The sequence below is a fragment of the Natator depressus genome, chromosome 1, assembly GCF_965152275.1.
Source record: "Natator depressus isolate rNatDep1 chromosome 1, rNatDep2.hap1, whole genome shotgun sequence".
NCBI lineage: Eukaryota > Metazoa > Chordata > Testudines > Cheloniidae > Natator > Natator depressus.
The window spans coordinates 27,968,807-28,112,985 of NC_134234.1; the positions used below are offsets into that span (position 1 = coordinate 27,968,807).

At 43.3% G+C, this 144,179-nt stretch overlaps 2 protein-coding genes across 3 annotated transcripts; both read left to right on the forward strand.

Annotated features, from left to right (window-relative positions):
• Window positions 1-2,044: 2,044 nt before the first annotated feature.
• HEPHL1 (hephaestin like 1) lies at window positions 2,045-66,184 on the forward strand. 2 transcript variants are annotated; one of them, XM_074956705.1, is made up of 20 exons: window positions 2,045-2,282; window positions 16,692-16,936; window positions 21,228-21,440; window positions 23,075-23,254; window positions 24,838-25,092; window positions 26,264-26,432; window positions 32,127-32,266; window positions 32,449-32,580; window positions 34,911-35,122; window positions 35,846-35,996; window positions 37,175-37,387; window positions 40,849-41,047; window positions 43,465-43,604; window positions 45,771-45,911; window positions 52,659-52,765; window positions 56,331-56,553; window positions 57,931-58,070; window positions 58,902-59,061; window positions 63,009-63,089; window positions 63,173-66,184. In XM_074956705.1, exons 1-20 carry the CDS (start codon window positions 2,113-2,115, stop codon window positions 63,373-63,375), a joined length of 3,474 nt encoding a protein of 1,157 aa, XP_074812806.1. In that variant the 5' UTR covers window positions 2,045-2,112; the 3' UTR covers window positions 63,376-66,184. The 2 variants fall into 2 exon arrangements, with proteins under 2 accessions (XP_074812806.1, XP_074812811.1); XM_074956710.1 differs by lacking the exon at window positions 63,009-63,089.
• A 3,075-nt stretch (window positions 66,185-69,259) lies between these two features.
• Window positions 69,260-115,163, forward strand: PANX1 (pannexin 1). Its single transcript, XM_074956721.1, has 5 exons — window positions 69,260-69,488; window positions 90,932-91,071; window positions 107,340-107,563; window positions 108,666-109,333; window positions 112,788-115,163. Exons 1-5 carry the CDS (start codon window positions 69,308-69,310, stop codon window positions 112,874-112,876), a joined length of 1,302 nt encoding a protein of 433 aa, XP_074812822.1. The 5' UTR covers window positions 69,260-69,307; the 3' UTR covers window positions 112,877-115,163.
• The last annotated feature ends 29,016 nt before the right edge of the window (window positions 115,164-144,179 follow it).

Sequence of the window (144,179 nt, forward strand, 5' to 3'; positions counted from 1 at the left end):
GATGCTGGGCAAAACAAACTGTTACCAGGTGGTCACTCATTGTGTGCCCCTTATTTTCTGGTTGCCCAACTTGAGACCCTGAGGACTGATTTGTAGAAGTGCTGAGTACTCATGTCTGCAATGAAAGTTGCACTTTGAACATATGAAATACTATATAATATTAACTCCTTTGAAGAATCAGGTCCTGGGAATCTCAGATGCGGCACCCAAAATCACTTTTCTGTGCCTCAGTTCCCCATCTGTAAAATGGGGATAATAAGACCACCCTCATCTCACAGGTGTGTTGTAAATATAAATTCATTAATGTTAGTAAACCACTCTGGTACCATGGTGTTGAGCACTACAGAAAAGCCCAGGAGGAAATTAATAATTCTGTTTTCAGGGCGGAGTTTGAATAGTGTGCAGTAAATAAGGCATGGGACCAAATGCTGAATAATGGGGGAAAAATGAAATATTAAACAGCTGTGCATTAAGTGAGCATCATCCATCCTGCACACAGAATGAGGCATCTATGGAAAATAGGTGATCATGTAATTAAAGATTGTATCAAAATGAATATGCAAAAGGGGCTAAATTAAAGTAGAACAACCAACCTTAATTCTGACATTTCCTAATTTGAGTGCTTGTCATTGCAATCTTAATAATGTCCTTTTAACATTGTTTGTATTTGTATTCCAAATATACTTTGCATATATAATTGTGTGTATTCTCCTTTTCTAGACAATTAGGCCTGGATGTTCAAAAGTGACTGATGATATTAGATTAGGGTTGCCAGGTGTCTGGTTTTCTATCAGAGCATCTGGTTGAAAAGGGACCCTGGCGCTTCCACTCAGCACTGCTGACTGGGCCGTTAAAAGTCCGGTTGGTGGCACTCCTGGCGCAATGGGACTGGCAGGCTCCCAGCGCGGCTCCTGGAAGCGTCCCTCCAGCTCCTAGGCAGAGGGAGGGCCACAGGGGCTCTGCGTGCTGCCCCCATCCCGAGTGCTGGCTCCATTGGCCAATGGGAGCTGTGGAGCTGGAGCTCAGGGTGGAAGCAGCGTGTGGAGTCCCTGTGACCGTCCCTCCCCCGAGGAGCTGGAGGCACCTGCCAGCTGCTTCTGGGAGCTGCCTGAGGTAAGCACCGCCCAGCGCCTGCGCTCCAACTTCCAACACCATGCCCCAGCCCGAGCCCCTTCCTGCACCCAAACTCCCTCCCAGAGCACGCACCCCCTCCTACACCCCAACTCTGTGCCCGAGTCCAGAGCCACCTCCCGCACCCTGAGCCCCTCATTTCTGGCCTCAACCCAGAGCCTGTACCCCCTCCTACACCCCAACCCCCTACCCCAGCCCGGTGAAAGTGAGCGAGGGTGGGGGAGAGTGAGTGATGGAGAGAGGGGGGATGGAGTGAGTGGGGGTGGGATCTCAGGGAAGGGGCGGGGCAGGGGAAGGGCGTTTGGTTTTCCATGATTAGAACGTTGGCAACCCTATGCCGGATGCCTCCATTTTTTAGGTGTCCAACTTGAAAGAATTTTAAGGTGCTGATTGTTCTCAACTGTGCAGTGGCTAGTAGGGTGACCAGATGTCCTGATTTTACAGGGACAGTCCTGATATTCGGGGCTTTCTTTTATATAGGCACCTATTACCCCCTCAGCCTCTGTCCTGATTTTTCACAGTTGCTACCTGGTCACCCTAGTTTCCAGTGATTTAAAGTTACTAAGCAAAGTCTAAGAGTCTAGCTTTTAAGGTATAAAGAAATGATGAAAAGCAAATATTATGTGGATGTGATGAGGACCAAAAAATCCTGGCCTAACATTACAGACCACGCTTTCTGGTAAAAGAGGAGGAAGGACTTACAAGCATCCAAACTTCCCAAAACACTGATTTGTTGTAGTCTGAAAGGCAAACAAAAATAAGCCAGTTACACATTCATTGAAGGGCTGGCAAAAGTCCAGTCACCATAGCAACCCCTCAATAGGCCTGTTTTGCTTGCACAAGCTTTCTTGCCTATCCCAGCCCCAAATTGCTGAATAGGAGGAGCTTTGCTTTGTCCATTCCTTATTTGTAACTTGTTGAGAGCTAAAGGGAGGGAGGGGTGAGCCATCTCTGCTGCATGAGTTGCAATTACACCTACAAATGCCTTCTGTGTTGTATGGTGGCTGCATTCTGGCTCTTAAATTCCTTTGGCTGTTTGTGTTAGTAGAAGGAACTACCAGAACCTATTATGTTGGGATTGTGGAGGAGAACTGGGACTATGCACCAACTGGGAAGAATCTGATTACAGGACAAAGCCTCACAGAAGATGAGTAAGTCCCTCAGGTTTCTGGTAAATCGGATCTCATGATGTCTCGAGAGAAAAATCCTTAGGTCACCCATATTGTCTTAATGTCTTAAGTTTGTGCCGTCACTGGACTTTAGTTAAAAAAACAAACAGTTTTGCTAGTATGGCTGCAATATACATTTAAGGCTGGATATGACTTCTATTCAAGTCAGTGGAGAGACTCCCACTGAATTGAATGGGAGTTGGATCAGGCCTCTGCTGTTTAAAATGGCTTCTCTTCCTTATTACTGATAAAGTTGGGGTGGGGTGCAGGGACTGGATACTTGCTGTGACGTTTATTGAAGGGTGAATTTCAGGTGTTAGTTCTCAAAAAGGATTAAAAGTTTTTGTTTTGTTTTTTTAATTGCAGCTTTGCTTTACAAGGATTCTTGTGGGAAATCAGGTATTTCTGTGAGTGCTGGCCCAAGGTGACATCACAGTTCTGTCACCACTAAGCACAGCTTTTCCACAATGAAAACTGAAGAGAATCTTTTGTAAACTGGTGAAATTTGACAAATTGGAAAAACTGGTTTGAAATCAATAAGAACAAGTGCAAAGTACTTCACTTAGGAAGGAAAAAGCAGATGCACAACCACAAAATGAGAAATAACTGGTTAGGTGGTAATACTGCTGCTGAAAAGGATCTGGGGGTTATCGTGGATCACTAACTGAATACGAGTCTAGAATGTGATGCGATTGCCCAGAAGGCTAATATTCTGGAGTGTATTAACAGGGATATGATAAGAAAGACACAGAAGGTATTTGTCTTGCTCTGCTTGGTACTGGTGAGGGCTGATCTGGAATACTGTGTCCAGTTCTGGGCGTCACACTTTAGGAAAGATGTGGACAAATTGGAGAGATTCCAAAGGAAAGGAATAAAAAGATTAGGAAACCTGACCTATGAGGAAAGGTTAACAAACTGTTACTCTGAAAACTGGGCATGTTTACTCTTGAGAAAAGAAAATTGAGGAGAGACCTGATAAGAGTGTTCAAATATTTTATGGGCTATTATAAAGGGGACTGTGATGAATTCTCCATGTCCACTGAAAGTAGGACAAGAAGTAATGGGCATAATCTGCAGCAAGGGAGATTTAGGTTAGATATTAGGAAAATCTTTCTAACTATATGGTAGATAAATTCTGGAATAGGCTTCCAAGGGAGGTTATGAAATCCCCATTATTGGAGGTTTTTAAGAAGAGACTGGACAAACACCTGTCAGGGATGGTCTAGGTTTATTTGGTGCTGGCTGAGTGCAGGAGGCTGGACTTGATGACTTCTCAAGGTCCCTTCCAAACCTACATTTTTATGATTCTATGTGGAACCACAGAAGTTAGAGATGGGAAAGACTTATTCAAGATTCAAATACACATGTACAAGTGGGATGAGAAGAAGATGGTCCATACAGACATACTGTATACTGCACATATAGGCCTCAGTTCAGGGAGCCACAGAAGTCAGTGCTTAAATTTAAGCACGTGAGTATTTCCACTGACATCCATGTACTTAAATTTAGACATGTGCCTAAGTACCTTTCTGAGCTGTGACCACAGTATTGTGATGTGTATATTCACTATGCACAGGGATGGGGGTAGGGTTTGGGAGAAAATAGGATTCTGCCCAGGTGTAGGAGTCCACACTAGCAGATCGTGATGCAAGTTCAGAACTTTGTATTGTCCTAGAAGTTAGAAATGGGAAAGACCTATATGGCTATCTAGGCAACGCCAAGCCAATGCAGGATTGTTCCATACATCCCTAGTGATATGTTCATGATAGTTTGAAAAGTCTCAAGCAATACAAGAAAAGTATTTTTTTTAAAATAACTTCAGGTGAAAGCTATACACAACTCTGCAGATAATTACCATAAAAGTACCAAAAATGCAGTATTAGCAAGTGAAATAAATGGACTTCTCACTTTTTGTTTTAGCGTGGATGTGATGGTTATGGAGAAGGAGTGAAGAAATGGCATAACATTCTATAACCACTGTTTCTGCTTTAAAAAAAAAAGGAATGACTAACAAATGGAGCTGTGCAAACTTGTGAAGAAAATGTGCAAATTCATTCACACTCCCAGAAATCTCTCCGTTTTGCAGAATTGTGTAAAACAGTAGTTTGACAGCAAAACTATAAAACTACACATTTTCAAACAGCAACTTCACTGAAAAGTGGACTCTTTTTCACTCAGAAAATTACTGACATTTTAGTGAGAAAAAATAATAATGCTAGGCTCATAGAACTGAAAATGGTCCCATGTTCCTGTGAGCATTTTGGGAAAACAGGACCAGTTTTGATTTAGCAACAAAATGTTCAGATCTTGAGTGCTTAGAACTGTACTGCAACCATTTCACCCCACTCTGCTAATGGGCATCCAAACTTAAGAAACACAAAGAGGTTGTTTTCTACTAGTTTCACAAGAACTTTGCAGGTGCAACCCACTGTTGATTGTCGGCTACAATTCCCCCTGCTGTGACTGATTCATAAATAATATGCGTTTGCTGCAGTAGTGAGGCAAGAAAGGGCTCTGTATTTTTGCTCAAGCAGGGAGGTTGTGCAATTAGTTCAGGAGGTCCCAGGTTTTATTGCCTAGAGTTATCAAGAGAGTCATTACACATACCTAGACTGCTTGGTAGTGGTTTGTTCTCAGCATGTGAATATGTTTCTGAGTTTGTTATGTGGAAAGGAGTAGGGTGGCCAAATCTTTCACTGGGAAGGCTACTACAGTTGTGTTACATATTGGAATTTCTCACTGCCCTGCTCAGGGTAGCAGAGGATTGCTTCCCTGCTCTCATTCCTAAGATGGAAAAGCTCCAGTGGAAGGAATTTAACTTCAGATGGGGTGCAGATATTTATAAATCTCACACACACCAGGAAGAGTTTGTATCTGTCCTACAGAATGTGATGGTAATGGTATTTTTCTGGGCTGCCCTTTGGACTATTTGAATACTAAGCTGAACAGTTTGCTGTTTGGACCAGGATGCCCATTCACACACAGCACTCTCTGAATTTGGTTGCATGTACTTTAAAGAACTTTTTTTAAAGAACAGAGAAATTTTTCATTAAGGATTTTAAATTAACTCTTTGCTTATTTTTATAGTCTAATTTTTACAGGACATTACTTCCTACAAGTAATTGTTAAATCTTTTAAATAAGAAATTGATTGCTAAAGGCATTAAGCCATGCAGGATAATCTAGTTCCATAAAACCTTTGGATTCATGCCATTCCAGATGACCGGGACAACAGGGCAGTACTCTTTGAAAAGGCAGCGTTCTGCAAATAATAATGCTTAGTACTTACAATACACAGTAATTTTCATTTTCAAACCATGACTGATTAATCATAGAATATCAGGGTTGGAAGGGACCTCAGGAGGTCATCTAGTCCAACCCCCTGCTCAAAGCAGGACCAATCCCCAACTAAATCATCCCAGCCAGGACTTTGTCAAGCCTGACATATCTAAGGAAGGAGATTCCACCACCTCCCTAGGTAACGCATTGCAGTGTTTCACCACCCTCCTAGTGAAAAAGTTTTTCCTAATATCCAACCTAAACCTCCCCCTCTGCAACTTGAGACCATTACTCCTTGTTCTGTCGTCAGCTACCCCTAAGAACAGTCTAGATCCATCCTCTTTGGAACCTTCAACATCCTCAGGTAGTTGAAAGCAGCTATCAAATCCCCTCTCATTCTTCTCTTCCGCAGACTAAACAATCCCAGTTCCCTCAGCCTCTCCTCATAAGTCATGTGTTCCAGTCCCCTAATCATTTTTGTTGCCCTCCGCTGGACTCTTTCCAATTTTTCCACATCCTTCTTGTAGTGTGGGGCTCAAAACTGGACACAGTACTCCAGATGAGGCCTCACCAATGTTGAATAGAGGGGAAGGATCACATCCCTCGATCTGCTGGCAGTGCCCCTACATATACATCCCAAAATGCCATTGGCCTTCTTGGCAACAAGGGCACACTGTGGCAATCCTCACAACATCCCTCTGATGTAGGTAGGTAAGTATTATTACCCCAATTTTATTGATGGGGAATCTAAGACATAGAGGAGGCAACCTAAGATGGTTCTATTTAGAGGAGCTAGTGCACACAAATTAAGGAATGTTCCTTTTGAAGCTAGCTGGTCTTCAAAGCTGGCCTGAATTCTCATCCAGCACAACTCTGAGAACATAAGAACTGCCATACTGGACCAGACCAAAGGTCAGTCTAGCCCAGTATCCTGCCGTCCGACACTGGCCAATGTCAGTTGCTTCAAAGAACAGGACAATTATCAAGTGATCCATCCCCTGTGATCCAGTCCCAGCATCTGGCAGTCAGAGGCTTAGGGCAGAGCATGGGGTTCCATCCCTGACCATCTTGGCTAATAGCCATTGATGGACCTATCCTCCATGAACTTAACTAAATATTTTTTTAACACGGTTATAGTTTTGGCTTTCGCAACACCCCTAGCAGCAAGTTCCACAGGTTGACTGTACGTTGTGTGAAGAAGTACTTCCTTTTGTTTGTTTTAAACCTGCTGCCTATTAATTTCATTGGTGACCCCTGGTTCTTATGTTATATGAAGGGGTAAATAAAACTTCCTTACTCACTTTCTCTGTGCCATTTGTGATTTTGTAGACTTCTATCCTATCCCCTCTTAGTCATCCCTTTCCCCAGTTGAACAGTCCCAGTCTTTTTAATCTCTCCTGATATGGAAGCTGTTCCATACCTTTGATAATTTTTGTTGCCCTTCTCTGTACCTTTTCCATTTCTAATGTATCTTTTTTGAGATGGGGCAATCAGAACTACATGCAGTATTAAGTGTGCTATGGATTTATATAGTTACATTATGATATTTACTGTTTTATTATCTATACCTTTCCAAATGGTTCCTAACATTTTGTCACTTTTTTGGCTGCTGCTGCACATTGAGAGGATGTTTTCAGAGAACTATCCACAATGACTCCAACATCTCCTTTGAGTGGTAGCAACTAATTTAGACCCCATCATTTTGTATGTATAATTGAGATTATATTTTGCCATGTGCATTACTTTGCATTTATCAATAGGGAATTTCATCTGCCATTTTGTTGCCCAGTCACCCAGTTTTGTGAGATCCCTTTGTAGCTCTTTGGACGTAACTATCTTGAGTAATTTTGTGTCATCTGCAAACTATGCCCTCACTGTTTACCCCTTTTTCCAGATCATTTATGAATATGCTGAACAGCAGTGGTCCCAGTACAGATCCCTTGTGGACATCATTTACCTCTTTCCATCCTAAAATTGACTGTTTACACCTACCCTTTATTTTTATCTTTTAACCAGTTACTGATCCATGAAAGGACATTTCCTCTGATCCCATGACTGCTTACTTTGCTTAAGAGCTTTTTGTGAGGGACATTGTCAAAGGCTTTCTGAAGGTTCAAGTACACTATATCTGATGGATCACCCTTGTTCACATGTTTGTTGACCCCCCTCAGAGAATTCTAAGAGATTGGTGAGGCCTTTACACAAGCCATGTGACTTTTCCCCAACAAATCGTGTTCACCTGTGTGTTTGATCATTCTGTTCTTTCCTACAGTTTCACCCTGTTTGCCTGGTACTGAAGTTAGGCTTCCTGGCCTGTAATTGTCAAGATCGCCTCCAGAGCCTTTTTTAAAAAATGGCATCATATTAGCTGTCCTCCAGCTGTTACAGGTGCTGATTTAAGGGATAGGATACATACCACAGCTAGTAGCTCTGCAGTTTCACATCTGAGTTCCTTCAGAACTCTTGGGTGAATACCAGTTAGACCTGGTGAGTTGTTGTTTTTTAATTGATCAGGTTGTCCAAAACTTCCTGTTGACACCTCAATCTGAGACAGGTCCTCAGATTTGTCACCTAAAAAGAATGGCTCAGGTGTGGGAATCTTCCTCACATTCTCTGCAGTGAAGACTGATGCAAAGAATTAATTTCACTTTTCTGCAATGGCCTAGTCTTTCTTGAGTGCTCCTTTAGTGCCTTGATTGTTCAGTGGCCCCACTGATTTTTTGGCAGGCTTCCTCTTCTGATGTACTTGAAAAAATTTTGCTGTTAATTTTTGAGACTTTTGCTAGTTGCGCTTCAATTTCTGTTTGGCGTGCCTAATTATTCTTTTACACCTGACTTGCCACAATTATGCTCCTTTCTATTTTCCTTAGTAGGATTTCACTTCCAATTTTAATGCCTTTTTGCCTCTAACTGCCTCTTTTACTCTGTTTAGCTATGGTGGCATTTGTTGGATCCGCTTACTATATATTTTTAATTTGGGGTATACATTTAATTTGAGTCTCTGTTACGATGTTTTTAAAAAGTTTCCCTGCAGCTTGCAGGCATTTTACTCTTGTGACTGTTCCATTTAACAAGCTTCCTCACTTTTGTGTAGTTCCCCTTTTTGAAGGTAAATGGTGGGCTTCTTTGGTATTCCCCCTGCCCCCAGATGTTAAATTTAATTATATTATGGTTTCTATTATCAAGTGGTTCAGCTATAGTAATCTCATGGACCAGATCCTGAGCTCCACTTAAGACTAAATTAAGACTGAGCTCTGAGGCCCCATGCGGGTAGAGGGTCCCAGAGCTTGGGCTTTAGTCTGAACTCCAACATCTACATGGCAGTTTTTAGCCCAATAGGCTCAAGCGCTGCAAGCCTGAGTCAGCTGACCTAAGCCAGCCATGGCCATGCCATGGGTCTTTTATCCCTGTGTAGACATACCCTTAGAGACCCCAATAGGGAGTGGGACATGAATGGGGCCCATCTGGCTGTGCTGGGGAGAGCTCAGGATACGCTCAATGCATTGCTCCCGTCATTGCCAAAGTAAGCATTATACTTCTGAAAGAAAAAATACCTCCAGGCATTGGTTCTTCAGTGAAACTCCTCCCCGTCCTCAGCATGCCTCAGGATAAGGCTTAGCTGATTATAAAGTGCCCTGATCCATCCAAATTAATTCTGCAGCTCATAAATCTTTTAAATCTCTGCTGTATTTAGGCATTAATTGAGGTGAATCTAGTCTCTCACACCGGAGCTGTGGGCCAAGACCTGCCCTCAGCTACATCCAGCCACACCAAGGGGCAGCATTCGTTACCAGAGAATCAAACATCATTTATGAAATGTGCCAACTGGCTGATCCTGTCCAGCTAAATGAAGACAATACATTGATCATATATGCTAAACTAATAGCTAAAGCTTTAGGTGACCAGATGACCCATCTGCATCACCAAAACGATCACTGTGGCATGGGTCAGCAACAGCTGGGTGTCAGAAGGCCAGAGGTGAAATCTGGTTCCTACTGAAGCCAGTGGGAGTTTTGTGATTTGACTTCAGTAGAGCCAGAACTTCGCCTCAGGAATGTACCCACTATAACCACATTCAACCAGCAACAAACTGGGGTTTCTCCTAAGGTTTTATGGATTCCCTGAACCCCAAATGTATCAATATGTGGAGGGAAAGTGCTAAATGTTTTTGAACCTTCTTAAAAAGACACCACCACCCCATTTGATTTGATGCTGTGTGATCTTAGGCTTTGTCTGTGTTTAAGTCCCCCCGTCCCCCCTCTCCCCCCGCACTGGTTCAGCTCTCCTAGCAGTAGCAATCGCGCAGAGGCTGTTCTGGTGGCTGCTGGCATTTTAACCACTGTATCGTAGAGAAGTGCTCCGAGCAGGGTTACACAACACACAGGTTAAACTGTCAGCGGCAGCCTGTCTACTCTGGTGCTACTTCCGTAGCTACCACCAATCATTGCAAGAGTGGGGAATTTTAAGGAAACAAAGCCTAGCAGAGACACAACTATAGAGTAAGTGAAAGTTATATGGGAGGGCAAAACCCAGAAAATGGTTTTTAAACGAAGACTAATGTTCAACCTTCATGAAGCTAGTAGTATGGTGGCCATTAAAAATCCACATTTAGCTGCAGTTAGTCTCTAGATTAAGTATAGGGGGAAACTCAACCTCCTGTCTGGTAACTGTTGGCAAATGTTGTCATGATGCCAGCAAATCTTGACAATGGTTAGGCTGTTTTTGTGCAGATTCCGCTGCCTGTCATGCTTACCAATATGGTCTCAGTGTTTACCCTTACTTCCCCATCTGTTTGTATGCATCCATTATCTCTTGTCTTGTACTTAGATTGTAAGGTCCTTGGGGCAGAGACTGTATTTTTGTTCTGTGTTTGTACATCACCTAGCACAATGGGGTCCTGGTCCATGACTGGGGCTCCTATGTGCTACAGTAATATAAATAATATATAATAATGAGAAATGTTGACATTTCAGTGGAGATCACTATAACTTCAAGTGGCAGCATAAACTCAAAGAGCCATTGGAATTGCACCAGAGAGGAATCTTGCTCCAAATCTCTAGAAGCTATTGTATCTATACTGGGCTAGTCCTGTTTTTTGTCCTGTTCAAGGTCTGTCACTCTCAGGGTTTTCTATAGCACACTTCACTGCGATAGATACAATGAACAGCATAACTGAAATCCAGATGATTTTTGCTACCATAAAAGTTGACATTTTATATAAGAAAAATGCTAACAAATTAAGGTCCTCATGCTGAGCACTTGCATACTCAAAACTCCCTCCATGTAAATGCCTGTTTAATACATATCTGTGCTGGTGCAGTTGTTTCACTGAGTTAACATATGGTTCCCATACTGTGATTGTGAAACTTGCCAATCTTAAATCAAGTATTATGACTCTTAAGATCAAAGGCAACATAAATATCATTTAAGGTGACAATCCTTGGCAAAATACTCTTTGCGACTGATGGAGGAAATAGGTGTAGAAATTACACGTAACTCATACATTTACTGTATGGCCTGATTATCAGCATGGCTAGTCTTAGTGTCCTCAGGGTGGAATATGCATTGCTGTAGCGTTTTACTCTACAATTCCTTTTGGAATTAATATATCAATTATAGCACTTATTATGGGGGAATGGGAAGCTGAAATTAAATCAGTAATAACTGTAAAGGGCTGCATTTTGTTCTTTTGATAACTCCTTGAACTTACACTCTCCTCCTCCATCCATGTGTGTAGACAGAAGTTGTCTGCTGGGGCTTAAGAACTGCTAGAAATGATAAATTGGGAAAATCAGGGATGGTCTAAGGATTTGCATGGAGCCCAAGCGGCAAGAGTCTGAACAAGGCCTTTAGGCTTATTTAGTAAGGCACATAAGCATGTGCATAACTTTAAATAAGTGAATGGCCCAATTGAAGTCAATAGGACTATTAGTGGAAGTCAGTTGCCAAGCAAACACCTGAGCAGGCAAACAGGAGAGGCTAATAGGGAAGTTCCTGAGGATGTTTTCAGGAGGGAATGTAGGATATTTTTTCTACAGGGAGTATAGGAATTTTTGTCTACAGGGACAACTCTACATTCCCAACAAGGGATTGCCAATAACGGAACGTTATCATGATCTTCAAGGGATGTGCCATGTTGTGGTCCTGCCTGAAGAAAGAGATGTCCTTTGCAAAAAGTGCAAGGTGATGGCTGTATTGGAGGAAAAGAGTCAAGATCTGGAAAGGCAGCTATTGAGCCTGTTTAGCCTTAGAGAAGCAAAACAGCTCTTGGACATCCAGACTGAGGCAGCACCACTGCAGATCTACCTGTAGAATGAATAGGTTTCAGGAAACAGAAGAGTGGAAAACAGAGGAGAATTAGCTGTTTGTAACCAAGCAAAGACAGAGAAGCAGGAGACATTTTACACAGCCAGAAGTAGAACGGCAATCTGTGATCACCAGAAGAAAGAGGAGTAGGTAAAATTCAATGCATGTAGAGGTATCTAACTTTCAGGCACTTCATGCAGTAGCCACAAATAATATATTGGAAGATTTAACTGAAGGGAATGAACAGGGATCTCCACAGGACATACCTGAGGATGGATGCTCAGCCCAGCTGTTGAAGATGTCAAGCATACCCAAATGAAGAACACAGACTTTCCAAAGAAGACATACAAACCGCACTGAGGACTTGGTATTAAGGAGAGTGGACAAAACATTCTGCAGGGGACAGAAGGACAGCAAGATGGTCTGCTGTCTTCCTACAGCAAGGACAATACACATCACTGAAAAACTGGATGGGATTCTGAAGACTGTGGGAAAGAATCCGTTGGTTATGATGATATACATTGGCATGAATGACACTGCTTCATGGAGCATCGAAAGCATCCAGGATCTTAGAAAGAAGAGGAAAGGTCTGATCATCTTCTCAGGGATCTTTCCTGTCCTGTGAATGAGAGAAGATAGACAGCAAGAAGATGCTGGACATAAACTGTTGGCTAAGTACGTGGTGTAAAATAGAGCAGTGTGGTTTTATGGAACATTGGCCCACTTATGGGGAGAGGAGGATATGTGTCTTGAGCTATCTCCATCTGAATAGAAGGGGAACCAATCTTCTGGGTAGCAGACCAACTATAGTAGGTAGAATATCAAACTAGCATCTACAGGACAGGGTACTAAGGAGGAAAACACAGTAGGTACGCTCAAGCATAAAACTAATACTCAGGGTACCATGAATGTAAAGAATCAAGGCATCAAAGGATGTAAAGAGAAGAAATTCTTCAGTTGTCTACACACCAATGTTAGCACCCTGGGTAATAAAGAGGAATTAAAAATACTAATTTATTAAAAGAAATTTGATAAGACTGGTCTTACTGAAACCTGGTGGGACTATTCATGTGACTGGTTTGTCAGAATCACTAGATACATTCTATTCAGAAAGGATAGAGTGGGTAGAAGAGAATAGGGGTGGTGGTACTTTACATTAAAGATACCATTACTGGCTTTAGAGTTACTGATAGTTCAGAAGGATGGGATCTGAAATGTTTATGCATCATGTACTAACTGATAAATCACAGGATGGGGGCACTACCAGGGGTCTGCTATAAACCTCAAATCAAATGAAGGAACAGATGAGCAGTTCTTTAAACATCTATGTATAACATGTAGAAAGAAAAATTGTTATTTTGGGAGATTTCAGTCTGTGGGACATATGCTGGAGGTCTGATGCTACCCCTAGTTTCAATGAATGGTATAGGTTCGATCTAGACAAAGATGATAAAATTATCAATCATGGTGTAAAAAAGGCAGAAGTATTCAACATATGCTTCTGTTGTATGTTTAAAAAGAAGGATGATGTATTAATATTATACAGCGATAATGAAATACTTTCTATTCCATCAGTAGCTATGAAGGATGGTAAACAGCAACTGCTAAACATGTTTAAATTTGCAGGATCAAATAACTTTCACATAAGAGTAGTAAAAGATTGGCCAAAGAGCACTTTAAAATTAATGATGATTTTTAGCAAATCATGGTACACTGGGAGAGTTCCTGAGGACTGGAAAAAGCTAATGTTGTTCCAATATTTTAAAAGGAGTAAATCAGATGGCTGGGGAAACTAATAGGCCAGTTAGCTTAGCATAGATTCTGGGCAAAATCATGGAAAGCCTTATATGGGATGCAATCAGTAAAAATTTAAAAGATGGCATAATTAATGCTAGTTAATATGGTTTTATGGAATACAGGTCTTGTTAAACAGATATCATTTTTGGCTAATAAAGGTGTTGGACACTGGGGCATCTAGGTAACTAGAAGGGATGGAAGACCATGAGTGTCGATGAAGCCCCCTCGCACTAGGCCCAAGTGTCCTTGGGGGCCCCCCCCCTCCTGCCTGGAGGCACTCGCAGCAGCTCTGCGTGCTAGGCCCAAGTGTCTTTGGCCCCCCTGCCTGGAGGCACTCACAGCAGTTATGCTGAGGATCTGCAACAATATGTTGCAGAGTCAGACTGCCTGAAACTAAACAAGGCCAAACAGGGCAGATATGGAAGAAAAATGCTGAATAAAGCAGCTTTATGTATAGTTTAACAAATGATACAAAAAACAAGGGAACTAGCTGGGAACTGGATTGGCTGGCTATATGGATACTTAGGGCAGCTTGCTATTGGATAAGTATGCTGAAGAAAGGATGTATAAAAGCCTGTGTAACTTCCTGCTCTGTGTGCAGGATTTGAGATTCTATTTTCCCTGTACCTTTTTGAAGCTTCAAATAAACTTTTCTGCTTCTCCACCCCATTGTGATTATTGGGTGAAGCACACCAGGTAGCGAACCAACCCCTGCTGTTGTTTTGCCTCTCCGCACTGGGTGCCGGCAACAAAGGTAACTGGGTTGACACAATATATTTAGATTTCTGTAACCCACTTGACTAGCATTGGTCAAAAATTGTGTTCTTTTTTCCATGCAAAATTTGGATTGTTTGACAGAAATTAGACTACTGAAAAATTTCAGCCAAAACCCAGAATATTTCAATTTGTAAATACTGCTGCAGTGCTTCATGGGAGTTGTAATTCAGGTCTCTCATCCTCCTGTTCTTATCCATAGGCTGGGCTCCCTCATCAGACTACATCTCCCATTATACACCACCTTTGGAAAGGGAAGGCAATGCATCAGGGCAGATGTAGTCTGGACATGGAGCCCAGACCGAAGAGAAGAATGTGGTCATGAGGCAACCAAACTATAAATTCCATAAGGCATCACTTCAGCATTTCCAAATTGAAATATTTTAGGGTTTGGGTATATGTTTTTTTTTTCCCCAGAAAAATCAAAATTCCGTGTGGAAAGTAGACACTTTTTACAAAAATACTTGTTTAATCGAACATCCAGTTTTCCTTAAAAACCGCTTTGACAGAATATTTTAGACCAGCCCTACATTTGACTTAGTCCTACATGACATTCTGCACTGTATACTGTTCATTACATTAGCACTAGACAAAGTCACTGCAGCCCATATTACATTAAAACCAGTCAACTGATAGATCACAAAAAATAACTGTAAATAGGGATATCATCCTATGGGGACTTTTATAGTGGGGGCCTGCTGGGATCTGTACTTGGCCCAGGGCTATTCAATATCTTTATCAATGATCTGGAAGAAAATACAATTCCTGTTAAATTTGCAGATGACACAAAAATTGTTGGAGTAATAAATAATTATGGAGACAGGTCAGTTATACAGACCAACCTAGATCACTTGGCAAGGTGAATCATTTGAACAAACTGTGTTTTAATACCAAATGCAAGGTCATACATCTAGGATAGGGTGATCAGATGTCCTGATTTATAGGGATAGTCCTGATATTTGGGGCTTTGTCTTATATAGGCACCTGTTAGCCCTTACCCCACCCCAATTTTTCACACTTGCTGTATGGTCACCCTAGTCTAGGAACAAAGAATGTAGGTTGTCCTTAAAAGATGTGTGGGGAGGGGGGACTGTATCCTGAAAAACAATGACCCTGAAAAAGATTTAGGAGTCATGGTAGATAACCAGTTGAACACAAGCTCCCAGTGCAATGTTGTAGCTAAGATGATTAATGCAGTTCTTGGATGTATAGGCAGGGAAAGATCAAGGAGTAGAAAGATGGTATTTGTATATAGCATTAATGAGACCATTACTGGAATACTGTGTCCAGTTCTGGTGTCCACACTTCATAAAGGTTATTGAAATATTGGAAGGGTTTCAAAAAAGAGCTACAAGAATCATCTGAGTTCTGGAAAACATGCCTTCTAGAGAGAGACTAAAGAAGCTCAATCTATTTAGTTTATCCAAGAGAAGGTTCAGAGCTCACTTGATCATGATCTACATAGGGAAGAGATTTCTGATTGTAGATGTCTCTTTAATATAGTTGAAAAGGGCATAATGAGATCCAGTTGTTGGAAGTTGAAGCTAGACAGATTCAGACTGGAATTAAAGCACAAAATTTTAAGGGAGGATAATTAATTATAGCAACAATTTACCTAGGGATGTGGTAGACTTTCCAGCACTTGAAGTCTTCAGGTCAAGTCTGCATATCTTTCTAAAAGATATTCTGTAGATCAAATGGAAGTTATGGGCTTGAAGGGGAAATTATTGCTGAGGTTGTTTAACTTGTGTTATGCCGGAGGTCAGACCAGATGATCATAATGGCCTCTTCGGGCCTTGAAATCTATGAAATCTATTAAACTGGTGCCTGAATTAATTCATTCTCTTTTCCCATTGCTAGAGTGGGGACTGTGCTTTGCTTGCCTTCTTTTTTGGGCCTCCTGAGCAGATGGGGATTAAGCTGTGAGCTTTCTTCCTTCTGGTCTTTTTGCCAAAGCGGGAATTGAGTGATGAGCTGCTGGCACTACACAGAAACCCCTAAGGGCTTAAGGCCAACGCTGATAGCATGACCACTACTGTTGCATAGGAGGGGACTTTCATCAGTGTAGTACAGTAATGTAGGACCTGACTCCTCAGCCTTTATTCAGATTGAGTAGCTCTGTGACTTGTCCCGTTGAGTTCAGTGGAACCACTTGCATGAGTTGGTAAGTACCAACTTTTGCGTAACTTTAAAAGAGTATTTCTGTCTTTAAACTGTTTCCCCTTCCATTCTATAGACATGCGAGTGGGTTTGTGAAGAGAGGAGCCAACAGAATAGGACGTATTTACAAGAAAGCTGTTTATAAACAGTTCACAGATGGTACCTACATGCAGGAGATCCCTAAGCCATCCTGGTTGGGTTTCCTCGGTCCAGTGATGAAGGCTCAAGAAGAGGATATCTTTGTTGTTCACTTAAAGAACTTTGCTTTCCGTCCATATTCTCTGCATCCACATGGTCTCTTTTATGACAAAGATTCTGAAGGTAAAAACCAGTTCTCAGCTTCACTCCATACCTGCCCCTTCTGACCTCTCCTCCCTTGCCCTGCTCTCCTCACTCTGCTTCCCCTCTCTTTTCTTTCTATTTAGCTAATCTCCTCCTAAAGTAACCCCCTGTCCCCACCCCACCCCAAAAAACCCTATGGCGCTAACCTGATGTTTGCCACCATCACATTATTCACTCCGTTTATGAGTTATACCCCTTCCCCCACCCAGTTATCTGCCTTGTCTATTTCAGCAATATTGTCTCATTGTTTCTTTGTATTCCCCTGTCTTTGCTTATTTCTTTGCTTATTTCTTATATTTAAATTGCAAGCTCTTTGGGGCAGGGACTATCCTTTTGTTCTGTGCACAATGGTCCATGACTGGGGCTCCTAGGTGCTTCATGCAAATAATAAATAAATAAATAATTGTTCTGTTTCATTTCTCTTTTCCTACCCCCTTCCCTTTGTGTAGTGAATATACTGGATAAGGGCCTTGTCCAAAGCTGGTTGAAGTGAATGGGGAACTTTCCATTGACCTTAATAAACTTTGTATCAGTTCCTAATAAACTGATCAGTATCGTTAACCAGTAACTTAAAAAAGGAACATTCTCATTTATTATGTTTTTAATTTTTAGGATAATTAGCTTCTTCCTGTCTTGCTTGCTTTTCTTAGTAAAAATGTGACCGTCTAAATCCTCCTCTCTAGTCCATATGAGAGATCTTGGCTGCAATGATGTGTTCTGTCTATACACAGCTCCCAGGGGCAAATGACTAGGCTTCTATAGCTCTTTGTGGGGCTACAACATGTGATGTCATTTGCACAAGGAGGGATATTGATTTGAATGCAAAATTACATGTTGTGTGCATTTTCTCTTCACCTGTGTCATCAACACTTTCAACAATTTTAAGGCCAGCAGGGATAATTACCATCACCTAGTCTGACCTCTTGCATAACACACACCATAGAAGATCACCCAGTAATTTCTGCACCAAGCTCAATAATTTGTGGCTGAACTACAGCCCGTCCCTTAGGAGAAGCACTGCGTGCACCCCAGTGCTAGCTCAGGGCCCTGTCTCAGCCCCGCATCTTTCTTTAATGTCAGATATTTTTGTTTTTAATAGATAATTTGCAGGTGGGAGTTCTAGGGGGATATCCTGGCTCTGCTGAAGTCAATGGGAGCTTTGCCATTGCCTTCAGTCGTGTCAGGATTTCACCCCGAGTTTTTATTCTTCTCATTTCAGTGCTTAAAGCAGTGTACGTTTTGGGCCAGCTCCTCAGCTGACGTAAATCAGTGTAGCTCCATTGTCTTTAGTGGAGTTATGCCAGTTAAGGCAATGGAGCTACAATGATGTATACCAGCTGAGGATACGTGTGTGTGTGTGTCGTCCGTCCCCCACCCCCCCCCCCACACACATCTGGCTAGCTAAGTGTTGATATTGATGCCCATCACGGTATTATCTGAATATTGGTGGTTTAATTAACAAAATTTATTAGAGCATAAGCTTTCGTGGGCTACCGCCCACTTGCTGTAGCCCACGAAAGCTTATGCTCTAATAAATTTGTTAGTCTCTAAGGTGCCACAAGTACTCCTGTTGTTTTTGCGGATGCAGACTAACATGGCTGCTACTCTGAAACCGGTGGTTTAATTAGTACGCAGATACTCATTCTGCATTAATACTAAATAAGGACTAAAATTCTAAATAAACAAATACAAGTTTTAAGGGATTTTCAAGGTTCCAAGGGTTCTCTAAGGTTCCAAAGTATATTAAACTATGTAATTATATCAATATTGGACAGAACACAATGCATATATTTAATTATTGCAACATCTATGGGTATGTGTGCACTGCAATTAAAGGTGTAACTGCAGCACATGTAGACATATCTGAACTAGGTTTGGTCTAGCTAGCTCAAATAACAAGGGCTGTACAACCTTGCCCAGGATCCTGGGTATGTACTCAAGCCTCTGGCCCATGTTGCTGCCCATATGGCCATGGCTTCACTGCTATTGTTATTTGAGCTAGCTAGATTAAAGCGAGATTGGGTATGTCTACATGGGGTTAGTCCCAGGCTCACCTTTGATTGCAGTGAAGACATACTGTATATAATAATACATCATATTTGTGCATATGTCTGTATGTCCTCCCACAATGTATACATGTACCATGGGATTACTGCAATGGCAGCCAGTTCAAAGGACTCACCCTGTACTAGCTGCAGCCATTTTCTTCTCTGACACAATTGTGTATTTGCATAGGTTGACACTTGAGCTGTCAATTAATTGCAGTTAATGCATATGATTCACACAAAACAAATTAACTAGGTTAAAAAAAGTCACGATTAATCAGAGTTTTAATGACACTGTTAAACAATAATAGAATACCAATTTAAATTTATTATAAATATTTTGGGATATTTTTCTACATTTTCAAATATGACTTCAATTACAACACGGATTACAAAGTGTACAGTGCTCACTTTATATTATTTTGATTACAAATATTTGCACTGTAAAAAAAAGATAAAAGAAATATATTTTTCAGTTCATCTCATACAGGTCTGTCCTACTTCTTGTTCAGCCAATCACTAAAATAAACAAGTTTGTTTATATTTACAGGAGCTAATGCTGCCCGCTTCTTATTTACAATGTCACCTAAAAGTGAGAACAGGCTTTCACATGGCACTGTTGTAACCAGCGTTGCAAAGTATTTACTTTTCAGAGATGCTAAACATTCATATGCCGCTTCATGCTTCGACTTGTAGGCTCTAAAGTTTTACATTGTTTTGTTTTTGAGTGCAGTTATGTAAAAAAAAAAAAAAATCTACATTTGTAAGTTGGACTTTTGCAATAAAGAGATTGCACTACCGTACAATCAATATATTTGAAAAGGTAGAAAAATGTCCAAAAATATGTATAATAAATTTATATTGGAATTCTGTTACTCTGTGATTAAAATTGCGACTAATCACAACTATTTTTTAATCTTATGATTAATTGAGATTATTTTTTTTAATTGTTTGACAGCCCTCATTTATAACTGAAAGAAAGAAAATCATTCACATTCAGCATCACAGAAGTGTATGAGACCTGACCTGGCTTCCTTGGACAGTTCCAGTGAGAAACTGAAAGATGTTGAGTTTAGCTAGAGACTGTCTCTGTATCACAGTGAACAGGGGAACAATGTGTGCAAAACTTTAATCATGAAACCCCAAAGTTGTGCCAGGTTCACCAAAAAGTTTTGTGAACTTTTTAGCAAATTTTGGGTACAGATGGGCCTGAATCAGAACTCCCCACCCAAGAGCAACATTTTGAAAGTCTTTGAATTCAAAACCCAACTCCGTAGCTAAATTTTGAAAATGGCCCCTATCTATTGTGATGGAATATACCCCTGTGCTCACACCCTACATCCTATTGTAATAATGTTTGGGTGAGGTATGCCATGTGAGGTATCATTTAAAAACTTGTAATTTGCTGATCAGTAATACCATGGCAAAATGCACATAGCAGCATTGTATATGTGAAGTTATAAACATAAGATGAGATGACTAAAAGTATGTTTTCCAGATAAGTCTGGGGAGTGACCAAATCAGTTTCTCAGAGACAAGGGGCAGGCTGACAGCTCAGCCAGGAGTAAACAAGGCTGATGGACCATTACTTGTAAAGGGCACCCTAGGTTACACAGCTACTTATTAGTCTGGATTGTGCCTCAGTAAATCACATCTATGATAGCAGGCTGGGCCAAAACCCCAGATTTAAATACCCCAAATTAAATGGCCGGGAATAGGATGCCTCCTGGGAGCGTATGCATTCATCTGGGTGTGGGAGCCAGGCGCATGGGCCAGTCCTGCTGTCAGCTGAAGAGCTGCCATCGCAGATGTCTCAGGTAGCTTGTGCAGATTTTTATCCTAGCAGCAGGCACAGCTACTAGGATGGAAGCAGACCGTTTCTTTGATGTATCTTTCTGCATTGTGTATGCTTTTTTTATCTTTTACTCTTTGATCTGTAGAGCCAACCTCTCAAAACAGATCAGGCGTAAATCAACATTACCAGTCTGTTGAACGTGATGTCTTTTGAAAATTTTACTTACTAATATTGCGGGAGGCTAATCTCAGAATTACGTCTTGATTTGTAAATGATTCTGTGTTTGCAATTGCTGCTGTCATTGGTCTGTTTGTGAAATACTTTGTTAGGTTATTTCCCAACAATGTAACAAAAAGAAGAAATTCCATACTTATCTAGTGTAACCCGTTTTTCCAATGTTTGGCCTTAAACTCCCTTTTTCTCACATTAGGAGCCCTCTACCCAGATGGAACAAGTGGCAAAAGCAAAGAGGATGATATTGTTGTTCCTGGTGGAAATTATACATATACATGGCCAGTGAAGAAAGAGTATGCCCCCACTTTTGCAGACCCAACCTGCCTGACTTGGATTTACCATTCGCACATTGATACACCTCGAGATATCAGTTCTGGGTTAATCGGACCATTGCTGGTTTGTAAAAAAGGTACGGCACTGAAAATACTGAGAGAGCCCCTCTGCCCGTTTTGGCGTCTTAATAATCGTTTTTGTTTATAGGTGTAAATGTTATGGGCTTGATTGTGTCGGTACGTAGCTCACAGTAAGGGGCAGTTTATAGTTGTACCACTCTAGGAGCACCCCAGGCTTGGAATTGTGGCTCAGGGACAATTCCCTTGCTGCTTCCCTCTTGCTCTAGAGGACAGTAATGTGTGACTAGCCTATACATCCACAGGATCCTTGCTTCAGTTAGGGCAGAGGTTGCATAGTGTGTAGTGTATTGCAGATGAGACCACATGTCAAAAAATGAGGACCAAAATAAATATTAAACAGCTGCCTCATTCACCGAATACCATCCAGTCTGCCAGCTGAACCGGGCAGTGGTTCTGTGGAAAAATGGCATGTGATCATGTCATGAAAGACTGTCATCACAGGCGCTGACTTTCTTCTTTTTGGGTGTGTGCTCCACCCCCTCTCTGCCCCAAGGCCTCACCCCCACCCCCCGCTCCACCTCTTCCCCCAAGTCCCCACCCTCGCTCTGTTTCTTCCCGCCCCTGCTCCGCTCCCTCCCCTCCGCACCTCCTACCTGCCGCTGAACAGCTGGTCAGCAGGTAGCTGGTGGGTGCATTCACTATTTTTTTTTTCATGGGTGCTCCAGCCCCGGAGCACCCACGGAGTTGGCACCTATGACTGTTGTACAAGGGATAAGTGTTAAAGTTGTGCAGGCAACCTTAACATTGGCATTTACAGACTTATAAGTGTGCTTCAGTTAGAAACCTTAATGTTTTTCTAATTCAGGCTTTTTTGTATGGAATATATCTTTATATGTTCATGCATGTCGAATCTTCAGTGTACGGGAATGTGCTCTGTACATCTGAAATGATAACTGGGCCCATGTATTTTACATACAAAATGTATGCCTACCTCAGGGCAATCTTTGTATTTCCTGAGGAAGAGGGAGACTTTGCTATGAAAGGGGCTAACCTAATCTCAAACCCAGCCTGCCTCATTAGAGTGCCTCAGAGTCATTCTTCATAGGGGAGCCTATGAAATCGTCCCATCTACCTGTATATATGAAGCTGAATTAACATTCCCAGTATCAGAGTAGCAGCCGTGTTAGTCTGTATCCGCAAAAAGAAAAGGAGGACTTGTGGCGCCTTAGACTAACAATTTATTTGAGCATAAGCTTTCGTGAGCTATAACTCACTTCATCGGATGCATTCAGTGGAAAATACAGTGGGGAGATTTATATACACACAGAGAACATGAAACAATGGGTGTTACCATACACGCTGTAATGAAACACCCATTATTTCATGTTCTCTGTGTATATAAATCTCCCCACTGTATTTTCCACTGAATGCACCCGATGAAGTGAGCTGTAGCTCACGAAAGCTTATGCTCAAATAAATTTGTTCATCTCTAAGGTGCCACAAGTCCTCCTTTTCTTATTCCCAGTATCGTCATTCATTCAAATAATTACGCTGAAATTGGTCTGTAAAAGTCTTGCAGCTTAATAAAGTACTTCAGAAATATTGTACATTCAGACTTACTGGAAGAGGAAACATTTAAATTTAATTAACTCTGAGTTTATTTTTTAGTACTTTCTTGTTTGCTGTTTAGGAAGTTTAGATGATACCTTGATACAAAGCACTGATGCTGCTAAAGGCTTTGCCCTGATGTATAGCATTGTAGATGAAAATCTCAGCTGGTACATTGATGCAAATATAAAAGCTTTCTGCTTGGACCCAGCCACGGTTGACAAAGAGGATGAAGGTTTCAAGAACAGCAACAAAATGCATGGTGAGCAGCCACTGTCAAGCACAACCTTGTCATACAATAGCGCCTAGACTGTTTTCATGTCTGTAATATATTGCTGTTCCTTATAAATGCCTTTTAAATGTCTTTCCTTTCTCTGTTAATTGGGAAGAAATGAAAGCATAGGCTGTGGGTGGGCCAGACTATTACCCCATTGTACTTACAGAAAGCCTCCCCTCAAGTCTATAAGCAGCCTGGTATGTAGGGCACAGGATCCGAAGAAGGAAGCCTGGCTCCTGTGCCCATCTCTGCCACTGGTTTGCTATTTGAACTTTGGCAAATTGCTCAAACCCTTGGTGCCTCAGTTTTCCCACCTGCAAAAGAGAAATGATGAGACTGACCTTTCGTAAAGCACTGTGAGATGTACTGCATAAAAACACTATTGGAAGTGGAGAGTGTCCAAGGCTCAAAAGTGCTTTACAAATAATGGGCCAGATCCTCAGCTGGTATAAATTGGCATTGCACTATTGCAGACAGTAGAACTACACCCTTTTGTATCAGCTGAAGATCTGGTCCAATGAAGTTAGCCTCTTCGCTCCCTGCAATGTAGGTAGGTGGTACTGTAGTCACTTTACATGTGGAGAATCTGAGGTAGAGAGAGATTAACTTAATCATTTTCAAATCTGAGTGCCTACAGTTAGGCACCTAAATCCATATTTTCACACCTAAATAAATGGCCAGATTTTGAAGTTAACAGAAATGTGGAATCTCCATCAATGGAGGCTTTTAAGAACAGGTTAGACAAACTCTTGTCAAGGATGGGGTAGGTATACTGGGTCCTTTCTGAATACAGGGGGATGGAACTCTCAAGGTCCTGTTCAGTTTTACATTTCTATTATTCTATGATTTTCAGAGGTGTTGCATACCCACAGTGTCCATTAACTTCAAAATCAGACCATTTATTTAGGTACTTAACTACAGATTTCAGTGAAAACTTGGCGTAAGTGACTTCCCAAGATCACCTAGGAAGTTTGTAACAAGTAGCGATAGAAATCCAGGTCTCTGGATGCCCAGGCCTGTGATCTGACTGCAAAGTGCTCCTTCCTCTTTCTCACCTGGAACCATTGCTGCAACGTTTGCACTCTGGTTTTCAGGCGCAGCAGCTGCTTATCCTTTCAGAACTGTTCTTCAGCTGCAACTAATACATGCTATTAATTATTTATATGTGTATGATCGTAGTGACTAGTCATGGACAAGGACCCTGCTGTGGTAGGTGCTGTATAAACATAAACCAAACAGACAATCCCTGCCCCAAAGAGCTCTTTATCTAAGTATAAGAAATAATAGACTAGATGGATATAGACGCACAGATAGGACTGCACAAAGAAATGAGACAATACTGGTACAATCTCTGCACACTAGCAGCCTAACCGTTGTCAACTTTTTGGAGACATGGAAAAGGAGAGTTTTGATGGGGGGGTTTAATTGCCTAACTTGGATATGGTCTCAGCATGGACATTCTGAGGGTTTATTTTAAGGACCAGGCATTTACATTCTTTAAATAAGAGTCACTAGCAATCTGTGCTTCTACTTTGTATCTTATGGGTTGTGTTTTGTTTTGCTTTTAGCTATTAATGGTTACATTTTTGGAAATCTCCCCAGCTTGGAGATGTGTGCTGGTCAATCCGTGTCGTGGTATTTGATTGGAATGGGTAATGAGATAGACATCCACTCTGCATATTTCTATGGCCATACCATCATTAACAGAGGCCACAGGGCAGACGTCGTCAACCTATTTCCAGCAACCTTCATTACAGTGGAAATGATTGCAGGGAATGTTGGGAAGTGGCTGTTAACCTGTCAAGTAAATGAACATTTACAAGGTATGGTGATACAGATCTGGCAAATCCTTCCAGGAAGATGCCAAGTTAGATTATCTACAGTACATATTTCAGACTCAAAAAGAGGAACTCAATGAGCAGGCACAGAATTGGGGGGCCTACATTTTCCGAGGACGTTAATATCTTACACTTGTTTCATCAGATAAATCTTGTGAGTCTTATTTCAGTCATTGACAAAAAGCTATATGAGGCCAAATCATCAGCGAGTGTAAAACTTCAGTGATTCATGTGAGTGAGGATGAGCCACACAAGAAGGGTTATTCACACAAGATCCAGCCCTAACTCAGTACTTGTTGTGTATATTGGGGCTTTTGGTGAGCAATGAATGAAGGGTCAGGCCCTTTCTTTGCACTGTCTTGTGGAATATAGACTCTTAAAGTCATGTCAGGTAAAACATTTCACACTTTTTCTTTTTAAAGAAATCTAATAAAAATGGTCTGTTTCTAAAAGGCCAGCGAGGGGCCTTTGCATGAAAGAACTTACTATTATTATTAAGTACTGTTTAATAATACAATACCGAGCTCTGGGTCTCATTGTCCCAGCATTGTACAGACCAAATATAAGAGAGAGTCCCTGTTCCAAAGAATTTATAATCTCAGAGTCTGATCCAGAGACTCCCATTGGCTTCTATGAACTTTGGATCAGGCAATCCAGGCTTGATTCTGCAAGGTGCTGAGTGCCTCCCACAAGATGCTGCCCACCCTCTCCACTCCTGTTGAAGTCAGTGAGAGGTGAGGATACTTCATACCTTTCAGGAGGTGCTCAGTGCCTCAAAGGACCGGACCCTAACAGCCAGATTCTGCCATTCTTACTGAAATCAATGGGAGTTAAGCGCATAAATATACCTTTGAGGATCTAGGCCTTTGACTAGTACCTTGCTCCATGAGTAGTCCCTTTGATTTCAGTGGTATTACTTGTGAAATAATGTGCCATGCTAAAAAGAGTAAGGGTGGCAGAATTCAACCCCATATAAATTGGGGAGCTCTTTAAAAATGTAAATTTGTCCAAACAATCCAAGTCATTTCTCCCAGTTCATGTAGTTCACCTTCCTCTACCAAAGCTAATGTACATTAACTTTGCACCAAAGAGATGCCTGAAATGGTGAAATTTGCACTGTCTTAAGAACTGTTTGTGGATTCTGTCTACACTTTAGCTGGTATGAAGGGGCTGTATAACGTTCAGATCTGCCATAAAAATGTTTCTCAGCCTTCATTGACTGGTCAGGAAAGAAGATATTTTATTGCTGCTGAAGCTGTGCTATGGAATTACGGCCCTGAAGGCTATGACAAATTCACGGGGCAGGCCTTGAATACCACTGGCAGGTACGTGTCCCAGCCTTTCATTCCTACTTTTAATGTAAAGAGTATGGGTGGATTTTCACACCTCCCTAGCAGATTTGTATGCTGGATTATCATTCATTAAAAATGGGTGTCCAAATCCCTTGAGTGCCTTTGAAAATCTCAACTGTTGTCATAGGTTGCCCTAATGTGAAATCTTTTTTTTTTTTTTAATTTCTGTTGATGATGATGATGATGAGATTTTATATTAGGATATTGCTCAGAGACTCTAATCTGGATCAAGGGCCTATTGTGCTAAGTGCTATACGGACACTTAGGATGACACAGGTCCTGCCCTCTAATATTTACACTCGCTTATGTCTTGCCTTGAGTTACAATGTAACACAGAGTGAGCACAGATTTGTGAATTTGGTTTTCTAGATATATTAATACATGTAACTGGCCCTTTCATGCTAAATAATGTGTATCTAACTCCTTTGTGTTACAAACCCAATTTATATACAAACCTCGCACACCCATGAAATGTAAACAGGTGAAGCCCTGATGAGCCACACCTGGGTTGAATCAGGTGATCCCAGGGTAAAAGGTAGCTGGAAGCTGCAGCAGTGTCAGGTTGAGAGAGTAAGAGAGCAGTGCCAGAGCTCCAGCTAGATGGGTGGGGCTTATGATTTTGGACTCTGTCCGGGGGATTCATTGAGGACTTTTTGGATTTGTTTGTGATTAAGGACTCTTGAGGTTTGTGTGAACTTTATTTGACATTAAATCAGTCCCAGAAAGGGGTGCTGTGAGCCACAACAGAGACTATCTGGAGCGCGTAAGGGTATGTCTGCACTGCAGTTAGACACCCACAGCTGACCCGTGCCAACTGGCTTGGGCTTACGTGGCTCGGGCTAAGAGGCAGTTTAACTGCAGTGTAGACATTCAGTTCTGGGACCATCCTGCGTCTCAGGGTCCTACAGCCTGGGCTCTAGCCCGAGCCCAGAAGTCTACACTGCAGTGAAACAACCCCATAGCTTGAGCCCCATGAGCCTGAGTCAGCTGGCACGGGCCAGCCATGGAGTTTTGATTGCAATGTAGACATACTGTAAGGCAGTGGTGGGCAACTGGTGGTCCGCGCTGCTTCCCACAGCTCTCATGGGCTGGGAACAGTGAACCACGGCCACTGGGAGCTGCGGGCAGCCATGCCTGCGGACAGTCAATGTAAACTAACTGTCTCACGGCCCGCCAGTGGATTACCCTGATGGGCTGTGTATGGCCCGCAGGTTGCCTACCACTGCCCTAAGGTAAGGGGCCTGTAAGACGGGGCCAGTAAGGGCAGGGTACCTGTAATGGGACCCCTGGCCATGAGGGAGTGCTCTGTGAGCTACCACATCACTACACCTCTCCTCTAAAAAGGGACTCCTCCAGTTGCACTGCAGCCCAGTGCAACACTGCAGTACTGGTGCAGTGCACACACGTTGCTGAAGGAAAAGGCCTGGGCAAGGACTATCTAATAGTGGAAGTAAATGTGTGGCTACTCAGATTGTGTTGGTGAGAGGGTTTTGGCTTCTTTGACAATGAGCTGATGTTCCAGGAAAGAGGATTACTGTGATGGGATGGGCTCCATCTATCGAATACTGGGAAGCGCATCTTTGGACATCGTCTGGCTAACCTAATTATTTTATTTGGCATATGCAGTCTGGTCAAGCCAAGCCACAGCATTCTTATCAACAGTGTTCAAGGCATGAAGACCTCCAGGAAGTGGAGTCGTTTTGCAGTCCTCTCCAAACCATGTCATGGTTTGTGGCTGCCCACATGGACATGGTGGACTGTCTCTAAAATGCCACTGAAATTCTGCTGCAACACAAATTCCATGTCCAGTACAAAACCGGTGGAGAAGGCTCAATTGCCTTCATGGTAAATCAAATACGGGTTAATGTTGAGTGGGGTCCAAGACAAGATAATTATTTGTCACTTTCTCTGCGCACCATGAAGCTCACCACACATCCTCTACCGTAAATCCCTTATTTAGTAAATTTATCCACAACAGGCGCTATGAAGGCAGACAGCCATATGATGGATTAAACAAGTCTTTAGTTAACAGCAGATGTGGCATATTACACAATTTTGTCATGAGCTTTGTTGCACTTTCCTCTCTGCAAACACTGGATGGAGCAATATTGCAGAGAACTGGTAACCATGGTAGAGGAGTAGATTTAAGTGTGCCTGAAATAATACGCACGGTGAAATTAAGTTATACATCAATCATCCTTGTGTGAGATGAGCTAGCCCATACTGGAGCACACTACTCTGCCGCTGAGTAAGTGCCAAGGCTGAAGTGCATAGTGTTGGCGCCCCATGTCATTTTGGCCAGTTTTATGAGCAGGTTGTTGTGCGTTTTGACGTTAGTCGCTGTCTTTTTAAGATTGTCACAATGAAGGTCAAAACGCACAACAACCAGCTTGGAAAACTGACCAGAGCAACATGGGGTGCCAATGCCCAAACGTTACACAGTTCAGCCTTGGCACTCTGTTACTCAGTGGCAGAGTACTGCAAACTTGATAAGGAGAGCTTTAAATTAGGTCCTACAGGGGATGGTGACAAAAATCCATCCAATGTGCATCCAGGCTCAAATAATGAATGACAAGGGAAAGGGGCTAATTTCTGGAGAAGAGACTAGAAATCTCAACTGCATTAAAAAGACAAGAGGAAAAGCAAAAGGTCAGTCTGCAAAATATCTTTGATGCCTGTATACAAATGCAAGCAGTATGGGAAACAAGCCGGATGAACTAAGTCATGGTATATGAATAAAATTATGACATAATTGGCATTACAGTGACTTGGTGGGACAATTCCCATGATTTGAGTACCAGCATTGAGGGATATAGCTTGTTCTTAAACCATAGGTATGGGACAAAGGGAGGAAGTGTTGCATTGTACATCAAGAATGTAAACACTTGCTCCAAGGTCCAAGAGGAAGTGAGCGACAGACCTACTGAGAGTCTCTGGGTGAGGATAAAAAGGGAAAGAACAGCAGCAATGCTATTGGTGGGGATCTGTTATAGACCACCCAATCAGGAAGAGAAAGTGGATGAGTCATTCTACAAGCAGGCAACAGGACTAACACACATGAGCTAGTATTATTGGGAGATTTTCACTTTCCTGATATCTGTTGGAAGACTATTACAGCAAAAAACATGTCCTGCAAATTCTTAGCATATGCCAGGGAGAACTTTCTCATTCAGAAAATTGAGGAAACAACTAGGGGTCATCCATTTTGTCCAACAGAGAAGAATTAGTTGCGAACGTGAAGGTGGTCAGGAACTTGGGAGGAAGTGATCATGATCTGATAGAATTCAAGATCCTATGGAAAGGAGGACATGAGAACAGCAAAACAAGGACACTGGAATTCAAAACGGTGGATTTCAACCAACTCAGAGAAATAGTAGGCAAGTTCCCATGGAAACATCAATTAGGGAAAAAAAGGAGTCGAAGGGGGCTGGCTGCCAAGGCTGGCAGTTCCTAAAAGATGTAATACTGGAGGCTCAACATCAAGCTAGTCTGATGCAGAGAAAAGATAAGAAGCATCATAGGAGGCCAATGTGGCTGCACAAGGAGCTTTTTAGCTATCCAGAAACCAAAAGGGACACATACAGGAAATAAAAGGGGCATGTCACCAAGGAAGTGTACATGGGAATAGCATGAATGTGTAGGGGAAAAAATCAGGAAAGCCAAGGCAAAGAATGAGTTATAGCTGGCAAGAAATGTTAGAGACAACTAGAAGGGAGTCTTCAAATATGTCAGACATAAAAGAAAAATCAAGGATGATGTGGGTCAGCTGCTCAGTAGAGAAGGTGAGCAGCCAGCATGGATTTACTAAGAACAAATCATGCCAACCCAGCTTGATTTCCTTCTTTGACAGGGTAACTAGTTTGGTGGATGGGGGGGATGTGGTGGACATAATATACCTGGCCTTCAGCAAGGCTTTTGACACAGTCCCACATGAGATTCTGATAAGCTAGAGAAATGCAGGCTTGACAGAACTACCATTAAATGGATACATAATTCATTAAACAACCACAAACAAAGAGTAACTATTAGTGGAATGGTGTCAGATTGGAGGTAGGTCCCAAGTGAGGTTTCCTAGGGATCTGTTCTGCGTCCCGTGTTTAATATCTTTATTAATGACCTGCGTGAAGGAACAGAGAGCATACTGACCAAATTTGCAGATGACATAAAGGGGGGCGTTGTCAGGACTTTGGAGGATAGAGCTAAAATTCAGAGGGATCTTGATTAAATTGGAGACCTGGGCTATAGCCAACAAAATGAAATTCAGCAAAGACAAATGTAAGTTGCTACTCTTTGGGAAGAAAAACCAAATGCACAAATACAAAATGGAGGATAACTGGCTTGGCAGCAGCACTGCTGGGAAGGAGTTGTGGTGAATCACAACCTCAACAGGAGTCAGAAATGCGATGCTTTTGCAAAAAAAGCAAATGCAATTTTAGGTTGCATTAACAGAGGCATAGCATGCAAGTCACAGGAGGTGATAGTACCACTCTACTCAGTGCTGGTTAGGTCTCAGCTGGAGTACTGTGTCCAATTTTGGTCACCAGTGTATACAAGGGATGTAGAAAAACTGGAAGGATCTAGAGGCGAACAGGAAAGATGATGAAAGGGATGGAATGCAAGCTGTATGAGCAAAAGCTGAGGGAACTGGGTATGTTTAGTTTGGAAAAGAAGAGATTAAGTGGGACATGATAGCAGGCTTCGAATACTTGAAAGGCTACTTTTAAAGAAGATAGATAAAAGTTATTCTCTCTTGCCACAGATGGCAGGACAAGAGGCAATGGGTTCAAACTACAACACAGCAGATTTAGATTAAATCTCAGGAAAATCTTCCTAACTGTAAGAGCAGCAGGACAATGGAACGGACTGCCTAGAGAGGTTGTGGATAGGGTGACCAGACAGCAAATGTGAAAAATCGGGACTGGGGTGGGGGGTAATAGGACCCTATATAAGAGAGACCCAAAAATCAGGACTGTCCCTATAAAATCAGGACATCTGGTCACCCTAGTTGTGGAATCTCCTTCAGTGGAGGTTTCAAAAGGAGGCTGGATAGCCATCTGTCTTGGATGGTTTAGACCCAGCAAATCCTTTATTTTGGTAGGGGGTTAGACTACATGACCCTTACTGTCCTATCTAACCCTGTGGTTCTATGATCCTGTTCTTCACTCTCCCCTCCTGTCATTTCTAACAGCCACACTCCACCTTTCCAGAATTTGAAATCAGATGACTGTCACTTAATTCTGGAATGTATAACCTGCCAAGGCAAGAAGTTTCAGACAAACTATTAGACCAATCTCTAGGGCTGGTTATGGATCTGCAGTGCATTTCTGTTCTCTATAATGAACATTTTTTGTTGGTTAATCTTCACACAGAGCACCCATTCCTAACCATGGGAATTCCACTCATGATACAGGCTCAGCATATGATGGCACGTGAATTCTGGGACATAACACCATAACAACATGACAACAATAACAATAATAATAATATACCTAGCTTTTATATAGTGTTTTTTTTTATCCGTAGATAATAAGAATGGCCATACTGGATAGATCCATTGTCCATCTAGTCTTGTGTTCTGTCTCATTTGGGAGAAGGACTTTTGCCCAAAGTGAAGTGTTATAAATGTATATGCTACTATGTAATCAGTCTGATTTGTTTATTTCACAGTGAGTCTGCACCATTCTTTACACAAGGGACAGATAGAATAGGAGGACAGTACTGGAAAGTTCAGTATGTGGAATACACTGATGGCAAGTTTACCAGAAAGAAGAACCGAACTGAGGCTACAGTGCACCTTGGAATACTTGGTACAGTAAATATTTTCAGGTCCTATCACTTGCCTCATTTGTGAGCATGCAATTCCAATCCACTTCAGTGGAAATTTTGTGCACATAGCTATTCGAAAAATCTGCCCCCGTTCTGTAGAGAGGGCAGTATTTTTCGGCTTGGCAGTTTTTCTAAGTGACTCCTTTCCTGCTCTGTTTTTAAGGTCCAGTTATCAAGGCTGAAGTGGGAGATACTTTGTTAGTTACCTTTGCCAACAGAGCTGAGAAGAACTATAGCATTATGCCACATGGTGTGAGCTATAGCAAGCAATCAGAAGGAATGTCCTATTTAGATGGTAAGTTTCAGCTGTGTGGGTAATGAAGGTAGGATTGCTGCCATCTGGTTTACGTGAAGCTAACTCGCCTCATCTGTAGCATTATAGCTTTGTCTGCTTCAGATAGTCATAGATTTTAAGGCCAGAAGGTATCCTTAGATCATTTAGTCCAGTGGTGGGCAATCTGCGGCCCCCATGCAGCCTGTCAGGGTAATCCGCTGGCGGGCCACCAGACCGTTTGTTTACATTTGCACCGCCACCCACAGCTCCCAGTGTCTGTGGTTCGCTGTTCCCGGCCAATGGGAGCTGCGGGAAGCAGCGCCCCCCGCCACTGATCTAGTCTGACCTTCTGTATAACACAGGCCATAGAAATACTTTCAGTTACTCTGTGTTGGATCCTCCACTTGGATTTGCACCAGGCAATGCATTGGAGACCAATAGATATTTTCCCATTTTGTAATGTCATATGAAAATCATGGGCCAGATTTTGATCTCCGTTGTACTAGTGGAAATCTAGAATAAGTCAATGGAGCTACACTGCATTGGCACCAGAGTAACTGATATTAGAATCTGGTACATATCTCTTTGTTTGTCTTGGATCTTTAACTATTGCTGCTGTTTAGGATATTGCTGCTAATAATTTAGGATCTGATCTGAGCTACGTCATCTCCGCCTCTTCTCCCCCAGCCCACCCCCGGCCGTATTGGTAGCATTGTTTTGATGTTCTGATGTGATACACCTGGAACACTGAGCAGCACTGCAGGTACCTTTTGCCCAATGTAACTGGAAAGCAGCAAAGCAGTTAAGCCTTGTAAATACACAAATGTTGTTATGAAATCTCCCACAGTATAAATTAGGCCTAAACGTTCTAGTTCCCTAATCTGAGAATATTTCTTCATAGGCTCTGTAGCACTTTGTCTCATTTAAAGCATTCGGCAGAAGGGCAAGTCGCTTGTTGGCCAACCTGCTTTGTTTCGACTGCCCTGGCAGCACTCGGAACTAAGGCACAGGACAGATTCCCAGCAGAGAGCTGTGCAGGGCTAGTAAAGGGAAAATGTAAACAAACTAATGAAATCAATACAAACAGCAGCAGCACGCTCTGTTACACATTCAATCCCTGATCTCCCAGCATGTAATGTGGGCATCCAGGCAGGCAGCAAGCCATGTTCTTTTCCTGAAACAAGACCACCTTGAGGCCAGCCTTGATGTCGTCGGTAAAGACCCTGCTGCCACCAACATCAGCAGTCGTCCCCTGATTGAAGTGTGCTTCTGCTCTGTCTGCTCACATTCATGTTCTGACCTCAGTGGGAGTTCTCTAGTAATAGGGCTCTAAGCGATGCACTCATTCCTGTGGCCATGCTTGGCATGGATTGGCCAAACACTAACTGTACCTTGGGTGCATTATATAGCTTTTTTTATTATGAGGTCTAGACATATTCTCCCATCCTGCAGCTCACTCCTATCCTGTGGCAGAGGGTTTTTATCTCCAAAGCAATGCTCTTTTGTTTACTAAGAGCTGTCATTTTTCATTCTTCAGTATAACTCTCTGCTTCTGCATTCTTTATCGTGTGGTTTGTAGCACATATTGTAGCCCCAAGTAATAATGTCAATATACTTGTTCATAGTCCATCTAAGCTTTCCAATGTATCTTCTGTGGTCCTGTGAAATATTTCAGGAGCTCAGTTGAAATAAACTGCCACAGAGAGAATAAAATGCCAGTGGCAGACACATTTAACTGCAGTGAGACAACCAGCCCAATCAATGATTTCTTCAATCTTAAAGCACATTTTGGGCCTGCTCTTGCTCACACTACTGCCAGTGAATGTTTTACCATTGTGTTTGAAGGGTGCGGAATCGACTCCTTTTTCTAACCGTCCTAGAAAGTCCCTTTTATAAGTCTTCACTCAGTGATACTGACATTCTCCATGGCTGGTGTGTTACTAGTTTAACATTGTCCCTGAGTTTCCTGTGAGGAGCAATATACCAAACCTTTGCATGACAGTACCCCCTTCCAAATAAGTCACAACATATAAACAGCAAGCAACACTCCTGAGACCATAACAAAGTTTCTGGTGTGCTGTTGCAGAGCCAGAAAGAAACAGATAACAGAGTCTGAATTGTTAAGTAGCCACAGCTCCAACTGCTGTCAATGGGAGTCGGGCATGCCCAGCCCCTTGGGAAAAAAGCAGTGAATATTTGGACAGTGTTTGTGCTGCTTTTTTGCTTAGAACGGAGAACGTGTTCTCAGAAACTAATGACTGTGACTGATCTCCAACTATTGCTTATTTTCTGGGAACTGGAAGAAAAGTGTAATTTTTGGGGAGGTGCTTTTATTGGTTTTGTATTTTAAGGACATTGGAAGTTGGGAGCACATGTTAAACCCTGTGAGACCTTCACATACAAATGGAGAGTGCCTGAAAACGTAGGCCCAACCACCAGCGATCCACCATGCCTGACTTACCTGTACTACTCAGCATCTGATCCAGTCATGGACACCAACTCTGGCCTTGTAGGACCTTTGATAGTTTGTAGAAAGAACACTTTGAATCGTGATGGAACACAGGTACTAAATGTGACGTGTTTACCTATCCTGAATGGCATGATTTGGTGATCTGGAGAAGTTCACATCCAGGTCTGAATTGCACAACATGGGCTCAGCCCAATTAATAAAATATTTGAAAGGGTAAACAAATTTCATTATTAAGAGTGGAAGCTCATCAGTGGAAGTCAGGAAGAAATTGGCAATGCCCGCTAAGCCAAGTGTGTTATAGTCGTATCTTTGTTTTTTCCATTTTCCCTGAGGCATTACATTTCTCATACAGACTAGAGCTGGACCTAAGCTATGAAGTTCTGATCAGACTCTGAATTTCCCCATATACAAAGTTTGGATCCAGATCCACATCTGAACATCGTCATAGTTCCTGGGTGTTCAGATCAGGGGCTTTGGTGTGTGCCGGTCTCTGTGGGTCTCTGTGTACCGATTAATATGTAATTCAGATAGCGTGGTGGTGAGTGCGGTATAAGAAGCTATACAGACTAAAGTAGAACGTGAGCCCTCAATCTGGGGGTCATGAACAAGTCTCATGGAGTCATGAACAACCTGCCTTTCTTTATGGCTGAGTGGAAAAGGTCCTGGTGTGGCATGGGGTGCCGGTATGGAGAAGGTAGAGAATGACTGAAGCAGAGTATTTATTTTGCTGTCATGAAGTTCATGAGAAAAGTCTTTACATGTGTAATTCTGCAGGCACCTTTCGTGTTAACGCATTTGCTTCCTCCCTGACTGTAGAAAGGAATAGACAAGGAATTTTATCTGCTCTTCACAGTCTTTGATGAGAATCTCAGCTGGTATCTTGACAAAAATATTAAGGTGTTTACTGGGGACCCCTCAAAGGTAAACAATGAAGATGAGGATTTCCAGGAATCCAACAAAATGCACGGTATGGAATCTATAAATAAGACTTTCCAGAGATATTTAAGCAGATGAATAGTGAATGTGTAAGACTTACCAATTTTTGTCATCATTCGTCGCTGCGGTTACAATGCTTTTCTTTGTGAGGGAATGTGGTCTGGGATTGGCTATTGTGATTTAGGGCCGGATTCTGATTCCCGAACTCTCACTGAATAGTACTTTGCTCCCATTGCAGTAAATAAGACTACATCTCATTCTGCATCTCCGCATGTGTATGGGGATCAGAATCTGGCTCTTAGTCAGAGTGTCTTGGTCCCATCAGGATAGTGCCTGACTAGCTGTGTGACCTGGATCAACTCACTTAACCTCTCTGTGCCTCAGTTTCCCTGTCTGTAAAATGAAAATAATCTATTACACCTATGCAGTCAACTGCTCATGTTACATCAGTTTAATTATAAAGGAAATATTGTGAAATACTATGCATGTGGTGTCTTTCAGTATCACATACTTTAGATTAATTATGCCTGTCTTCATTCATTTCCTATAAACTCAGAATTGGGTTTGTTCAGATGATTATATTTAATTCTTACAGTATGAGGCAGTATCTCTTAATAGTTCCTTATGCTGACATGGACAAAAAGTACCAAGTATTGCAGAGTGCTTTACAAACCTTACTGAAGTTAGCTCCACAACACCTCTGGGAAATAAAGAGGGATTACTATCTTAATTATATAAAAATGGAAATTGAGGCCAAGTATGGTTAAGTGACTTGGTCTATGTAACATGAGAAGGCTGAGTCACAGCTGAGACTATAATCTAGGTCTCCTTATGCCCACTCCTTTGCCTTAACCATGAGTGCATTGGCGCTTCTAATTTATAGGGTTGCTGTGAGGCTTAATTAATGTTAGGAAAGCACTTTGAAATGCTTGGATGAAAGCTGCCATTGCAGTGTAAAGAATTAAGAGATCCCATTTCACAGACTAAGAATGAAATCTAACAGTAGGTCAGATACCCAGACAGGGGTTTATAGGAACAGCATTAAGGCAATTAATCTTCTGTACTTGTTGTTGATAGATACCACCTGTGCAGTGCTTCACTTAATTAATTAATGTGACCTACTCAGTCAGAGTTCCCTGGTTAGACATGCTAGCAGAGTATTTGCAGAATTATGACATATCTTACTAACTGGACTGTCTTCTCCTTCAGCTGTAAATGGCTACTTGTTCGGTAATCTGCCAGGATTGGTGATGTGCAAGGATGACAACGTTTCTTGGCATATGATTGGCTTAGGTACCTTCACGGACATGCATGGAGTTCATTTCCAAGGAAACACCATCCATTTGAGCGGGACGACAAGGGATACTCTGGCCTTGTTTCCCCACTCGTCGGGGACAGCGCTCATGCAGCCAGACCACGTGGGTATGTTTTTGAATTTATCTCAATGTTGCTCTGTTTAGAGGAATCAAACCGCTTGATTATCACTTATGTTAAGGCCCATTTACACTTCTCTGGCAATGGGAAGGGGTCATTACGTGCATGTGAATCTAGGAGCCTTACTTCCGGCCAAAGTTCTTTATTGCTAAGATGCTAGAATTCAGGTAAGTATGTACACCAAGGAACAAAAGACAGCACCCCCACATTGATGGGCATGGGACAGACTGACAGGCAGGCAGAGAGGATCATCATAAAAGGTTCCATAACTCTAAATACAGCATTTTGATTAAAGGTAAAATTCACCCCCATGAACAAGGCCAGCACGACTTAAGATCTGTAGTGACGTCTAAGGTGGGACTGAAGTGAGGCATAGCCTTGAGCGTCTGTACTGGGCTCCATTTCACCTAGAGAGTGTGCATAAAAGATGTTCCCATTTCTCCATTAATCATCCAGTGATGTGATTTCAAAATTAATATGGGACAAATCCTGCCCTGAGAGAGGCTTTGCAAACATTAGGGTCCAGTGTTGTTTTCCTTTACACTGGTGTAACTCCAGTGGAGTTGTTAGTTTTGCAACAGTGTAGCTGAGAGAAGAATTTGGCCAGAGCATTTAACAAACACCTGCACTGTGAGCTAGGGGTGTAATTCCCCGGCTCATGTACACACAATTGTGCCAGCTCTCATACCCGCCAGTTTCAGGAGGGTCTGTACTCTCCGTGGCTCAGCTGTGCCGGCTCTGCCTCTACCATGGCTACACTGCTATTTAGATGAGCTCTCATGAGTATGTGTAGATGAGCACCGGAATCACACCCCTAGCTCATAGAATCATAGGGCTGGAAGGGACCTCAAAAGGTCTTCTAGTCCAGTCCCCTGCACTAAGGCAGGACTAAGTATTATCTAAACCATCCCTGACAGGTGATTGACTAACCTGTTCTTAAAAACCTCCAATGATGGAGATTCGAAACCTCCCTAGGTAGTTTATTCAAGTGCTTAACTAAAACACAGCTCTTGCTGTGAGCAGGATTCAAAGCTGAGCAGGGAAACCCCACTGGATTTCAGTTCCAATGCCTTAACTGCTATAGCTATAACTGTGTAGCTATAGTGTAGACATAGCCGATGTGACATCAATGGGAGTTATGTATGTTTATTAGCAAGCTGGATTTGGTCCATTGTGTGATGAGTATAAGTATGGACTAGAAAGAAAATTCTGTTCCAGCATGCATCCTATGCAATGCTATCATCTACAATGGAATTACAGAGTATAAATCAGGCCAGAATTTGGGCATCTGAACAAACAATCTGCCTTTCGCTTGATCCTGCACTAACAAGAAGCTGGAGTGAATGGCTTAATGGATTTTTTTCAGTCTTTAACATCTGTGATTCATCTTAATTAAAGAATGTTTTAATTCTCCATAACCTTTGCTTTATAAGCAGTAGGGAGGGATTGGAATCTAGTATGTAGAGTAAGGTACTGAGAGTTAGTACTCTACTTCTACTTCTGGCTCGACCACTGAGCCACTGAGTTGGTCTTGAATACATCACTTAACTTCTCTGTGCGTCAGCTTGCCCAGCAACAAATGGATCTGAAAACATTTACCTACCTCACATGGGTATTGCAAGATGTAATTATTCAGAGCCAGATTGTGGTCAGCCTCTGCTTGGGTGCACAAGAAGGAGGATACAAGAAGCCTTGCCCATCTTTCACACATTTTATGGGAAGCCACCACTGTCCTTGTAAGCCCTGAGAGCAAAAGCTGCTCAGACCTAGGCCCCTGTGGGTGGGAACCTCTCTAGGAAGGACAAAGAGGAGTCATGGCTTCAACTAATTCTCTTTGCACTTGCCAGTAGGAATGATCAACTGCTGCACCCTCCTATTTAGTATAGGCTCAAGCATTCATTCCTTATTCATGCTGGTGAATACGTGGATGGCACAACAGGCCCCTATGTATTGCAGTAATTCCCAGTCAGATCAGGGCCCATTTTGCCAGGTACTGTACAAACACCTAGTAAGAGTCGTCCCTTCCCTGAAGAGTTTACGCTCTAAGGGCTAGTCTATATTAGAAGCACTACAACAGCGCAGCTGCATTGAAGACACTCCCTGCTGACAGGAGAGAGCTCTTCCGTCAGCATAATAAAACCACCTCGGTGAGAGCAGTAGCTATGTCTGTGGGAGAAACTCTCCTGCTGACTTAGCGCTGTCCACACCAGCGCTAAGGTCAGTGTCATTGATGTCGCTCGGGGTGGCTTATTCACACTGCTGAGCAACGTAAGTTATACTAACATAACCTGTAGTGTAGACAAGCCCTGAGGAATGGCACAACAGCTGTGCTCTCAGGAGCTCTGGGAGTCATTGTGGCACAGTGCCTTCCAGAACGTTCCCTGGAGCAAGACTGCTCTGCCCTAGCCACTCTTCTGGGCTGGGCCTTCACAGTGCAATCTGTCTGTTAATACAAGTATTGATGTTTGCAAAGCACTTTGAGACTCTTCGATAAAAGGGTGCTATGTTCTTGTTCCTAACTTTACTATTTGATCAATGATTTCACAGCTGCACAGTTGATCAGGTAATAACATTAAAGCTCTGGCACTGGATAGGTGCCTAAAACACAAGCCAACGTCAGCAGAAGCTGAACGCCAACTAAAATGGAGCCGAAACTTCTAAGCAAGAGTCCATTATCTCTCAGCAAAGTGGTGTTCAGCAGCCTGCAATTGGATTTGCTGCCCGATCCCACCTAACAAAGTGGGTAGGATGCCCTACTATCCCCGTTATATTCTTTGAAGGAATATCTGCAGGAAAAGAAATGGCACTGTAGTATTAGAAAAATGATGTTACTCCTGAAACTCTGCAGTTGGAAGTGTGATACCCATAGATAACACAGCTACCTGGATGGTACTTAAGGGTAGTGAGGGTTTGCTGGCCAGCTCATTTCTAAAGGCCAGCCATCTTATTGACAGTTGACCATAAATCAGTACTCCCTCAGCTAAGAGAGCTTATCCAGGTTTAAATGAGAAAAAATCAAGGATAATGTTTAGGGATTTCTAGAGACGATTATGTCAGCTCTTATGAGGTAGCAAAGTTACTTGCTTTCTCATGGATACATTTATGTCAGTGGTCACGTTTTGGTCATTACATACCAGTGAATGAATGCTCCCATTGATCCTGAAAAGACTTACATTGCAGGATCAAGACCATAGTTTGTAAATGGCAAAAGGAGAAAAGTGGTGTATGTCCATTTCACTGAATGTCCTGAAAACCACATGGGCGTACAGCTGCACCTGCTTATCTCAGTGGGGCTCTGTGTGAGAACAAGTGTCTGGCTGCATGGCTCTCAGTGCGAAAGCAGATCTAGTTTGCTGTGGGGACAGGTTACTAAAGTATGAGGAATGGGGTTTTATCTTTAATACTGTCATTTTATCCTTTATGTAAATTCCCAGTGCTTTCCCTTGCAGGCATTTTTAAAGTGGTTTGCAGAACATTTGATCACTTTGTGGCTGGAATGAAACAGATGTATGAAGTGAATAGGTGTAGCAGTACAGCTCGCCCGGGGCAGCCCTATGGAACCATGAGAACATATTACGTTGCTGCGGAAGAACTGGAATGGGATTATGCACCTAATAAGACCTGGGCTCTGAGTGGCAAAGATGCAAGGTACTGAAGTCCAATTAACAGCAAACTGTATTCATGGGTATTCATACATGCTCTTATGGCAAAACCTAAATGTGTTTTGGGTTTCAGAAAAGCTAGCTAATACTTTTGGAATGTGTTAGATGTTTGCTAAAGCAGGTATTTTCTGCAAAGAAATTATAATATGTTTATTTCTTACTGAATAATGTGGTTTCTGGGTAAAAATTTCAAAAGTGCTTAAGTGACTTAAGAACCTAGGTCTCATTGAAAGTCAGAGGCATGGAGGCTCCTAAGACCCAGATCATCAAAGGGAATTAAGTGCCTAGCTTCTCTCCTCAAAGGAATGAGGCGCCTAGCTCCCACAGGAGTCAGGCACCTACATTACTTTTGAAAATGGGACTCGGTCTCCTAATTCAGCTAGGCACTTTTGAAAATGTTGTTCTATATTTTTAGATTTTAAATTACAGCTCGGTTCTCTGGCTGACATTCCCCTGTGAGCTGGTGCTGCTGAGGTTTTGGATTCCAAGGCAATGTTTTGGCCTTGGATTTCTCTTTCCAATGCCCTTTCCCCTGCTTCCTGAGCCCTTTCTGTTGGGCTACAGATAGATAAACACAGACCAAAGGGTGTAACAGTGGCATCTGGTGGCTAAATAGGATATCATCACTTTGAGTTTAATACTGTAGTGCGTTATAACTTGGGGTTGGGACACAGCGTTCAGATCCTTATCTGAACTTTCCCAAAATGTGGGGCTGAAGTAGCAAAGGGGTGGATCCAGGGTATTGTTTCACCCCATTATAGGGACAGCACCAGCCTGAACTCTAGTTATTGAAAAGGAGTACTTGTGGCACCTTAGAGACTAACAAATTTATTTGAGCATAAGCTTTCGTGAGCTACAGCTCACTTCAACGGATGCATTCAGTGGAAAATACAGTGGGGAAATAATATCTTTTACTGGTCCACCCACCTTGTCTCTCCATTTTTTCTTATATTTAGGGATAAGAAAAGTATTTACCTTTTCCACAAACTTTAAAAAAAAAATTATTTTTGAGCTAGTTTTGCCAGCAATAAGTATTTTGCTTTACCCAGTTCTTTATATTCTTGGACAGATAAGTTAGTCTGCCACAGGACTAGAACTACAAAGTACGAGAATTCAGGCAAATCTGATGATTTTACTGGCTCATTTAAGGCCTGATTCAGTTACCATTATAGTTAATAGAAGGACTCCTGTTGACATCAGGTGGCTTTGGATCAGGACCTTAGAGCTCGATCCTGCAAGATTCTGAGCACTCTCAACTCCCAATTAAGTCTGAGTCACTCAGCCACTGCTAGGAACAAGACCTTATTGAAGATGAAGTAGCTCAGGTCTATGGAAAATCAACCCCTGGTTGCAGCACAGTAGCCCCCCACATAGTTAAAACACAGTTTGGGCTTCCAGTATAGCCACAGCCAAGCCATTTTTTTAACTGTTCTCCTGAACTGTGCTGTTCTAGGGAAACTTGGACTCTGCAAGGAATTTCTGAGGCATCTATGTGCAGTGCCCATTTACTTCCAAGCCTCCAAAGAACATAAGGGAGTTTGAACCTGGCAACTTCAAAAAGACAAATCACTTCAGAAATATGTGCCAGTCTGGCAAAATGTACCCGTTTAAAAAAAAAAAAAAAAGTGAGGAGTACAAAGGAGCCAACAAAGATAGATTTATTGAGAACCATTGGCAGTATGTCATGTAACCGTGTGGAAGAATCCCAGAAAGAGGCACTTTCTCCTAACAAGGAATTTGATTAAAACAATGTCCGCTCCACCCTTGGCACATGTGAGCCAACCTAGAGACTCCCCTCCCAGAGTGCGCCTTGAAGGTGACATTGTAATGAAAGGCCAATGCTCCCTAATCCAGTTTGTTTTTGAGTGCCCCCTACTGACCAATCCACTCTTTTTCTAGTGTGTAGTCCAAGATGCTGGGTTGGGGTGGGGGAGAGAAGCAGTGTGATTATGTAAACCTGGAGTAGGAGGACTAGATGATTGGTATTCCCAAAAGGAGAATCTCATACATACTGGCATTATGGTCAGAGCCAGAAATGTGTAACATATGTTAAAACGCGTCAGTGGCTAGTGTGTATCACTGCCCTCTTATGGATAGAATCAGAACTGCTCATTGTGTGTGTGTCAGGCTCCAATACTGGTTTTGACTGGCCATATTTCGTTTAGGTAAAGCTACTGCAGTAAAAGGCTCTGAGTTATCACCTTACTGTTGCTGTTAAGCCCAAATGGTCACAGTGATGAATATGAAGGTATTCACACATCTGTCACACGTAAGATGTAAAAGCCTTAAACTGAATGCTAAAGAGGTATTCCCCAGCAAGTAGTAATAAAGCAAATCTTTCATTAGCACTTTAGATAGTTAAATAGTTTTGCACTTTTAACTTTTGTCTTTTTTAATTTGCAGTTACGGGAAAATTTTTGTAAGCCCAGGTGAAGATCGGATTGGTTCAAAATACAAGAAGGTGGTTTACAGAGAGTATACAAATGGAGGATTTACAGAGCACAAAGTGAGATCAGCTCACGAGGAACACTTAGCAATCCTAGGCGAGTAGCTCTTATAACTCACAAAGTATACCAAATGCAAGAGAGCATCTCTTTCCAAAACCAGACAGGCTGTGTCAGTTTTATTGTAGAAGGAAACGATGAACACTTGGATCGGTCCCAGATTTTTCAGTGGTTTTTCACACAATTTTGCACAGATTTGAATGATAGAATCATAGAATATCAGGGTTGGAAGGGACCTCAGGAGGTCATCTCGTCCAACCCCCTGCTCAAAGCAGGACCAATCCCCAACTAAATCATCCCAGCCAGGGCTTTGTCAAGCCTGACCGTAAAAACCTCAAAGGAAGGAGATTCCACCACCTCCCTAGATAACGCATTCCAATGCTTCACCACCCTCTTAGTGAGAGAGTTTTTCCTAATATCCAACCTAAACCTCCCCCTCTGCAACTTGAGACCATTACTCCTTGTTCTGTCATCTGCTACCACTGAGAACAGTCTCGATCCATCCTCTTTGGAACCCCCTTTCAGGTAGTTGAAAGCAGCTATCAAATCCCCCCTCATTCTTCTCTTCTGCAGACTAAATAATCCCAGTTTCATAAATCATGTGTTCCAGTCCCCTAATAATTTTTGTTGTCCTCCGCTGGACGCTTTCCAGTTTTTCCACATCCTTCTTGTAGTGTGGGGCCCAAAACTGGACACACTACTCCAGATGAGGCCTCACCAATGTCGAATAGAGGGGAACGATCACGTGATTGTAAAAAGGTATTGTCAAACAGGAAGCAGTTTGTTGGAAGTATGTAGCACATATAAGAGTGCCAGGTTTAAGATTTACCTATCCCTTTAAAGATTGAAGATATGCTGAACAGGTCAATGGGAGCAGGGTGTGGTTGCAACAAAAGAGTGTGGTGTGCTCCGAATTTGGACTCAGCCACAATTTGGGCACGTGCAGATTGTGTGGGGGGTGTTTTTTGGGTGCTAAATTTAATAAAACTATCCCAGGGCCTGTCCCTGGTAACAAGTTCATCCAGCTAGGATGGACAAACAGACATTTCCGGCATCCACCTTAGCTTCATATGCACAGTGGTTTTTTTGCGATGTTCTTGTGGGCAGGCAGGTTGGACTGGATGTTAGGTGTTTGGATTGGGATTAGGGGTTGGAGAATTGGAAATGTTACCTGAGTCCTATGGAATGATCATCACCTCCTGTGATTTAGGGGTGGGGCTAGAGCTGGTCATAAAATGCTATGGATTTTCTGTGAACATTTTTGAAAGTAATGAAAACAATTCCTTTTTTTTTTTAAAAGGTTCATGGAAACTTTCCTTTTTTCCCCAAAGAAAAACTGAAAACCAGAAATAGGTTTGAATTATTAAACCATGAGAAATAATCAGTTTTCAGTTTCTGAAAAATTTTTCATTAACATTTTCATTTGTTTAAAAAATCCCCAAAGCCCCCCTCTCCCCCCCAACCATTTCTCACTGGAAAAAAAATTGACTTTTGACTGGCCATATTTGGGATACCCCATATCTGCTGGGGTTAGGGACCTGTTTTGATGGTCTGTCCTTGGAGGCTAATGGAATCTGAGCATTTCTGATGGGCTCTGAGGGAGAATATTGTTTCCCTAAGGCCATGTCTACACTACCATTTATGTTGGCAAAACTTATGTTGCTCAGGGGTGTGGTTTAATTATGTTGACAGGAGAGCTCTCTCCTGTTGGCATAGGGCGGCTACACGAGAGATCTTACAGCTGCATCGGTACACCTGTGCTGCTGAAAGGTCTCTAGTATAGACATAGCCTATGAAATGATTGTTCATCCTTAACTACCTGTTAGCACTCCTCTTTACAGCTTTGGTCTCTCAGCATTTCGCATGTGGATTTACACTGATTTCTCTTTACTTTCATTATGAGCAGCAGTGACAAGTCTAGGGTGACCAGATGTCCCAATTTTATAGGGACAGTCCCAATATTTGGGGCTTTTTCTTATATGGGCACCTATTACCCCCCACACTCTGTCCCGATTTTTCATACTTGCTGTCTGGTCACCCTAGACATGTCACAAAAGTAAGCTTCCAAGTTAAACACTAGCAAATTCTACAACTTGTAAAAAATATTATTAAATATCCATTTCTGAGCTGACTTCTGGACAAACTCCAGTTTTCTTTATTTTAAAAGAGCAACATTAGTCACCATAGTGTGTTGTTTTCATTTAGGGCCCTTAATCCATGCAGAGGTTGGTGACTCCATACTGGTTATATTTAAGAATAAAGCTAACAGGCCCTATTCAATAACTGCACATGGCATAGAGGAAGTGGGTAGTGGAGAAAGACCTGGAACGCTAATCACTATGCCTGGTAAGTATGATCATTTATTCTTGAGCAACAGAATAAGCTCCTTAAATCTTATATGAAGAAATCATTTTAAAAATCAAATGACATTCCTTTTTTCAAACTTTCTGACACCTACACATATTTTTGGGCACAGTAAATTCTAGATTTATCTGTCTATGTGTCTGTCTAGCTAGGTTCTTATTCTTAGTAGGCTCTAGATTGTGTAAGCTTGTTAGGGCAGGGACTTTGTCTTCACTTGTTTCTGAGACACTTCTGGACACTCAGAAAAAATAATTAATACTACCAATGGCTCAGACTCTAAAATTAGGTGCCTAAACATAGATTTAGCAACTTTACTTTAGGCACACAGAACTAAAAATTCTACCCAATAAAAACAATAGATATCAGGCTCGAGCAGAAGAGATCTCTTGAACATATGGGAATTGGTATACAATATATTTCCGTTTTCGTTTGATCCCATGCTCAGGCAAACTCAAACTGAAATCAATAAGGGCCTGATCCAACTCCCACTGAAATCAATAGGAGTCTTTCCATTTACTTAAACAGGAATCCGATCAGGGCCTAAGGGCCTAATCCATAGCAAAGCCAACAGAAAGACTTCCCATTGACCTAAGTGCATTTTGGATTAGGCCCAAAGCCACAAGGAGTTTTGCCTAGGTAAAGGCTGCAAAATCAAGATCAGTAATACTGCCCAAACGTGATGTTTACCTGAAAGAAGGGGTTACAATTGGCATTTTATGTGATATATGGAAACAGTGATGTAATTTAGTAGGCCAAACTCTGAATAGGCAGAAGCAGGCCCAAATTAACTGGAGTCAGTAGAGTTTATACCTGTGCTGCATTTGGCCAAAGGCTGAGATTTTAATAACTTAAAAAAAAAATCAAGGAATTCAGAGTTAAGGTTTCCAACAACATTAACTCTGCTTTTTTGTGCATCAACATTACAAATGGAACCTTCCTTCAGAGTTGGCTAAAAAAGCTTATGCAGAACCGTTTTCCACCGGAAAATTCAGTTCCATCAAAACTGAAATCATGTTGATTTTGCTAAAATTTTGTTTCAGAAAAAAAATTGGAGGGGGAAAAGTTCCAGGATGTTTCAACATTTTCATAATGAAATGTTTCAATTTTTTGTTTTGAAACCATTTGCTATTTCAGTCTTTTAAACGGTGTATTATATATTATAATATAATAATAAAAGTTGAAGTTGAAACTAAACTACACGTTTTGATCAATGTGATTCTCCCCCCCCAGAATTTTCTTTCATGGAGAATTGTGAAATTTTGATGTGTTGTTCGAAATCAAAACAAAAACAAATTCTGAAATCTCAAAATCCTTCACAGAATGGAATTTCTATCTTTCACACAGCTGACAAAAATGCATATAATACAGAGGTTCCAAATGCTGCATGTTTATTATTTAATACATTGCAGCTCCTTTGTATGATTCCTTTGTGTTCTGTTATTTGCTAGATAGTATATACGTTGTCCAGCATTGCAGTGTTATAATGATAGACCTTGTTGTAATGCCTGTAATGGGCACACTGGGGTCAGGTTACAGTAAAGTTGTAGGAAAGGTAACCCTGATTTTCATGACTGTTAGATGATTAAAATCTCAGCCTGAACTTTGCATTCAGATTAAGGTGACCAGATAGCAAGTGTGAAAAATCTGGACAGGGGGTGGGAGGTAATAGATGCCTACATCAGAAAAGGCCCTGAATATTGGGACTGTCCCTGTAAAATCAGGACATATGGTCACCCTAATTCAGATCACCACACTCTGATTTTTCAAAAACAAAGAAAATTAAAGAAAATTAGCCTAGAGCTAAATGTCTAAAAAGAGTCTAAAATGCCCATCACTTTAATCTATGGAGCAGGGGACATGCCTCTTGAAGTGTATGGTTGCAGGGTCCTCCCTTCACGTCTTTCCTTGACTCTTGTCGGTGAAAGGATATTGGGGGGGGGGGAGAACTACAGAGAGAGGCAATATCCTTTATAGCCACTTTTCCCCTTGTCTCTGTCTTTCCATTGGTTTGGTTCCCCATGACAGTGGGGGAGCACAGGGGTCTGCAGTCATTCCTAATTACCTATTTCCCTGTGATTCTTAACCCTTTTGCAGTGTAACCCTTCTGCCAGATGGATTCGGCAGAAACAAGGGCCAGGTTCAATATCTAGGGTTCCTCTTAACAATACAAAGCAGAACCTGCTCAAGCCCCTATCCGGTTATCTGGGAAAACTTAACACCACCCATGGGTGCTTCCAGGACGCAATACTTTCCCTCTTCCAAGCACTGAGTCTGTATATGTCAGAAGAGAACTTTTAATAAAAGGGAAAGGAAACCAAACATTAGTTTGGGAAAACATCACAACCACATTCAAAAGCATGCAGCTCTAAGCAAAAACCCGACCCCATAGTGTGTTGGGCACGTGTCCTTTGCCTCAGTTTCCCACCCTCCGGTGGGAAAGTCTAACACATCACTCTCCTCTACCCCACTCACAGTTGGCTGGCCTTGGTTAGCGAAGACCCACTGGAGATGGGGAAGGTTAATTGGTCACTAGAACTCTTTGGGCAGAGTCATACCACCAAATACAAACAACTGTCCCCACTCCCTCCCTCCTGGCTAGGATTTGGCATTTCTACCCTCTACTTAGCATGTGAGGTTCAGTTTAGGGTGACTCCCTCAATCAGGGTAGGCTAAGCACAGTTCAGCTGCCCTTTACCCATACAGTAAGGGTAACAATATTTTACTACCTCTGTACTCATTGCTAAAATGATTTGTAACCCAGCACCAGACAAAAGTGATCATTTTGGCAAAGCTGCGCCATCATGCTGAGGACCTAGGCAGAGTCAGCATAGAACCTGTGCAAACACGGACTGTTCCTGAAGTCTTTTTTCCCAGCTCATCGTTAGATGTCAGGAGAGCGCTCACGCAGACCCTGCTTGCAGCAGTAAAGACTGGCTCACATCATTTCTACCCCGTGCATTGTACTGACATGCATATGGCTGCATTGTCCCAAACAGTATCCGTTAAAACTTGTTGACTTTTAATTTGGTCTCACTGTGGATGTTACCTGCTGTTCTGCACAGGCGACTTACCCACAGGCCATGTGAACTGAAGGGTTGCTGAACAACATTCTTGCACATGAGAAATAAATGTGGACTAGACTGTGCCTGGCCCTTGCAGAGGCGTGCAGGGCAGTGGAGGGAGGGGAGGATCTTGCATGGCCTGCATGGGTGACGGGCACAATCGTTCCTGAGCTCAGTGTAGCACAGAAACTCCTCACTCCGTAAGTCCCACAGCATCCCAAGTGGGGTGGGAAGGTAAGGAAAAAGAGGTGGATGAGGCAGGGCTATGGCCATGCCCTCCCTCCTCAACAGCCCACCCAGCAGGCTCATCCCAGGGAGAGGAATAATGCTGTGCCCCACAAAGACTGTAGTAGTGGCTGCACTTTGCCTGCCCATGTCCCGGGGGGGCAGAATGCTTGCCAGAGCACCTGTAGTTCCATGTCCTCTCCTAAGTCCAGGGTTGTGCCTTTAAAAGACTCCCTGGCCCTGCAATTCACAGTTCATAGAATCCTAGAATATATCCGGGTGGGAAGGGGCCTCAGGAGATCATCTAGTCCAACCCCCTGCTCAAAGCAGGACCAATCCCCAACTAAAGTTGCCAACTTTCACGCAGTCAATAAGCACCCCGACTTTCACAACAATTCAAAAATCAAGCGAATCCCATTTCAAAACCACGCCAAAACAAGCCAATCCCTAAATACTCCAACATTCTATGTGACTAGATTACCCCCTCCCCCCCGGCGTGCAGTCTGGGACTGTGGTGGGCCCGCTGTGCACCCCTGACTCTCTCCCCACCTTGTCCCTGCTTGCCCTTTGCCCCTGTTTGCGCCCCTTTTTCCCCTGCTTGCTAGGAACCGATTAAAAAAAACAAGAAGCAACAAGCTACAAACCAAACAAGCTACAAGCCAAAAACTAGCCAACAAGCAACTCACAAGCTAATTAAGCCAAAAACAAGCCCAATTTCTGCATTTTTTTTTTTGCAGGTTTGGCATGTCTGCCCTGCATAAGTAAATAAATCAATACGGTAATGAACAGCAAGGTTTTGTCCCATAAATTTAAAATAGTAGTGATAATGCAGCATTTGTGTGATATTCACAAAGGTCGGAGCCATATTTGAGAGTCACCATTTTTTAGTATACATTTATATTATAAAACAGTATATACAACTAAACATAATAGTAAATGGGGTTTCTGTTTGCCCATACCCTAAACACAGATATTATAAATAAATCTTGCCCATTTTAAACTTTAAAACCGTCCTTTGCTGTGATGCCTACTAATAATCTTGACGTTGTGGTGTGCTGAGACCACAGCCTAACATGCTGACCAGTACTCCCCCATCTCTCTACTGTATTAATATGTTGTCTCTTGTCTTATACATGGATTGTAAGCTCTCTGGGCCATGGGCCATCTTTTCATTCTGTATTTGTACAGCATCTAGCACAGTTAGGTCTTGGTCCATGACTGGAGCTCCTAGGCGCTGTGAAAACACAAATAGAAAATATTAATAAAAGCAGTAGTACACAAGGAAAATAATTAATCTGCTGTATTATTTTTTAAAATATAGAGAATTTAATGTGGTCACAACAGACAGTTCAGTCAAATTATTTTGTTTTGTAAAATCAGGGATCAACACACAACTGGAGACACTAATCTTATACTAATACAGTTCTTGATCATTTCATGCTACATAATCTTTATAAGAATCTTCCAGTTTGTCTCTAACCTCTAATAAAAAACAGAAATGTTTTCAGCATCGTTATCAGAGTTTATTTTCGTGGGCCTCAGCCTATTATAACACAGCTTCTCCTCAATGCATATGGTGCACATTTGGTTCTTTACATTTCTGATTATGAGACCGTAAGATCTGAATTCTATTTTAAAAACTCATAACATGCAACAGTTGTTGGTAAGAACATAAGAATGGCCATACTGGGTCAGACCAAAGGTCCATCCAGCCCAGTATCCTGTCTGCCAACAGTGGCCAATGCCAGGTGCCCCAGAGGGAATGAACCTAACAGGTAATGATCAAGTGATCTCTCTCCTGCCATCCATCTCCACCCTCTGACAAACAGAGGCTAGGGACAGCATTCCTTACCCATCCTGGCTAATAGCCATTAATGGACTTAACCTCCATGAATTTATCCAGTTCTCTTTTAAACCCTGTTATAGTCCTAGCCTTCACAACCTCCTCGGGCAAGGAGTTCCACAGGTTGACTGTGTGCTGTGTGAAGAGCTTCCTTTTATTTGTTTTAAACCTGCTGCCCGTTAATTTCATTTGGTGGCCCCTAGTTCTTATATTATGGGAACAAGTAAATAACTTTTCCTTATTCACTTTCTCCACACCACTCATGATTTTATATACCTCTATCATATACTCCCTAAGTCTCCTCTTTTCCCAGATGAAAAGTCCTAGTCTCTTTAATCTCTCCATGTGGGACCCATTCCAAATCCCTAATCATTTTAGTTGCCCTTCTCTGAACTTTTTCTAATGCCAGTATATATATTTTTGAGATGAGGAGACCACATCTATATGCAGTATTCAAGAAGTGGGAGTACCATGGGTTTATATAAGGGCAATAAGATATTCTCCGTCTTACTCTCTATCTCTTTTTTAATTATTCTTAACATCCTGTTCGCTTTTTTGACTGCCGCTGTACGCTGCGTGGACGTCTTCAGAGAACTAGCCTCGATGACTCCAAGATCTCTTTCCTGATTAGTTGTAGCTAAATTAGCCCCCATCATATTGTATGTATAGTTGGGGTTATTTTTTCCAATGTGCATTACTTTACATTTATCCACATTGAATTTCATTTACCATTTTGTTGCCCAATCACTTAGTTTTGTGAGATCTTTTTGAAGTTCTTCACAGTCTGCTTTGGTCTTAACTATCTTGAGCAGTTTAGTATCATCTGCAAACTTCGCCACTCACTGTTTACCCCTTTCTCCAGATCATTTATGAACAAGTTGAATGGGATTGGTCCCAGGACTGACCCATAGAAAACACCACTAGTTCCCCCTCTCCATTCTGAAAATTTACCATTTATTCCTACCCTTTCTTCCCTGTCTTTTAACCAGTTCTCAGTCCATGAAAGGATCTTCCCTCTTATCCCATGGCAACTTAATTTATGTAAGAGCCTTGGTGAGGAACCTTGTCAAAGGCTTTCTGGAAATCTAAGTACACCATGTCTACTGGATCCCCCTTGTCCACATGTTTGTTGACCCCTTCAAAGAACTCTAATAGATTAGTAAGATGTGATTTCCCTTTACAGAAACCATGTTGACTTTTGCCCAACAATTTATGTTCTTCTATGTGTCTGACAATTTTATTCTTTACTATTCTTTCAACTAATTTGCCAGGTACTGACGTTAGACTTACCGATCTGTAATTGCCGGGATCACCTCTAGAGCCCTTTTTAAATATTGATGTTATATTAGCTATCTTCCTGTCATTGGGTACAGAAGCTGATTTAAAGGACAGGTTACAAATCATAGTTAATAGTTCCGCAATTGCACATTTGAGTTCTTTCAGAACTCTTGGGTGAATGCCATCTGATCTTGGTGACTTGTTACTGTTAAGTTTCTCAATTAATTCCAAAACCTCCTCTAATGACACTTCAATCTGTGACAATTCCTCAGATTTGTCACCTACAAAACTAGTAAAACTGTTTTCTCTCTACTGTTTCAGGGGAAATAAATACATACAGATGGAATGTCCCAGAAAGGTCAGGTCCGGGTTCTTCTGATCCAAACTGCATCAGTTGGGTTTATTATTCAACAGTGAATTTTGTCAAGGTAACTGGGAAGTAGTAACTAAAGGTTGTTATTTTATGTATGGCTTCCTAAACTGGGGCTGGATCCTTTACTCACTACTTGTGTGAGGTATAAGGGGTAGCTGTGTTAGTCTGGATCCACAAAAACAATAAGGAGTCTGGTGGCACCTTAAAGATTAAAAGATTTATTTGGGCATAAGCTTTCGTGGGTAAAAAACCACTTCTTCAGATGCATGGAGTGAAAATTACAGATGCAGGCATTATTATACTGACACATGAAGAGAAGGGAGTTACCTCACAAGTGGAGAACCAATGTTGAGAGGGCAAATTCAATCACTCGAATAGCCACTCCCAGTCCCTAAACAGGCCCAAATTAATGGTATTAAATTTTCAAATGAATTTTAGTTCTGCTGTTTCTCTTTGAAGTCTGTTTCTGAAGTTTTTTTGTTCAAGTATAGCTACTTTCAAATCTGTTATAGAATGTCCAGGAAGATTGAAGTGTTCTCCTACTGGCTTTTCTATATTACCATTCCTGATGTCCGATTTGTGTCTATTTATTCTTTTACGTAGGGACTGTCTGGTTTGGCCAATGTACATGGCAGAGGGGCACTGCTGGCACATGATGGCATATATAACATTAGTAGACGTGCAGGTGAATGAGTCCCTGATGGTGTGGCTGATGTGGTTGGGTCCTCTGATGATGTTGCTGGAGTAGATATGGGGACAGAGTAGGCAACGAGATTTGCTACAGGGATTGGTTCCTGGGTTAGTGTTTCTGTGGTGTGGTGTGTAGTTGCTGGTGAGTATTTGCTTCAGGTTGGGGGGCTCTCTGTAAGTGAGGACTGGCCTGCCTCCCAAGGTCTGTGAGAGTGAGGGATCATTTTCCAGGGTAGGTTGTAGATCGTTGATAATGTGCTGGAGAGGTTTTAGCTGGGGGCTGTACGTGGTGGCCAGTGGTGTTCTGTTATTTTCCTTGTTGGTCCTGTGCTGTAGTAGGTGATTTCTGGGTACCCGTCTCGCTCTGTCAATCTGTTTACTCACTTCCCCAGGTGGGGATTGTAGTTTTAACAATGCTTGATAAAATAGCGGAACTAAAATTGATTTGCAAATTTAACACCATTAATTTGGGCCTGAATAGGGACTGGGAGTGGCTGGCTCATTACAAAAGCAGCTTTGCCTCTCCTGGAATTGACACCTCCTCATCTATTATTGGGAGTGGACTACATCCACCCTGATACTTGTGTGAGGACTACTGGCATGAGGAAGAGTTTAAAGGACTGGGTAATTCATGCTTTTGAAGATGACAGCTGATGAGTAAGGCTATGTTTTAGTCACAGGTATTTTTAGTAAAAGTCATGGACAGGTCACAGGCAGTAAACAAAAATTCATGGCCTGTGACCTATCCATGGCTTTTATTAAAAATACCTGAGACCAAAACTTGGGCAGGGGGCGGCGGGTGCTCAGGAGGGGAGGGTCTGGAGGTACCGTGGGTACTGGGGGGAGGCTGGAACATGGCCAAGGACCCCACTGGTGCTGGGTGGGAGGGTTGGGGGGGCTGGCAGGGGCTCCCCACCCGGCTCCGTGTCCCTGCAGTTCCTAGGCAGTGGAGGGGCGCAAGCGCCGGCTTCCACAGCTCCCATTGGCCGGGAGCTGCAGCCAATGGGAAATGCGGGCACAGGGCCTGTGGGCGCGGGCAGCGCACGGTGCAGAGCCCCGCCCTGGCCCTTCCGCCACCTAGGAGCTGCGGGGCCATGCCAGTGGGAGCCCTCCACCACAAGGTAAATGCCCCACTGCACCCTCCTGCCCCTAGCCCTGAGCCCCCTCCCACACACCCAAACTGCTGCTGCTGCAAAAGTCACCGAGGTCACGGAAAGTCATGGAATCCGTGACTTCCGTGACCTCTGTAACAGACTCGCAGCCTTACTGATGATGCATGAATAAGGCCAAATTCGTCCCCATGTACAGTCCATTGAAATCAGGGGAGTTACATCAGGGCTGAATTTGGTCCTTTTCAAGGAAAACTTTAGGGCAGTTTGGGTGGAGGTGGGACTTTGCTTTACTTCATGAAAATCTAAAACTTAGAAAGTCATTGTTACCATGTTAAACTTTTGAGTTGACTAAATACAGCAACAGACAGGCATAAATAGCACGCAGAATCATACGCGCTGACTTCTGCTCCTGCTGGGTAGGTGCTTGACCCACCCCTGCCCCTGGCCCCACCCCGACTCCACCCCTTCCATGAGGCCCTGCCCCCATTCCAACCCCTTCCCCAAAGTCCCCATCCCAACTCCGCCCCCTCCTTGCCCCTATTCCGACTCCTTCCCCAAATCCCTGTCCCAGCCCTGCCTCTTCCCCACTTCCTTCCCTGAGTGCACCACATTCCTGCTCCTCTCCCGGAGCAGCCAAACAGCTGTTTGGCGGCAGCTGGGCAGGAAGCGCTGGGAGGTAGGCGGAGAAGTGGGGATGCGGCGCGCTCAGGGAAGGAGGCAGAGGAGGAGGTGGGGCAGGGAGGAGGAGAGCTTGGCTGCCGGTGGGTGCAGAGCACCCACTAATTTTTCCCCATGGGTGCTCCAGCCCCAGAGCACCTATGGAGTCAGTGCCTATGCACAGAATACATGAAGCCAAGAGGAAGAAGGGCTTGTGGTTTACTGATTAGTAATCAGATGGAAATTTGGATTCCCAGTGCAGACGATCCCCATTCTCCTTTCAGCACCTTGACCCTGTTGCATGGCAGGGGTTGGATTTTCAGAAGAGCTTAGGCACCATTTAGGCACCTTGATGAAGTGGTTTAGGACTCAGGACCTCTCAATGCTCTTGTGAAATTCTGTCTCTTAGGCTGTATGTACAATCAGAAGTGTGACTGCAGCTAACTGGCTCAAAGAACAATAGCAGTGAAGCCACAGCAGCACAGGCTAGCGGCTCAAGTACGTACCCAATGTCCCAGGTGGGCTCGTACAGCGTGTGCTGCCACAGTTTCACTACTGTTCACTAGCTCAGGAATGTCTATGGGTGCTGCAGTCACACCTCTGATTGCAGTGTAGAGAGAGCTTTGATCCTTTTGAACTGATGTGTGCTCCGCATGCAGATATCTCCAGGCATTCTTGCCTGGCCCTCCCATGTGCACATTGAACTGAAACAAAATTGGATAGTAAAAAACTGGGTAGTAGAAAACTTTATTATCCATTTTGGGTGTGAGGAATGGAAACTAGATTTTTCATTTACTTCTTACAAGATGGTGGCAGTTACAACTCCTGGAGTTGGAATAATTATTTTTATGTCTATTATTTAAAAGGTTTTATAAAACAGAGATAAATTGGAAGTTGGAGTTTATAGTAGAAAACTATGTTACAGTCCTGACTGTGAAATATAATGCCTGAACTCCAGGAAGCATAGTCATTGTCAGTCATTTCTTTATCCCATGGGAAAATATAAGGTTCTGCTCTAACTGATATATATTATATCTGTATTTATTTCTCAGTTATGTTATGTGAACTATCAACAATTATTAATTTAACCATAGCTCAATGTTATAGTTAATAGCAATGTTATGTACTGTGTATAATGTCTTTTTTAAAATCTAATTGCAGGACACTTACAGTGGTTTGGTTGGGCCGCTAGTAATTTGCAGAAAAGGAATACTAAATGAAAAGGGTTTAAGGAGAGAGATTGATCGTGAATTTGCTCTTCTGTTCATGGTCTTTGATGAAAATGAGTCCTGGTATTTGAATGAAAATATTGAAAAGTATCTGCATAAGTGTCCTGATGACTTTAATCACACCGAGGACTTTCTGGAGGGTAACATCATGCATGGTATGTAGATTTCATTGGTGGTAGAAGCAGTTTATCCAAGAGACTAATGAATTCTTTTTTTTTTAATATAATCCTTTCAGAAAACTGTCAAATTGGCTTGCAATTGCACAATCTTGCTGTACAGTCTTCACAAACGAAGTAGACTAGGTCATTATTGGGCTGGATGGCTACTAAGGAATGAAGGTGCATTCTGGGCGTCAACAAACCTGGAATCATCCAGCAGACTTTGGGGGACTTTGAAAGAAGTTTTCTTAAGAGTTAGTGCTGAATGGCTCAAGACCCTGATAGCTGGAGCATTCAGGATATATATTCTTGGTCTTGGGTCACTCGTTAACTTTGTTGTGCAGTTTTTATTTAAGGGCCAAATCCTCCTCCACCACCCTTGTGAGAGTGCACAGGGCAGAAAAATCAGCCAAACTACCAGTGTATGTGGAGAGGCCATTCCATAACTTCCTGTTATTGCAGAGTTGTGCTCCATGTTGGCACACTTTGCAACAGCATGATCATGACGTTTGGGAACTGGGGGCCAAGTGGCAAGAACCGACTGGCCAAACCTCTGGGTGGGGGAGAGAACAGACTGGATGCTGTAGTAGCAGCCATAGAAAAGCCAAGTTTGTGTTTCTGCACATTACTCCCAGTTGGAATGGGATTCCATCCCCACATCCCCCACGTAGGTCCCCTGCACAAAGCCCACTCACTAAGCACTTTATATTAAGACAGGTTAAAACTTGCCTTCTGCATTGCAAAAAACTGCTTATGGTGCTGTGTTGAAATTGAAACGCAAACTGTCTCTTTGCCTGTAACCTTTGAGATGTGAACAACAACTTTAGGAATCCTTCACATTTAAAGGCCTGGGTCTGATTCTCCACCACTTTGTTTCTTGTGCAGCCATTTGCACTGTTGCAAAGTGACCCTGATTCACCACTTTGTTACTTGTTTTATGCATCCGATGAAGTGAGCTGTAGCTCACGAAAGCTTATGCTCAAATAAATTGGTTAGTCTCTAAGGTGCCACTAGTACTCCTTTTCTTTTTGTTTTATGCTGGAATAACTCCATTGGATTTAAATAGACTTACATTGGTGTAAAACTGGAGTAATGCAGTTATGAATCAGGCCCAGTGAGTGAAAAGTGGGTGTAAAACACTACCAGTGACCTAAGTGAGGATAGAAGTCTGATTTGGTAACGTTTTACTTCCCATTTTCACCCACTTCACACAGATGTAAGTAATGATTCATGGCAATGGAAAACCCAGTCCTTGGTCTCTGCAAAGAGAAAGCAAGAACAAGTGTTTCTCTTCAGCACCCTCAGCACTCTGTCTCTTTATTTGACACATTTAGTCCACTAGTGTGAATCACTCTCACTTTGTACTTCTTTCAGCAATTAATGGAAGGATCTATGACAATCTCCATGGGCTAACAATGAAAGAAGGTGCAAACACAAACTGGTACTTGATAGGAATGGGAAATGAAATCGATATCCATACAGTCCATTTCCATGCAGAGACCTTCATCTTCAAGGTTGGTAAAATCTTTACTTTGCAGTGTGGGAGGTTTAGGTTGGATATTAGGAAAAACTTTTTCACTAGGAGGGTGGTGAAGCACTGGAATGGGTTACCTAGGGAAGTGGTGGAATCTCCTTCCTTAGAGGTTTTTAAGGTCAGGCTTGACAAAGCCCTGGCTGGGATGATTTACTTGAGGATTGGTTCTGCTTTGAGCAGGGGGTTGGACTAGATGACCTCCTGAGGTCCCTTCCAACCCTGATATTCTATGATTCTACATTTTGATGGGAAACTTTTGCAAAAACTTCTAGCTTCTAGCCTGATCCCACAGCCTTTGCACACACACACACATACCGTACTGTTGTCAATGGGATATTTGCATGTGAATACTGCAGAATTAGTTAGAATTTTGTAAAGCTCATGGTTCGTATGCCTTTGTATGGTAAAATATAAATGAATATCAATAGCTAAGGTATGCATGTACTACAGGACAATAGAGGATGGTTTACACAAATTGAAGTCAGTGGGAATTTTACCTGCTTATTCTAGGGTTCAGTGAAGCCTCGTGTTCTGTATTTATGTGTTGAAAGAACTATTTAAAGAGCTTGATTTAAAACAAATACCATTGTGTGGTGTTTTAGGGCATCATTGATATTACTAATGTAGCACGTGAAAACATTTGTATTAATTTGAATTGCTCCGGGGCCCCATCCTCATTGGGCTAGGCACTGTAGAAACACATAACAAGGACAGCCTTGCTCCAAAAAGCTTACAGTTTAGTCAGAACATGAATGCATTGTTTTAGGTGTAGTAACGGAAGTCTTCATGATGCTGTTTTGTCCTGCCCCAGACAGATAATGATCACAGAGCAGATGTGTATGACCTTTTCCCTGGGACGTTTCAAACAATCGAACTCATAGCAGATAACCCTGGAACATGGCTTCTGCACTGTCACGTAGCTGACCACATTCATGCTGGCATGGAGACAACTTTTACCATCAGCAAATCAGGTATAGTATTTGAAAATGCCGTTTCGTGACTGTGCGCTGGTATTACAGCTGTTCAGATAAATGGCAGATGGGAAGAAACATAAGGCTTGGATCAGCACTGCCAGTGTAGGGATATGTAAATTACTGTATGCTTCCATGCTCCATCAATGTCTGGTTCCAGGGAGCGGACCTACACTGCAGTGTGAACAGGCAGTGTTATCACTGCTGCTTTCTGCAGATTTTAAACCTCTTGGAGATCCACAAGAGCTCCTCGAATGGGTAGTGCTTGAAGGGAACCACTCTTGGGATTGTGCTGATGTTATATCTCCTGTAGGTGGAACTGAAGTTGCTTTCTGTCACCATAACCTGCTCCTGCAACAAGTCTTGCCACCAGGGATTATCACAAGAGTTTCTGCTAGCCTAAACCAGATAAGCAACTAGTGAATATGGCGCATAAAGTGTTAGAAATTAGAGATGAACAAGATCTACTAGATCATGCAAAAGTGAGATCTAAGACTGAGCTCTATGGTAACCCAGTTAGCTTCCTCAGCTTCTATTGAAGTCAGCTGAAGATGTAGATGCGTACTTAAAATCAGGCACCCGGGCCCAGATATACAAAGGTATTTAGATACCTAGCTTCCATTGAAATCAGTGGAAGCTAGGAGCTTAAATACTTTTGTGGACCTGGGCCCAGGTGTCTCAAGTTGGGGTCCCAGAAACAGAGGCACCAAAAATTAATGGACACATGACAATTTTAAGCATTACTGCAGCCCTTAAAACTAGGGAGTATTTTATACTGGATTGAGTGTGGCTCTAATTAGAGCAGGGGATTGTTAGAGTAAGTTACAACTCCTGTGAATAAGGCGGGCAGAATCGGGTCCTCAGTAACTGGAGTCTTTTGAGCCTTTCTGAGGAGAATCCCTGTAAATGCACAGCACTATCTTTATGTCAAATGGGAGGAGGCGCAGCTTCAGTACATTGTACTTCTGCTCTAAAGTCATACTCTTTTAAACGCCTCTTTACGCACATTAATAGCCTATTTTTATAAATCATTGTCACAGCTTATGACACAAAGTGATTGTTCTGGAATGTTGACTTCATACGTGGCAAATGTAGCCGAAATGTCAGTCTGATCAAGCTCTCATAAGGTGTGGTACAAGTTCATCCAGAGTTGGCCTGGGCTGTGAGCACAGCGAAGAGTTGCCATTTGACTGTGTACGTCAGCTTTGAGTTTAGGATCTCAGCATCTACTTAAGGATGATTCCAAGAGTTGTGGCTAGACTGAGAGCTTCCTGTTTAAACACCAATAGAGCACGCTACATTTAGCTACTAATGGGAGCTGTTGTATGTTGGTTAGGCTGACTGAAAATTTGTCAAAACTGTTTTTTTATGGAAAATTGGGGTTTTGACTAAATTAATTTTTTTCGAGGTATCTGTTTTACATAGAAAAGTTCCGTTTTTTTATCGACAAACTGAACACCTGTTTTCAGTCAAACATAAAAATATTTTTATTCTGAAATGCTGCCGCACTGCCTTATGGGAATTGTAGTCCAGCTGCTTCATGCTCCCATTGTCTGTGACCCTGGTTTTCCTGCCAGACTTCATCTACCATATTGTACCATGGCAATGTGACTTTTATGAGGCACTGTCTCCCCTCACCTAGAAGGGATACTGAGGTGCATCATGGAAGATGTAGCCCAACCAGGTAGCCCAGCATATAGAGGAGAATGAGAGCATGAGGCACTCTAGGGGCATTTTAGAATTGAAATATTTTGGTGCAGGGACAAATTAGTGTCAAGTTACTTGCCCAAAACTTAAAACTTTCCACAGGAGGAAAAAGCAAATATTTTCCAACCATCCCTAGTGTTGAGCTTCTCTGAAAATATAGCCCTAAAGAAAAGCTGTCTGCTCTTTAAAGGCTGTCTTAAAACAAAAGAAAATTAGAAAAAATGAAGTAAAAACCTATAGTAAGTGAGCTGGAATAACTGGGGAGGGTGATGAAGAATATTAGATACAGACATTGGACCCAGTCCTGCCAGTGAATAATGCCCATTGATTCCAGTGGGAATTGTGAGTACACAGCTCATGCAAAAGCAAGCCCATTTAATTCATGTTGTGCTTGAGAGATTTTCCCATCAAGTCATTTGGAAATCTTACACGCGGAGAACATTTTCATTTCATTTCTGGTAAAAAGGCAATTTATAAACCCTTCTCAGGGGGCACATTCTTACATGGAAATATGTTTATCAGGCAAATCCTGCCCACAGCTGGGGTAATGATACTGTGCTCTGGGAATGCCACAGGGGCTTGGGAAAGAAAGTCTCCCCTGACCAGGTGCTCCACAGCTGCTACAGCACATTCAGTGGCTCCTGTACCCCTCCTCTGTAGGAGATGGAGGAATACACAATGGATTTTGCCAATAGCAATTGTAAGGGTTAAGCCAAAATTCCCCTTCACTGTCCAATGTGAATCCGTTCTGTAATTTGCACTTATTCTGGGTGTGAAACTTCTATTGATCTGAGTGAAAGCATGCAGAACTAATGCAACAGAGATCTCTGCTGTTTATAAGTGTAACCCTTCTGCCAGTCAGAGCTGGCAACAACAAGGGCTGGGTTCAGTATCTAGGGGTTCCTTTTCAACAATACAACACAAAACGGTCTCGAGCCCCCACCCAGTGACCTGGGACAATTACACACCACGCCCTGGGTGCCTCTAAGAGGCAATATTTCCTCTTTCGCAAGCACAGAGTCTGAGTGTAGCAAAAAAAAATTTAATAAAAGGAGGGAAGTAACTCAGCATTAAATTGGGGAAACACCGCAAACAGGGTTCATAAACATAGACCATGAGCAAAAGACCCAACCCCAAGTAAGTTGGGCAGTGTCCTTTTCCCCTCAGGTTCTTAAGTCCAACAACCCAAAAGTCCCTTTAACATGCCCATCCCTTCTCTGCACCCCACTCACAGTTGCTGTCCTTGGTCAGTGCAGGCTCAGAGTTCAGAGGTGCATCTGCAGAGTTCACCTCGTGCCCTGATTGGAGTGGGAGGGCAAGGAGGTACTTTACATGCTCTGCTGCTCAGGCACTCACTCACCACCTCTCCCTGCCAGCTGCTCAATCACCAAGCCTCTCTGGAGGGCTCTGCTCTGGCCCTCTCTACCAGCCACTCTGCCAATCACTGCACCTCTCCACCAGCTACCCTGCTGGCCATCACCAAAATGTCTTCACAGCCCACCACTTAACACAGCTCTCAACGATTGCAGTTCTTGGTGGGGGAACCTCACTGCTGTTGTACACTGAGCAGTCTCTTGCATCAGAGACACTATCCCAAAGCAGATCTAATACTTAGACCTAGATATCAGTGATTTCAGTTCTGCAGCATGTAACAAGACTCTCAAGTAAGTCTAAATTAGCTCTTTTATTAACCACAATGGAGAAAAGAACAGTCAAATAATATCAATGGCCACTAAGCAAGGCCCACACCACCAGATACAAATGTCTATATCCACTTTTTCTTAACACACTGGGCTGTGGAACCCATGTCCCCTACCTAGTGAGTGCCATTTAGTTCAGGGTGACTCCATCCATAGGGCTATGCCAAGTACAGTTCTGCTGCCCTCGATTCAAGCAAAGATAACAACCCTTTATTACTCCTGCCCCAATAACAAGGGGACTGGGGATCCAACACCAGCCAAAAGTGATCATTTGGGCAAGCAGTCCCATCATGCTGAGCACCCAGGCTCACCTAGATCAGCTCCTGAAGTCCTCTTCCTGCTTACATAAGAAAGGGAAATTTTGCCCTTAAAACTACCCAACTACCCTTGAGCTCTGCGTGAAATTTTATTGGCCTAATCAGAAATTCTATTTGAGTTACCCACGTAGAATAAATGACGCATTCACTGTTTTTTCAGACCACTAAAATCTGCTGCTTTATACTATTTTCAGCCTAGGTAAGCTTTAATTTTTTTACACAGACAACAACGTTCCTTTAGAAGGAGGAGTAACAACCACAGCATATGACTCAATTAATATAAAACACCAGGATACTGTAAAGGGTATGGATCCATTTTATTTAAATAATATAAACTTAAGCCGATGGATGTACAGACTTCTCATACGCTATTTCTCGTTTTGACAGGTGGTGACAGAGAAGGAATAAAATTCTTAGGCAAAGCTCTGGGTGCAGGAGAAGCTAGCTCAACACTCATAGCCCTTTTTTCTGTTGGACTTGTTCTTCTGGCAACAGTATTAACCCTTATCATCCTCATCACTTGTCAGAGAAAAAGGACATACTACAGGTCTGTGCAACCCCAGTGTGCGCTCCCAACTGATTCCCTGTAAATCTGTATTTTGGGGACCGTTTCTAGAGCTGTGTTGGATTTCATTGTATATTGTTGGTATATTTGAGGCAAGATATATGTTTGTGAAGTTTACAAAGAGAGAGCCCAATCCTGCAGCCATAAGTCACGTGTGACACAGACTGCAGGCTTAGGACCTGATGACCATACACTGCTTGTCTTTGCAGCCTGATTCTGCTCTGTTGAAGTCAGTGTGAGTTGTGCCATTGAATTCAATGGGAGCAGGCTCAGACTTAGGGCTAGTGTACACTAGAAGTGCTACATCGGCACAGCTGCATCAATGCAGCTCTGCTGCTGTAGCGCGTCTGGTGACGATGCTTTATGCCAATGGGAGAGCGCTCTCTTGTCGGCAGAATTACTCCACCTCCGTGAGAGCTATGTTGGCGGGAGAGCGTTTCCCACCAATGTAGTGTTACCCACTTAATTTCAGGACACACCGGCGCTTAGATTGGTGTAACTTGCATCACTCGGGGGGGGTGGCTTTTTCACACCCCTGAGCAACGTAAGTTATATCAACATAAGCAGTAGTGTAGACCTGCCCTTATACTTGAGAGGTCCCACTGATATCAATGAGATTGCTCACTTGAGTTAGGCAAGCAGGATTTGGCTCTGAGAGCTGATAAAATGCATTCGGCTTCTGATTCTTTTAATGCTGTAAAGTGTAGCCAAACAATATTATTTTTAGAATTTGAATTGAGTTGCGACTGGAGCAATGAGAAACTCAGCAGGGTAGAGGGTTCATGCAAACCTTTTCTCCAGTTTCAGTTCATGTTCATTGTGCTTGGAGATTCTGGTTCAAATAAACAGTAAAACACACTGAGAAACCTAGTCAAACCCACAATAAAGCCCAGACATTTCTTTTTATGCAAACCTACTATTGGCCCTAGATTCCCTCAAAAGATGGACAAGCGTCAGTGAACATGTTAACCCACCTGGGTTTACTTTCTAGGGCTCACTGGACTTCCCCTATAGTCAATGTGAGCAGGAGGAGGAGCCGGATCCAAAGCCCACTGAAGTCTATGTAAAGACTCTTATTGACTTCAATAGCTTTGGATCAGGCCACAGACAGTAACTCTTAATGAACCCAAAACAGGTGAGATTTGCATGGCCTTGGTTTTGTAATGAAAATTTTACACAGCTCTAATTTGCGGAATTACTCTCAAATATGTGTACAAACCTATTGACTTTAAAGAGATTTTAACAGAATCTTGTGCTTAAAAAGTAATACGCAGGACCAAATTATGCTCTCAAGTTCAGTACATCATCTTTGCGTTTCCACTGAGTGCAATGGGTTTGCATGGGTGTATGTGAGGGCAGAATTTGGCCCATAGCCTCTGTGATAAAACAGTTGCTTAATGGGATCTCTATTGGGTAGTGCTATGTTGAACTATTTTCAGTGTGCCAGATTCTGCATGTGCTAGTGTAAATCTGGAACAAATCAATTGATTCACTGGAGATACTATGGATTGACACAATCTGAGAACAGAATCTGGCCCACTGAATCTACCACAAGTTTAGGAGTTCTCTTCCTTTACCCTATGAAATGAGATTTCTGTTTTGGGGGCCAAAATTTTAAAGGTTTTTAGGCACCTAATGATGCAGATAGGCACTCTGGGATTTTTTTAAAAGCGTTTAGCAGCCTAACTACCATTGAATTAGGTAGCAAGGTGCCTATCTGCATCTTTAGGTACCTAAATACCTTTAAAATTCTGGCCCCCAAAACACAGCAAAAATCTGGCCTTGGGTTATTAAAGAGAAAGTCATCTGGTTTTATAACTACTACTTATTGTGGGCTTGATTCTGTGACCTATACTTACACTGAGTAGTAGCTTACTCCCTGATTTCAATGAGACTACTCAGGAAGTCAAGTACTTACTCAGGCCTGGTCTACACTGGGCAGGAGGGTGATCGATCTAAGTTATGCACCTTCAGCTACGTGAAAAACATAGCTGAAGTCAACATACTTAGATCTACTTACCACGGTGTCTTCACTGTGGTAAGTCGACGGCTGACGCTCCCCCGTCGACTCCGGTACTCCGCCGGAGTGAGAAGCGGAAGCAGAGTCGACGGGAGAGTGCTCGGCGGTCGATTTATCGCGTCTAAACTAGACATGATAAATCGATCCCCGCTGGATCGATCGCTGCTGTCGATCTAGCGGGTAATGTAGACAAGCCCTCAGTGTTAATAAGGGCATAGAATCAGGCCTTATATATAGTGATACTTTAATGTTTACAGCTCATTTTGAATGACCTATTGTTTATTTCTGCCACAAGGATGTTCATATCACTTACAACCTTGGTGGATGAACTCCAAAACTAAAGCAATCTTTTATCTGTGAAATAATTTAACTGAGTTTGATTTTCAGTGTAAACTTGAGTTGGTGCATAATGTCATTTTTTCTCTTCTGCATTTAAAAATATGCTATGCCCTTGTAGGGAACTTTACTGACAGTCACTTTGAACATAGGTTAATGGTGTTCTGGATTAATGCCAAGATCACCAACAGATAAAAGGTGTTAAACAAAATCCTTGAGGTGCGGGGTATTTCTCAGTGTTTCCTTGATTCTTTTGTTTTCTTCTGGTTCTTTAAAAAGCAAAACAAAAAGCTTTCTAGATAAGAGGTCTGATCTTGCAACCATTACTCATTCAAGAGGTCCTGCAAGAACAATGACTTGTGTGAGTTAAAGTTACAGGACTGGGCTCAGAATTAGGATAGCAATTACAGTCAAAGCTGTTTTATCCGGCATGTTGGGGAAATGGGAGGTGCTAGTAAGTGAAAAATGAGGGTTAAATAAGAGTGAGGGAGTTTGGGTGTGGGAGGGGGGTGCAGGGCGCGGGCGCTGGGAGGGAATTTGGGTGCGGGAGGGGGCTCAGGGCAGGGGGTTGGGGCACGGGAGATGGCTCGGGGCAGTGGGGTGGAGCACAGGATGCGGTGCGGGGTGCTAGATCTAGGGGATGCTCACCTCAAGCAGCTCGCCACAAGTGGCAGCCTGTCCTGGCTGCTCCTAGGCGGAGGCACGGAAGGCAGCTCCGCGTGCTGCCTCCATCCCGCCCCGAGCACTAGCTCTGCAGCTCCTATTGGCTGGGAACCACAGCCAATGGGAGTTGCGGGGGCAGCACCTGCAGGTGGAGGCAGTGCACAGAGCTGCCTCCTGTGCCTCCACCTAGGAGCAGCTGGGACAGGTCGCCGCTTGTGGGGAGCCACACAAGGTGAGCGCCTCCCAGATCTGGCACCCTGCACCGCCTCCCATGCCCTAACCCTCTGCCCCAAGCCCCCTCCCATGCCCAAACTCCCTCCCAGAGCCTGCGCTCCACACCCCCTCCTGCGCCCCAACTCCCTGCCGTCTCCACGCCAACCGGACTATAAACCAGAATTTCACTGAGGATTGGAAATGCTGGTTTATAGAGCTTTCCAGCTGGTGAAGTGCCGGATAAAACAGCTTTTACTGTACACTGTACCACAAACACTCCTTCAATCATTACTTTTAAACCTTCCTTTATAGCTGGCTAAACCTAATACCATTCAGGGAATCACAGACATTCTAAACACTAGTTTCTTTCCACTATGTAACCACTAGCATTGAGGTCTCTTGTTCTTTGTTAAATACTATTCATGTGTCCAGAAGTCTTGCGTACTATATACAAATAGAGTTAAGGCTTTCATCCATCATGCACCATAAATAAATCAACATTATTTTGGTATTTGTATTTCTGTTTTCCGTATATGTGTTTGATGTTTAAAACAGAATAATAAAATATCTGAATGGTATAATTTAGCCTTTTATATAAGGTTTAAAATTTTAATGTATTAATAATAAAACAATTACCATTTGTATGAACCTTCTGACAGCTTCTTTAATACAGAAACTCTTTTTTATTTGAATTGGGTGGTTGTGGTGGAACAGAGATGAGGTATTCCAAAATGTCTTCAACATCATTGCAAAGCTTCATGCTGTTAGTGTACCAAACATTATAGTTTCACTGTTACCTTGTCCTTCCCCACTTTCCCTCCCTGCTTATTTTTTCTCTCTCACCATATGCTAAGAGTGTAAGCTTTTAGTGGCAGAGTCTGACTTTTTATTGCATGTGTGTACTGCACCTAGCAATATAGGGCTGACTGCCCCAATTTTCTCCAGGAGCTTTGCTGGAATAGCATAGCATTCTCACTTCAGATGCAAATCCCAAACAAGCCCTCAAGGACAGCAGGTCTCCCTGTACCTTCAAATTTTAGGCTGAATATCCGGAAAATGTTTTAATGCTAAGTTCTGTCAGACTGTAGCCTAATCTCTCTAGGAAGAAGTCCCTCTCACCAAATCATTTATAGCTGAACTGGAGAATATTTATTTACCTATTCATTGTTTAGCTTGTGGTAATACCCAAAATGTGCTAGGCTCTTTCCAAACAAAAGCAGAGATAGATACCATCCCTGCCTTGTAGTGGATGCTACAATCCTACACTGACAAGGAGGGTGGGTTAGCTGTCTTGTTAGGATCTTGATCCCACAAACATTCTGTGTGTGGAACTTCAGTTGAAGTGAATGGGGTTCTGCATGCCAGAGCACTTGACATCTTGGTCATTTTCATCATTAATTTCTGAGATTTTTATTATGTGAAAGTGGGTTGCCCCTTAAAAATCAATCAACATGCAGTCTGGTTCCATTGCCTCCTGGGCCCTCTGGCTGTGCAGAAAGCAGGAGTTAGCCCATAAACACAAGGGAATGGAGTTCACTGGATTCAATCCAAAAACAAAAATTCCCACAGAAAGTTAGTGGACCTTTGAAGCCAGAGACCAGATGGTTTAGATGGGAGAATTTTCTTTTCTCTCCCTGTACAAATAAGATATTAACATTCAGTCATTCCACATACTTTCTACTGGGTATTACAGGCTGGAGAGTAGCCAGGTGGCAGTACAAATACAGGATGCAACTTGTAAGAAGCACTGGGAGTAACCCAGGGTTTAATTTGTAATGACAGAGGTGCTGGGGCTCAAGTAATTTTTCTACATTCATAACTGATGCAGCACGCCCAGAGGTGCTGGGGCTAGGAACTGCCAAGTGTAGCAGTGCTGAGGCTCAGCACCTTTTAGCCTAAATTCAGTGGGGGCTGCCACAATTTATCTGTGGAGAATTAATCTGGCCCTCAGAGCTCTACTCTAATCTCCTCTACCTGAGATCTCTGGCTTGCTTCTCCGCTCCCATTGCTACAAACCAGGAGTAACTTCACCAAAATCAGTGGAAACTACTTTGGCTTAAAACCATTGTGACTGGAGCATCAGGCCCACTGGCCTCTGATACTGCACCTTTCTACAAGATGGGACAGGCAGGGAGGCCCTCATCCCCATAACCACAAGGAGGAAGATTCACAAGATTGTTTGGGTGGAGGGATGGGGCTTGGGGCACCCCCGCCACCAACCCAGACGCTCCTATCTAAGTTAGGGCCACGGGGACGGTTCTAGGGCTTGGACCAGATATTGCCCGGGCCACTCCTGGGTGGGCCCAATCCTGCCACCGCCCCTACCCCTGCGCCCAGCCAGCGGGGCCCAATCCTGCCACCGCCCCCCCCTTTCTGAGGGCCACACCCGGAGCAACCCCCGGTTCCCGCCGCGGGACTGAACCCGGCCCCGCCTCCTTCCCGCCCTGGGCCGGCTGCGGCGCGAGGTCCCGAGAGCCGGGCGCGCTGCCCGGGGAGGGGCAGGCGGCGCCACGGCCCCACTCGGAGGGAGGGGGGACGCGAGCCGGACAAAGAGCGGGAGCCGGGCGGGGCGCCGGGCCGCCGGGGGCGGGCGCGGGCGCGGGCGCGAGCAGGAAGCAAAGCGAAAGGAGCGGGGCAGGCTGCGTGCCGGGCGCTCCCAGGCTCGCGGGGTGCGGAGGGCGCCCCCTGTCCGGCCCGGCCCGGCCCGGCCCGGCCCGTGCTCGCCATGGCCATCGCCCACATCGCCACCGAGTACGTCTTCTCCGACTTCCTGCTGAAGGAGCCCTCCGAGCCCAAGTACAAGGGGCTGCGGCTGGAGCTGGCGCTGGACAAGCTGGTCACCTGCATCGCCGTGGGGCTGCCCCTGCTGCTCATCTCGCTGGCCTTCGCGCAGGAGATCTCCATAGGTAACCGCGCCCCCGGCCGGGCCGGCCCCGCAGTCTGGCGCCCGGCCAGCGTCCCGGCAGGCCGGCGGCGCTCGCAGCCCCGCCGCGGCTTCCCGACCCGCGCACGCCTCGGCCCCGCGGAGCCTCTGGGCTCCAGCCGCGCGGGCGGAGCCCCGCTGCGTTGGGAAGGCTGCGGGGGCTTGCTTGGCCCTTCGGAAACCTCGTGTGTGTGTGTGTGTGTGTGTGTGTGTGTGTTGACAGCTCTGGGTTGTGCTGGGTCTGATGGTCCTGCTGACCTGGGATTCAGCACCAAGCCGCTGGCCTTTCTCCCGGTCTGCAGCAGATTTGGTTTTATCTCCGTATTAGGAACCCCTCAGTGGGTTTTAGGGAATAATGCTATTCAGTCAGTTCGTCTTTCCTGGCGTACTGCACGCGCTGGTGATGCCTCACCCACAATAATTAAGAATCGAGTTTATTTCATTCAAATTGTATCCAGCGCCAGACATTCGCTGGTCAGAGGTCAGAGTAAACACGTGCTGTATAAAATTAAAGTACCCTTCCTAAGGAAATAACCGGGGGGAGAGAGAAACTAAAACATCTCTCAGAGTAACAGCCGTGTTAGTCTGTATTCGTAAAAAGAAAAAAGAAAAGGAGTACTTGTGGCACCTTAGAGACTAACCAGTTTATTTGAGCATGAGCTTTCGTGAGCTACAGCTCACTTCATCGGATGCATAGCATATTGTGGAAACTGCAGAAGACATTATATACACACAGAGACCATGAAACAAAACTTCCTCCCACCCCACTGTCCTGCTCGTAACAGCTTATCTAAAGTGATCATCAAGGAGGGCCATTTCCAGCACAAATCCAGGTTTTCTCACCCTCCCCCCCCCCCAGACACACATACAAACTCACTCTCCTGCTGGTAATAGCCCATCCCTCTTTGAAACCTCTCTTTAAAATGCGCATGATAATCAAGGTGGGTCATTTCCAGCACTAATCCAGGTTTTCTCACCACCACCACCACCCCCCACACACACCCCCCTCCAAAAACCCCACACACAAACTCACTCTCCTGCTGGCAATAGCTCATCTTACAATGTGCACAGCAATAATCCAAGTTTAACCAGAATGTCTTGGGGGGGGGGTTGTAGGAAAAAAACAAGGGGAGATAGGCTACCTTGCATAATGACTTAGCCACTCCCAGTCTCACCTGCGGAAGTGAAGAAACAGATTGATAGAGCCAGAAGAGTTCCCAGAAGTCACCTACTACAGGACAGGCCTAACAAAGAAAATAACAGAACGCCACTAGCCGTCACCTTCAGCCCCCAACTAAAACCCCTCCAACGCATTATTAAGGATCTACAACCTATCCTGAAGGATGACCCAACACTCTCACAAATCTTGGGAGAAAGGCCAGTCCTTGCCTACAGACAGCCCCCCAACCTGAAGCGAATACTCACCAACAACCACATACCACACAACAGAACCACTAACCCAGGAACCTATCCTTGCAACAAAGCCCGTTGCCAACTGTGCCCACATATCTATTCAGGGAACACCATCACAGGGCCTAACAACATCAGCCACACTATCAGAGGCTCGTTCACCTGCACATCCACCAATGTGATATATGCCATCATGTGCCAGCAATGCCCCTCTGCCATGTACATTGGTCAAACTGGACAGTCTCTACGTAAAAGAATAAATGGACACAAATCAGATGTTAAGAATTATAACATTCATAAACCAGTCGGAGAACACTTCAATCTCTCTGGTCACGCAATCACAGACATGAGGGTCGCTATCTTAAAGCAAAAAAACTTCAAATCCAGACTCCAGCGAGAAACTGCTGAATTGGAATTCATTTGCAAATTGGATACTATTAATTTGGGCTTGAATAGAGACTGGGAGTGGCTAAGTCATTATGCAAGGTAGCCTATCTCCCCTTGTTTTTTTCCTACAAACCCCCCCCCCCCAAGACGTTCTGGTTAAACTTGGATTATTGCTGTGCACATTGTAAGATGAGCTATTGCCAGCAGGAGAGTGAGTTTGTGTGTGGGGTTTTTGGAGGGCGGTGTGTGTGTGGGGGGGTGGTGGTGGTGAGAAAACCTGGATTAGTGCTGGAAATGACCCACCTTGATTATCATGCGCATTATAAAGAGAGGTTTCAAAGAGGGATGGGCTATTACCAGCAGGAGAGTGAGTTTGTATGTGTGTCTGTGGGGGGGGGGGGAAGGGTGAGAAAACCTGGATTTGTGCTGGAAATGGCCCTCCTTGATGATCACTTTAGATAAGCTGTTACGAGCAGGACAGTGGGGTGGGAGGAAGTTTTGTTTCATGGTCTCTGTGTGTATGTAATGTCTTCTGCAGTTTCCACAATATGCTATGCATCCGATGAAGTGAGCTGTAGCTCACGAAAGCTCATGCTCAAATAAACTGGTTAGTCTCTAAGGTGCCACAAGTACTCCTTTTCTTTTTTCTTAAAACATCTCTGTATCACAATAGGAAATTGAGCGGTTTCTTTGTTACTGACTGCACCGAGAGGTGAGACTCTTCAGGGAGCATGGGAGAGGAATGTCTCTGAATAATTAAAACTAATAGTTTGGCTTTGATGTAAATAGGTGTGGATGACTACAAGTGCACTGCACTTCAGCCTTCAGAAAATGCTGATAGAAATGTCATTTTTAAGGAACATGGTGAAATTTTTGGTTTGTCAGCCTTTGTATTGTTCCATCAAAATACTTCCTAGACTGATAAGTTTTTGTCACTCAGAAAGGCTAAAGGTTACATATGGTTACAAAAGGGAAGCAGTAAGTGATTTTGACAAAGATTTGGGGGTTGTGGTGGATAATCAGCTGAACATGTGATGGTGTGACCAAAAGAGCTAATGCAATTCTGGGATACCTAAATAGGGGAAGCTCAAGCAGGAGTAGAAAGGTTATTTTATCTCTGTATTTGGCGCTGGTGCAACCACTGCTGGAATACTGTGTCCAGTTTGCACAATTTAAGAAGGATATTGATAAATTGGCGAGTGTTCAGAGAAGAGTCACAAGACTGATTAAAGGATTATAAAACATGCCTTATAGGGGTAGACTCCAGGACCTCAATCTATTTAGCTTAACAAAAAGAAGGTTAAGAAGTGACTTGGTTATAGATTGTAAGTATCTACATGGGGAACAAATAGTTAATAATGGGCACTTTAATCTAGCAGAGAAAGGTAGAGCATGATCCAAGGGCTGGAAGTTGAAGCTAGACAAATTCAGACTGGATATAAGGCATACCTTTTAATGGTCAGAGTAATTAACCATTGGAACAGTATACTAACGGTTGTGGTGGATTCTCCATTACTGACAATTTTTAAATCAAGATTAGATGTTCTATGTCTGTGCTATACAGGAGGTGAGACCAGGTGATTACAGGGTCCCTTCTGGCTTTATAATCTCTGAACTAGGTACATCAATTCACATGAAAAATTCTCATTGAATTCAATAGGCATTCCATGCATATAATGACGCCTGGAGATGGCCCACAATTTACACACTGACAGAGGCAGACATGGGGCTTTATTACACTGCTGAAGAAAGATTATCTAATATTTGTGCATATCTCAGACACTTGAATGTGTGCCTATGTCTGATTCATTAAATGACAATCTAGATAGGTTGTAATCTCTGCTCCTTTGTTTTCTTTCTGTTTAATTCAAATATAACACTTTATTGTGCTCACTCTTGGAAAAAATATTGTAAATTAGATTTACAGCCTTATTAATGTTCCCTGTTGGACTTTGGTAAACTGTCGTGGGTATTCTTATGACCTTCATTACTATGGTATCTGTGCACCTCACAATCATAGAATCATAGAACTGGAAGGGACCTCAAGAGGTCATCTAGTCCAGTCCCCTGCACTCAAGGCAGGACTAAGTATTATCTATACCATCCCTGACAGGTATTTGTCCAACCTGCTCTTAAAAATCCCCAATGATGGAGATTCCACAGCATCCCTAGGCAATTTATTCCAGTGCTTAATCACTCTGACAGTTAGGAATTGGACACAGTATTCCAGCAGTGGTTGCACCAGTGCCAAATACAGAGATAAAATAACCTCTCTACTCCTAATGTCCAACCTAAACTGCCCTTGCTGCAATTTAAGCCCATTGCTTCTTGTCCTATCCTCAGAGGTTAAGAAAAACAATTCTTCTCCCTCCGCATTGTAACAGTGTTTTATGTACTTGAAAACTGTTATCATGTCCCCTCTCAGTCTTCCCTTCTTCAGACTAAACAAACCCAATTTTTTCAATCTTCCCTCATACGTCATGTTTTCTAGACCTTTAATCATTGTTGTTGCTCTTCTCTGGACTCTCTCCACAATCTTTAACATATTAATCCTCACAACTCCCCTCTGAGGCAGGGAAGTGCTAATATCCCTATTTTACAGATAGCCTCTCTGTGCATCAGTTCCCTAAGGCCCAGATCCTCAAAGGTATTTAGGCACTTAACTCCCATTAAAATCAATGGTAGTTAGGTGCTTATTTACCTTTGAGGATCTGGGCCTTAAGTGGCTTGACCAAGGTCTGTGATGGAAGAGAGAAGCTGGGTCTCCCAAGTCCTATGCTAGCACCTTAACCACTGGACCATCGTCTAGCACCTTAACCACTGGACCATCGTCTCTCTTTTATGTTTCATCCTAATCTGTGACTCTCCTTACTTTCATTGTCTGTCATTAATGTAATATTCTTCTAAACAAGATTTTAGTAGCGCAGTGCACTGAAATAACTGCCACCTCTTTTTTTAACAACACACTCTCCGCTATTGATTTCTACAGGCCCCATGTTACTCTTCTCATTGAATGAAATGTTCCTCAGATTGATGAAAGGGCAACAGATACTAATCTATTAATTTACAATACTTGGCTATGAAGGGCTATATTGTGCCTTTATAACTCAGTCTTGAGTAGATTCATAGAGCTGAAATACCCCGATGGGAGCTCAGCAAGGGATTTCACCATGGGGAGTCACAATCCATCCCTGAACTTCCAGATAAGCATGCTACCCCTAATCCTGTGCTTAGCCTGCTCTAGTCCTTCCTCCTTCTCCTCTTCCTTTGAGGAGATTTCTCTTCCTGGGGTGTGCACAGAGGGATCGGTCTCTGTGGTCCCTCAAATGCAGTGACTATGGCTGGCCATTGGCAGGGCTTCATTGGGGAAAGGTTTTGTGCCTCCACCAACCATCCCCCCACAAGGGCAAGTTGCAATCTGGTCTTAAGCAAAGCTGTTAATTGGACAAACTTGTGCTCAGTTACTGGTAATAGTTGAAGGCCTGATCCTGCAAATGCACATGTGAGTAACTTTACTTCTGTGAGTAGTCCCACTGAACGTCCTGGAGCCACTCACGGTACTAAGCACTCTGCCCCTAGGCTTTATTCACTATAATGTCGTAAGTGGGCCATAAGCCTGAGCCTTCCAGAAAGTCATTCTAGGCTTTAGTGGCGAAAGGACTAGCTATTCTATCTATTTTTAAAACTACAGGTCACCAAATGAAATTAATAGGCAGCAAGTTTAAAACAAACAAAAGGAAGTATTTCTTCACACAACGCACAGTCAGTCTGTAGAACTCTTTGCCAGAGGATGTTGTGAAGGTGAAGACTATAACAGGGTTCGAAAAAGAACTAGATCAGTTCATGGAGGATAGGGGGATGGCTCGGTCTGGCAGGGCTGGAGGCTCGGCCCAGCATCCCAGCTCACAGGGGCCAGTGGCTCGGACCGGTGCTTGGCAGGGCCAGGTTCTCGGCCCATCCCGGGGAGCAGTTTCACCCAGCGGCTCGAGGGTGCCAGCAGCTGCGGGGGAGGAGGGAGTGGCAGCTCGGCTCAGCGGGGGCGGCAGCATGGCTGGGGTGGGGCCCTCAGGGCTCCTCCTGTTACGGGGCGGGGGGCAGCCTCGGGCGGAAGGGGCATGGCCAGCGGGCTAGCCTCCCCAAAGCAGGGGTTCACCTGCTGCCCATGTGTAGCACCCATAGTGTAGCGATGACCTGGTGTCAGTGAACAAGTGTATTTAGTAAATTCAGGTCAAATTTCCCACTGAAGTCAGTATTTTCTGAAGAAATGGTATTATTTGAGAATATTAATCTGGCTCCTGCATTACAAAGGCAAAGTTTTCTGATTATCTCACAGATTTCCCAGAATTATGGAACCTGCATTCTTAGAAAATTTTATGTATTGTTTATTTGAAATTTGTAATGGACAGATCCATGTCAGAACAAGACAGCTCACAAACATGCTTCATGGGTCCATATTTTTGAACCTCCTTTTCAAGAATCTTTAAGTGATAATTTTCTGCTTCTTCATTCTTGCTATTTTAACAGCAGATTCTTTTAATTTCCAAGAAATGACTGAGGGGCTTTCCAAGTCCTAAGGATAACATTAACTTACAGTTTAAAAAGTATGTAGTTTTTGGTTTCAAAATGCGTGGCAGAGTGTGCTTAAGTATTATTATCCACCTCTGCAGATTAGGAAACTGCATCAGAAAAAAAGTTTATTCCAAAAGTGGCCTGTATCAGTGAGTGCCTCAGTTCTGGGTCCCCAGCTTTAGATTCCTTGAGCCTAAATTTCGGAAGTGTTGAGCAACCACAACTCAGTCTGTAATCACTGAGAGCCTGAATTAGATTTTGAATTCAGTGGAGAGCCTCTGCAGAAATTGAGGTATTGGGGGATGTACTCATGCTGCTCACGTGTGTTGCCTAGCAGGTGGACTGCCATACTCTGTTCCAGTTGCAGCTCTTCCAGTCTGTGTGGCTTCATTCCTAAGTATAATGAGTTGCAATAATCAAGAAGTCATGAACACATGAGTTAAAGTCACCATGACTAGGTCTGAGTCTGATAGGATGAGGCAAAGTTTTCTTACCAGTCACAGATTGAAGAGAGATGTACCTGTTCCTGATATCCATTTATTCATGCTTTTCCTGGTTTTAAACACTTTGAGTGACATACTGCTCCTCTCCTATTTCAAGGGGGGACCCCTTTCAGGAGATTGCATAGGGGTTAGGTATAGGTGGGGTGGGGTAGGATGGAGGATTTGCCACTACATAGATCCTCCTGCTCTTCCTCCAGCTCCTCTTCTCCTGTAGGAAGAACTTTAGGATGGTGGAGTCTACATCAGTCATTAAGCTCTGGAGTATTGGCTGCAGATTGATTTCCCCCCCCCCCCCCACCCCCGGTCTGCAATCTCTGGGGAAGAATTCCTTTTCTTCATTCCTTCCATGCAGAGAACCCCAGTGCACAAAACAGTTGCACAGGATGATTGCTGGAGAGAGTGGTCCCACAATGGCTGGTCCCACTGAAATCATGGTGATTGGGGGAGGTCCCAGGTGACTGGAAAAAGGCTAATATAGTGCCCACCTTTAAAAAACGGAAGGAGGAGGATCCAGGGAACTACAGGCCAGTCAGCCTCACCTCAGTCCCTGAAAAAATCATGGAGCAGGTCCTCAAGGAATCAATTCTGAAGCACTTAGAGGAGAGGAAAGTGATCAGGAAAAGTCAGCATGGATTCACCAAGGGCAAGAAAAAAAAATTGGGGATTGGTCCTGCTTTGAGCAGGGGGTTGGACTAGATGACCTCCTGAAGTCCCTTCCAACCCTGATATTCTATTCTACGATTCTAAGTCGTGCCCGACTAACCTAATTGCCTTCTATGATGAGACAACTGGCTCTGTGGATGAAGGAAAAGCAGTGGACATATTATTCCTTGACTTCAGCAAAGCTTTTGATACGGTCTCCCACAGTATTCTTGCCAGCAAGTAAAGAATTATGGGCTGGATGAATGGACTATAAGGTGGATAGAAGGCTGGCTAGATTGTCGGGCTCAACGGGTAGTGATCAATGGCTCCATGTCTAGTTGGCAGCCGGTGTCAAGCGGAGTGCCCAAAGGGTTGGTCCTGGGGCTGGTTTTGTTCAATATCTTCATTAATGATCTGGAGGATGACGTGGATTGCACCCTCAGCAAGTTTGCAGATGACACTAAACTGGGAGGAGTAGTAGATACACTGGAGGGTAGGGTTAGGATACAGAGGGACCAAGACAATTTAGAGGATTGGGCCAAAAGAAATCTGATGAGGTTCAACAAGGACAAGTGCAGTGTCTTGCACTTAGGATGGAAGAATCCCATGCACTTCTACAGACTAGGGACTGAGCAGCTAGGCAGCAGTTCTGTGGAAAAGGACGTAGGGGTTACAGTGGATGAGAAGCTGGATATGAGTCAAAAGTGTGCCCTTGTTGCCAAGAAGGCTAATGGCATTTTGGGCTGTATAAGTAGGAGCTTTGCCAGCGGATTGAGGTATGTGATCATTCCCCTCTATTCGGCATTGGTGAGGCCTCATGTGGAGTACTGTGTCCAGTTTTGGGCCCCACACTACAAGAAGGATGTGGAAAAATTGGAAAACGTCCAGCGGAGGGCAACAAAAATGATTAGGGGGCTGGAGCACATGACTTATGAGGAGAGGCTGAGGGAACTGGGATTATTTAGTCGGCGGAAGAGAAGAATGAGGGGGGATTTGATAGCTGCTTTCAACTACCTGAAAGGGAGTTCCATAGAGGATGGCTCTAGACTGTTCTCAGTGGTAGCAGATGACAGAACAAGGAGTAATGGTCTCAAGTTGTAGTGGGGGAGGTTTAGGTTGGATATTAGGAAAAACTTTTTCACTGTGAGAGTGGTGAAACACTGGAATGCGTTACCTAGGGAGGTGGTAGAATCTCCTTCCTTTGAGGTTTTTAAGGTCAGGCTTGACAAAGCCCTGGCTGGGATGATTTAGTTGGGGATTGGTCCTGCTTTGAGCAGAGGGTTGGACTAGATGACCTCCTGAGATCCCTTCCAACCTTGATATTCTATGATTCTATGAAATCAATGGCAAAACTCACATCTGCTTCAGTGGAAAAATGATTTGGCCCCAAGCACACAAATGTATATAAAATACATCCCTGAATGTGAAAATAATTTGAATAGATAATAATTGAAATTATAAAACTACACTGACAAAGCAAACATTAGCTTGATCACCAACATTCTATGCCCAGGTGATATTATTGATCCTTGGAATTCTAAGAATCCAAAGGAAACACGTGGCTTTTGATTCTCTGAATGGACGAATTCTGGTTTTAAATTAACTATTTTAGGGCTCTCTAATGTGGTGATACTGCATGGTATCATAACCTGTTGGTGTGTTAATATTGAACAGTTGTCACAAGTCTTATTGCTTAAATAACCAAATGTTACTTAATTGAATGATCTGAACTATTTTAATATTGAATTTCTCTAAAGGAACATAATTCTGTGAGCGCTCATATAGGAAAACTAGTACTGGATTCAAACGTTTCCTTGTGTGACTGTACTTGGATTGTTTAAAAATTAAATGCTGCCAAAATGGGAGACAATGGTTCGATCATATTTCAGCTCTGAAGAAGAGTAATAGAATATTTAAAATAGAAAGGATTAGCTAGCTGTGAAAGCAGTGCCAGTGATGAGTCTGAACATGAAAATAGCTGAACAGGAGGGTACAGGAATTGCTTCTCAAAGAAGTAGGAGTGTTCTGCAGACTGCATTCTAGGAATTGCCCTCCACACCGAGTGCCCTCACAGATTCCGTATCCTCAAAGCAGAAGACTCCCAGTCTGAAGGTGGCCAGCTGAGCTTTTGCTGAATGGTGCCTTCAGTAAATCAGCCCTGAACAGTGCTTTGGTCAGTGAGTTTTACATGGAATGCAGAGGAGAGAATGGTATGAGAACATCTCATCCCTGTGCTGATGCAGCTCTTCTGAGTAGTGAACTTGTCAAGTGAAAGACTCAGATGCATCCCATTCAAACTTTGTTGGGTGGACAGTGGAAAATGACCTCCCATCTACCCTTCACTCCAAGCTGGCCTGCAGCGATGTGAGTGGGAAGGAGAAAGGGTGCTGCTGCTAAGGGATAAGCTTAACCATTGCCCACCTTTTGCAGCTCTGCGTCTCAGTGGTGCTCAGTAGTTGGCCTCTGTGCTGATATAGAAAAGCCACTTCAGTAGTAACACCTGAAGATGGTAGGGGAAAGGAAAGGCAAGGCGGAGAGAGGACACTTACCACACACAAATGAATTTAAAGCCCAGCTGCTGATCCCCTGATGCCCTCATGGAGAGAAAGCGTTTCCCATGAGGTTATCCCTGTGAGCAGAATGTTTAAAATACAGTAATTAACCACGGATTTTTGTGGGAGTTGGTAAGTGGAAAGAATATAAGCAAAATAAGCAATAGGGTAGAGAGAGGAGGAAAAATTTCTACCTTGAGCTGTATACGCAGTGCTTGGGAGCTGAGGCTTTAAAGTTTCAGCCAGTGGTTGTATCTGGCTCATATAATACTAGTCACAATTAATATTGTGATCTTTATAATATAAAAGAAATATGTATAACAACAAATACCTCAGAAACCTTTTCTGGACACGCAGAAAGAGGCACATGAAAAGGTAGACAAAATAATGCAAATAACCCATATACGATCTTGCTGTAGATGTGGGTAAAACCCTGATTATATTTGCTTGGTAGCCACGATGGGAGCAAATGTACCTACCCACAGTCAAATCCACACACACACTCAGCTATCAAAACCAATAGAGTACAACACACTTAATTCCTTTCTCTCCTGTTTACGTTCTTGTACCATGCCCATCACTATGATGAGTGCTAAATTGTGTTGCTCTTATAGGGCCAGATTGTTCCTTGCCCCTAGGGCTGGACAAGGATTTGGGGCGTGTAGGTGAATGTGAATGAAGCCTTGTCTCACATTGTACCCTTCAGAGGGACCAGATACCGGTCACTGTGCTCAGGGTGTAACGCTCTCCAAGAGGCAGGCAGATGGCAGAGCTGATCCTGCATGTGGTGAGGGAATGAATGGCACAGTGTGTACCCTGCAAGAAGGTGTAGCAGTGGCTGCTATGACCCATGAGTCTCTGATGTCCCTGGAGGCACTGTGCCAGAATAAATGCCTTCAGGTTCTCTTGGTAGGGCAGTGTGCTTCTTCACCCTTCCCATTGCAGAACTATTTCTTTAAGCATAATCTAGCCCATGGTGTCTAAATATGCCCCTGTTTTTTTATCCAAGTTATTCACACTTCTAAACAAAGATATGACTCAAGCCCTAGAGAAGGGGGAAAAGCATTTCTAGGACCAACCCATTAGACATGCACTAAGAAACAATTCGGTCTCTGGACTTGGTTAGGCTGTTTTTCCTACAGTCACACACATCTGGTGTCTTAGCAAACAAGGAGGCCATTAATGAAGCCACAGCTTTGTCTTGTTAAAATCGATCTTGTGATTTCTGAGAAGGCCAGAGGCTGTAATTAAATTTGACATCAGTGGGCTAATGTGCCTGTACTAATGCAGTTGCCTACTGTGAATGCTGAAAAAGCACTGTAAACGCTCCTAGTAAATCTGACTTTCACAATACATGTGTTCATGGATATGGTTGGCATATCTTACAGGCAGTACAGTGGGGCCAGTGTATTCTGAAAAAGAATGCCCTAGACTTTTACACTGTGAGAAAACAAAGAAGAATTACTGACTGGTCTGTGTCTTTAGGAATATGAACAGCATCATGATGATTTATCTGTCTAGAGCAGGTGTGGGCAAACTATGGCCCGGGGGTTGCATCCGGCCCTTCGGACCTTTTAATCCGGCCCTCGAGCTCCCGCCGGGGAGCAGGTTCCAGGGCTTGCCCCGCTCCACATGTGCTGTGGCTCCTGGAAGAAGTAGCATGTCCCCCTTCTCGCTCCTATGTGTAGGGGTAGCCATGGGATTCCGCACCCCGCCCCCACGGCTCCCCATTGGCCGGCAACCATGGCCAATGGGAGCTGCAGGGGCGGTGCCTGCAGACGGGAGAGCGTGCAGAACCGACATGCCTCTGCGTAGGAGCCAGAGGGGGGACATGCCGCTGCTTCCGGGAGCTGCTTGAGGGAAGTGCTGACCGCAGCCTGCACCCCTGACCCCCTCCAGTGCCCCAATCCCCTGCCCCAGCCCTGATCACCCTCCCGCCCTCCAAACCCCTCGGTCCTACCCTACTGCACCCTCGAGCCCGCACCCCCAGCCAGTGCCCTCACCCCCCAATTCGCACCCCTACCCCAGACCAGAGCTCCCTCCCACTCCCTGCTCATTTCTGGCCCCACCCTAGAGCCCGGTACCTCCAGCCGGAGCCTCCAACACCCCAACCCCCAATTTCGTGAGTATTCATGGCCCGTCATACAATTTCCATACCCAGATGTGGCCCTCGGGCCAAAAAGTTTGCCCACCCCTGGTCTAGAGAAACATTTTAGACTGGAGCATAAGCTTTCGTGAATAAATTGGTTAGTCTCTAAGGTGCCACAAGTACTCCTTTTCTTTTTGCGACTACAGACTAACATGGCTGTTACTCTGAAACCTGTCATTTTAGACTGGAGCTGTTGTAACAGTTGATATTCCAGCCATTTCAAGATTTTCTTTTTACTTATCTGAACTATAAAATCAAAGTTTTGCAGTGAAATTCAGTCTTCACTCACCATGGAGGAATGACCAGAGAAACATGACTATTGGGGCAGGTTTTTCAAAGAATTAAGAGGAGGAATTTTTAACTTTTCCCATTTTTAGCCATTCAGTAACACTTCTTGGTTATGATAAAACTTGATAAATACTTAGTTTTAATGATTGTATTGAATTTTGATAGTCGTAGAACAGTAGCATCTCATAAATATCATCATCCAGGCAGACCCCAAAGAGACATAGCCTCCTTGTAGATTGAGTACCACCCAGCTGATATTTAGCTGGATCTTTAAGACAGTTCTTTAGCTGAAACAACGAGGAGTCCTTGTGGCACCTTAGAGACTAACAAATTTATTTGGGCATAAGCTTTTGTGGGCTAGAATCCACTTCTTCAGATACATGGATTGGAAAATACAGGAGCAGATATAAATACATGAAAGGATGGGAGTTGCCTTACCAAGTGTAAGGTCTGGAAAAATAACTTTTGAAGTGGTAATGAGAGTGGCCCATTTCAGACAGTTGACAAGAAGGTGTGAGTAACAGTAGGGGGAAATTAGGTTTAGATTTTGTAATGACCCAACCACTCCCAGTAGAATGTGCTGTGTTGAGCAGTAAAACAATTTTTTTAAAAGATCTACTTAGACTTTAAAGCCAAATTTTGTCTTTGGAAGCACATTTGCAGCTCCCACTCACCTTGTGTGAACTCTTGGCCCCATTACATTCAGTAGGGCTGGGATTTCACACTTTACACGGAACCTTGCCTGTGCTTCTGAAGGCAGAGTTTTAAACACTTAATGGATGGGAATGCCATTAATTTGGAAAATACTTATCTATTCTCCGTTTGACTAAATGCAGCCCACTGGTTGGAGAAATGCTTAAATACTCAGCTTTTTCCATTACAGCGTAATCCCCTTCCATAACAATGTGTGTCTAAAATGAGATAATCGTGGAGAGTGAGGTGTAAGCGACAATCCATTTATCACCTAACTCCTCTCCCACATTTGCATCTCTACACTTGTTCCCCTTTGCATGACACATCTAATTTAAGATTCTCATCCTTGCCTTTATGGCTCTGCACTGCTCTCGCTTCATATAAAGTCCTCTCTCTGCTCTGCCATCAAAACCAGCTTGAATGCCCTATTTGTTTCCTGTTCCCATACCAGTTTACATGTCTTTTTCCATGCTTCCCTTGTACATTGAATGACCTTTTTATCCTAGTTCTTGAATATACCAACTTCTTCCAATAAGAAGTGGGTCCATAGTAAGAACTCTCTGCCCCAAAACTTCCCACTCATCAGGGTTTCTCAGTGCATCCTGTTTGACTTATGTTGTAATATCTTTGGTGCAGGGAATGTCTTTTATATTGTGTTTTGTACAGTGCCTAGCATTGCATATCATAGCATATCAGCATTTTTCAAAAGTAATTATTGTAGTGTTTAATTCTTGCTGGATGTTTTCAGAATCAAATATCTTGGTAGCTGCAGTTTGCACTGCATTTGCCTAACACACTGTTGGCACTATAAAAGTAATAAGAATAATTTGCATAGATTTAGATGAAAATGTCATCTTTTATCTCAGTAATAGCTGCCTGTCTGAAAGTGTTTAAAAGGAAAGCAATTTGATTACAGTAGCACCTCAGAATTAGGAACACCAGAGTTACAAACTGACTGGTCAACCACACACCTCATTTGGAACCGGAAGTACACAATCAGGCAGCAGCGGAGACAAAAAAAAAAAAAAAGCAAATACAGTGCAGTTCTAAAAAAATAAAGGGAAAGTTTAAAAATAAAAAAAGATTTGACAAGGTAAGGAAACTGATTCTGTGCTTATTTCATTTAAATTAATCTGGTTAAAAGCAGCATTATTCTTCTGCATAGTAAAATTTCAAAGCTGTGTTAAATCAATGTTCAGTTGTAACCTTTTGAAAGAACAACTGTAACATTTTTTTTCAGAGTTACGAACATTTCAGAGTTACGAAAAGCCTTCATTCCCAAGGTGTTCGTAACTCTGAGGTTCTATTATACTTACTCTGGGGGGCTCAATCTTGCCAGGAGCAGAACTAGAACTAGAAGAAATATTTTAGTATGTGATTAAATATCAGCTTTCAAAAGTGCTCATAACCTGAAATTCTGGTCTATTTAGATGGCTAAATGCCCCAATTCTTGAAAATCTAAGCCTCTGTGTCCAAATTTTTCCATGTATAAAATGAGAACAATAGTATTTATCTCACAGGATTTAACTAATGTTTGGAAATACACGCTGTTTACTTTTATCCTGAAGAATCAAAGTCAAGATCATTTTTACAGACTGTATATAGGAGTCACACTCCCATCCCTGAAATGCAGCCTTCTCTTGTTCTGCACCAGCAAAACTGTTGAATCGCTCATATGAATTCTTACAGCAGCTTGGATTTTCACTGGGACTCTGGGAGCGGAATAAGTTTTTGTGCCTGCAGATTCCTTTCCAGTATTAGGGCCATGATTTGTGAAATCTGACTAAATCCCGCTCCCCTTTGAAATCAGTGGCAAAACTCACATTAACCTCAAGGAGAATAGGAGGAGACCCAAACTTATGGTTTGTATTGCAGCAGTGCCTAGAAATTAGGGATGTAAATACCATTTAAAAAGTTAACCATTTAAACGATTCAAAAATATTTAGTTTAAGCAGTTAACAAATTAAGCGGCTGGGGCAGGCCAGGGTCATGGTGAGCCTGCTCCGGGTGGTGCAGCTGTGGCCGCTCTGGCTGGCGTAGGGCTGCTGTGGTTGGCCAGCCTACCAGCTGGTGCGGACCCACTGGGGTCCAGGGTTTAACGGTTAAGGTGGGTTAACCAGTAAGACTCATGCTTACCAGTTAACTCGTTAACATTTTACTTCCGTATTAGAAACCCCAGTCAAGATCAGGGTCCTGTTGTGCTAGGCACTGTATACAAACGTAGTCAGACAGATTCTGCCATATGTAAATAGAGGTACAGAGAGGTAAAGTGGCTTGCCCAAAGTCAGACAGTAGATTGGTGGCAGAGCTGGTAATAGAGGCCAGGGGAAGAGATCCTCACTGATGCTCCAGGCTCTTTACACTGGGTAAAAAGGCTGGAGCAGCATATAGGCGCCCTAAAAGCCTTGGTTCCAGCAGTGAGAGGATTGCCCTAGAGCAGTTACTGAAGCAGACTGCTGTAAGGCTGCTTTCTGAGCAGGATCCCTTTACGAGGTCTGGTGTAGGGAGTGGGCAGAGGATGGGAGGGGCATGTTGAGACTGGGGCCTCAGGATTGTGTAAATTTCAGGCAGGAGTGCAGCCCTGAGACTTAGACTTTCATTATGTACCATAATGTAGATTTGTACTATGTACCTGAGTTGCATGCCTTTAGGTAATTTCCTGCGTCCGTGAATTTGCTGATAATTTCAGTATGGTTATGAAGATAATTTTTATCACGTTTGTCCTCTCACATTCTAGTCTGTATTTAGTTGTAATGGATAGCATGCTGCAGCTGTCTTATGCAGTCTTTCTTTAGGATAGCCTTGTAAATGAGGGGGCTTTTTCATTGCCTTTTGCTTTGTTGTTGAGGAAAATGCTGTTGTATAATAAAAATTAATTAAGTTTTCTCTCTACCTTCTCTGTGTTAAAAGTAGTGCAAATATAATTTTGTTGATGTCAGTACATAACTTTTCTTCTAAATTAGGCAAAGTGTGCTGTGATTGCAGCTTAGTATAATAAACATGATAGTTTTGCAGTTACCTCATCTTCCTCCTGCACCTTTATTTGTTGTATCTATCTGCAGTCCCTCATCATGTGCTAACATTGTTAATTTTGGGGGACACTGGCTTTTTAAAAAAATTCCATGTGTGTGCAGCACCTTCCTCAACGGGGCCTTGATCATTTATTGAGGATTTTAGGTGCTACCCAATATAAATAATAAAAATAATTTATTAATGGTTTTAGCTTTCCTCCCCAAGATACCTTTACATTAAAAATGTTTTTGCCTGTATTGATTTAATAGGTGTTAATCCTTTGCAAAAAGTGAATTGAAAACACTGAAAATAAACATGCCGTAGAACGTTGCTAATCTGCCCACTTCATGCCCAAAAATGCAATCTCATCTGAAATGATGACTCCTATCAATAAGAATCCATAACTTTTACAAAAAATGCTACAGTATGCTTATGTATCAATTAAGAATAGTAAACATGGCAAGCGACCAGCTTGGCTTAATGGTGAAATCCTAGCGGATCTTAAACATAAAAAAGAAGCTTACAAGAAGTGGAAGGTTGGACATATGACCAGGGAAGAGTATAAAAATATTGCTCGGGCATGTAGGAAAGATATAAGGAGGGCCAAATCGCACCTGGAGCTGCAGCTAGCAAGAGATGTCAAGAGTAACAAGAAGGGTTTCTTCAGGTATGTTGGCAACAAGAAGAAAGCCAAGGAAAGTGTGGGCCCCTTACTGAATGAGGGAGGCAACCTAGTGACAGAGGATGTGGAAAAAGCTAATGTACTCAATGCTTTTTTTGCCTCTGTTTTCACTAACAAGGTCAGCTCCCAGACTGCTGCGCTGGGCATCACAGAATGGGGAAGAGATGGCCAGCCCTCTGTGGAGATAGAGGTGGTTAGGGACTATTTAGAAAAGCTGGACGTGCACAAGTCCATGGGGCCGGACGAGTTACATCCGAGAGTGCTGAAGGAATTGGCGGCTGTGATTGCAGAGCCCTTGGCCATTATCTTTGAAAACTCGTGGCGAACGGGGGAAGTCCCGGATGACTGGAAAAAGGCTAATGTAGTGCCAATCTTTAAAAAAGGGAAGAAGGAGGATCCTGGGAACTACAGGCCAGTCAGCCTCACCTCAGTCCCTGGAAAAATCATGGAGCATGTCCTCAAAGAATCAATCCTGAAGCACTTACATGAGAGGAAAGTGATCAGGAACAGTCAGCATGGATTCACCAAGGGAAGGTCATGCCTGACTAATCTAATCGCCTTTTATGATGAGATTACTGGTTCTGTGGATGAAGGGAAAGCAGTGGATGTATTGTTTCTTGACTTTAGCAAAGCTTTTGACACGGTCTCCCACAGTATTCTTGTCAGCAAGTTAAGGAAGTATGGGCTAGATGAATGCACTATAAGGTGGGTAGAAAGCTGGCTAGATTGTCGGGCTCAACGGGTAGTGATCAATGGCTCCATGTCTAGTTGGCAGCCGGTGTCAAGTGGAGTGCCCCAGGGGTCGGTCCTGGGGCCGGTTTTGTTCAATATCTTCATAAATGATCTGGAGGATGGTGTGGATTGCACTCTCAGCAAATTTGCAGATGATACTAAACTGGGAGGAGTGGTAGATACGCTGGAGGGGAGGGATAGGATACAGAAGGACCTAGACAAATTGGAGGATTGGGCCAAAAGAAATCTGATGAGGTTCAATAAGGATAAGTGCAGGGTCCTGCACTTAGGATGGAAGAATCCAATGCACCGCTACAGACTAGGGACCGAATGGCTAGGCAGCAGTTCTGCAGAAAAGGACCTAGGGGTGACAGTGGACGAGAAGCTGGATATGAGTCAACAGTGTGCCCTTGTTGCCAAGAAGGCCAATGGCATTTTGGGATGTATAAGTAGGGGCATAGCGAGCAGATCGAGGGACGTGATCGTTCCCCTCTATTCGACACTGGTGAGGCCTCATCTGGAGTACTGTGTCCAGTTTTGGGCCCCACACTACAAGAAGGATGTGGATAAATTGGAGAGAGTCCAGCGAAGGGCAACAAAAATGATTAGGGGTCTAGAGCACATGACTTATGAAGAGAGGCTGAGGGAGCTGGGATTGTTTAGTCTGCAGAAGAGAAGAATGAGGGGGGATTTGATAGCTGCTTTCAACTACCTGAAAGGGGGTTCCAAAGAGGATGGCTCTAGACTGTTCTCAATGGTAGCAGATGACAGAACGAGGAGTAATGGTCTCAAGTTGCAATGGGGGAGGTTTAGATTGGATATTAGGAAAAACTTTTTCACTAAGAGGGTGGTGAAACACTGGAATGCGTTACCTAGGGAGGTGGTAGAATCTCCTTCCTTAGAGGTTTTTAAGGTCAGGCTTGACAAAGCCCTGGCTGGGATGATTTAACTGGGAATTGGTCCTGCTTCGAGCAGGGGGTTGGACTAGATGACCTTCTGGGGTCCCTTCCAACCCTGATATTCTATGATTCTATGATTCTAAGTCCTCATCCCGCAAGGTCCTGAGTGCCCTCAGCTTCCACTGATGTCTCTGTCTTCATACTTCTCTGTGACAGTATCTGGTGCACTGCTGAAACTAGATAAATACAAAGGACCTTCATTATACCATTGAGATCAGTGGAATTACACTGGCATAAAACTGGTGTAACAATGTGGAAAATTTGCATTAACATGTTATGAAGTATTATCAGTCACTAAAATTAAACCATAAATAAATGGGAAAATACATTTTCTGATCCATATATTTTTTTCTTTGTTTTCTTATTATGGCCTGATTCTGCAAAATGTTGAACTCACTTAACTCTCCTTGACTGTAGTGGGAATCGAAATAGCTAGCACCTCGTAGGAGGCACACAGCACTTTCCCTTCTTCACTAATTCACAAAAACGTAGTCATTTGCAATGGGTCTCCCATTGATTAATTCAAATTAATGAGGTTCTACTTGCATCTGAATTACGTTCAATTACTCTCATTGATGACACTGGCATTACAAAGGCAAACATGGCTCAGCACAATTCTAGTTATTCACCTCTTGAATGTTTGAAAGGGTCATATTCTGCTGTTATTTCACACACAGAAACCCCCATTGACAGCAGCTAGAGTCTTGCTAAATAATGAGGGCAGAACATAAAGCTCATTTGTTCTGCTGGATATCCAGACGATGAAGGGCACACAAATTGCCGCACTGGCCTGCACTGTATTTCTGGGCCCTCCACTGATAGCGGGGAAAATGCCTGTAAAGTACAAGCCACCCTGGAGTTTTGGTAGGGCATAACTGTTGAGGGTTGTGCCAACTCTGTTAAATCCATTTAAGTTTTCTGTAAATCTGATAAATGTGTTACTGATTTCATGAGGGAGCCTTGTGACTCGTCAGAGCATGTTGTCATGTCACTGCAGTCTTATAAATAATGAGAACAGTGACTCACAATTAAGCTTTTTGTTCATATTGTGCTTGGAGCCCCTAACTATCTTTGGTTCACAAGGTGGCATAGTTATAGTTTTAATGAATTTCGTTCTTGTTATAAAAGGGGCTCTTCTTCTTTTGTAAGAACTGCATTGGCATGTGGATACAAAGTCCAGGAAGTAATCTTGCAAATATTTTGTTGATTTTTTTTAAGGAAATGCAGGGGCCTCATCAGCACTAATTTGGGAGGGGTGGGTAATATACCAACAGAAATAATGGCAGTGATTCCATTTTTAAAATAGTCTATGCAGCTTTCAAAGATTAACTTATTCTGCCTCATTTTTACAAGTCAGTCAACTTAATTTTAAAAAAAGTTTCTCCTTAAAAAGTGCATAAATGAGCAAGCCAAAATAAGAAAAATGTACAAAAGTATAGATGGTGAACAAATAGTAGGTCCACTTGGCAAAACCTGCCGTGAATTCATAGCTCCTGTACAGTGCACCTGTTTTCCCATCCAGCTTATTTCCTGTGGTGGTGTTCCCTTCAATAGAGCTGTGGAATGCTTCTGTGTGCAGGAGGCTATGAAAGGCTCAGTCCTGCAGAAGCCATCCTCCCAGACTTACTAGAAGTCATTCTCCAATATGTATAATTTTAGATGATTTAGCCAGAGTTATCTTAGAATCTGGGGAGGCCCAATACTACTATTTTCTAATAGGGCACAGGAAATTATTTTTCCTTTTTGGAAAATTGTGCAAAAATAAGCAAACTAATGTCCTCATCCTGTTCTGGCTTTATATTAAGAGTGTCAGCAATGTGGCTCACCAAATAATCCCATCCTTATGAGGTACAACCCGCTGTGGGAAAGTTTCGTGAGTCATTAGAGCTGGACCAAGTCTGAATTTGGCCCTACGGCTCTGGGTCTGGCTACATTCAAGCTGGGAGGTGCGATTGCCTGTGTTAGCTCTGACTGAGCTAACGACTAAAATTAGAAGTCTGCTACTGTGGCACAGGTAGCAGGAGGGTCTAGCCTTTGTGAGCCTGTCCAAGACCCTAGGAACATACTGAGGTGGCTAACCCGAACTTCTGCTGCCCATGCCTCCATAGCTACACTTCTAACTTGAGGTGTTAACTCAATCAGAGCGAGCATGTGTGTGTATGCCTGAGCTAGGAATCACGCCTCCCACTCGACTGTAGGCGTACCCGTAGTCCTTGCAGACTGCACCTGTTACCTCCCATGCAGCGGGATATGTTGTAACCTGCAGTAGAGCTTGGATTTCATTGATGCGCAAACTGAGGGCTAGTCTACACAACCGTGCTACGTCGGCACAGCTGCGTTGGTGCAGCTGCGCCACTGTAGCGTGTCTGGGGAAGACATGCTGTGCCAACACGAGAGCACTCTTCCATCAGCATAATTACCCCACCGCAGCAAGAGGCGGAAGCTACGTCAGCAGAAGAGCGTCTCCCGCCGACATAGCATAGGTTGATGTAACTTGCCTTGCTCAGAGGGATGGCTTATTCACACCCTTGAGTGACGTGAGTTACATTGACCTAAGCTGTAGTGTAGACGAGCCCCGAATGAGGTGGGCAATGGTGGCATGCTTGAGTACAGCACCGAGGCTCATGATTAGGCTGGTGGAGAAAGATAGTATATCATTCAGAAAAGTCCAGAGGACCAATATTGTCACCCCGGAAGGTGAAATGGGAACAGTTAGATTAAATAGCTAATTGGAGAATCCTGATTTATTTTTTCTTACATAATGGATTTAATATTGGAAAAAACTGAAATGTTAATTAGCTGTTCTTTTTAAATTTTGACTTTTGATACATTTTGCTTTGCGTTTTAGGTACCCAGATAAGCTGTTTTCCTCCCAGCTCATTCTCCTGGCGCCAGGCTGCGTATGTGGATTCCTACTGCTGGGCAGCTGTGCAGCAAAAGCAGTTATCACAGAGCGATTCAGGACACATTCCACTGTGGCTTCATAAAGTATGTACCGATATATTTTCTTCTTGAAAACTGGGTCCAATGCAGAAGCCTGTATTTCCCTTTCCCTTCTCCCCATCCCCAACTTCTCTTGTTGACTCAAAACCATTTATTATAGCACTTGTCAATTTATTTTTAGAGCGTATATTTACTTTCACTGGTATCCAAATATGGCATTGTTGGAAAAAGTATTAGCTTTAAAAAAACCCTCCTGCCTTGCCATACCCAGTAAATGTTGCCAGTTATCTGATTTACAAGTAATGGCAACATTAAAGTGTTATCCTCTGAAACACATCTAAGTAAACATACTCCACATATTTCTCCCCAGTGTAAATTCCGAGACATGTCTGCTGATTTTAATGACTCCTTTTTGCTCCTATTAGCACTGTACAGTCCACAAAGCTATAAGAAAGTGAGTTGGATTCTGTTTCATCTCATGACATTAACTAAGGGACAGATTTTGCCACCGTTACTCAAGTAGCATAGTAAGTAGAATAGTATCTTACTCTATCAGTGCTCCCACAGGCTTCAGTAGGACTCTTCCTGGAGACCTGCTGAAGTCCATGAGACCATTTAGCATGAGTAAGGTTGTCACAGTCTGATCCTAAGATCCAATTGCAGAGCTAATAGCAATAGTCTGTATTTATTTTGTTTTCCTTTGAGTTGGTGAATTTTTGTTATTTGCTTTCTCTTTATTTAGTTTTGTTCCTAACAATTGGGCACTGATATTCTCTTGCACGTAGCAGCGGACCCTTTAATGCTACCCATGGTGAACACCTGAAGCCATTCATAGTTTTTAATTTTTGCCCAAAGGTGGGGTTACCAGATAGCAACTGTGAAAAAACGGGAGAGGGGGTGGGGGTAATAGGTGCCTATATAAGAAAAAGTCCCAAAAAACGAGACTGTCCCTCTAAAAATGGGACATCTGGTCACCCTACCCAAAGGGCTTAGTCATTTTGGCAATAGGTGCTATCCCAAAGATGGATATATGGCCTTATTACCATGCTCTCTGTAGTGGTTTAATTAGCATTACCCATGATTTTTTGTGATGTTTACTTTAAATTAGGGCTGTCAAATTATTAAAAAAATTAATCGCAATTAATCACACTGTTAAACAATAATTGAATATCATTTATTTAAATATTTTTGGATGTTTTCTACATTTTCAAATGTATTGATTTCAGTGACAACACAGGATACAAAGTGCACAGTGCTCACTTTATATTTATTTTTGATTACAAGTATTTGCACTCTAAAAAAAATAAAAGAAATAGTATTTCAATTCACCTCATACAAGTACGGTAGTGCACTCTCTTTACCATGAAAGTTGAACTTACAAATGTAGAATTATGCACAAAAAACCCTGCATTTAAAAATAAAACAATGTAAAATTTTAGAGCCTACAAGTCCGCTCAGTCCTACTTGTTCAGCCAATCGCTCAGACAGACAAGTTTGTTTACATTTGCAGGAGACAATGCTGCCCACTTCTTGTTTACAATGTTACCTGAAAGTGAGAACAGGCATGCCACTGTTGTAGCCGGTGTCGCAAGATATTTACGTGCCAGATGTGCTAAAGATTCATACATCCCTTCATTCTTCAACCATCATTTCAGGGGACATGTGTCCATGCTGGTGACAGGTTCTGCTCAATAACAATCCAAAGGAGCTTTCTTTTTTGCTGGTTCGGGTTCTGTAGTTTCCACATCAGAGTGTTGCTTTTTTAAGACTTCTGAGAGCATGCTCCCTCCACACCTCATCCCTCTCAGATTTTGGAAGGCAGTTCAGATTCTTAAATCTTGGGTCAAGCGCTGTAGCTATCTTTAGAAATCTCACATTGGTACCTTCTTTGTGTTTTGTGAAATCTGCAGTGAAAGTGTTCTTAAAATGAACAACATGTGCTGAGTCATCATCCGAGACTGCTACAACATGACATATATGGCAGAATGCAGGTAAAACAGAGCAGGGGACATACAATTCTCCCCCCAAGCAGTTAGTCACAAATTTAATTAAAGCATTTTTTTTAACGAGTGTCATCAGCATGGAAGCATGTCCTCTGGAATGCTGGCCGAATTACGCTACCCCCAATGACTCTTAAATGAGCTCATTTATACTTGACAGAACTCCTGAAGCATTGCCGGGAAGTCAGTGTTAATGAATGCCTTTCTATTTCTGTTTTATTAGTCTTCATGCTTAGTGAGGTCCCAGGAGCCACATCATAATTGTCAACAGCACCTTCCAGTTCCCTTTGGGGTGTCTCTAGGTGTTTGATTCCCGTTTGTTGTTGCCAGGGATAGCTGCCGCTTGCTGCACCTGTTACTTTGCTTGCTATATTGATTGCACTTTCGCATCAGAAAAGGGATTTAGCTGTCTCCCAAAACACACTGTGTGCCATGGGGTAGTAAAAGCTCATCGTCCTGCACCTTTTGTGTAGATAAGATAAAAAGGCACGCTGTGTTTGTGTTAGCACAATGACATTCACAAGTGATGGGAACCTTGTTTAATTCAAGAAAGGGAAAATTAACCAAATTCATCCCAAGTGCAAGGTACTGAAGTCAGTAGAGAGACATCAGAGATAAATTTGGGTCCAAAGTTTTTAGAACAGTGTTCAAGTTTGTATTTGTGGGTTTGTAGAGACACGTTTGTTTACAAAGCACCACAAGTGCTGTTTACTATTCTGACTCACTTTCCACTGTGATGTAATGGCATGCAGGAGAGCTCCATTTAAAGTAGCTAAGGAGGCACTACATTGTGTTTTTTAGGTTAAAGGCATGGGGGTGGAAGAAAGTGCATTTCACTTTGAAATGAATACTCCTCGCTGCTGCTTGTTTTCTGATCTATGTCAAAGTAACACCATCAAAGTTTTGAGAGCTAAAATTGCATTTAGTGTTATGTTAAATTAGTTCAAATCATAATAGTATATAAGTAATAATGAAAGCAGAGTAAGTACAGGAACTTTTTTTGGACATGTTTTGAGATGGATTAATAAAACAGCAAATAAATAAGAAACAGGTGGGTTGGAAAATGTCATATGTATTGAAAATAGTTTGGGATTCAGTTTAAGATCTAGGGCCAGGATAATCTCCAAGCCAGATTGCATTCCCTCAGGGTTCCATGAGTAATATGCCTACTCTTTCTCCCACTGAAGCCAATGGTAAAACTCCCATTAACTTCAACAGGATCCATAGTGAATTTAATTCCTGGCTTCTGGAAATTGTTGTTAGTTCATTTCTATCTGTGGAGGGGTTTTCCCAGGCATAGTCTTTCTCTTTCTCCTACGAGACAGAAGAATTCAGAACCTGTAGTCAATTAACCTAAGCTTTTGATCCTTCTCTTCCCCCTGAGAAATGTCTTAGTCCCATATTGCTCTAGTTCTTGCTTATTTTATATTTTTTCTGTCCCCTATGCTTTTCTCATTACATGGCAGAGGATTTACTTTTCTTAAAGCTTGATTCAGTCTTGAGGTTGCAGTTTTCACAGCTCTATTAAATTAGAGTTAATACACTAAACTAGTGCTGTACCAGCCTGAGTGTTTGGGTCACACTGGTGCTGCTGGATTTTATCCAAAAGTATTTATCCGAAAGTCAATGAGAGCTGAACATGCCATAGCCGATCTTTTCTGTATGTTGCTAGAGTCTTCCCATGCCATGGCTCCCCAGGTGTTCGAGTGCCTTCCTTAGTTCAGCCTCCACCTTAATAATGCTCTTATTGAGCGCTCCACCTTTATACAACACTGTTATTGGGTGCCCCACAACTGTTATTACCTCCACTTTTAAAAAATGATTCAGTCCAAACATGAATTTATCACTCACATTAAAGTGCCCTTTTAATTTATTATTTTTAGTGTTTTTATTAGCTCCTGAAGGAATTGATAATGGTATCATCTGCATGACAGAGAGATTACAGGCTTGGGATTCAGGCTGCCCTCTGTGCAAATTGGGGAAAGAGCCCTGAAGTATGGCTTTAAGTATTTTGTAGAGATTCATTGTATGTGGTGTCAGAACCTACAGAGAAAGACAGAACAAGCAGCTGCACATATTGAATATAGGTATTTGAGTATGCAAACAAACTTAAAAACAAACTTTACTTCATCTCATGCACACATTTTGCATACACAGTTAAAGTGCATCATATTTTGATAATGAAACATTTTCCATTCCAGTAGTAACTCAGGAGGATGTTCAAAAGTAGCTGCTAAAAGTGGACATTTTGAAATCAGCAAGTCTGGGTAACTAGCATCTAAGAGTTTTAAAAGAATTGGCTGTTGCTAGACCATTAATGTTTATTTTCAATAACACTTGGAACATTGGTGGAGTTCCAGGAGACTGGAAGAAAGCCACTGTTATGCCAGTATTTTAAAAGGGTAAACTGGATGACTCAGGTAGTTATAGGCCTGTCAGCCTGATATTGATCGTAGACAAAACAACGGAGTGGCATTAATTACATTACCTTCCTTTAATTTTTGTATCAGCCAATCAACATGTGTTTATGGAAAATAGATCCTGTCAAACTAACTTGATATATTTTTTTGATGAGATTTCAAGGTTGGTTGATAAAAGGTAATAGCGTGGATATAACAGACTGACTTCTGTAAGGCATTTGACTTGGTACCATATGACATTTTGATAAAACAACTAAAACGATACAAAATTAACATGAAGAAAAGGAGTACTTGTGGCACCTTAGAGACTGACAAATTTGTTTAAGCATAAGCTTTCGTGAGCCTATGCTCAAATAAATTTGTTGGTCTCTAAGGTGCCACAAGTACTCCTTTTCTTTTTGCGAATACAGACTAACACGGCTGCTACTCTGAAACCTGTCAAAATTAACTTGGTGCACATTAAATGGATAAAAAACTGGCAAACTGACAGGTGTCAATCTCTTTGGGCCAAATTTTGAGAAATAAGCACTTTCATAGATTATAAGGCCAGAAGAAGCCAACTAACCCTACCCCACTCCTCCTACACTCCCTGCCCAAACTGGCTGCTCAGAGACCAGACCCTGTGGATCTGTGACACACACTGGAATAAATATTTTCCATGTCTAAGTCTTAGGCTAGTATTTTTGAAAAAGTTCGACTTCCAGTTAGGTAGGTAAATAAATGGTTGTGTTTTCAAAAGAGCTCAACCTATGAGCTCTCATGAAAATCTGGCCCCAGTGTGGGTACAGAACACTGGAAAAATATAGCCCTGAACTCTGCTGAAAATCTGGTTTAAAGTTTTCTTTTTAATTAATATGAATTAATACCTGGTGTCAGATTTGGTGGCTTACATGTAATAGTGGTCAGTAGGGTAAGAAAGTAATACATTTCTTTTGTGGCTTTCATAGATTATCAAATATATTTTGTGACTTAATTTTATATCTTTTCAGGAAAGTACATAACATAAGAAAATACTTTTGTAAATAATGTGTCAGTGATATCACTGAGGGGGAGAGAGGCTTTAAAATACTGAAGTCATTATAAATCATGTTACTAGAGCTATCATTAACATATAAAATGATGTCTCGTATATTGCGCAGTGTGGTGGCAGATAGGAGCTGCAGAAGATTACCAGAGCAAATTTTGCATCTTTGATTACTCTGCTGTGAGTCTTACTCACAAAATACAGGCAGATGGTGCTGCAAGACTAATCCCTTTTATACTGTATTGTTTTTGAAGTCGTGTGTTAATATTTCAGTTTATCGTTCTGGTTTAATAATGTTAATCACAGGACATTCGTAGCCTGGCTGTGGAAGCTATACTTAGTTTCCAGTTCTGCCACTCTAACTTGCACTGAGTAGGACCTTACTCCGTAAGTGGGACCATTGATTTCAATGTTTCTTTAATAACATGGCTGACATTGTACTTTCTCAGAGTACAATCTCTTGGAAACGAGAACAAAGACTCAGAAAACTCACCTTTGGGAATTGCTGACAGCTGCCCTGTTCACAAGTGTGAGGGGTTTGTAGTTTCCCAGAGGGGTCAAAGGGAGTGGTCTCCAAACACTGCAGAGCTCAAGGATCCACCAGGAAAACCAGCTCCAGCCACATGGAGCCAGGTACATTGTTTTACTTTATTCACCTTGTTTGCTTGGACTCTGCTTGTCTCCTTGAAAAGGGGCTACTCCAGGAGCTAGCCACCTGCACCCTTATCCGAGGGAATAGTTTGCACAGAATGACAGGTAATGTTGCTTCTAGCATCCTTAACTTCCATTGGCTTGTCAGGCAGAAATATTGCTCAGCTTGGATGGGAACATGCTATGTATATGTAATGTTTGCTCCCAGTTCCACCCATGATACCCCAAGATGCCCATCCCAGACACCCAGAGTAACAATCACACAGCATTTACTCTGAGCTGCTGCCAAAGACCCAGAGAAAGGGAAGCACACACCTTAGGGCTTATTTATGCTTGAAGTGCTACAGAGGCACAGCTTCCGCTCTGCCACTGTAGCACTTCAGTGTAAACACTTCATACGCTGACAGGAGGAGTTTTCCTATTTGCATGGGAAATCCACCTCCCTGAGAGGTGGTAACTTGCTGGACAGAAGAATTCTTCCATTGCCTAGTGCTGTCTACACTGGGAGTTAGGTTGGCTTAACTACACCACTCAGGAGTGTGGATTTTTCATACCCTCGAGTGACATAGTTAAGCCGAATTAATTTTCTCATGTAGACCAGGCTCTTGGCTCTCCTACTCTCCTCCTGTTTCAGCCCTTTGAGCTCTTTTTCTAGAACTTTTCTTTTTCCTTTCCTGTTGTGGTGACTCATGATTATTCAGCATGGGGGATAATCTAGGATGGGTGTGTCTAATAATTCATCATTGTCTTCTCCTGGGCTGGACAATGGATGGGTATTTGAAGTTTGATTTTTTTGTGAGGTACTCCTCCCTGCCATGAGGTGTACTTGAAGTTGTAGTACAGGTTATGAACAGTTTTCTGCATACATAAATGCATAAATTTATAACCACAGTCTGAGATAGACACTGTATGACATCTACATATCTCACAATGATCATCAAGTTCAGAACATTATAAGTTTTCATAAAAGACCTTTCTCATTATACTTTTATGGTACAATAATACAATATGCAGTCAGTTGGTTCAACTGCTCATTTTTGGGATTTGAACCTTCTGTTCTTCCCTTGGGGTGTGCGGACCCTGATCGTTCCAATAGCGTATTGACACACGTAGATAGACTTTAACTGGTGATGTTCAGAATTTGAACATTTCCTACAAATGGCTTCGGTTATCTGAATCCTAATCACGAAGGAAGGGCCTTTTGCGTGTACAGTAAACTCCAGTATCACAGGGGTAGCCGTGTTAGTCTGGATCTGTAAAAGCGGCAAAGAGTCCTGTGGCACCTTATAGACTAACAGATGTAATGGAGCATAAGCTTTCGTGGGTGAATACCCACTTCGTCGGATGCATGTAGTGGAAATTTCCAGAGGTTAGGTATAAATATGCAAGCAAGAATCAAGCTAGGGATAACGAGGTTAGTTCAATCGGGGAGGATGAGGCCCTCTTCTAGCAGTTGAGGTGTGAATACCAAGGGAGGAGAAACTGCTTTTGTAGTTGGCTAGCCATTCACAGTCTTTGTTTAATCCTGAGCTGATGGTGTCAAATTTGTAAATGAACTGAAGCTCAGCAGTTTCTCATTGAAGTCTGGTCCTGAAGTTTTTTTGCTTCAGGATGGCTACCTTTACATCTGCTATTGTGGGTCCAGCGAGGTTGAAGTAGTGTTCTACGGGTTTTTGTATATTGCCATTTCTAATATCTGATTTGTGTCCATTTATCCTTTTACGCAGGGACTGTCCAGTTTGGCCAACGTACATAGCAGTGGGGCATTGCTAGCACGTGATGGCGTATATTACATTGGTGGACATGCAGGTGAATGAACCGGTGATGGTGTGGCTGATCTGGTTAGGTGCTGTGATGGTGTCGCTGGTGTAGATATGTGGGCAGAGTTGGCATCGAGGTTTGTTGCATGGATTGGTTCCTGAGTTAGAGTTACTATGGTGCGGTGTGTAGTTGCTGGTGAGAATATGCTTCAGGTTGGCGGGCTGTCTGTGGGTGAGGACTGGCCTGCCTCCCAAGGCCTGTGAAAGTGAGGGATCATTGTCCAGGATGGGTTGAAGTTCACTGATGATGCGTTGGAGAGGTTTTAGTTGAGGACTGTATGTGATGGCCAGTGGAGTTCTCTTGGTTTCTTTCTTGGGCTTGTCTTGCAGCAGGAGGCTTCTGGGTACACGTCTGGCTTCTGGGTACACGTTTATCTGTTTCCTTATTTCCTCGTGTGGGTATCATATATTTGAGAGTGCTTGATGAAGATCTTGTAGGTGTTGGTCTCTGTCTGAGGGATTGGAGCAAATGCAGTTGTACCTCAGCGCTTGGCTGTAGACAATGGATTGTGTGGTGTGTCCAGGGTGGAAGCTGGAGGCATGAAGGTAAGCATAGTGGTCGGTGGGTTTTTGGTATAGGGTGCTGTTAATGTGACCGTCACTTACTTGCACCGTGATGCCTAGGAAGTGGACCTCCCGTGTAGATTGGTCCAGGCTGAGGTTAATGGTGGGGTGGAAGCTATTGAAATCATGGTGGAATTCTTCCAGGGTTTCCTTCCCATGGGTCCAGATGATGAAGATGTCATCAATGTAGCATAGGTAGAGAAGGGGCGTGAGTGGACAAGAGCTGAGGAAGCGTTGTTCCAGGTCAGCCATAAAAATGTTGGCATATTGTGCGGCCATGCAGGTGCCCATAGCTGTGTCACTGGTCTGGAGGTAAATATTGTCACCGAATTTGAAGTAATTGTGCATGAGGATAAAGTCACAGAGTTCAGCAAACAGTTGGGCTGTGGCATCATCAGGGATACTGTTCCTGACAGCTTGTATTCCATCTGTGTGTGGGATGTTTGTGTAGAGAGCCTCTACATCCATAGTGGCTAGGAGGGTGTTTTCTGGAAGATCACCAATGCATTGTAGTTTTCTCAGGAAATCAGTGGTGTCACAGAGATAGCTGGGAGTGCTGGTGGCGTAGGGTCTGAGAAGAGAGTCCACATATCCAGACAGTCCTTCAGTGAGGGTGCCAATGCCCGAGATGATGGGGCGTCCAGGATTTCCAGGTTTGTGGATCTTGGGTAGTAGATAGAATAACCCCGGTCGGGGCTCTAAGGGTATGTTGATTTGTTCCTGTGTTAGTGTAGGGAGTGTCCTGAGTAGATGGTGCAGTTTCTTAGTGTATTCCTCAGTGGGATCTGAGGAAAGTGGCCTGTAGAATTTGGTATTGGAGAGTTGTCTGGCAGCCTCCTTTTGGTAGTCAGACCTGTTCATGATGACAGCAGCACCTCCTTTATCAGCCTCTTTGATTATAATGTCAGGGTTGTTTCTGAGGCTGTGGATGGCATTGCGTTCTGCACAACTTAGGTTATGAGGCAAGCAATGTTGTTTTTCCACAATTTCTACCTGTGCACTTTGGCAGAAGCATCTTATGTATAGGTCCAGACTGTCATTTCGACCCTCAGGAGGAGTCCATGTGGCGTTCTTCTTCTTGTGCTGTTGGTGGGAGGGTGTCTGTGTATCAGTGTGCTGTTCAGTGTTATCTTGAAAGTATTCTTTGAGTCAGAGACGGCGGAAGTAGGCTTCCAGATCACCGCAGAACTGTATCATGTTTTTGGGGGTGGCGGGGCAGAAAGAGAGTCCCTGAGACAGGACAGACTCATCTGCCGGGCTGAGTGTGTAGCTGGATAGATTGACGATATTGCTGGGTGAGTTAGGGGTACCACTGTTGTGGCCCCAAGTGGCAGGTAGGGTTTTAGACAGCTTACATTCCTTTTTCCTTTGTAGAGAGGTGAAGCGTGTAATGTAGATCTCCGGTCTTATTTCGTAAAGTCCATTTGTATGGAAGGTTGGTTATTTATGAGAGTCTCCAGGTTGGAGAGCTCTTTTTAAACTCCAGATTATCCAAATAGCATGGGGGGGGATGGACTTTATTTGGATAATCAGGCGTTCGGATAATTGAAAAGGCAAGTGCCATTCAGCAGCAGGTTGGCCTTCCCCATGGCCAGGGGCTTGTTCTTCTCTCGGTTCTGGCTGGGGGGGGCGGGGGGCTCTCTGCTCTGCCCCGTCAGGATCGCAGCATCCCCTTTGTGCACGCAGGGTGTCACCTGCACTGCCACAGGAGCTGTTCAGCGGCAGTATGGTCTCCCCGTGGCCAGGGACTTGTCCTCTTCCTCCTCCTTGCAGTCCTGGCTGGGAGTCTCCGCTCTATTACCTGAACCTCTGCGTTATCCGAATCCCCTCCTTTTCCCCTATCGTGAGCTGCACAACATATGTGCCTTCTGCAGCACATATCTCATGCTGGGGGACAAGGAAGGGATTTGGATAACGTGGAGGTTCAGATAATAGGGTTTCGGATAAACAGGAGTATACTGTATTCATATTTACTAGTTCACATCCAGCATTATAAACGTCACAAAATGCTGTTAAAAGAGGCCCTACTCATAATCTTAGAACTAAAGCACTCTGGGGCAAAACTGAATTTCATTTAAGGGATAGTAGAACTCTTCAATTTATTTGACCATATAAGTCTTTAGCACCAACTAGAAACATGGCTAATGTAATGCAAACTATCCCAGAGACATCTCTCCACTCCTTGATGTAATACTGCCACCTTGTGAATTGTGAGACATTGAAATAAATTTTTTTGAAAGGCAAATTGCATGCTTTGATCCATACACCAAGTGCCAGTTGTTTATCCAGGTACAAATGTCATGAATTTTTTTTTTTTAAAGTGAAGACTTATTTTGCCCACTGTTCTTTTTAAAAGATCGGTATGGCAGTGTAAATAAGATTATTTAAATATTGGTTAGATGAGCTGGATAATTTAATAAATCCTTTCCATTCTGACTCCTATGATTCTACTGTCCGATCATCTTTTGCTTTTCTTCTCTGCTTCTGCGTTCATATCAGAAGTTTCATGTGGAAATTATCTTCTGTTCACAAGTTAACACACGTAAAGAAAAACTGATGAGAATAATGAGATGAGGAAAGAGGGTTATGAACCAGACCTTGAAAACATCATAGAATGCTTGGTAAATGAAGACTGCTGCTTCCAAATAAAACAGGCACAAATGCTGTTTCTTTCCAGGTGTGGAACACAAAACAAACATCTGCAAGGTTCCCCTTGTGCTCTCATTAATATTATCATTAATTAGCTCAGCACCTGCCCTAGTCATGGACCCGGACCCCATTGTGCCACACACTGTACAAACACAGAACAAAAGTCTCTGCATCAAGGGGTTTACAATCTAGGTGTAAGATAAGAGACAACAGATGGAGGAGTACCAAGAAACAATGGAATGATATTGGTCAGCAAGATAGGCAGTAGGTTCAACAAATCAGTGGTCTGGATTTTTGTAGGTGTCATGGCAAAGGAGGATTTGAAGGAGGATAATGAGGTAGGTTTGTGGAGGTTCGTGGGGAGCACCTCCCAAGCATGAGGGGTAGCCTGGGAGAAAGCACAAAGATTCTTGTTTGAAAATGTAATAAGTGGAGGAGGGAGGCTGGCATCATTGTCTCACCAGAGGTGGGAGTCAACATCTCGATATTGAATGAAAGATAAGTGGGGTGCAGATTGATGGTAAAGGACATTAACAGTGAAGGCAAGAAGCTTATGTTTAATTTGATAGAGAAAAGGGAGGCAGTGGAGAATGCAAAAAGAGGGGCATGACATGGTCAAAGCAGTGGGTTAGGAAAATGAAATTTGCAACTGCATTCTGAATGGATGCAGGGACAAGATTGCATTTGTCAAGGTCAGAGAGAATAATGTTGCAGTAATTGAGATTTGAGATGATGAGAGACTGGGTGCGAGTTTTAGCTGTGTGGATGGATAGGAAAGGCTGTATCTTACAGATGTTATACAGAAATAATCTACAATATTTAGACATAGTCTGGATGTGAGGACCTAAAGAGAGGATCAAGTTGAAGATGACAACCAGGTTATTTGGCTGCATGACAGGCAGGGTGGTGGTGGTGTGCACAATGGTTGAGAAAAGAGGTGGAGGGAAAGGAATTGAAGGTGGTAGATTGAATGCTGCGTTTTAGTCATGTTGAATTTCAGCTGGTGACCAGACATGCAGAAGAAGGTGTCAGAGAGACAGGCAGAGGTTTTAGTTTGAACAGAAGGAGACAGGTCTGGAGCAGAGAGGTAGATCTGTGAGTCATCAGTACAGCGATTGGTAATTGAATTTGTGTTTGAAGATGAGTTTACCCAGAGATAAGGTGTAGAGGGAGAAAAGAAGGGGATCCCGGAAAGATCGCAGTGGAAACTCCACAAAAAGCTGGATGAGGGACGAGGAGGATCCCCTGAAGGACACAGTGAAGGAGAGATGAGAGAGAACCAGGAGAGGACAGTGCTGTGGAAGCCCAGGGAGGAAAAGATTTCAAGAAGAAAAGCATGGTTGACTGTGTAGAAGGCAGTTGATAGGTCAAGGAGGATGAGGATGGAGTACTGGTTCTGAGCTCCGGCTAGGAAGAGGTCATTAGAGACTCTGGTGAGAGCAATTTCATTTGAGTGCAAGTGGTGGAAGCCGGATTGGAGAGGGTCTAGAATGGAGTTGGAGGAGAGGAACTCCAGATAGTGATTCTGAAGTGTGTTCAATGAGCTTAGAGATGAAAAGGAGACTGGGGAAGGGGGGGCAAGTGGGGTCAAACATGTTGGGGTTTTTTAAAGATGGGAGAGACTGGAACATGCTTGTATTGTGAGGTGAAAGAGCCACAGGAGAATGAGATTAAGGAGAAGAGTAGGGGAGGGGATGAAAGTGGGTAAGAGGGAGAGCAGGAAATGGAGAGGCACATGGAGGGGTTAGAGGAGGAGAGCAGACAAGAAACTTCTGCTTTTGTGACCCCCACCTCCAGCTCATGGTCTGATCCATGGTGGGGAGTGTGAGAGAAGGAAAGGCCTCTCTGTAGGAGGGCAGCTAAAGAGGCAATGTTGAACAAAGAGATCCAGGTCTCTGTGAGAGACAGGAGCTGAAAGAAGCAAGATAGGAAGAGGTTCTGGATTGATGTAATTTTTTTTAAATAAGAGATGGAGTGGGTGGTCCAGAGACATCAAGAGAGGGGGAATGAGGGGGATGGGCATGAGGTTAGGAACGGAGGCACAAGAGGGGCAGAGGTGGGGTCTGGGACAGGTGCAGGAGGTGGGGAATGGAGGGAGGGCCACAGCTGGGTAAATATCATGAGAGGTGAGGAAGAGGGTATGGCTGTGGCTGAGAAGAGGGAGAAGATTGAGGTGGAAAGGGGAAGAGGACGAGATAGGGGTGATGAGGGACTGTAGAGGGGTGAGAGAAACCAGGAAGGGGTGATGGAGCCAGTGGGGCAAAGGGAGGATAACTGATGCTATGAGGCAGAAGATGGATGTGGTGAGAGCTGTGGATGGGTGGAGAAGGACAAGATTTCAAAGTAAATAAATTCCACAACCAGCCCACAACCCAGGAGGTGTAAAGGTATGTGCCCAGCTCAGCAGCTGAGTCCCTGCTGGCTAAGAAGGGTCATTGACACTGTTATAGGCCAGTCCCCCCTGTAGCCATCCCCTTTTTGGGTGTGAGGGGGTAGGGACAGGCTCCTTTGCAGAAGCAGCATGGCCCCCAGCCCAGCACTTGGTCCTTGCTGGCTAGAAAGTCCCCCACCCACCCAAATCACAGTCTTCCTCACTTCCTAATCATGATGAGTTTTTGAAAACTAATTTGTGTCTGGGCTAGTCCCCCTTGCACCCTGCCCCATCTGTTCTGATTATAAAATGTGTGCACAATGGCACTATTTTTCTTGAGGACTTGGAAAACTGAACCAGTATCTTTGCCCACATATAACTGTGATGGGATCAAGCAATATAAGTAGTGGCCAGCAATAGAAGCTGAAGTAGTTAAGCTTCCCATGCCACACGTAGCACAGCAATTTCAGGTTTTAATCAGCAATTAATGCTTCACAAATTTGTTATTTACTATGATTAATGCTTGCAAATTTTTGACTTGGCTGTTACCGTTTTAGAACACGGCACATTTCCTGATTGGCATGTTAATTGTAGTCAGAGTGTGTATCGTCTCCTGCTGTTGAGAGACATTGTTTCCTAAGGTATATGTATAAAGGTATGCTAAGAGAGTGAGTAAGAGTCGAGGCAATTCACAGGATTTTGTCACAGTTGTGTTAGATGTTGGAAGCAGCTTTCCTCCATAGGCGTATGTGCATCAGGTAACACAGAGCAGATTCAGGTAGCATCTTTATCTTTGCTGAAAATGCAAGAGAGGGCTACTAGCCACAGTGACCAACTGAGTGGGCCAGATCCTCAGCTGGTGAAATCTGTGTAGATCCGTTGACTTCAGTAGAACTACATCATCCATTTGAACCAGCTGATGATCTCTTCATGGACTTTCAAATGTATGTGTTGAGGGGAAAAAAAAATTTATAATTTAAAACCAAATGAATTTTGTTCATCATGACTATAATTACAATTCCCTGGGTTCTGATACTGGAGTTCATTAGAATATGCTTTGAACTAAAAGTTAAGCATGGTAATTTAGAAGTTCATGGATGAATAAGATGGATAATCATGTTTGGTAGAATTAGACAATATATGCATTTGAAAGGATTTTCAGATATTATTGCTGCTTTATACATTATACATTTAATATAAATGTCCCTTGAGAATATATTGAGAGGGACAAAGTGGGTGAGATTGGTGGAAGGGACGAGAAGACCAGAAGAAGAGCTCTGTGACGTTCAAAAGCTTGTCCCATCCACCAACAGAAGTTGGTCCAATAAAAGACATTATCTCCCCCACTTGTCTCTGTCTCATCCTGGGACCAGTGCAGCTACAGCACTACTACAAACAACCGTGAGAATGTATTGCCATTATTATATGATTTATTTACACGTGATAAGAGCATGCATTGAGTAGGCTATACTGGCATGAATAGTGTTATAAGCTTACAGTACATGTGTTTTATAACCATCCTTATATAGGAAGAAAGTAGTAACACTTAATCAGGTTTGAAAGTTTTATGAAACAATTACTACCAAGAGACCAATATGTAGAGCCCTGCAATTGACCAACTCCCAGGTAGGGTGGGCTGCTGATTGGCCTACATTTCCCAGCTCCCAGGATTCAACCTGGAACTGGGGCCATGTGGATCCTCTTCTGCTCCGTTCCAGCAGCCCACCCTACCCATCCTGAACTAGGAATGGGAACCCGGCCTGACAGGTGCTGCGGGTCTAGCCAATCTCCAATTTGGGGATCAGGAAGGAATTTTTTTCTCCTGGGGCCAGTTGACTGAGAATTAGGGAGTTTTTCGCCTTCCTCGCAGCACCTTCGAGCCACAATTGGTTAAGTACAAAGGTGCTTAGTACTTAACTGAGGTTCTTGGGTTGAGTTGTTAATTCCTCACAACTTGCAGCCTGTTTCCAGTGCAGTCAAAAAATAAAATGAATAGTTCGCTGAGGTAGAAGACCTGGGATTTTGGTGATGGCCCTTGGGCTCATGGGATAAGGTGAGACTTTGTCACTCCCATGGCCAAGGTCCCCATCCCTCTACACCCTCTGTCTCCCTCGCCATAACGAAGGGTGCTAGGACTCAGAGAACTGAATCCTGGGCGTTGGGGGAGTAGGCTGAGGAGAGCCTACACCATGGTATATGGTCAGAGCTCTGTAACCCCTGCACTGGATCCAATTAAATGCCTGGTATAGGAGAGTATGAGTGATGGGAAGGTAGTGCCCCTCCCTTGTGTTAAAGCTTAATAAAAGGTGCGGCCAGCTGTTTAATGCCATGCATGTGTCTGTCCTCATTTTGCTACTGTGTCCACATCAAATGACGTTCTTGTCAGTTTCACACTGGCCCACACAGTTCTGAATAGCCGTGGTGAAAATGTGGTCCTGAATTTTGTTACGTTCACTCTGCTTCTGTTTGGCAAACTCTGAGCAGCAGCAGAGGCAGTGGATCTGTCTGTCTGCACACTCAGGAAGATGGCTCTGCATTAGTTCTCAATGGGAGCTTTTCTTTGTAGCTATAGGACTATTTCCTGGTTTAGTTTCTTTTTCTTTCTTTAAAAAAGAACAAAAGCTTAAATTCTGCATAAATTTTTGGCTTCCCCCTTCCCCCAACCCACTAAGAAAGTTTCCTACTCACCCTGGTTAGTGTGAGAATGGGTTTTATAAAACAGAGTGCCTTGCCCAAGAAAATATTCTTATTTGGCTTGTTTTGTTACAGATTGATTCTAATCTAACAACTTGTAATGCTATTTTTCTCTTCCAGTTTTTCCCATATATCCTGCTACTAGTTGCTATCCTGTTGTATCTACCATGCTTGTTCTGGCGCTTCACTGCAGCACCTCATCTTTGCTCAGATCTGAAATTTATTATGGAAGAACTTGACAAGGCCTACAACAGGGCAATCAAAGCAGCTAATAGCTTTCACAGTGGAGACACTAGAGACCCCGGTAGCCTGCCTCCAGCTGTTAATGAAAACTTGACACAGAGGTAAGGTGCTGTAGCTTGGTATTTTTGGCCTTTATTTCTTTTAGCCTTTAATAAGGATAATATGTTTGGAACACTTGTAAATCACAGACACATACCGTAAATTTATAGCAGACATTTTAAAGATGAGCTGAAATGTTTTTTTAAAACTGTGATTAAAAATTTAAGATCCCAAATTGATAATAAAATGTGTGTGTGGAGTTAGAACTTGCAAATAGCTACTTTTTTCAAACAAAATACTTGAAAATCAGGTCTTCTTCCTCTCCCTTTGTAGACCAGTCCCAGCCTGAGGTGGCTCTGTTTCCTTTGCTACAATGGATGTCAGTATTGCCTAAAACAGCATTAGGAAGTGCTGGTGGCTGCATTCCTTACCTACCGGTATAGTTATTTTTCACATCCTTTGATGTGGAAAGCCAATACTGGGCTCCCCTGCCATGCTGTTCGTCTCAGAGCTGTTTCTGCAAAGACTCCTTTTTTCTTTTTCTTCTTTTTAAAATATTTGTCTTTTCCAGTCTCCCTCTCTTGAATTAGTTGCTGCACTATTCTAACCAACCTCAGTTTCACAGTCTCCCTGGACAGTGCAGCAATTTCCCCTCTTCTCTTTCTTCAGACGAAATAAAAATTACAAATAAGAACTGAAAATTGTTTCTTTAATAGTGAGTAGGCATGGATCTCTGAAGTTAGGTCCTGGCAGGTAAAATGCCATTTTCATCTTAATGTAAGACATGTTGCAGCTGTGTCCGCTCTTTCTCTTAGGTTGGATTTGAGTATCAATGCTTGAGTTGCATTTAAAAATTTCTTTTTAGTATTTTACTTATTCTGTTTGAGGCTTGGGCATTTTTCCTGTTGACCTTTCTACTTGTCTTGTAAACAGTTGTATTCAGTCCTAATGAATGTACCGGAATTCTGGTTTTGAGATTGCCCTCACATCTGTTTTACACAAGTGCTACTTCATTGATTTCAGTAGAGTAACTCGTGATTTACAACAGTGTCTGTGAGATCAGAATCAGGCCTTTTGTTTGTGTGTGTCAAAGTGTTCGGCTTATTTAATATGGCAAAATGATTCTTGCAATGATTGGTCTGGTTTTTTTTTTTCTTTTTCCAGTTTGTGGGAGATATCTGAAAGCCACTTTAAATACCCCATTGTGGAACAATACCTGAAGACAAAGAAAACCTCCAAAAACTTAATAATCAAATATGTTGTTTGCCGTTTACTAACACTAGCAATTATCCTGTTTGCATGCCTCTATCTGGGCTATTATATCAGTCTCTCCTCTATGACTGATGAGTTTTTGTGCACCATCAAAACTGGAATCTTAAAGAATGACACTACAGTTCCAGAACTAATTCAATGTAAGCTTATTGCTGTTGGTGTCTTCCAGCTACTCAGTTACATTAACTTAATTGTGTATCTTTTGGTGATGCCTCTTGTAATGTATGCCATGCTCGTCCCATTCAGGCGAAGCTCAGACATTCTTAAAGTATATGAAATTCTGCCAACGTTTGATGTTCTGAAACTCAAGTCAAATTATGATGATTTAAGCCTCTACCTCCTCTTCATTGAGGAAAATGTAAGTGAGCTGAAATCATACAAGTGCCTCAAAGTGCTGGAGAATATTGCAGGCACTGGGAAATGTAACATAATCCAACTGTTGCCAAACCTTGGTACGATTAAGATGACAGATACTGTAGATGGGAAGCCAGCAGCTGTAAAAGAGAAGCCTGAAGAGAAAATTACAGAAGAACCAGAAAGGAGTACAACAGAACTACAAGGTAAAGTTGGGCTGCTTGTTGTGTTTAAATGGTGTATCCATTAATATAGGCCTGAATAAGAAGAAAAATTGTTTCTTATATTATGGAATTCTGCATCTAAGCAAATAGAAGCCTTAGAATTATTGTGTGCAAAGACTTAAATGTGCTGTATAAGAAAATTGACTAGCTTATACCTAACAATACAGTCTGCTTATATTCTTATAACTTCAATTAAACCACAGGAGGGTTATGTTGTTGAAAGCTATTGTAGTATTTTTATTTGTTTGTCATAATGGACCAAATTTTCAAAAATAGATGCCTAAAGTGTGCCTGCAAAATATATAAGCAAAGATGCAATTTTTCCACCTACAGCTTAGGCACTTGCTTTTGAGAAATGTCACTTCCAATTAATATGGTGTTTGTGCAATAATATTACTTGGGTAATTTGAACTGATGGGTAAGGAAAAAAGTAAGGAAGTCATGTGCCTGTCTTAGCTATCCTGCATGATTTGTGGGTAGGGGTCTAACCTGTGGCAGAGGGCTAGAGCCAGAAGAGGCTCTTAGATCTGTGTTAGCCCTTCCTGACTTCAGGTCTCATCAGCTTTAAGCCTAGCAGAAGTGGTGGTAGCAGCTGTTGGTTACTGAGTTCTTAGTCCTTTGGATCAATCACAAAGTAGTAAAGTGTACAGTCACTGTACAATGTGTTTGCATTTAGAGATAGAACTAAGATAAGATGGGGAAGTTAGTGGTGTCATGATTTTGTTTTAAAGACGGTGTGAAAGGCTGGTATTCTTCAGGCTACAGGAACAAAGATGCATAGAAGTTAATCCTCCCTCTTCTCTCTCACACACACGCGAGATCCGATGGGTGGTATTGGGGAAGGGACTCCTTTTAGCGCCAGGGTAGCAGCAGAGCCCTGTTATTGCTGGCTGTCTACTCTGTGTGGCAAGGGAAACTATTTATGTATAAGCCACTAAGCCAGCTAGACTTCTCTCATGCTCCCTGTACAAACCTCCCCTGTTTGGGGGTGGAGGGAGCCCATTAAGGGGGGTAGTACTCTGCACCAAAGGATTCCTAAGGCTTGATCTACAGTTAAAACTTACAGCAACATGGTTATGACAGCCAGGAATATGAAAAAAAAAAAACCACATTTCTGACCGACATAGGTATGCTGACAAATCCCCCAGTGTAGATACAGTTAGAGGGATTCTGTCAGCATAGCTAACATCAGTAGGGGAGGTGGTATTCCTGTACTATCAGATCTCCTCCTTCTGTCGCTATACACTGCATCTATGCTAGGGGGCTATGCAGGCATAGCTATGCTGCCAAAGGCCCTGTAATGTACGCAGGGCCTCACACAGGAAATAAGGCACACATTTTTATCAGAGAACCTAGTTGGAACAATTTACCAAGGATCGTATGACTGGCATTTGTTAAATCACAATTGGATATGCTTCTAAAGGATATACTCTAGTTCAAATAGGAATTAATTCAGGGTGGTTCTGTGGCCTGAATTAAACAGTCAGACTAGATGGTCACAGCAGTCCCTTCTTGGTTTGTGATCTACAAGCTGGAATGCAGGAACAATTTGTAGAGTGGGGGTGCTGAGAGTCATTGAACCAAACTGTAAACCTTGTATATAATGGAAACCAAGCCTAGGGGTGTGGCAGCACCCCCACCCCATCCCTAGTTCCAGCACCTAGGTCTACAACTCCTTCATGACCATTGCCACATGCAGAGGGACCGCTCCAGTTCTACTGCAGTGGGGCCTTACTTGGTCACAGAGGAGAGGGGAAAATCTGGCCCTAAGTGATTTCACCAAGATCATAGGGTGTCAGAATGCAGAAGAGAGCACTTAAACCATAATAGTCCATCCCCTGCCCAGACCCGGTTAATTCTATTGAGCAATCATGATAATACGAGAATAAGTGTTCAGATACTATGGTAATGAGGGTAGCATATTTTATATTACAGAGCACTCACTCAGATCCTGCTCTTTCTACAGAAACATAACCTGGCTTCAGATAATGCTCTTTCCACTTATGGTGTTGATTGTGATTCCAAATCTCTGTTTGAAGGAAATTACCAGTCTTGTTGTACATGGAGAGAGAGAGCCTCTTCCTGCAGTGGCGGGAATGGCTGGGAACTCTGACCATATTTAGCTCAGATAGGAGGGAACTGCAGATGCCGCTGTGGAACAATAATGGAAGCATCAGGAACCTGCTGCCAATATCCCCTTAACCAATATGTTTTAGAAGCATGCGCTAACATTTTTAGGAATTCTTTGTAAAATGTTCATCAGTGACAACTCATCGTTAGCCTGCATAAGGAATTCATGAAAGAACTGGAGAACACTGAGATTAAGTCAAAGAACAGTGTCCAAGGCAGGGGATACTTAAATAATTTTTCAGCACAGTAGTGATACTGTCTCTTCTGCCTAATATAATGGAGGAAGCATCAGCTTAAGAGAAATTTTCATGATGTAGTATTCTAAGTCACTCCCCTCCCCCATATAAACACTTGCAAAATAAAATAAAAAATCCAAGATGCCCTAATGACAGGAATGTTTTTATTAGAGTTGGTCAGAACACTGGTGACTAACAGTTTGTTGCTGGAATGTGCTGTTTTGTCAAAGCTAAAATGTATCGATTTCAACAGGAAAGTTTCTGAGGTTCATGGTGGATTCTCCAGTCGCTGAGAGGGAGTAACTTATTGAAAACCTGACCTTTTTGAATCTGAAAACTGATCTTTCAACTTGATTCTGTTTCGTGAAAGTGTTCAAGAGGTTTTTGTTGGGTTCCGATGTGGAATGAAAACAAATGTTGAAACTCAAAAGGTGTCATGAAATGGATGTATGGTTCACCAGTCAGCTCTCATTTTTATAGGCTTTGTATGAAGGTTGAGTATGATGATTGTGGTCTTTGATCTGCACTAGGAGGACTAAGGGTCGCATTTAACTGCCCCCACATTTTCGCCTGCCTATAGTGATATTAGCAGGATTTAATAAAAGATTTTACAAACCTAGGTACCGATTCTAGTTCCTTTGCACAAGAACAAGAAAGGCTCCAAGAAGATTTCTTTCCCACACCTCAGAGGACAGGAACAGCCAGAATCATAGCACTACTGACCACCCTAGAAGTGGAGATATGCCTGGGGAATGGCTCCAGAACCCCATGCACCAGCTCGTGGTTCTACACTAGCTCTGGGTTCTGCATTTCCAAAAGGAAGCTGTAAGGTGCTCCTCAGGCTCAGCATTTGACAGGTAGTGCCACTAGGAGGGTGCCCTTTGAGTATGTCCCTGTATAAAGCCACACACTAGCCTAGCTATAGTACAAAGCAAAGGTGAAAATAGGTTGCGGGTTTGTTTTTTTTAAATCTCTGAGGCTGGTTTTTGTTGTAAGGAAAGCAGGAATATTTGCTTGTGACGAAATGGTGTGATGGATTTTCATTGTAACCAGCATTTGCTTTTGTTTAGTTTTAACAGATCTGCTCCCAAGTTGCGATACAAGCGCAAGCAACGAAGATAAGAAGGTTCGTCAAAGACTTATAGATTCTTCATGCTGATTGCTCCTGCACGCTCCTCTTTTGAGGGTTATAGCACAGGACAACTGCCCTCTCTCCCCACCTCCAATACAAGCCACACCGAACACAGGACACTGCCTTTCTCAATGAATAGACTGGATTTGGGGTCCTAGCAGTTCACAAGAGAGGATAAACCAGTTTGCAGACTGTTTACGTATTGTACAGTTAACCTCGTATCACAAAAGGCATCATCTAGAGTTTGACTATTTATAAAACCACTTAAATATGAATTATGGAAAAGTGAAATCCATCGGGTAATTAGCATGCAGAATGGATTACCAGAAGCAGCAGTTGAAGCTGAGACCATTTAAACAGTAGAAGTGTGCTTACAGTGACAAAACACTGAATTGCATAGACACTAGAAGCAGATGGACAGATTCCATCCTGAGATGGCATGGTATTGAGGTGTGTGTAACAGAGTGCTGGAAATGCCAGACTTTGTTACTTGCCACCTAGAGTCCAATTCTGCAGTTCTTACTCCATCTATTGTGGCAAGATGGCCGATTTTAGTCTGGTGGGTCCTGTGCTTTTCTTGGCGGGGAGCTAAGATGCCACCCTTTGCCCCTCCTCTTGGGTGCCAAGGGCCCCGCTACTAGCCTGGGAAGGTGGTAGAGGAGGGAAGCAGGGGAGGGGTCTGGGTTTGCTCCTCGCTCTGAGTCCCAGCCCCTCTCAACCCCTGTGGGTTTCTTACCCTCGTCCCCCTTAGGTGGGATTACGCTCAGTCCTTAGATGCTGGGGGAGAAGGGAGTCTCCCTGTCCTGCTGGGCAGGGTCTCCCTTACTTCAATTCTCAGGTCTTCCAAATCTCTCAACACACTCCAAGCTCCAGTCCTTCCTCCTCCTCCCTTGTCTGCCTGACGCAGGGGGTTTTATTAGTTTCCTAAAAGGGCCTTAACTGACACAGGTGCTCCAATTAACCTGAAGCCACCTTCCCTAGTCTACAGGGAACCACACCTTAATTAGCCTTGAGCTTATATATTTCCCCTCTAGCACTCTCCCACTGTTCCTTGGCCCTCCTGTATCACACTATGTTAAGGTAAAATATCCCATTCATTGCAGTGGGTATCAAAGGAGATGACTGTGTTAGATCTGGGTGTAGAACTAAAGTGTTCTTGGCTCCCTAGCCTGTAAAGTTAATGGGAGTTTTATTTGAGTATGGACTGCAAGATTTCAATCCTTAATTCTATTTCTTAACTGATATTAACTTGTCCCTCTGAATAATGGATTCTAAGGACTAGGGGCTGAACAACAGTGATAACCCCTATTACAGGGGTTTGCCTTGTCTATGCTGATGCCAAGAACCTGTATTTTATATCCATTGTGTTTAAAATAGCCACTTTTTAACATTTATTGGGTCTCAAATACAGTATAGAACGCACATCTTCCATGACATGCCTTATAAGAAAAGCATGCATGACATTCTCAGTTATATTACAGTAGCAACTACAGGCCTCAAGTCAGGGCCCACTGGGCTAGGCAGGATACAGAAGAAGACAGTCCCTGCCTCAGAGTTTGCAATCTTAGTTAAAGATCTGATACAAAGGGTAATTGAAACAAACCGAACAGAAGAGGACGATGATGTGGTGATAGAAATATGGACATATTTTGTGGCAAAATCACTGATCCACAGAAGCATTTTGTAATTCAGAAAGGTACTGCCATAATTCGTTCATGTGGTGTGTTTTTTTAATTGCTGTGGGGGCGTTTCATTCAATTTGTAACAATGTTCCAAATGGGGGTTCATGTCAGCATCATGGCATTTCTTTCAAATGGCAAATTAAGCCTAATTACCATGGAACTCTTGAATATACAGTAGAACCTCAGAGTTACGAACACCTTGGGAATGGAGGTTATTCGTAACTCTGAACAAAATGTTATGGTTGTTTTTTTCAAAAGTTTACAACTGATCATTGACTTAATACAGCTTTGAAACTTTACTGTGCAGAAGAAAAATGCTGGTTTTAACCATCCTAATTTAAATGAAACAAGCACAGAAACAGTTTCCTGACCTTGTCAGATCTTTTTTTTAACTTTCCCTTTGTGTTACTAGTTTACATTTAACACAGTACTGTACAGTATTTGCTTCTTTTTTTTTTTGTCTCTGCTGCCTGATTGTGCACTTCCTGTTCCAAATGAGGTGTGTGGTTGACCAGCGGCGTATTAACGCCTCGGCCGACAAATTTGCAGGGGCGGCAAATTTATAATAGCAGCCAGAGGCTGCTTCCCCTGGTGCCAGTTCATGCCCTCCACCCCTGGCCCCGCCCAAACTCCACCCCGCCCCCTCCCTGCCCCTATTGGTCCCCTTCCCTAAATCCCCGCCCCGGCCCCGCCTCCTCTCCTAAGCGAGCCGCGTTCCCCCCTCCTTCGCGAAGCTGTTTCGCGCACTAGCACTGGCAGGGAGCGGGGAGAAGCAGGACCTGGCAGCGCGCTCAGGGGAGGAGGCGGAGTGGAGGTGAGCTGGGGCGGCAATTATTTCAGGGCCTAGGGGCAGCAAAATCTTTAATCCGCCACTGTGGTTGACCGATCAGTTCGTAACTTGGGTGTTCGTAACTCTGACGTTCTACTGTGGTGGGAAGAGATTTTTTTTTTTAATTACCACAGTGGTAATGCATATCTTTCACAGCTTTTAAATAGTCACTGGTTTTATCATATGGTCTGGCATGAGAATGACCTTTTAACTGATTGGTGTCAGCTATAACTTTTGTCCAAAAATGCAGTTTAAAAAACACTTAAACAGAACATTAATGACAGTGCCTAGCAGTATCTAAATAAGTCTTAACATTTGCTTTCCCATTTAGCTTATTCACTGGGTTCCTTTTAACATATGTAGAATCAACATTGCAAAAAAGATTTGTTGATAGTGTGAATGGGATAACCAGTAAGTAATTAGTGTTAAACCTTTCACGCAGAATTATTAATGAACAACCTAGGTGCTAGGATAGTACAATAAGAACTACTTGGGTATTTTATACCTTATGGCCAAGATAAGCCTTAATGTAATAAAATACAGTACATAAAACCATAATGCTACCTCTTTGCTGAAGAGACAATGGCTGCAATACAAGTACTTTGTTCCACCAAAATTGAGAAAAACATGTCTTCAGTTTAAATGTCTTAGGGTGTGAACAAACATAATAAGAAAAGGAGTACTTGTGGCACCTTAGAGACTAACCAATTTATTTGAGCATGAGCTTTCGTGAGCTACAGCTCACTTCATCGGACGCATACTGTGGAAATTGCAGAAGACATTATATACACAGACACCATGAAACAATACCTCCTCCCACCCCATTCTCCTGCTGGTAATAGCTTATCTAAAGTGATCATCAAGTTGGGCCATTTCCAGCACAAATCCAGGTTTTCTCACCCTCCGCCCCCCCACAGACAAACTCACTCTCTTGCTGGTAATATCCCATCCAAAGTGACCACTCTCTTCACAATGTGTATGATAATCAAGGTGGGCCATTTCCTGCAGAAATCCAGGTTCTCTCACCCCCTCACCCCCCTCCATGGATGGGCTATTACCAGCAAAAGGGTGAGTTTGTCTGTGGGGGGGCGGAGGGTGAGAAAATCTGGATTTGTGCTGGAAATGGCCCAACTTGATGATCACTTTAGATAAGCTATTACCAGCAGGAGAATGGGGTGGGAGGAGGTATTGTTTCATGGTGTCTGTGTATATAATGTCTTCTGCAATTTCCACAGTATGCATCCGATGAAGTGAGCTGTAGCTCACGAAAGCTCATGCTCAAATAAATTGGTTAGTCTCTAAGGTGCCACAAGTACTCCTTTTCTTTTTGCGAATACAGACTAACACGGCTGTTACTCTGAAACAAACATAATGGTGCATCATATTGCATGATAGCTGCAAAGCAAACCTGCAACCCTCTGTCACAGGAAGGATCGTTTTTTAAAAGGCTATTTCTAAAATAGTTTTATCCAGAAATATTTCTATTTAACTCTGAAATCGGTACTCCTCCTTGTTTGTTCTTAAATTGGAGCTGAGATTTTTCTAAATGGCCATCTGACCCTCTTTAATTAAACAACCCCTCTGTAAAAAACCTTAAAAGCTACTGATCATCCATATGTACATTCCTCTGATGGTGTGCATCTGCCAGAGATTGGAGTCTTTCGGCCTACAGTACCCTTAGAACGTACATGCACTCCTCAGTCCTCATGTTTCAAGGTTGAGGCACGCTATCCACTGTTCAGTTCTTCTCACCAACTCAGGGCTTAGAGATGGAGCCTGACTCTCAGAGATGGCCAGCCTCTCTCTTATTATTTATAGCTCATAGTGTTTATAGTGTTAGTGTTTTAGTCATTAGGTTGACTGTTGCGACCCTTTTTAGTTGTTAGAATCTTATTCGTCACCAGTATGGTGTCATCCAGTTCTCCCGAATTCAAATGCTGCCCCTTATGCAAGGGAGCTATCCCAGCCTCTGATGGATAATCGTCATGTCCCTGTCTGGGAGAATCACAGTCCCAGTAAATACACCCTTTGTGAGACCTTCAGCTATCAGGCTAGAAAGAACAGGGAGGCCCGCCGTCAGGTCTTCCTAATGACTACGCCCATGATATACGCTTCCAAACCAGGCTCATTAGACACCCCCCACTCCCCTCCGCATGAGGACCTTCAGAGCCCCGGATCATAAGTGCAGGCTTATTGTCTGACTAGAACCACAACATTGTCCTCCAACAGACAGCAGGGAGCCAGAAGTCCCAGAGGTAGATTGCCTACCATGGTTTCTTCTAAAGAAAGCTTCCCATGATACCAATAATTATCTGATCTCCACAGTCTGGAATGGTTCCTATTGAAGCTCAGTCTTGAGTTGAGTCTGACCATACAGTATTGTAATGCCCAGCACCAAAATCCAGGATTTTGGGGAAAAGTTTGGCATGAAACCCCAATGTTGTCTACCTCAGTGGCCATGGCACAGACTCTCTTGGCACCAGAACCAGGCTGATCAGGGCACCTGTACCATGACTCTAGTGGAGACTGCAATACCACTGTGGGAAAACCTGGTTCCAGGTCACCTGTCTACGCCACCTCACATGGCACCATTCAGATTCTTAGCACCGATGGCTCTGCAGAACCCCAATCTTCCCCTGCTGTCAGCTATAAGCATTTCATTCGGCACCGACTCTATCCACTCTTGCAGCACCATGGATCCACTGCATTGCCCGTGGATCCAGCATGCACATTCTCCTCAGCTTGATCTTCGAAACTGGCGGTCAAGGAATATCTGTACTAGCAGCATCTTGACTCACCCAGCTTCTCACCACAGCCCTTTACATCTTGTGAGGAGAGTCAGAACTCCCTATAAGAATGATACTGGGATCCACTGAACCCAAACTAATGGTTCTCTAATCCCCGGCTACCAGATTCTTACTCACCACTGCCCATGGTGCCCTTGTTGGGGACCATGGTCGGCTCAGAGCAACTGTGGGCTGAGGGAGCAGAAGACTGTCTCCTCCACGGCACCGCACACATAAACACGCCAGTAACCCTTCCTGGTTCCAACACAGCCTCAAGCAGAGGACAAAGAGGCTGATGAGGGGCTGTGAGGCTGATGGCCCCACAGATGGGCAACTATAAGGGATTTCAAAAACTACTGAAAAGGATGGCTGAGGCCCTCCAAATCCCTATTGAAGAGGTACAACAACAGACGTAATAGTGTTGACTTAATGTATCTAGATTTCAGTAAGGCACTTGACTTTATACCACACAATATTTTGATTAAAAAACTAGAATGATATAAAATTAACATGGCACATATTAAATGGATTAAAAACTTGCTAGCGGATAGGTCTCAAAATATAACTAAGTGGGGAATCATCACTGAGTGGATCCATTTCCAGTGGGGTCCCACAGGGATCGGTTCTTGGCACTACGCTATTTAACATTTTTATCAAGAACCTGTAAAGAAACAGAAAATCATCACTGATAAAGTTTGCAGATGACAGAAAAATTATGGAGTGGTAAATAATGAAGAGGACAGGTCCCTGATTCAGAATGATCAGGATCAGTTGGTAAACTGGGCACAAGCAAACAATGTGCATTTAATACAGCTAAATGTAAATATCGATCTAGGAACAGAATGTAGGCAATAGTTAGAGGATCCTTATACTAGGAAGCAGTGACTCTAAACAAAGATTGGCGGCTCGTGATGGATGATCAGCAGAGCTCCCAGTGTGACACTGTGGCCACAAGAGCTAATGTGATACTGGGACGTATAAATGCAAATCTCAAGTAGCAGTAGAGAGATTATTTTACCTCTGTATTTGGTACTGGTGCAACCACTGCTGGAATGCTGTGTCCAGTTCTGGTACCCACAATTCAGGAAGGATGTTGATAAATTGGAGAGAATTCAGAGAAAAGCCACAAGACTGATCAAAGGATTAGAAAATATGCCTTGTAGTGATTGAGCTCCTTGAGTCTTTCTATTTAGCTTAACAAAGAGAAGGTCAAGGGATGACTTCTTTACAGTCTATAAGTACCTACATGGGGAACAAATATTTAATAATGGGCTCTTCAATCCAGCAAAAAAAGTTAGAACACGACCCAATGGCTGGAAGCTGAAGCTAGACAAATTCACACAGGAAATAGCCATTGCAACAGTTTACCAAGGTCCATGGTGGACGATCCATCATTGACCATTTTTAAACTAAGATTGGATGTTTTTTTCTAAAAGCTCTGCTGTAGGAATTATTTGTGTTTTACAGGAAGTCAGACTAGATTAGCATAGTGGTTCCTTCTGGCCTTAGAATCTATGAATAGTGTATTTAAATGAAGCATGTCAAATGTTAAAATTGTGTGTTGCATATTTACTTCCAAAGTAATGAGATGTAAGATCTTGTAATGTATTAGCATTGGATGGAATAGTTAGTAGGTTTTTATTCCTTAAAACTTGAAACTCACGAAAGTCAAGTATTTTTGTGGTGTATAACTTTGTGTCCATTTCTTTAGCAACATGAGTATTAGTGCAGTGTAGTAAAAGTCTTTGTTTGTGAAAGCATGATTGGAGAGATGCTTGTGGATGTTTGTTTTTAAACTGAACGGTACAGTGCAGTGGGGGTTCTTTAAAGGGACACTTCCAGTCTGCAAAATTGTGTTTAAATCAACCTGGAATAGCTTCAGGAGATATTTTGGTGATGGTTCAGGGGACAGTCACTCTGCAACTGGGCAACAAAGAAAGTAACAGAACGCCACCAGCCATCACCTTCAGTCCCCAACTAAAACCTCTCCAGTGCATCATCAAAGATCTACAACCTATCCTGAAGGATGATCCCTCACTCTCCCAGATCTTGGGAGACAGGCCAGTCGTCGCTTACAGGCAGTGTAATGACTCATCCCCCAATCTGAAGCAAAAACTCACCAGCAACCACATACCACACAACAAAAACACTAACCCAGGAACCTATCCTTGCAACAAAGCCCGTTGCCAACTCTGTCCAATATCAATTCAAGGGACACCATCATATGACCTAATCACATCAGCCACACTATCAGAGGCTCATTCACCTGCACATCTACCAATGTGCCAGCAATGCCCCTCTGCCATGTACATTGGCCAAACCGGACAGTCTCTATGCAAAAGAATAAATGGACACAAATCAGACATCAAGAATTATAACATTCAAAAACCAGTCGGAGAACACTTCAGCCTCCCTGGACACTCAATTACAGACCTAAAAGTGGCAATTCTTCAACAGAAAAACTTCAAAAACAGACTCCAACGAGAAACAGCAGAACTGGAATTAATCTGCAAACTGGACACCATTAAATTAGGCTTGACTAAAGACTGGGAGTGGATGAGTCATTACACTAACTAAAAACTATTTCCCCTTGCTAATTTTCCCCCTACTGTTCCTCACACCTTCTTGTCAACTGTTTGAAATAGGCCATCCTGATTATCACTACAAAAGGTTTTTTTTCTCTTGCTGATAATAGCCTACCTTAAATGATTGGTTTCATTCAGAGTTGGTATGGCAACCCCCATTTTTTCATGTTCTCTGTATATATGTGTGTGTGTATATATATATAATTCCTACTGTATTTTCCACTGCATGCATCTGATGAAGTGGGCTTTAGCCCACGAAAGCATATGATCAAATAAATTTGTTAGTCTCTAAAGTGCCACAAGTACTCCTCATTCTTTCTGCTGATACAGACTAACACGGCTACCACTCTGAAACCTCTGAGCACTCAGTTGACCTTCCAAATTTTAAGCTTAAAAAAATATACCCTCTTACACACAAGTAAAAACAATAAGTCCCCAAACATGTGACAATACTTGAAAATGTTCTTCTGAAAACAACAAATGCTCCATATTTTGATGTTACTGATGTAGTTTCTCAATTGATTTCTAAATTAAGAACCCAGACCTGTTCATCCATTTACTTGTAAACATGTAAACTTGACTTCAGGACTGGGCCCTAAACCAATTGACTAGTCTGTGTATTGCAATCATATTGGCTGCCATTAAAACATCACTAGCACATGGAGGCTGGAAATTAACAGTTGCTAAATGTACAAACAGCAAGATAAAGTAGTGATGTATATTGCACTCCTTCAATGTCAGTCCAAATTAAAATGTGCTGTCTGGAAAAAGGAAAATCTTTGGCCTTTGTCATTTTAATTACATGAATATCACTGTTTTTATGTGATTTATTTTCATGGCAGGATGGGCATGGGTGAATGCATTATATACTGAAATGCACAGAGAGATTAACTCCGTTACAATGCTGTCAGACTTACTTGACTGTAATCTTGAAAGACACGTTCCCCACAATACATCAGACACACAAGTTGCTTTTGTTAGCTGGAACAACAAGCCTCGTTACAGTCACGGGCAGTGATCTTTTCTGTTCTTTGGATGAATATGGTGTAAAGTCCTTCTGGAAACCCAAAACACCACCAAAAATATGTTAACAATTTATAACTGATATGTCCTTTTTAGAGCAATCAGTCACTGTATACATGGAAAGGTTGAATTGTCCTTTCTCTATTAAATTTCAGTCCCAGCAGCATCACCAGTTGGTGAGTTCACTATATAAGCACTCCACACATGACAATGAGAAATCTGGAAGCACCTGTTGGCATGTGAGCAGAGTTTGGCTGACCACAAGCCTATGGATTGTTCAGTTAAAGATGGAGGAGGAGGACCAAGGGCAAGGTTCAGAGCCCCTATGAGGAACTGGAAAGTTTTATTTACGTGATCTCTCCTACCCAACCCACCTGTGTAAGTGCCTCAGCATGAAACTTACATGCACCCCTATCAGCCTTGAGCGGTGGGCTGATCCTTTCCTGGAGAGGATAATCAGTTACTCAGCCACAACACCAAGGATATCTCTGGGTGGACAGAGCTATTAGCAAGGGCCTGATCCAAATTTCATTGAAACAGAGTTGGAGTCTTTCCACTCATAAGTTGGATCAAACCATAGGAGATAAATACCAGAGAAACTGTTCCAAATAAAAAATAACCCTGTGCACTGTGCATAAAGAATGAGTGCCCCCATTAAACTGCTGCTTCCAGAGGACCATAGTAAATTCTAAAGGTGTATTAGAGACGGTCGAGTGGCAGCTTGAGCTTGTATGGAAAGCAAGTCAGCCATCAACAATTCAATTTTCTTTGTGCGTCTGGAAAGAGATCCTATGACACAAGCCTAGTCTTGACAGGAACAACTGTCTCCAAATTAAGATTGCATTCTTGTTTTTGACCTGTGGGCCAAAACATACAAGGGTTATGACATGTATGAGACCATATGTAAATAGTTAGAACTAATCTACCCTATGGAAGAATTCTTCCATCAACCTAGCATGGTCTGCACAGGGACTTAGATCATCTTAAACATGTCAGTCAGGTATGTGGATTTTTCAGACTCCTGACCGATATAGTTAAAACGACCTAATTTGCTAGTGTAGACCAGGCCTAAGAACTGCTATAATTTTGTTCTAAGTACATTTAATTTTTTTCTCTTGTGACAGTATTGTGGCCGAGTGTACATTTGCTATCATGCTCTTAAACTGGTTTTACAGAAAACTCCCTTAATCCAAACAATAGCAAGAGCAGAGGTGTGAATTCAGCACCCTTCTGGTACCGCAATAAGATTGACTATTAGGGCTTAAAAGGCTGTTTAGAGCTGTATTCTGCCACCGTATTCAAGTTGATTAGTATCTTATGCTGCATAATACTCCTACTGAAATGGGTGGCGCTGCTCACAGAGGAAGGATTTATACAACATGAATAAGAGTGGCAGAATCCAGCTTTCAATGGCCATGTAATCAAATCAAAATCAGGCCATTTTTAGTCAAGAACTGAACTATGGATTTAGGGGCCTAGCTTTACACCAGAGGTTGGAAAATGTTGGCCTCTTTCGGTCAAACAAAGAAAATGTAAGAAAGAAAGAAAATTCAAAATGCCTAGAACTATGTTAGTGCAAAAATAAGGTTATGAATTTAAACGTAATGGGCTCAGAACAAAAATAACTGTAGCATATTTGCACTCTGCTTGCGCCATCTGTCAACTGATGTCAGGGATGTCATCAATTCCAATTGATCATCCGGTCAATTGATGTCAGGGATCATCAGGCCAATTGTATGGGGTGAAAGTAACTTAAAGGACTTACCAGTATTCCGGAGTACTGAGCAGGGGGACATGGCCTCAACTGGAAGAGGTGGGGCCTTTAAATACCCAGGCCCTTTAAATCAAGATTTAAAGGCCCCAGGGCTCTAGCTGCCTCTGAGAGGCCTGGGGCCTTTAAATCACCCCCAGAGCTACCAGCTACAGAGGCGGCTGGGAACCCCGGGGCTCAGGGGCGATTTAAAGGGCTCCGGGCTCCGGCCACTGGGGGGAGCCCCAGGCAAATTCCACTGCAGTTCGCCATTCCAGGCCAATGGGGGCTGTGGGAAGCAGCGCAGGCCAGCCGCCAGTGGAAGCTGTGATTGGCCGAACCTGCGGACGCTGCAGGTAAACAAACTGTCCTGGCCTCCCAGCGGATTTCCCTGACCGGCCGCATGCCAAAGGTTGCCGATCCCTGGTGTAGACATACCCTGACTGTCTTATTTGGACTCTTATCAAAGAAGTTATTTATAGTGATTGTGGTGGGGGCTGATTAGCTGATGGTTGCTAGGCAATCTGTCTTTCAGAAACAGAGTCTCGTTCTTTAGTACCAGCATGAGAGATAAAAAGGAGGTTACACTCCTGGGACAGATCCTGCTCCTGCTGAAGTCAGGAAATGACAAAATTCCCATTGACTCCCATGGAAGAAAGCACAGGCTCTTAATGATCAAACCTCCATGTTTACTATTTATAAATATATTATCCTCACAGCAAAATGGCTGACTAAGTATTCTACAATTAGTTAGCAACATAGTAAAAGCATCCTGATTGGTTAATAATTAAATCACACAGTGTTTCAGTATCATAAGAACATAAGAGTGGCCACACTGGGTCAGACCAAAGGTCCATCTAGCCCAGTATCCTGTCTTCTGACAGTGGTCAAGGCGTGGTGCCCCAGAGGGAATGAACAGAACAGTGATCCATCCCCTGTCGCCCATTCCCAGCTTCTGGCAAACAAAGGCTAGGGACACCATCCCTGTCCATCCTGGCTAATAGCCATTGATGGACCTATCCTCCATGAATTTATCTAGTTCTTTTTTGAACCCTGTTATAGTCTTGGCCTTCACAACATCCTCTGGCAAAGAGTTCCACAGGTTGACTGTGCGTTGTGTGCTTCAGGATAGTTTACCATTGTGTCTTTAATACTGTCTCCTTGAGAAACCTTCAGCGCTCCTGAACGCCCACTTTCTCTTAGATTTCCCCCACGCTATTTTCTTCTCTACAAATTCTGAGTTTGTTGGAGTCTGCTATTTTTGAAGTGCACAGTCCTTATTCTGCTGCTATCATTCCTTCCTTTCTTTAGAATCATGAAATCTATCATCTCATGATTACTTTCACCAAACTCGCCTTTCACCTCCACATTCGCTACTAGTTCCTCCCTCTTGGAAAGAATTAAGTCTAAAATGGCTTTCTCCCCCACCCCACCCCACCCCCAGTTACGTTCCACTTTCTGAAACAAAAAGTTGTCCTCAGTACATTCCAAGAACTTATTGGAAGTTTTGTGCTTTGCTGTATTACTTTTCCAACAGATGTCTGGATGGTTAAAATCCCCCATTACTATCAGATCTCATATTTTGGGTAGTTCTGTTATTTGTTCTAGAAATGTCTCATCTACCTCCTCTTCCTGATTTAGTCATCTACGGAAGACCCCTACTATGACATCATACCTATTTTTTTACCCCAGTTATCTTTACCCACAGACTTTCAATTGGTCTGCCTCCTGCCTCCTTCCGGACCGCAGAACAAGAGTATATGTTCTTGAAGCATAATGCAACACCACCTCCCTTTTCTTCTTTCCTGCCCTTCCTGAACACGCTATATCCTTCTATAGCAATATTCCAGTCATGAGACTTATCCCACCAAGACTCTGCAATGCCAATTAACTCACAGTTTAGCTTACATACTAATATTTCCAGTTCTCCCTGTTTATTCCCCATAGTACTTGCATTTGTGTATATCCATCTAAGAGGATGAGCTGATTCCCCCTCTAATTTCCCTTTTGTCGCTCCTATGACCCCATTGTAATTTCCCCTGTTCCCCCTGCCTTGTGTCTCCCCCCACCATCATCTACCAGCTGCCTCTGGAGTGACAGGACTGTGGCCAGGAATCTAAGAGTAGAAGGGAGGAAATTTGGGGCAATGATACCATGGCAAATTGATACACTCACAGACTGCAGTCATGGGATCTTTACTGTCCATCACCTCATATTTGAAGTCTCGTCTGAAAGATGAGTGCTTCCCTGAAGAGAGAGGAAATTCGAAAGGTTTTTTCAGGGTCAGGAATGTGGCCTCTCTCCTCAGTTGCAACATCAGACATTGGGAAATAGCAAGTTGATCTCAAAGAGCACAGATTCCCAAATGAGAAAGCAGACGTTAGTACACATTATATGGCATCCACATTTTCAATGACCAGTGCAAAGGAGTAGAGTACATAGATTTAATTATATAAACCAGTTTTGATTATAAAGCAAACAAGTACTCGCTTCCTTTCACCTCTAAGTTCTAAATAAGATTTTACCCTTATGGAAGAGTCCTACAGAATTGAATACAGAATGATTCCCTTTGCAATGGTTTTTTAAACCATCCTATAGACTTTGATAGAAAATTATATACCTGTAACAAATTACTTCGGATGTTTAAAAAAAAAATCACCGAAAATATCTCAGGTCAGAAGGGACCATTGTGACCACCCAGTCTGACCTCCTGCATAACACTGGCCATATAATTTGCCAGATGACCAGAGTGCAGAAGTGCCCATTGTTATCTCAAGAGTACTTATCTGACATCTGAGGTCTCAGCTAGAAGACAGATATTTAACACCGTTTCAAAAAGGAACATGTTAATGTGCATGCTGTTCTCACTATTTTTTCTCTGTGTAGAAGCTATTCTAGAGTAGCAAGAAAATCATCCATCTTTGTTGACAGAATATTCCATAAGCTAGTAGGAAGGCTTTGAAAATGTTGACCCCTAAGTACTTTTTAAAAATATCTATCTGAAACAAGCTAGTTCACCTAAAACACCACCATTTAGTTGTCCTTCAATGAAAGGATTAAAGACCATGTCATTTGAACTTCAAGCAGAAAATCCAGGCTGACAGATTGTGGACGGTGACTGAGTTTTTCTGCCTATGTAGATTTGAAATGGATAAGGATATTTTTGGGGAAGGAAGGAAGGAAAGGGAGTCCTTTTGGTTAAGGTACATAACTTGGAGTCAGTAGACTTGGGTTCTGATATCTAGTTCTACTATGGGATTCCTTTGAGACTACTGGCAAATTACTTAGGGCTATATTTTTCCAGAGTGATTGTTAATTTTTGATAGCTGAAATTTTAGATGCCAAATTTTAGACATTTAAATGCCAAGTTGGGCACGGAAAATGAATGGATGCTTTCAAAACTTTAGGCATTAACCTCATGGTGCCTTACTTTCCTGTGTCACAGCCTCAAATGAATGTTCGTAAAGCATTTTAAGATCACTGGATGGGAAACATTATAGAAATGCCACATTTTAAAAAAACTAGACATTAGGGCTCAACTGTTCAAAGGTGGCCTCTAATTTCGGGATGCTTTTTTAGGTGCCCAGTTTTAGACACATAGGCCCTGATCCACAAAAGTATTTAGGCTCCTAACTTTCATGGAAATCAAGAGAAGTTAGAAGCCTAAATACCTTCCTGGACCTGGGCCCTAGAATCTCGTTTTCATAGGTGTTAATCTCCTGAAACTCCTTCCAAACCCAAATCGGATTATTAAAATTTGATATGGAATAGGCTACTACTTGACAAAATGTGATTGTTTTGCTGTGTTCCTCATCTTCAATCCCCACCAATTCCCTCTTTCTTTCTCTTAGTTGTGGTCACTCTGCTATTCCCCATGTTCTTTTCATTTCTTCTTTACTCCACCTCAATCTCACCTCCCTTTCTTCAAAATCTGGGGGCTCAACACCTCTGAAAATCAGGCCATAAAACCATGTAAAATTTGAAGCAGCAAAAATTAAAGGTCACTCTTGAAAATATGGACCTTAGTATGTACTAAGCTTTTATTTTTTGGTTTTGTGAGAGGGAAATTGAAATAGTTTGGGAAGAGTCTGCATCCTGCAATTGTAGAAGTTTACCTAAATCTTACTACATAGCCGAAGTACGGTGCAATGATGGAATACTCCCGTGGAAACTTTCAGATAACTTTAGACTCATGGACTGGACTGAACAGTCTGTATAGCCCTGAGTGCACACTTGTCGTTCTTTAAGAGATGAGAAGTAATTTCATGCAATTGCCTGGTAACAGAGATTTCAGAGCAAGTGTTCATAGAATCATAGGGTTGGAAGGGACCTCAGGAGGTCATCTAGTCCACCCCCCTGCTCAAAGCAGGACCAATCCCCAATTTTTGGCCCAGATCCCTAAATGGCCCCCTCAAGGATTGAGCTCACAACCCTGGGTTTAGCAGGCCAATGCTCAAACCACTGAGCTAAAGTGGAATTTGTGAGCTACATCCTAAGGTTACAAAAAGAGACTTTCCAAACGTTTTCTTTTTCTGGATTATGCAGTGCAATTCTGGTACCAAATGAAAAGAAACTGGGGTGGGGGAGGCAATTTTACATTGTGTAGTCCAAGTATATTTTACTTATAGGACCTTGTGAAATTTGGGACACCAAAGTGAATATCCTACTCGTGATCTCATGAGTGAAATCCTGGCACCATTAAAGTCAATGGGAGGTTTGCTACTTCACTGGAGCCAGAATTTCACCCCCATTTCTCTCTCTCTCTCTCTCTCTCTTTTTTTTAAATGCCACTCTCTATGGCCCTGATTCTGCAGGGTGTTGAGTGGTGCTGAGTATCCTCATCTTCCTCTTCATCCTTCATCTCCCAGTGAAGTGCCAAGGCTATGCTGGCAGCAAGAGGAGAGGGGAAACCACATCACAGAAGGGTATTTCCAGAAGCTTGAGGAGAGTTCCCTGAAAATCTGCGGGGTGGAGGGGCTGGGCATGGGGTTGCTGGGATTGGAAGGATCACAGAGTGGGAACTGGCTGGAAGTCTGGGAGAGATTGCATGGCAAGGGGAGAGAGCTGAAGGGATGATGTAGGAGGGTGGGTATGAATAGTGTGAAATTAAAGTGCCTCTGGCATTTGGGTTCCAAAACAAAATTAATTACAGCAGCAGGACATTTGCGGCTCATTATTCATACACATGCACTTTCTTAGATTTTGTATGTGTGTGTGTGTGTTCCCGTCTGGCATCTCTTGATTAAACAAAAATGCTGGAGAAAATAACATAAATTACAGTGAAATCATGGTTTGTCAGCTGCATAATGAATGAAAAGTGCTGTATTTTCCCCACAGGCATAAAAAATAAAACCTGTAAGACAGGCTACATCTTAATTCATACAGAGGGAAAATGGCCATACAGCTTTCAAAGAATATAAAACAAATCAGAACATTTTAAAAGAGAAGAATTTCAATATTAGGATCAGACTGCATATTTTAGTTATCTAGCTAGCCTTATGTTCTGGGAATAGAGTTTGAAAGCCATGGTCCTTCTAATAAATGTAATTGCTCTTTCAGCATGACATTACATAAGGTACATGTCGATAGACTACAAATGAGCTTTGACAGGATTTCAAAGGTATTTAGGAGCCTAATGATGCAGATAAACATCTAGATGCGTTTGGTACCTATCAACATCCTTAAGCTCCTAAATACTTTTGGAAATCTGTCCTGTGTTTAGTCAGCTGTGCACACTTGTCTTAGTGCATTAAGAATGGGGGGAGTCTTACCCTTTTATGAAGAATCAGTCACAGGTTGCTCCCAGAGGCAGGTTATTGGATTAATGAGCCGATCCTCTGGCCAGTCTTGCAAAGGGTACGTGCAAAAGTTATAGATTCTTACTCTTTGTATATTCAGTAAGGGCTAGAATGCTAGATTATAAAAGCCTTACTCACAATGTGAGCATTTTCTCAGAGAAAGAGTCCCAATTAAGTCAGTAAGGCTACTCCTGTGACTTTGGCCTGGTCTACACTGCAAAATTATGTTGATTTCGGTCACCTTGCATTGACCTGTTTGTGCATGTGTCTACACTCAAATTTGTCTCTAAGCAATGGGAGCATCCTGTTACAGCAACGTCACCTTCCCGAACAGCATGGAGGCATTGTCAAGCTACTGAGGTTGACACAGTGCGAGTGTGACCTATGTTGACTCAGTCCTCCAACTGCTGTCCAACACAATGCCCCGTTTCTGGCAACAGTGACCGCTCTGGTCTCGTTGTTGTTAAGCCCCCTGCCCAGGAGTCATGGAAAGTGGAAGCCATCCCACCCTTAAAAAACACTGTGTATTTTTGAAATGCCTTACTCTGACTGCCCAGCTTGGTGAGCACACCTAAGAGCTCTCCCTTGTTCTCTGCAGCTGCTCAACTTACCATTCAGGCTGCACTCTCTGTAGTAGAGAGAGAGCCCGGAACATGGGGCCTGGTGCAAGGCTTGAACCAAAATCAGCAAAAGCCATGCTATGAGCAAAAGTCAGGCCCTGTCATGAAAGGGATGCTTGCTTACAACGTCACTGTCCAGTCCATGACCTTGGCAAAAGCATGGTTAGCATTGCTAAAACACAAGCACTCTAAGAAGTACTAGATACTGGGTATTCATGTAAACACATTCCAGAAGGCTACTACAGGTGCACCCCACCACAGAGTTATGGCATAAACACAACCCTGGGAGATGGTACGGGAACACACTGACACCAAGTAAGACAAGGAGGGGAGGACAGGATGATGGATGGAGATGTTTTGTTTGAACCAGTAGGTCCATAGGTTTGGGAATTATGTCAGGAGTGTAATGCATAACTTGTTTTTAATCGCTGTATAAAAGAGAGCTCATAGGAGGAGCACCTTTGTCCAGCCTAGGGGGGCAGCAGAAAGTCCTGCTGTTGACTGAGCTGAAGCCACTGTCACAGGAATACAAGTGTTAGTTACCTGTAGCTCCTATGGGTCGCTAGGACCGTGCTTCGTCGGCAATACCTGACCGAGGGCCTTTGCCACGGAACCAAAGCTGTGGTCTTTCTGGGTAGTACTACTGAGATCTGCTAGGCTGGCTGTCGGTAAGGGCTGGTACAGCATATGGAAAGAAAACACTTGCACGCCACTGACAACATGCTGTAGCTGCACTCCTGCCTGGAGTAGACAGACCCGGCTGTGCTGGGCCTGTGGGGAGCAGAGGCTGTGCAAACACCGCTCTGGACCAGCTATAGAAATGTGGACATCTCAGAAAAAGTTGCACAGAGGGAAGATGGGGATTAGCAGCAGTGCCGCGCAAAAGCGAAGGAATTGCGGCAGGCATACCAGGGAGGAGCAGCTGTGCTGTCTTTGGCTGTTACCCTCAGGAGTGAGATATCCGCTAACATAGAATCATAGAATACCAGGGTTGGAAGGGACCTCAGGAGGTCATCTAGTCCAACCCCCTGCTCAGAGCAGGACCAATCCCCAATTTTTGCCCTGATCCCAAATGGCCCCCTCAAGGATTGAACTCACAACCCCGGGTTTAGCAGGCCAATGCTCAAACCACTGAGCTATCCCTCCCCCCAAATCACCACCAGCACCACCAAACATCACCACCGCCTGTGGAAAATGGTGCCAGTATTTAGTGCCACTGCCCTATGCTTGTACCCATGGAAATAGGGACCAAAATTTTGTTTTATGCAACCAGAAGTCTTAACGCCCTCCTGCTACCACCCCACCACACACCCCTGGTGGGCCATACTCACCATGGTTGGGGCTCAAGAGCGGTACTGTGTAGACACGCTCCAAAGCTGAACTATCAGTAAGCATGTCTTACTAAACATTTTATGGGAATAAGGGAAGGGCGTTTTGAAACTTATCTTTCTCTTTCCATTTTGACTGTAAATCCAATGATCCATTATCTTTATTAGTTCACCACACATACTGCAGCATGCCTAGCAGTACTCAAAGCATCCCGTACTTGTAAATGTACAGCACCCTGGAACTCATAGGTTCAAGAAAACACCCAGTTGTGTGTGTACATGTAGAGCAAGCACCACAGAATTCACAGGTTCAGTAAAACCCAGAGACGGGGTAATTATTATAGCTATACACCAAGCACTACTGAATTCTTAGCAGCACCCAAACCATCAGGCCCAGAGCACAGTCCAGTGCAGCACATTAATGCCTGAATGCAAACTGACTCAGGGCCTTCTTTCGGATCCAGCAAATGGACAGCACCTCAGGTCCAAAGGGGGGGGCCACCGTCCTTAGGGAAGGGTTGGAAAGAGATTGGCCTCCTGAGGCCCAATAAGACTGAGGGTGCTTATTTGGAGCTGAAGCTGTGGTGGACTTGTGGCCACTGGACAACCCCTGGGTGGGATATGAAGGACTGTTCGCCAGCCAGAGCCCATGCTGGAGGTGGGGGTTATCTCTGGTAAGCTTATTAACATGCATGTAGGTTCTTTTGTTGTATTTTATATGTGTTTTCTGTAGAGCATTTATGTTAAGAATAAATGTGCTTAGAAAGAGCTGGGTGGTAACTTGACTTGGGCAACTACACCATGTACCATCTGTGAAGAAAAAGTAAAGCATGCTGGCTTAGGCAGCTTGACTTTGCTGGGGAGCCTGGAAATACCCCATTCAGGAGGGAGAGAGACAAAGATCTCCACCCAACAGGGGCACCGGCAGGGGAACTGGGAGTCTGTGAGTGTGTGCCCTTGCTGGACCACTGAGGGGAAATATGGGTGTAGTTGCCCTGAACTGTGACCAGGTTCTTTAAAGGAAACTGGATTTTAAAGCCATTCTTTTTATTTTGCTCAGCCTGCTATTGCCTAAAAGTTTCTCCACAAAATAAACATCACTCCCCAAAGGAAAACAGGAAGAGTAAGTCTTTGCCATCAGCAGCACAGTAATGTAGCAATTCCCCAATGTTAGTGTCCTGCAGTAAAGTAACCCCCTGAAATGGATCTAGTGCAACTTCAGTGAAAGAAAATCTGCAACTTCTCAGCAGACGTGCCAGTTGTCATTCAAAGGCTTTTATATGGCGTTGTATGAGGGCAGGAGACACTGTGGGAAAACAAGCGAGCCAATCTAATTTCTTTTTGCATTCACCAGTGACTCAAGGTTGGGAATTTTAATCAGAAAACAGCTTTTGTGTTTATCTGTCTTTCAGATTGATGGATAGGAATTTAATTGTACTCAGCAGCAGTGTAGCATGACTCACTGTGCCCACTGAAGAGGCTCTGGTCAACATAACAGAATTTAAAGTATGAGCAACAAAAAGGATAGACCAAAAACTGAATTAGGGGCGACTCTGAGAATTTTATGTAGGCTTTTTAAAAATTAATTAGATCAGGTATGTATTATGGAGAATTCAGTATTAAAGGAAGGAACCTTAATGCAGGATGCGTTATTCCATTTCTACATGAAAAGGGTCTTTTGTTCTTTGCAAAAACTCTCAGTTGAGACAAGGGAATGCTTAGCTTTTTAATACCAGTGGGCACTTTATACAAGTTCTTTCAGAATCATTGATTTCCCTGCACCTTAATGTACAGGAGAGACCAGAGGTTTAGTCCTCAGGGTTCATAATTTCTATCAGGTTCCAACTTCGTTTCCTATAAGTAGCTATTATATTATATGCTTAGCCTGCATATGAGGGCATATCTGGAAAGATTCTCTTTCAGGTTTTTGCTTTTTTTTTAATGTTTAAAACTTATTGACAATGTTATGAATGTAGAAATAAAGCAATCCACAATTACAAATAATATAACAATAGAAGGGTCAGCTTTTCATTGGAGTTATGTCTTACATCAGCTGAGGATCTCATCCAAATTATGTATGTATGAAAAGCATTAAAAATAACGATGGATCCAAGTGGATCCCTCGTGCATGGCATGCCCTTTGCAATGCTTTGCTGCCATAGCCCCCAGCCTGCTCTGCTCACAAACAGCCTCCAGCATGTAAGTCACTCCCAGTTATGTCTGTGTTTGTGCTGCAGTCAGCCAGCCACACCTTGGTTCTTACTGGCCGTGGTTATATTCAGGGTGACCTCCACATGCTCCTAGTCCTAGATTTCGCCCCCAGAAATTCATGTCGTGTACTGCCCAGCCCTCTCCTGGACAATAACTTTAATACAGTACTAGAAACAATACACACACAGCTTGCCACCCCACATGGAGCAGGGATGGGGTGCGCTTGGGGAGGGGGCAGAAAGAGGTGAGGAAGAGGCAGGGTTGGGGCAGGAAGAGGCGGGGTGAGGGTGGGGCCTTGGGGGAAGAGGTGGAGTGGGGGGTGGGGGTGGAGCGGGGGCAGGAAGAGCTGGGCAGGGGCGGGAGGTTGGGGGAACAGGTAGAGTGGCAGAGGGGCCTGGGGCTGAACAGGGGCTGAACACCCTTGGGGAAAATTAGCACCTGTGCACAGGAGAATGGATTGAAGGGGCAGGGAAAGCTGTCAGGAGCTGGTTATGGCTTTCTGATTCTGTGGGCTGATTTATCTGCTGGGTCTTGGCATAGAGCAGTGTGGGGGCTGCTGTGTCTTTTGCCAGTTGAGAGTCAACAGACTGGGACAACGGAGCCAGAGCAGGGATGAGAGTTGGGCCCAAAGTCACAGTAAATACCAATGGTTAAAGCAGATTGAGAGATCTCACTGTGCCAATTGGAGGAGGAGGAGCTGTGGGGGGAGCTCCCCCTCTTTTGGTGGGGGGGGGCTGTGCACTCTTAAAGGGAGTTAGAGTGGTAAGGGGGGGTGTTAAGAGCTCTCAGAACCTTGGAGGTGCCCATGACTTTGCACACAACAGACTCTGAATTCTGATTATTTTGCTACTTTGGCTGATGGGTTAAATGAATCAACCTTTGCCTAAATTCTAACCACGTGAACGGTAAAAATCTATCCCTGCCTATGAGCCCCCTCCTCACAGTGCTGACGATTGATTTTTCACATCAATACTTCTACAACCCAAAGGCCAACTTTTAGCATCTACTGTAGCTACATCAATGTACAGAGCAAATTTCCAAGTGAGGGGTGCTTTGGGGTCACTGGAGCCTCTGTAGACTCTGTGTACAGCTGTTCCTTTTCCAGCCACACCCTGTCCTCTGCATCCCAGAAGCAGTCCTTATGCTGTTTAAACCAAGTTAGGCACTAGCACATGGGTTGGGATCAGTGAACAGTGTTCCCCCAATTTTAAATGTCTTGGCCATGGTCAGTTTAAAGGACCATTGGCCCCGTCTGAAAAACTTAAAGCAAAATGCATGCAGTTTTGTATTCCATCACTGTGGATTACTTGAACATTCCTATTTACATAGAAGTATTCTATCTTCTAAACTAATCAGCAGTGATCCAGGCATTGTAGGCCGCAGGACCGGGAGTCAGAAGATTTAGGTCGCCGCTCCGGACAGATCCGACTGAATTTAAGCCCTGCTAATAGGTCCACGAAAGATTGCTGTTACCATAGAACAGTGATTTTCAACCTCTAGTCCATGGACCAATGGGGTCTACAAACTATGCCTAAGGTTTCCAAAGGGGTCTGCACCTGCATTAGACATTTTTTAGGGGTTTGCAAATGAAAAAAGGTTAAAACCCACTGAGATAGACTCAGCCGTGTTGGGAAAATGTGCAGCTGCACTGCCTAAGGCGAGGCACCAGAGTCCTTCTGTCTCAAAGGGACAGAATTTCTCTTGGAGCCCATCAGTACATAGAGGAGGAGCACACACTGTTACCCAGGGTTCTTTCAACCCAAAGCTCTTGATAACTTTTACTCTGTGCGAGGTGGTGTCAGGACATAAATCAGGGGAGACACGGCCATCCGACCGATAGGTGGCTGGCACAAACAGGACAACACAAGAGTGCTTTCACCTAAAGCTAAACTTTACTTAGTCTCAAGCACTTACGCACGTTGGCAAAAGGTTAGTAAAACACTCCAACCCTGGTGTTTACCAAATTACCAAAGCTGAGTGTGGCTCTCAAGTGACACAGCGGCAGGCTTCCGGTGGCCAAATCTTCCGTCTGCCGGTGGGGACTCGAGATGTATCCAGAGGGAGAGTCCAAAAAGAGTCCTACTACCTCAAACTTTTCCCCCTTATTTATACATTAGTAACAGAATGACATGTCCCTTAAAGAAAACTTGTTAAGTAAGCAGTTTCAATGGTCAAGCAAGAAGTTCCTTCTGATTATCAATTAACCAGGTGTGGGTTTTTCCAGAGTTTGCAGCCTTGAGGCTCCAATAGATATTTCTGGGGCACATCCTGCTCTTCGAAAATGCATGTATCAGCCACTTCAACACAATTCTTATCAGGAAGGATGTGGGGTCAAGCTGCCCTCTCTGTGGCACCAAAAGACCCCTCTCCCCTCCTGCCTTGGTTAAGCTAAGCCTGCTGACTTGGCCAATTTACAGCCTGCTGACTTACCTGCTTTTAGCAATAAGTCATAGTGGTTTCAGGCATTTTACTGGTTTGCCAAAGTCTCCCCGTACAACACAGTGTTACACCCCTTAATGGGATACAGCCTATGATAAATATGTTCCAGTGAGGACAGCCAGCACAGCTGGCTGCAGGGGGCACAGAGCTATGGCTCCAGCTACTTTACACCCCTCCCAGTCTCTTTGGGACCCCTGCACTCCCATGGAAGTAGTGAGGGATCAATCCCTGAACTCTTCTGTGGTCAAGGACTACCTTTCTGCTTGGCTCTTACATGCAGTGTGCAAGCAGGGGGAGAAGTCTTACTCACCTACCTGTCTCCAACTAGCCACCTGCATAAGGGCAAAGCAGAATCTAGCCCTTAGCAAGGGGAAAGGAGCAGCTGAAAAAAACACATGCCAATTAAATGTGGCTTTGAAAATAGTACTAAGTGTGCTGGATTGTGATTGTGGTTCCTTCAGCCAGACCTTTGAGCCCTACTGAATTGTGCCAGATCCTCAGCTGGTGAAATTTGTCATAGTTCCATTGACTTCAGTGAAATGCTACCAGTTTACACCAGCAGAGGATTTGGCATAAAAATTCACGTTCTAGCCAGATCCAGGGGTTGCTGAATAATGATGTAGTTTCCATCTTTTCCAGAAGACTAGGACAATCATGTTAGTGCTCTATCAGGTCACTGGGCACAGGACAACCTATTTGGAAGAGTAAAATGTCCTTGAAGCTCTTTCTGCTCTATATAATTTCTCTATATAATTTCTTATATTGTGCTCAACGCTGTAGTATCTGAGCACCTGCCAGTCGCGCATTAAGCAACATGACTGACATCTGTCATGTGGTGTTTGTTTTCTCATCCTCTCCTCAGGGGGAAGCACATGCACTGGAGTGTCTTGTCTTGGTAGGTGTGTTAGGTTTTGTTGTACTTGTTTCTATGTAGTTATGTTGGAGAAGGCTGGTCGAAGAACTGCGCCTTACACTTGGAGAAGAGGGCAGTGAGGTTTGTGATGATCCTTAGTTCCTGTGAGTGTTCATTTCACACTCTTACTGGCCCCCAGAAAGTTCTGTCTCCACCACAGATGAACTTTACCCTTATTATAGAGGAGTTCCATTGGGCCTGAGGAGCAAAATTGTCAAGCACGGTCTTCATCCCAGAGTTTTAGGCTATCTTTTAGATATCCAGAGCTCATGCCATGGAGCGCCTTGAAAATAAGGTCTGAGACCCTGAACTTGACTCATTCTACGAAAAGCCAGAGAGCATAGGTCAGGTCTGATGTTTCCACAATACCCTGTGCTGCAGTGTTCTGTACTAGTTAGAGTTTCCCAAGTGTTGAAGGCTTCTTACCCAGGTATATCACATTGCTGTAGTGTGAATAACTGAGGCCAGGTCATCTATCTGGAAGGGGTGGAATCTCCTAGACCAGTGCTTCTCAAGCTATCTGATGTGGGGGACCGGCAATTTTTTTTCCAGTGTGCGCGCAGACCGGCAGCCAATGGCTCGCGGACAGCACCGGTCTGCGGACCACCACTTTGAGTAGCACTGTCCTAGACAACAGGGGATGGTAGAAAGCATTACTTGCAGATGCTGCTATGTGAGAGCTTAATGTCCATGAGGAATTGGGGAGAACTCTAAGCTACAGAGTTGACTAATTGTGAGTGCATGCCTTCAATCAAAGGAGACTGCACCATAGGCTATAAAACTCTTCAAAATATTATCCTTTACTCAACAGCATCACCTCTTTCTTGCTTGCGTTCAGCTTCAACCAGCTGTTCTTCATTCATGGGCTGAGCTCATCCAAGCACTGGACCATCTTGATGGTAGTGGTGTGGTTGTATGTGGTAAAGGATAGGTAGAGCTGTGTGCCATCTGCATATCACTGGCACTTGAGTCCATGTTGTCTAACCAGTTCTTGTAGTGGCTGCTTGTAGATGTTAAAAAGGACCAGAGAGAGAATTGATCCATGTGAGACTTCACAGGGAAGGTGCCCAGTGGTGATAATTCAGTTTTGCATCACTGCTCATTGAGTGTGCCCCTCTAGGAAGGATGCAAAGTGTTTGCAGTCATTTCCCTGGACCTCTGATACCGCTCTCAGGTGAGGCAACAGTATCTTATGGTCAGTGTTGAATGCTGCGGAGCAATCCAGCAGGATGAGAACAGATGTGTGTCCTCTTTCCATTGACAGGAGGAGATATTCATTATTGCCACTAAAGTAGTTTCGGTTCCATGTCCTGGCCTGAATCCAGATTGTACCAGGTCTAGGATATTAGCTTCAACTAGATGAGCTTGCCTTTGGATAGCTTCGCTATGAATTTGCTCAGGGATGGGAGGTTTGATACAGGGCAGGCTAGAACCAATTTTATCCAGGGTAGGTTTCTTCAGTGTTGGTTAGACTATTGTGTGTTTTGAAGGTGGAAAGGAAGATTCTGTCTCTGACTAAAGCATTGGCTATTTCAGATCAGGAGTGGCACCAATTGCTCATAACCTTTCGACAAGCCAAGAAGTGTTTGGGTGGGATTCCAAGTCTTGGGTCGAGATTCCCTTTGGGAATCCAGAATTTCTTGATAAGAGAATGCCCTGAACTCAGAATGCAGGCAAGCCTTTGAGTATAGGGAGAATGGATACATGTTGTTTGAGAAGATTTCCTGCTTCTTGCATCTCATTTCTATACCTGCCAGTTTTCAGCACCTGCTTGCTTCTTTTTATTGTTTTTAAGGCCAATCTTCAATGGAACTACTTGAGGAGAAAGGTGCTACTTGGTGTCAGTAAGGGAGAAGTGCCAGAGATTCCATGAAGTACACTAGGGATTTGCTATTGCTATTGATTTTTACGTTGAAAGTGCACACATACTGTGGTGATGGGTGGCAGTATGAAGCCCTTAGATAGTCAGGGAATCACAATCTGGCCCTCAGTGATTCCCACACATTAAATATCCAGGACACTTACGTTCCACTGAAAAATGATGTGAAATTTCATATATTTTAAATCTGGGCAATCCAGGTCATTTCTCTGGCCTAATAGTTAATTCTCCATATTGCAGAGACATTGGCCTTGTTTCCCTGGGCTGGGCAAGAAATGTATTGAGAGTGAGTTTAATCTCACGCAGTCAAATTGAATGTAAAAAAATATGTGATGTCATTCTCATTTCTTTCTGTGGTCTCTCTAGGTAAATTATACCCCCCTTCGATTAGTGAATATTCCTCAGGGTGGCCCATGTAGGTTTTGTCTGTCTTCAGTATTATTATAGTATGATCATTACATAGTATGCATTGTCAGTTTTGTCTACACCAGGGGTGGGAAAACTTTTTGGCCCAAGGGTCACATTGGAGTTGCGAAACTGTATGGAGGGCGGGTAGGGAAGGCTGTGCCTCCCCAAACAGCCTGGCCCCTGCCCCCTATCTGTCCCCTCCTACTTCCTGCCCCCCGACTGCCCCCCTCAGAATCCCCAACCCATCCAACCCTCGCCCCTCTCCTTGTCCCCTGACTGCCCCCTCCCAGGACCCCCTGCCCCTAACTGCCCCCCTGGACCCCACCCTCTATCCAATCCCACCCCCCGCTACCTGTCCACTGACTGCCCTGACCCCTATACATACCCCCACCCCCTGACAGGCCCCCCCGGGACTCCCACACCTATCCAACCACCCCCTGCTCCCCATCCCGACTGCCCCCCCTCCAGAACCTTCATCCCATCCAACCGCCCCCTTCTCCCTGTCCCCTGACTGCCCCGCTAGGGTCCCCTGCCCCTTATCCAACCCCCCCACTCCCTGCCCCCTTACCACACCGCTCAGAGCAGCAGGAGCTTGCAGCTCTGCCACCCGTCCAGAGCCAGCCACACTGTTGTGCTGCCCGGCAGGAGCGGTGGGCCAGAGCGCTGGTGGCACGGTGAGCTGAGGCTGCGGAGGAGGGGCCAGCAGGGGAAGGGCTGGGAGCTAGCCTCCCCGGCTGGGAGCTCAGGGGCCGGGCAGGATGGTCCCACAGGCCATAGTTTGCCCACCTCTGGTCTACACTATTAGATATCCCAGTCTCCATTAGATGCAGCTATAATGCTCCAGCTACTGTGCAGACATCATTTGAATGAGACAAACTATAAGTCTTGAGCGCTGTTGTTAAAGGCCTTCTGGCACTTTTCACAGGATTAAGTATTAATTTTATTAAAGGCCTTAGACCCTCAGATGAAATGAGCAATAGAAGTACAAAGTATTATTTTAATATAAATGGAGATGAGCCAGTGAAACCAAATCCGGAGGTTTCAGAGTAGCAGCCGTGTTAGTCTGTATCCACAAAAAGAAAAGGAGGACTTGTGGCACCTTGGAGACTAACAAATTTATTTGAGCATAAGCTTTCGTGAGCTACAGCATGCCTCCGATGAAGTGAGCTGTAGCTCACAAAAGCTTATGCTCAAACAAATTTGTTAGTCTCTAAGGTGCCACAAGTCCTCCTTTTCTTTTTGCAAATCCGGAGGTTGTTTATATCCAGGGCTCATTTCATTTGAGCTGCCAACCACTGGGACAAACGGTGGGCTCAGCAAAGAGACTTAAGCATTGCAACACTGAACATCACAGTACATAACTTATAGGCACTTAGAAAATCACAGGAACAACACAGCAATCCACAAAATCTGAATTAGACACCGAGGCTCCCTACACAATGAATGGGAAGAGATGAGCACCTTATAGATTGCAATCCACAAAGCCAGCGCACTAGGCTGACAGCCACCTAAACTAGCCAATGGGAGATGCTGATCAGAAGGATGTGTGCTAAGCCCGGCCCCTCTGTTGGAGACAGGCATCTAAGTCCAAGCTGCACAGAGGCCTCTAGCTCTGATAGTCATCCACAAACTGAGGGAAGATAGGTGGTTGGCTGCCAAAGTTGTGTGCAGGACCCCCGCAAAGAAACCACCAATCAGAGAGGGGGAGCTCCCATATAACATTTATCCTACTAGGCAGGATACTCACCCAGGATGTGGGAGACCTTCCCCCAGCTCAAGTTCCCCTTCCTCCTGAGAGGAAAAGAAGGGATTTGAAAAGGGCTCTGCCATCTCTGTGGTAAGTGCCCTAACCACTAGGCTAGGGAATAGTCTGATTTGGGGCTCCCTCAATCTCTCCTGTTGAAGTTGTTCCACTTGAATTAAACAATGGAATACTTAAATGTTACTTGGGCCAGAGAAAGAGTTAGAAAGACTGTATAGCCTAGTGATTAGGGCACTCAACTAAGTGGGGCTGTAACCCTAAGTGGCCCTCAATGCCCCCTGACAAAGGGTTCTCTGCCATGTCACAGCACGTCCTGTTAAGCCTGACAAACTCACTGCACCTAACATGTCACAGTCAGGGTATTTATAAAGAATGTCATGCAAGGTGTCAAATGAAAATGTATATTGTACTGGTCATCATAGGTATTGTGTGATGTGTGTATGTATGTTAATTAAAAAGTGGTAGGTGTATACTGGAAATGTTTAAAACCATGTAACCAAACTGGGTTGACAAACAAGTCTGCCCCAGACAAAGTGATGTTGAGTTACTTGCCTGCCTAAGTACCCATTGTGAATCAAGTACTGTAAAACCAACACAAAGGACGCAGCATTTGCATTTTAAGTCAACAGGAAAAGCAAGTTTTCAGGAGAATGAGAAAACAGCGTGGCGCCAGCACACTGGAGCACAAACAACAGAGGGGAAAAGCTTTATCTGGGGACACACTTCAAAAGAATACACGTCAAAGGATTACTGGACTATACGAAGAGGGGAAGAGAATCCCTTTGTTATCCGTCGCCGAGGGAACAAAGAGGTCAGCGCTTTTTGCATCTATGAATAGTGGATCCCCAACCGCATGGGTTGGTGATGCGGAGAAGTGGCTGTAGGCTGTAGACAAAGCTTGGAGTGTGCTCAGGTTATATGTCGTCTCTTAGATGTATGGTATACTTTTGTTTTATTGGTAACCATTTCTGTCACTTACATCTCTGTTCTTTCTTAATAAACTTATTCTTGATTTATTATAAATTCATCTCAGGGCTGTCATATTAAAATAGGGTGTGACCACACAGCTGAACCAACAGGCTGGTGTGTACACTGTCTCTTTGGAGACACCAGACTTGGTAATTGCTGTGGGTGTCCTGTGACAAGGGCCATAGGTTGCAGGGAGATGCTGCTGGAAAGTTTGGGAATGGAATTACACCCAGGGTTAACCTGCAAGGCAAAGATAGCACTGGTGGAGTCCGTTTGGCTGACAGGGAGCTGTCACACAGTTTAGCAACACCAAATCCCTCTTTTGCGGCAGTTGCAGATCCCTGTTCAAACCCCTTCTCTGCCTCAGGAGGAAGGGGGACTTGAACCCAGCAGTCTCCCACATCCTCCTATCCACTACGCTGAAAATTATAAGGAAAGGCTGTCAACTTCTCCTCTCCCCCACAATTGATCTGTGTGAACTTGTCTGAGGGGCCCAATCCCCATAGGCATGCTCAGAGGCCGTGACTTAGGGTGCCACAACCTATCTTCCCTGGTTTGTGACCCACTGTGGGGCTCAGGCAGGGGATAGGCATCCAGGCGCCTGGCGTGAGGCAGTAGTGCACATGCTCAGACAGGAGATAGGCATCCAGGGGCCTGGCGTGAGGCTGCCACGCATGAGCCCAGCGGGGAAAAGTAGGTGCTGAGTGAGTTTAATGTCTACAGGGTTAGGAGGCAGCTGAGCAGGAGTTCTGCGGATCACAGTGGTACCTAAAAACTGGACTTAGGCACCTAAGTTCCTTCGTGGAGCCCACCCTAGCAGAAACTCTTTTATACCTTCCTTTTAATGAGACAGCTAGGATGGGTTGGGAAAACATTGTTGGTAAAGCCTATTCCTTTGCTTTAACTATCGCAATGAGACAGCTATATTTGTAACTTTCTCCTATTGCTGAGAAACACTGTAGTCTCTGTGCATTGGCTCAATATGGGCCAATTATTCCACATCCTGCTACCACTGTTGTTGTGTCTTAACTGAGGCTTATCTGGCATTTGAAAAGAACATTTGATTCGTCAAGGTTCTTAGGCATACGTGTGTTCCTTATCTTTGGTAGTAACTTGACTGAACAGTTGCATAGAAAAATAATACTGAGAAAATGAAAGATGTAGCAGATCTATCAAAAAAGGGAAGATCCTAGAATCAGAGGATACCAGGGCCCATGTGAAGCTAGAGCGAAATTGGTATAATTTAAGAAAGTTATGGCTGAGCAATGTTAAAGTGCTCATTATAGAAAGACATCAGGGATACTGATGGAAAAACTTTACATACCAGATTTACTTTACTTTTAATTGAATTATGTAGAGTGAGTGGAAGAGATTGAGGCCGGGGAAAATGCAGCCGGCCCAACATTTTCAAGGGAAAGAAGTGATTTTTGGATGCTTCCATTTTTGTTTGCTCACCCTGAGACACCTCAAAGGGCCTGATTTTTTAAGAAGTGCTGAGCACTCGCCCTCTGAAAGTCAGACCCCTGAGTGTCTCGGGTTGGGCGGCCCAAAATCAGCCACTTGAAAGGCGTTGCCAGAGTGACGAAGACCATTAATCCATGTTGTCATAAATAGAAAGGGAAGGGTAAACCCCTTTAAAATCCCTCCTGGCCAGAGGAAATCTCCTCTCACCTGTAAAGGGTTAAGAAGCTAAAGGTAACCTCGCTGGCACCTGACCAAAATGACCAATGAGGAGACAAGATACTTTCAAAAGCTGGTAGGAGGGAGAGAAACAAAGGGTTTGTGTGTCTGTCTACATTTTGTCTTTGCCGGGGATAGACCAGGAATGAAGCCTTAGAACTTTTAGTAAGTAATCTAGCTAGGTATGTGTTAGATTATGATTTCTTTAAATGGCTGAGAAAAGAATTGTGCTGAATAGAATAACTATTTCTGTCTGTGTATCTTTTTTGTAACTTAAGGTTTTTGCCTAGAGGGGTTCTCTATGTTTTGAATCTAATTACCCTGTAAGGTATTTACCATCCTGATTTTACAGGGGGGATTTCTTATTTCTAATTCTATTTTTATTAAAAGTCTTCTTGTAAGAAAACTGAATGCTTTTTCATTGTTCTCAGATCCAGGGGTTTGGGTCTGTGGTCACCTATGCAAATTGGTGAGGCTTTTTATCCAACATTTCCCAGGAAAGGGAGGGTGCAAGTGTTGGGAGGATTGTTCATTGTTCTTAAGATCCAAGGGTCTGGGTCTGTAGTCACCTAGGCAAATTGGTGAGGCTTTTTACCAAACCTTGTCCAGGAAGTAGGGTGCAAGGTTTTTGGGAAGTATTTTGGGGGGAAAGACGTGTCCAAACAGCT

Excerpts from the sequence above, each read along its gene's own strand:
- PANX1 (XM_074956721.1), top strand. The coding sequence starts at position 69,308 with ATGGCCATCGCCCACATCGCCACCGAGTACGTCTTCTCCGACTTCCTG. Across the intron at positions 91,072-107,339 it reads TTCCACTGTGGCTTCATAAA|TTTTTCCCATATATCCTGCT; the intron begins GTATGTACCGAT and ends TTTCTCTTCCAG. Across the intron at positions 107,564-108,665 it reads AATGAAAACTTGACACAGAG|TTTGTGGGAGATATCTGAAA; the intron begins GTAAGGTGCTGT and ends TTCTTTTTCCAG.
- HEPHL1 (XM_074956705.1), top strand. The coding sequence starts at position 2,113 with ATGCCTTCTGTGTTGTATGGTGGCTGCATTCTGGCTCTTAAATTCCTT. Across the intron at positions 52,766-56,330 it reads CAACAGTGAATTTTGTCAAG|GACACTTACAGTGGTTTGGT; the intron begins GTAACTGGGAAG and ends ATCTAATTGCAG. Across the intron at positions 63,090-63,172 it reads ACACCAGGATACTGTAAAGG|GTGGTGACAGAGAAGGAATA; the intron begins GTATGGATCCAT and ends TCGTTTTGACAG.